Source organism: Mya arenaria, chromosome 10 (assembly GCF_026914265.1).
Source record: "Mya arenaria isolate MELC-2E11 chromosome 10, ASM2691426v1".
Classification (NCBI taxonomy): Eukaryota; Metazoa; Mollusca; class Bivalvia; order Myida; family Myidae; genus Mya; species Mya arenaria.
The window spans coordinates 53449421-53568161 of NC_069131.1; the positions used below are offsets into that span (position 1 = coordinate 53449421).

Here is a 118741-nt window from a genome sequence, read left to right on the forward strand (position 1 = left end):
ATAAAAGTATATACATAGTTTTTGAATTCGCAATAAATCGTTCTCAATAAGCACATGCGGAGGACTATCCCAATATCTAGCTGTAGATGTCAAGTAGGTCCTTGTTTTAGATCATCCGCGGACTTAATCGTAAGCGCGATACCAATGGAAAAATCGGACCTTCTTAAATGTGTGAGAATCAATGCTAGATGCCTGAATCTACTTTTTGTGTTCCTGGATTATTAGCGTCGGAAACGTGTGTGCACGGCATATAAAGGACAAGGAGCCAATGAAAAGTGTGTTCCGTCTTGCGATATAAAAATGTGGTCTGCTACCTTAATGTGTTCACGGTATGCGGTGTGTGTGACGCGGACCGCCATCTTGGATGATAAATGAGGGCTAACAGTTTCTTAATGTAGAGATATGTTGAAGCCTTTCAGATATTTATGCGAAAAGCTACATAAACAAGCTCGGTAGCAAAACGTGTAAACATAAACCCGGTTTAATGGCACTAAATTCATGTAAATTTAACCAGCTGCTTCCAATATTTTTGCAAATCTCTTCCAACCAAACGACTATAACCTACTTCACCCATTGAAACAACAACTTTGCGATTGCTTTAAACGAATTTGTAGTTTCCTTACATAATGTATGACTGGAGGAGGGATTCCTACCACATATGGTAGGAAATAGATTTCCCAACACGTGATTTAACTTAAATTCAATATTTATGCGAAAAGCTACAGAAACAAGCTCAGTAGCAAAAAGTCAATACTCGCGACATTCATAGTGTATATGAAATTGTAAAGAAATATATATTTAAATATGAAATAGCCTACTACAATTATCTGGTGTTACGGTCTGATAATATAACTAATATACGGAGAACTCATAGACCGCTATGCTGGCATGTCACTATCTTTCAACAGAGAAACGGGGTCTATATATTTTGACATCTAAAATATGGAACTGTTGCGGTGTATATCGATCATGACCATTTTGGCACGGTATATATTAGTTTTAGGAAAATAGGATTTATGCCCGTTTTTTAAGAGAAAGAACATAACAGGGTGGCATAGAGATTACTGATATTTGAACATATATATTTTCAAATGAAAGACTCAATGTCAATTAAAGTAAAACGTACATGATGAGGCTTGAAAGATGTTTGCTTTAGATTTCACTAACACAAAATATTGGGTAAGTCGGTGGTGCCAGTTTTGCTAGTAGCTTTAGTTCTCAACATCATTTACATTTAAAACTGTTACCAGTACCTGGGTACCTTTATATCACATTCCCATTTAAGCAACCACCGAAATGTTATCCCTAACGAAGAAAACATTAACAGTCGGAGCATTAATTGTCCGATGGAAAAACAAAATAAGGGTCAGGTGAAACAATATAGGGTAGGCGGGGGAACCTGAAACCCTTTTGTTACAGCTTATTAACGAGTTTATATTCCATTGCGAAATGGTTTTTTTCTACATGATTTTAATGATGAGAATTTCGGTTTTATCATGGAATTCATAATTTATTTCGAGTATCCTAGTGAAATGTATTAAAACACGTGTTTTGTCATAACGTTGATTTGATGGTTAACGCGTTTTTCAATTTATAAGATAGTGGGTCGAACGTTATTTAAGGATAAGACAGATGTAGTCGTAAAACGTGTCTGTCAGCTGTTACCCAAGCACTACCTGGGGTACTCTCTTACCGCTCAGAAGGACACAAGTACCACAAAAGATGGATTACAAAGTTATTCATATAAGCTTATAGCCCCGTCCATAATCGAGGTAATATGCCTTATTACAATTTATCTATGAGATTGGCGCTTGCTGTAATGTAGGGCATTAAGGTTATCAGTGTCACGAATATGAGATAACCAAGACAGTTCGTATTTTAACTAGCTATGGTCTCTTACAAAAGAAAAGGTAAATTAGTTTCTTCTAAAAAGCTGTTTAATTTCTTTTACTGCGTAACACTTTGTGTCGTTTTGTTTTGGCGTTTATTTCTATATGACGGAAAATGGACTGGTCACGTGAGGTAAAAAATAATATAATATAATATCTTATAATAACATATCATTGCTGTATTGACTGGGTCACGGAGTCAGAAACACGTACACGGTTTGCAAAAGTTAATATCCCGTTCCCAGAAAGAAATGCTTTCCTTTCAGCATTTTTACTATTTTGGGTGGTTGGCCTGCACGTGGCTACAGCCTCCGAGCCCTGCGTGGACCTGGATGCAACAGGCTGCCGTAACAACCCGCAGATCTGTCAAGACATTCTTCTCGCAGAGGTCACGTGTCCCGTAATGTGCAATAAATGCCGTGAGTAATGTAGGCAGATGTCACGTGTCCCGTAATGTGCAATTAATGCCGTGAGAAATAAAGTCAGGGGTCAGGTGTCCCTTAATATGCAATTAATGCCGTAAGTAATATAGGCGGGGGTCACGTGTCCCGTAATGTGCAATTAATGCCGTGAGTAATAAAGTCAGAGGTCACGTGTCCCTTAATGTGCAATAAATGCCGTAAGTAATGTAGGCGGGGGTCACGTGTCCCGTAATGTGAAATTATGCGATGAGTAATATAGTCAGAGGTCACGTGTCCCGTAATGTGCAATTAATGCCGTGAATAATGTAGGCAGAGGTCACGTGTCCAACAATGTGCAATAAATGCCCTGAGTAATGTAGGCAGATGTCACGTGTACAGTAATGTGCAATAAAAGCCCTGAGTGATGTAGGCAGAGGTCAAGTGTACAGTAATGTGCAATGAAAGCCCTGAGTAATGTAGGCAGAGGTCACGTGTATAGTAATGTGAAATAAATGCCGTAAGTAATGTAGGCAGAGGTCAAGTGTCCAACAATGTGCAATAAATGCCCTGAGTAATGAAGGCAGAGGTCACGTGTCCGACAATATGCAATAAATGCCATTAGTAAAGTAGGCAGGGGTCACGTGTCCGACAATGTGCAATGAATGTCGTGAGTAATGTAGGCAGAGGTCACGTGTCCCGTAAAGTGCAATAAATGCCGTGAGTAATGAGGTCAGAGGTAAGGTATCCCGTTATGTGCAATAAATGCCGTGAGTAATGTGGGCAGAAGTCACGTGTACGATAATGTGAAAAATGCCTTGAGTAATGTAGGCAGGTGTCACGTGTCCAGTAATGTGCAATAAATGCCGTGAGTAATGTGGGCAGAGGTCACGTGTCCAATAATGTGCAAAAATGCCTTGAGTAATGTAGGCAGATGTCACGTGTCCCGTAATGTGCAATTAATGCCGTGAGAAATAAAGTCAGGGGTCAGGTGTCCCTTAATATGCAATAAATGCCGTAAGTAATATAGGCGGGGGTCACGTGTCCCGTAATGTGCAATTAATGCCGTGAGTAATAAAGTCAGAGGTCACGTGTCCCTTAATGTGCAATAAATGCCGTAAGTAATGTAGGCGGGGGTCACGTGTCCCGTAATGTGAAATTATGCGATGAGTAATATAGTCAGAGGTCACGTGTCCCGTAATGTGCAATTAATGCCGTGAATAATGTAGGCAGAGGTCACGTGTCCAACAATGTGCAATAAATGCCCTGAGTAATGTAGGCAGATGTCACGTGTACAGTAATGTGCAATAAAAGCCCTGAGTGATGTAGGCAGAGGTCAAGTGTACAGTAATGTGCAATGAAAGCCCTGAGTAATGTAGGCAGAGGTCACGTGTATAGTAATGTGAAATAAATGCCGTAAGTAATGTAGGCAGAGGTCAAGTGTCCAACAATGTGCAATAAATGCCCTGAGTAATGAAGGCAGAGGTCACGTGTCCGACAATATGCAATAAATGCCATTAGTAAAGTAGGCAGGGGTCACGTGTCCGACAATGTGCAATGAATGTCGTGAGTAATGTAGGCAGAGGTCACGTGTCCCGTAAAGTGCAATAAATGCCGTGAGTAATGAGGTCAGAGGTAAGGTATCCCGTTATGTGCAATAAATGCCGTGAGTAATGTGGGCAGAAGTCACGTGTACGATAATGTGAAAAATGCCTTGAGTAATGTAGGCAGGTGTCACGTGTCCAGTAATGTGCAATAAATGCCGTGAGTAATGTGGGCAGAGGTCACGTGTCCAATAATGTGCAAAAATGCCTTGAGTAATGTAGGCAGATGTCACGTGTCCCGTAATGTGCAATTAATGCCGTGAGAAATAAAGTCAGGGGTCAGGTGTCCCTTAATATGCAATAAATGCCGTAAGTAATATAGGCGGGGGTCACGTGTCCCGTAATGTGCAATTAATGCCGTGAGTAATAAAGTCAGAGGTCACGTGTCCCTTAATGTGCAATAAATGCCGTAAGTAATGTAGGCGGGGGTCACGTGTCCCGTAATGTGAAATTATGCGATGAGTAATATAGTCAGAGGTCACGTGTCCCGTAATGTGCAATTAATGCCGTGAATAATGTAGGCAGAGGTCACGTGTCCAACAATGTGCAATAAATGCCCTGAGTAATGTAGGCAGATGTCACGTGTACAGTAATGTGCAATAAAAGCCCTGAGTGATGTAGGCAGAGGTCAAGTGTACAGTAATGTGCAATGAAAGCCCTGAGTAATGTAGGCAGAGGTCACGTGTATAGTAATGTGAAATAAATGCCGTAAGTAATGTAGGCAGAGGTCAAGTGTCCAACAATGTGCAATAAATGCCCTGAGTAATGAAGGCAGAGGTCACGTGTCCGACAATATGCAATAAATGCCATTAGTAAAGTAGGCAGGGGTCACGTGTCCGACAATGTGCAATGAATGTCGTGAGTAATGTAGGCAGAGGTCACGTGTCCCGTAAAGTGCAATAAATGCCGTGAGTAATGAGGTCAGAGGTAAGGTATCCCGTTATGTGCAATAAATGCCGTGAGTAATGTGGGCAGAAGTCACGTGTACGATAATGTGAAAAATGCCTTGAGTAATGTAGGCAGGTGTCACGTGTCCAATAATGTGCAATAAATGCCGTGAGTAATGTGGGCAGAGGTCACGTGTCCGATAATGTGCAAAAATGCCTTGAGTTAAGTGGGCAGAGGTCACGTGTACATTAATGTGCAATAAATGCCGTGAGAAATGTAGGCAGGTGTCACGTGTCCAGTAATGTGCAATAAATGCCGTGAGTTATATGGGCAGAGGTCACGTGTCCCGTAATATGCAATAAATGCCGTGAGTAATGTGGGCAGATGTCACGTGTACATTAATGTGCAAAAAATGCCGTGAGAAATGTAGGTAGGTGTCACGTGTCCAGTTATGTGCAATAACTGCCGTGAGTAATGTAGGCAGAAGTCAGGTGTCCCGTAATGTGCAATAAATGCCTTGAGTAATGTGGGCAGAGGTCACGTGTCCGACAATGTGCAAAAATGCCTCGCGTAATGTAGTCAGAGATCACGTGTCCTGGTATGTGCAATAAGTGCCGTGAGTAATGCGGGCAGGTGTCACGTTTCCATTAATGTGCAATAAATGCCGTGAGAAATGTAGGCAGAAATCACGTGTCCGATAATGTGCAAAAATGCCTTGATTAATGTGGGCAAAGGTCTCGTGTCCCGTAATGGGCAATAAAAGTGAGTAATGTAGGCAGATGTCACGTGTCCGACCGATAATGTGCAAGAATGTCTTGAGTAATGTGGGCAGAGGTCACGTGTCCCGTAGTGTGCAATAAATGTCGTGCGTAACATAGGCAGAAGTCATGTGTCCGTAATGTGCAATAAATGCCATGAGTGTTGATGGCAGTGGTCACGAGTCCGTAATGTGCAATAATTGCCGTGAGTAATGCGAGAAGATGTCATTTGCATCGTAATGTGCCATAAATGACATGAGTCATGTGGGCAAAGGTCACATGTCACGTTATGTGCAGTAAATGTCGTGAGTAATGTAGGCAAAGGTCACGTGTCCGGTTATGTGCAGTAAATGTCGTTAGTTATGTGGGCAAATGTCACGTGTCCCTTTATGTGCAATAAAATACTTGCGTAATGTAGGCAGAAGTCACCTGTCCCGTAATGTGCAATACATGACGTGCGCAATGTGGGCAGAGGTCACGTGTCCCGTCATGTGCCGCGAATTATATTGTTCTCTTTATTTAAAAATTCATGTATGATGTTCCTTTATTTTTCCGAACACATGCGTTTCTTGTGTTTTATTAGTATTATTGAGAGTTAAAATGTTACGATGGATGCTTTCATGAAAACGTATCAGACAACACTGTTAGAACACTACACTGGAATAAAAAAACGCCGATAATAACCAAGCATTGCAACTTAAACAGAAATGCAAACATAAAGTGCTTTAAATCAACATGAATAGTCATATTTGAGTTCATAAGCAGTGATTACTCTCACCTCGATGGGAAAGGATATCCCTGATGGTAACTTAATTATCAAATATTGTGTTCCGGACGTGAGGTCGTACGTTTGATGCTCATTAAAACAGTATAAAATTATGACTATTATAGAGGAATGACAAAACATGTTGGTCCTTGCCGTATGTTGGTAATTGAGGTGGATTGTTTCAACAGCTGTGCTTTTCTCTGATTTTCCATTGCCTTATTGGCTATGTTTAAAAAATATTTTTGAATACGGATGATAAACACAAAAATATAGAAACCTCCGATCAGCTTTTAAAATTCATCACTATAGAACATTTTTTTAAAAGTTTTGTTTTTATGTGTATTTACCAATATTTCAGGTTTCGGATGGCTTTAGACATAACTACAATTAGACAACTTGCAAGAAAACAATTACACGTCCGGTCGGACCATTGTTTAATGGTACATGTCGCCGCATTCTTTACATAAATAAAATTAATTTAAAAAAAACCAAACTTAATACTAAATAACCTATACCATACAAAATCACACAAAGTAATGTTTATTCTTCTACAGCGCAATCAACCCAACCCCCCTCCTGTCCAGACAGCTGGGAGCTCTTCCAAGGCTCCTGTTACTATTTCCAAACTGACTACATGGCGTTCAACGATTCAGAGGTACTTACGTAGAGTAATTCATTTTCTTAAATATCATTTCTAAATATTTGAATTTCAGTGATTAGCATAAGTTTACCAAACATCGATTGGAATATTGAAGGCCCTCAGAGTAGATACATTCATATTTCATTTTGTTAATCAATGGTCACAGCTGATTGCCATAAAGTTTGTAAAATATGTACTTTGAAAGAGTCTGAAGAACTGTGGCTCAATATTATCATGGTACGTTTGTATCTAACGGGTTTGGGGAATTTTAATGACGTCATAGCGCGAGAGAGAAACAGTTAATACGGTTGACCGGGAATAGATCAATCGAAGACAAGTTGATAGTTTTCGTGTTACACAACAGAAAATAAAGGATTTATATTTATATAACGACTAATAAATTAACTGTTTCGTTAGATATAGAAGGACAGCCAGTCTCCAAGAACTAACTGCAATCTTTAACACAGAAAACAATCACTCTATGTTTGTGCCATTTCAGATTTACTGTAACCAAAACAATGGCCATCTCGTCCATATCAACACCGCAGCTGAACAAGCCTTTGTCAAAAACAAGATACTTAATATAAGTGAGGACAATGATTTTATTTATTTCCTATGTTTTGTGCATATGTATGTGTACGTGAGCTTTGTGTTTGTCCCCATAAATGTCTGCGTTTGTGTGCGTGCGCGCGCGTGTGTATGCCTATGTTTGTTGACTAGATGCATGCGTTTGATTTCATCAGTTCAGTTGGGAGCTTTGTACAACCAAATCCTTTGCTACTATACAACGCCAGAGGACACCACTAAAGTTCCCATTTGCTGCTACACGGGTGGTTCCAAAACGTTTCCATTCTGTTTTTTTTACATAAAAATCATTTCTTCGAAAGTAAATGGATTTACATATCTTGAAAGTACTTACCGGAAAACATTCGGAAGTATCCTCCATTAAACATAACGCCATATAACAACACGCCAACAATAACCTCTTATGTACATGAGGACTCCATGACCTTTTAGATTTGATAATATTATTTATGCCCGGACAATGTTCTTTAGAGTTTGCAGTTTTGGAACCGTTTATTAAATATTGATTTGGAATGTACTTAAGTTAACGTGAACTTCCTGTTTATTTTATTTTCTCTTTGCACATATCTCTTTTCACACAGCACAAGCTGAAAGTGATGTTTTAAGTATAAATCTGTGTTTTACGTTGTCAGCGTCATGCTTCATAAAACCAGTGGTGTTGAATATGTTCTGCTGCTTCTGTAATTGTATTATTTCGATATCTTAGTTATTTAAAATGCAATCATTAAAGTTCATATTCTATAACTTTTTATAAACAAAACATTCTTTTTCCAATAACGTTTTCTAAATCTGTTAAACCTTTTCCGACATAGATCCCAATCAAACCTGGTTTATCGGGCTGACAGATGTGCAGGTTGAAGGAGTGTACCGATGGGTTGACAATGATGAAGAACTGACACCGAGTGTGTTCAGAGGTACTCTTTCATGTTCAGTGTATGTTTTTGTTCTTTCAAATAAAGTCCACGTTCCCGAAGAATCAACGGTGAGATAATAATAAAATATCGTTAGTAAATGTTTTATGTAACTTGGCTGGTATTGAAAATAATATATCGTTGTCATTTTACTGCAATATCTCGTGTGGTTCTATATAGTGCAAACATTATAGCTATGAAAGGGGTTTTTGGTTTTCAAAACAAATTAAAAGATTGATAAAATGATTTATCCGCCTTGTCGAAGGTTGGAGCATAGTCAGGATCTTGCTTGGCCCCTTATTTCAGGCTGGTACCCGACACAGCCATACGATGCTTACGATTCCGAAGATTGTGTAGGAATGTGGCACACCGTGAAGATGCTTTGGAACGACATATCGTGTACACAAAGGTTTCCTTCAATTTGTGAACTAAGGTATATTAAAAATGCTAAATGTATCCTGAGGTAAAGATCCCTGATATATTTCAACTGTTGTATAGTAAGGATTCCTGCTATATGTTAAATAATGTATCGTACAGAGTCTTGCTTTAATGGTGTTTTGTGATCAAAGAACTTCATGTCTGCATGTAGGCAAGTAGTGTTGTTGTTTGCGTATGGGCTCAGGGAAAATATATGTTTTACTATTTTCAACACAACCATTACTGTAAATACATTTATTGTATTAAGTTTTAAGAATAACTGTTTTTTAACTGATTTATATTAAGGGTTGGTCAAGCATTGGTCGGATAACATTGTTCTGGTGACTCAACTTGTCTGGCGTCGACAGTAAAAGGACGCGTCTTATGAAGTTGATTTCGTTTCATTCCTTGACATGTAGCATACATTAAAACAGGATAAACGATTGTGTTCGTTTTCTTTGCATTATTTAAACTTATGGAAATACAAGCACGAATAGTTTGATAATTAAACAATAGAAACTACAGAGACAGGCCAAGTTATCAAAATTTAACTAAGCTACAATTGTTCAAATGATCAAAGGCTTATTCCAATTAAAAACTTAATTAGATACATTAAACGTTAAAATACTCACACACAGCAGGTTCTCCGTTTTCAGCGTTCAAATGTTCCCTAAACGTAAGTAATTGTATTGAAACCTATATTTTAGGGATGATCTATTGAGTTAGAGATGGTCTACTAAGATACGCCCCCTATAACGTTAAAGCCAGGACACATCCCTCTTTTGCCACATATTGTAGAATTAAAGCTTTTCGAAGTGTCTCCAGTATTCCAATACATTTGAACAACAATAGTGATTTGAATCTCGCAACTAGCACTATCAGACGTGTCCATACATAATTTTAATTATTTGTTATCATTTAAATCCATCTGTTTAAAAAGCGGACTTAAATGTACCTATTGAATACATTTTTTTGAGTTATTTCTGTTGTTTTACAAATGTTAATGTTTAATGCACGAACTAAAATGTCCTTAAAAGTTTAGGACAATGGCTAGGTCAATTATGAACGATTATTGCATAAAAGTTGTCTTGGTCAGTCTCTACGCCCTACTCGCTAACAACGTGTTCTAGATACATGCCGCTGAAAAAAACTGACATGCTGCCCTTTAACTTCAACCCTGCTGATCTTAGTGACTGGAAACAAAATTTAGCCTCTGAAAATGGGTCTAAGGCATTGCTGAAAATAATGATGTCGTCCAAATGGATCATACATTCTTTAAAATGCAGTTCACCATACAGCGCTATGGAACGTTGCTGGCCATACGTTGAAAATCGTAAAACATCAGATGTACCCACTGAAAAAGCCGTCTTAGGCTTATCAGGCTCCGTTATGTCACATTGCCAAACCTATAACCGGACATTGATTCAAAGGTTTCTTCGAGCCTTTGGATATAGTACGTGTACTTCACATTTATAGAATTCAAATGACTAAAGGCTTCACATTACCGAAGCGAGTTGTGCTTCACACTAACCAAGACCATAATTAATGAAATAAATGAAATGGTGTTCTCCGATTCACAAAAAAAGCGCAAGACTCCAGCATCTCCTTTAGGTATGCACGATTTTCATCAAACATTTCAGGTAGGATCCTCCGGTAAGGTCATATCAAATAATGATTGAACCCGGTATTGATTAGCTGATAAAGAATCGCTCTTCCGCGTGCCGAAGGAAAGCCACGCAAATGAATAAATAGAGACAACAAATACGTCAGAAATGTCAAAAATGTTATATACGAGTGCGCGGACTTTTCGTGAATGGGTTAAATGTTAGGGTGAAAGTTTATCGATGAATAAAGTGAAGATGGAATGAACGAATAATTAAGACCAAAAATGAAAGTAAATGTAAATGATAAAGGTTACAAAGAACTGTAACATCGAAATAACTTTGATTAAACACGTATACAGAAAACAAACAATTACAAACACAACATCAAATGACCTTAAGTGCCATTTTAAAATCGAGAACTGTGACAAGAGGATTAAGTACGCAGCATGCTCAGCAAGTGTTTTAAACTACAAACCATTCGGCCTCAAAACCTGAAAAGATAGTAGCCAATGGTCGTATATTGTAAAATTATGCTTCGAACCACTGCCATGAGTGAATAAAAAGAAGAAAAAACATTATACAAAGTAGGCACTTCCTAATATGTTTAATTTGTTTTAAATCGTACTCAATAAGCACAATCGGTGAAATATATCTTAACAGTAGGTGTCGCGATGATCGGATTATTCTCCGATTTTATTATAAGTGCGATACCCAAAAGTTAGTAAACAGGGCTTCCTAAGTTTGTGAGAATGATGAGCTTATTTGTGCCTGAAACTACTTTTTTGTGGTAATGATGCTCTCGAACAGGGAGGCATATGTTCCATTAGGATAAATCACGACGGAAAGCGTGAGTGCACGGCATTAAAGTTATAAGAAGCCAAATATGTAAATTGTGATTTGTGAAAACTGTGGTCGCTACGTAAATGCATTTTACCGGCAGGTTTGCGGTATTCGGTGTATAACGAGGACCGCCATGTTGGATGATAAATGAGGGTTGACAGTTAAATTCTGTAGATATGTTTTAAGCCATTACTGATATGTGCTATAGGTTAAAGTCTAGCAGAACACTTCGTGTGTGTTGAACTAGTAGTACAAAACATTTAAGTTGGTTACCAAAGACAATCTCGTACATCTGTGAATACGTTAGACAAGATATAACAAAAATGAAATGTTTTTTTTCTACATGATTTTTATGATTAGGATTTTGGTTTTATCATAACGTTGATTTGATGGTTTACGCGTTTTCTGATTTATGAGTGAGTGGGGTGAGAGTGCTTTAGGGAAAAACAGGTGTACTTGTTAAACGTGTCCGTCAGTTGTTTATCCAAGCCCTACCTGAGGTACTTTCTTACCTCTCAGAAGGACACAAGTACCACCAAAATGGACTACAAAGTTATCTATATAAGCTAACAGCTCTTTCCATAGTCGTGCTAGTATGAATTGTTATAAGTTAACAATGAGATATGCGCTTTCTATGTAGGGCAATAAGGTCAACAGTGTCATGAATATGAGATAACCAAGACATTTCTTATTTTAACACAGTGACTATTATATTAATTCGTACAGAATAAGGCTATGGTCTCTTACAAAAGAAAAGGTAAATTCGTTTCTTCTAAAAAGTTGTTAATTTTATTTACTGCGTAACATCATGTGTCATTTTGGTTTGGCGTATTTTTCTATATGACTTTATTTTTATATTCCATTTGTAATTACTCTTATCATAAAATAATTAATTGCTAGTTTTTTTGAAAAGACGTTTAAACCGAAGTGTTAAAAATGAAATGTTATTAAACTCCATAATGCCATACTATAATATAATATTATAGCATTGCTGTATTGACTCGGTAACGGAGTTATTAAGTTGTACACATTTTTCTAAAGTAAACATGTTGTTTCCAGATTATAATTATTAAATTATTTTCTTTCAGCATTTTTACTTTTTTGGGTGGTTGGCCTGCATGTGGCTACAGGTTTGAAGATGTGCGTGGACCTGGATGATACTGGCTGTCGTAGCAACCCGCAGATCTGCCAAGATACCCTTCTCGCAGAGGTCACGTGTCCAGTAATGTGCAATAAATGCCGTGAGTAATTAATGCAGAGGTCACGTGTCCGACAATGTGCAATAAATGCCCTGAGTAATGTAGGCAGAGGTCACGTGTACAGTAATGTGCAATAAAAGCCCTGAGTAATGTAGGCAGAGGTCAAGTGTACAGTAATGTGCAATAAAAGCCCTGAGTAATGTAGGCAGAGGTCACGTGTACAATAATGTGAAATAAATGCCGTAAGTAATGTAGGCAGAGGTCAAGTGTCCAACAATGTGCAATAAATGCCGTAAGTAATGAAGGCAGAGGTCACGTGTCCGACAATATGCAATAAATGCCATGAGTAAAGTAGGCAGGGGTCACGTGTCCGACAATGTGCAATAAATGCCGTGAGTAATGTAGGCAGAGGTCACGTGTCCCGTAAAGTGCAATAAATGCCGTGAGTAATGAGGGCAGAGGTAAGGTTCCCGTTATGTGCAAAAAATGCCGTGAGTAATGTGGGCAGAGGTCACGTGTCCGATAATGTGCAAAAATGCCGTGAGTAATGTAGGCAGAGCTCACGTGTCCCGTAAAGTGCAATAAATGCCGTGAGTAATGAGGGCAGAGGTAAGGTTCCCGTTATGTGCAAAAAATGCCGTGAGTAATGTGGGCAGAGGTCACGTGTCCGATAATGTGCAAAAATGCCGTGAGTAATGTAGGCAGAGGTCACGTGTCCCGTAATGTGCAATAAATGCCGTGAGTAATATGGGCAGAGGTCACGTGGCCCGTAATGTGCAGTAAATGTCGTGAGTAATGTGGGCAGAGGTCACGTTTCCATTAATGTGCAATAAATGCCGTGAGAAATGTAGGCAGATGTCACGTGTCCAGTAATGTGCAAAAACTGACGTTAGTAATGTGGGCAGAGGTCACGTGTCCCGTAATGTGAAAAAATGCCTCGCGTAATGTGGGTAGAGATCACGTGTCCTGTTATGTGCAATATGTGCCGTGAGTAATATGAGCAGAGGTCACGTGTCCCGTAATGTGCAATAAATTCCTTGAGTTATGTAGGCAGAAATTACGTGTCCGATAATGTGCAAAAATGACTTGATTAATGTGGTCAAAGGTCTCGTGTCCCGTAATGTGCAATAAATGCCGTGATTAATGTAAGCAAATGTCACGTGTCCGACCGATAATGTGCAATAATGCCTTGAGTAATGTGGGCAGAGGTCACGTGTACCGTAGCGTGCAATAAATGCCATGCGTAACGTAGGCAGAGGTCTTGTGTCCGTAATGTACCATAAATGCCATGAGTGTTGTTGGCAGTGGTCACGTGTCCGTAATGTGCAATAATTGCCGTGAGTAATACGAGAAGATGTCATTTGCATCGTAATGTGCCATAAATGCCGTGAGTCATGTGGGCAAAGGTCACATGTCACGTTATGTGCAGTAAATGTCGTGAGTAATGTAGGCAAAGGTCACGTGTTCGGTAATGTGCAGTAAATGCTGTTAGTTATGTGGGCAGATGTCACGTGTCCCGTTATGTGCAATAAAATACTTGCGTAATGTAGGCAGAAGTCACCTGTCCCTTAATGTGCAAATCATGACGTGCGCAATGTCGACAGAGGTCACTTGTCCCGTCATGTGCCTGAGTAATGTGGTTCTCTTTATTTAAAAATACATGTCTGATATTCCTTAACTTTTTCCGTACACATGCGTTTCTTGTGTTTTATTAGTATTATTGAGAGTTAAAATGTTACGATGGATGCTTTCATGAAAACGTAGCACACAATTGACACTGTTAAAAAAAACACTGGAAAAAACACCGATAATAACCAAGCATTGCAACTTAAACAGAAATGCAAACATGAAGTGCATTAAATCAACATGAATAGTCATATTTGAGTTAATAAGCAGTGATTTCTCTCACTATACTTTAATTTTGAAATGATATAATACATTTGTTTAAAACGCATACACCAGAGATATTATAGTTTAGCTGGTCACTCGATAGGGAATACCTCATTTCGAAATAAACGGTATGTTAAGAGTTATCACTGATTATTTACCAAAACTATTTTAAGTTGACACCGAGCAGGACACCCTCACATTTTTGCTAACGTAACATCTAGACGTGTTGTTTATGAAAAGTGATATTAGAATATTTTATCAATTTTCACATATTAGAAATAACCTAAAGTATGTGATATAATTCATTATCATGGGTCTAAATATCATTTCTGAATGACAAAGGTTCAAGGATTGAAACCGATGAACTTCGCGGACATGCAAACATGGTAACTTAATTATCAAATATTGTGTTCAGGACGTGATGTCGTACGTTTGATGCTCATGAAAACAGTATAAAAATCTGACTATTATAGATGAATGACAAAACATGTTGGTCCTTGCCGTATGTTGGTAATTGAGGTGGATTGTTTCAACAGCTGTGCTTTTCTCTGATTTTCCATTGCCTTATTGGCTATGTTTAAAAAAATATTTTTGAATTCGGATGATAAACACAAAAATATAGCAACCTCCGATCAGCTTTTAAAATTCATCACTATAGAACATTTTTTTTAAAAGTTTTGTTTTTATGTGTATTTACCAATATTTCAGGTTTCGTATGGCTTTAGACATAAAAAAAACAATTAGACAACTTGGAAGAAAACAGTTATACGTCCGATCGGACCATTGTTTAATGGTACATGTCGCCGCATTCTTTACATAAATAAGATTATTTAAAAAATAAATAAACTTAATACTCAATAACCTATACAATATAAAATCACACAAAGTAATGTTCATGCTTCTACAGCGCAATCAACCCAACCCCCCCCCCCCTCCTGTCCGGACAGCTGGGAGCTCTTCCAAGGCTCCTGTTACTATTTCCAAACTGACTCCATGGAGTTCAACGATTCAGAGGTACTTACGTAGAGTAATTCATTTTCTTAAATATCAGTTCTAAACTTTTGAATTTCAATGATTAGCATAATTTTACAGAACATCGATTTTTGAAGGCCCTCAGAGTCGATATATTCAGATTTCATTCGGTTAATCAATGGTCACAGCCAATTGCCAATGTGTTTGAAAATATGTACTTTGAAAGAGTCTGAAGAACTGTGGCGCAATATTATCATGGAAATTGTGTATCTAAGTTGTTGTTTTTTGAAAATTCCAATGACGTCATAGCGCGAGAGTGAAGCAATTAATACTGTTGACCGTAGATAAGTTCACTCGAAGACAAATTGATAGCTTTCGTGTTAAAAAACATAAAATATTTATATTTATATAACGAATCAGGTTATACAAATATGTTTTAACTGTTTCGTTAGATATAGAATGACAGTCAATTCCCAGAACTTACTGCAATAGTTAAACACACAAACTAATCACACTATGTATGTGCCATTTCAGATTTACTGTAACCAAAACAATGGCCACCTTGCCCATATCAACACCGCAGCTGAACAATCCTTCGTCAAAGACAAGATACTAAATATAAGTAAGGACAATGTTTTTATCTGTTTTGTTTGCTATATTTTGTGCCGTTGTATGTGTACGGGTGAATTTGTGTCTGTGTTCGTGTATGTATACGTATGCGTTTGTGTGCGTGCGCGCGCGTGTGTATGTGTGTGTTTATAGGCTAGCGTGCAGGTGTTTGTTTTCATCAGTTTTGCAGGGAGCTGTGTACAACCAAATCCAATGCAAACGTAATATTAGCAGAGACCGCAACTTAGTGTCCCATTTGCAACTTAGTGGGTAGTTCCAAAACGTTTCCATTCTGTTTTCATAGAAAAATCATTTGTATGAAAGTAAATTTAAACTTATTATTAATGGTATTGTTTTAAGAATAGGTTTACATATCTGGAAAGCACTTACCGAAATTTGTCTTCAGAAGGATTCTTCATTAAACAAGGCCCCATTCTTAAAAACACACTCACAATTACCTATTATGTACATGAAGCCGCCATGTTGTTTAGTGTGACAATGTTGTTTTTCTTAGTTTTTTTGTGTGAAAATATACTTTCATCGAAAACACATGCCCAGACAAAATTCCTTAGACTACGCAGTTTCAGATAAATGCATTAAATATTGAGTTTGAATGTACTTTAGAAGACGTGAACTTTCTCTTCATTTTTTTTTCTCTTTGTACATAGTCTTTTCACTCAGCAAATGCTGAAAGTGATGCTAATAGTATAAATATGTGTTTGATATTGTCAGCGTCATGTTTTATATTACTATATTATTATGTTGTTGAACATGCTCTGCTGCTTCAGGACGGTCATATGTCTCTATCTAAGGCCTTTTACTTTAACCATTATATATTTTACAACGATTGTGAAGGAAGCTATGATAGCTTATACTAAGTCACTCTCGTTGGCACGATGTTGCGCGAGAGTGTGGTCTTGTGTTGTGGGGGAAACTGGAGTACCCGGGGAAAACCCACTTGTCCGGCTTGATGACATCATGAGTATATGTTTAAACCCTTTTCGACAAAATATGTTTATATTTCGAATAACTACAAATAACGTTTTCTAAAGTTGTTACATTTTCTCCACCAAAGACCCCAATCAAACATGGTTTTATATTGTCAGTGTTGTTTATCATACTTCTAGAACGGTCATATTCGTTTAACCTAAGTAAATTCGATCATTAAGTTACGGGTGTTAAATAACCTTTTTAGACAATATATGTTTATATTCCGAATACCTTTCAAGAACGTTTTCTTAATTTGTTACATCTTCTCCACCATAGACCGCAATCAAAGCTGGTGGATCGGTCTCAGAGATACGGAGGTAGAAGGAGTGTACAGATGGGTGGACAATGATGAAGAACTAACACCGGGAACGTTCAGAGGTACTGTGACATGTTCAATGTATACATAGGAGGTGGGGGGGGGGGGGGTAAAATTTAGTCCACGTTCGAAAACCATCAACGTTCAATTATTAATAATAATGCACCGTCAGTTAATGGAAGGTGTTACTCTGGCTCGTTTTAAAAATAAAAAGCGGTGTCATTTAACTTAGATGTTTTGTTTGGCTTTTCAGTACAAATTCTATTATGGTGAAGGGCTTTTTTTGTTTGCAAGAAACGATCAATGAACGATCTAGTGGTAAATATGTTCGCCTCGTGGTAGGTCGGGACACAATCAGAGTCATGCTTGATTGACCTCAACACAACCTCGTGGTAGGTCGGGACACAATCAGAGTCATGCTTGATTGACCTCAACACAACCTCGTGGTAGGTCGGGACACAATCAGAGTCATGCTTTATTGACCTCAACACAACCTCGTGGTAGGTCGGGACACAATCAGAGTCATGCTTGATTGACGTCAACACAACCTCGTGGTAGGTCGGGACACAATCAGAGTCATGCTTGATTGACCTCAACACAACATATTTCCAGGCTGAGCACCGTCACAACCTCTTGACTCTTACAATATCGAATATTGTGTAGGAATGTGGTACTTCAGGGGAATGCTTTGGAATGATATGTCGTGTGCATCAAAGTTCCCTTCAATTTGTGAAGTCAGGTAAAGTAAAGGTCTTTACGTAATGTAAACTGATATAAAGATCAATGATATATGTGACTGTTTGTTCCCCGTGTTAGATCACAACAGCTTTAGATTTCACCACGTGAACACCAAAAGTAAATCGATGAAGTATATTATGTTCTTACACTGAGGCAAAGATAATCATTTCTATATGTTTAACTTTTAAAAACATACGCATTGATGTTTATAATGTAATTTATGATTTATTAAGAATAACAATAACACGCTTTCATTTGATTTACATTTAGGGTAGGTCAAGCATTGGTCGGATAACATCGTTCTGGTGATTCAACCTCGTCTGGGTTGACAGTAAAATGACCTCTTATGCGGCAGTTTTATTTTGAATAATTGCCAGATAGCATATCTTATTACGGAATAAAAGTTTGTGTTCGTTTTCTCCTATGCTTTTCAGAACAGCTTTTCAGAATTTTTTTTTTAACCATCTTCGTGATATAAACTTTCAAACCTCGTTTCAGTCAGGCTTTCGGCCAGGTGACTCCACTGTTAATCAACTTACCTTTCTTTACAACACTTTTTGCAAGGCATTAGATGATGGCCTTGAAGTTCGAACAGTATTCCTTGATATTAGCAAGGCGTTTGATAAAGTTTGGCACAAGGGTTTGCTTGTGAAGCTTCAAGAAACAGGTGTCCATCGCAACTTACTATCATGGTTCCGTGACTATCTCAATAATCGTAGGCAACGCGTAGTTCTCCCTGGCTCCATGTCTAGTTGGGCCCAACTTGAGACCGGTGTTCCGCGAGGTTCCATTCTAGGTCCCCTTTTATTTCTTATATTCAGAAATGACATTGTTGTTAATATTGGTAGTAATATAAGGTTATTCGCAGACGATACCAGTCTGTACATTCTGGTTGATGAGCCCCTGAGGGCCACTGAAATAATCCAGAGGGATATTGATAGCATAAATACTTGGGCTGATAAATGATTAGTAACCTTTAACCCTGCAAAAACTATGTCAATTTTGTTTTCCCGAAAACGACAACCTTGTTTCTATCCCGAGTTAACTATGTATGGTCAAAAATTTTCAGAAACTAACTCGCACAAACATCTTGGTTTGGTCCTTTCAAGTGACTGTACATGGCACGAGCACTTTGAGCACATTAGAAGTAAGGCCCTCAAACGCATATGCATCATGCGAAAGCTAAAATTTCGTTTGGACAGAAAATGTCTAGAAATTATCTATTTTTCATACATTCGCCCAATTCTTGAATATGCTGATACAGTGTGGGACATGAAATGAAAAAAATGAACTTCAAAAGATTCAAAATGAGGCCGGTAGAACCGTCTGTGGGGCTACAAAGCTAGTATCTATTACCGTTCTTCACAAGGAACTGAGCTGGCCTACTCTTTCAGAAAGACGACTCAATCACAAACTATGTCTCTTCTATAAAATGGACAACGGCCTTGTATCTGAGTATTTATCATCCCTTACACCCCAAACTGTTGGTTCTCATAATTATCCACTACGCAATGCATCTAATACAAGAACGGTTATGTCACGTACTAGTTCTTACTTTTCCTCTTTCCTTCCTTCTTCTGTACGTGCATGGAATGAACTTTCTCGGGATGTGCGGGACATCCCTTCTATTGCTTCTTTCAAGAGATCTATTTCAAATCAATCTTCAGTCTGCCCTCCATACTATTACAACGGTAGCCGTCGCTTGCAGGTACTCCACGCTCGACTGCGTACTAGTTGTAGTGCCCTTAACTATCACCTCTTTTGCAAAAACATGATAATTTCCGGTCGGTGGAATTACCGAAATCCCGAAAACCCCCGTAAATACCGAAAATCCCTTCCATTTTCTGATAATTGCTGCTCTATGCGAATGTGGTGAAGTTGAAAGTAGCACTCACTTCTTCCTGCATTGTCCCTTGTATACGGATATTCGACAAACCTTAATTCGTGATATGTCTAGAATCACACGTGTTGACATTGATATCACGGTGATCCCACCCTTAACAACGAGAGCAACTCAAAAATCTTCAGTTTTGTTCATAACTTCTTACAAAACTCGAAACGCTTCTGATTATGCTATATTCCCAGACTTGACCCTTTCTACCAAACGGTACAGGTACCCAACTATCATCAATCTAACTATCATCAAACTTACATATATTCTCGCTCTGTCTACTTTTGTTTTCATCCATGCTCTCTTCTTTTCTTTTTGTTACCGAAATTATCATTTTTATACCCTATTTCAAACGCTTTCTTTCGATCTCTTAAGATAATATTCTGCATGTTTTCATTATACATATATACATGTAATTAAAATTGTCTAACCTTCTCATTACTCTGCATAACGTGTTACTTAATTCTCACGGAGAGAAACTTTATAAGCTATGCTTTCGTTTCAATCCGATTCAATATATTAATGCAAATACTTAAATTATATTAAACGTGTATTATATGTATATATAGATATATAGATATGTTGAATAAAATATGTTTAAACCAGAACAGCTGGATATTTAACCACATCTTATACGATAAGAAGTTATACTATACAAATATACGTGGAGAAACCCAGTTGTACCTTCATACTCCACCAAATACCATCTTGTTTAAAGGATCAAAGGTCAAGGCCAATCAAAACCTTAACTAGATACAAACAACGTCACAAGACAATCATCATATAAGATCAACAGTTTTCATGGTTCCAAAGTTCCCCTATGCATGCTTATATGCGTCCAAGGCCTTTAATTAAACATTGCGTCACGAACGGTTGCCATATATTGAAAAATTAAAGTTTTTCTAGGTGTATCCTTTATATTTTCTATAACAATTTGAAAACATCGTCTTTCTGAATCTTGCAAGTGGCATAATATGAATAGTTCCTACTTCCTTTCAATTATGATATGTAGGTAATTTGGCCATTTTTATCATATGATTGAGTTTATTTTAAAAGCAAACACTAGGCGCTATAAGACTTCAATGTACCCTTTAAATAAAACCTTGGTAACTTTTCCGTGTAGTTTTCATCGTATTATTGTAGGCAAAACGCGATTTTGATGTATGAAAATGCAATGGTTAATGTTATACACACGAGCTAAAATATTCTGAAAGGTCAATTTTAACGAGTTATAACTCTGCTACATGATAACAATAACGGCATTGACAACAGAACAGAACAGAACAGAAAATTTATTGTTAACTTGAACATATACAGTTCATCGTTGTTACAATAACATAACACATGGCATGGCAATAGTTGATAAATGCGAGAGTGCATTATACATATATACATATATGAACTAACAATGATTTCAACATGTTAAAAGTTAAGCATTATTATTCAAAGCAGTGATGTCCCAAACTGATAACTAGTAGGTTTTTATGTGAGCAATACTTTCATGATTTTATAAACATTGTTCACGAACGTTACGGACAACTGTTAAATATACGTTAGTTAATGTATTTTACCTAATATTCCGCACAAATCATCATAGTTAAGTTGATTTGTTAGATGATACAATATACTCTAGAGATCTATAATGATAAAATGTAATTTAGTATATAAGAGTATATAAATACGTTTTAAATTCGCAATAAATCGTTCTTAAAAAGCACAGTCGGAGAATTATCCCATTTCCTAGCTGTAGAAGTCGCGGGGTCAAGTAGGCTCTTGTTTGGATCATCCGCGGTCTTAATCGTACGCGCGATACCAGTGTTAGAAATCATACCTTCTTAAACCATACATGATACGGCCACAACATTGCATTTGGGGAAGTTTCGTTAAAGAGCTTAAGTCGTTATCGTTACACAAATCATTCTCATTTAAATAAGATTCTCAATACTCTGTTCACGACATTACGCTATGGTGCGGTATGTACACACCGTCATGAATGTAATGAGCTAAACTTCACGTGTTGGTAACAAAGATTAACATTGTTCTGAAAGCTTCCAGTTAAATTGAATAATGTAAGCGGTTTATCATAACGTTTATTTAATGGTAAACGCGTGGTAAATGTGTCAATATACTAGCGAGAGTGGAGTGAAAGTGTTTTAAGGGAGAAAGTGTTGTCGTTGTAAAGTTGTACAACGGTTATATTTTAAGACCTACCTTGGGTACTTCCTCATTGCCTCATAATGACACCAGTGCTCTTAGGGAAGTTTTGGTGAAGGACTCTAGTTGTAACACCAGTCAATCTTATTTCAATCAGATCCCCAATGCTCGGTTCACGACGTTACGATATGTTAACGCTTTGCTACGCTATGGCTATTGCGCTATTATTTTCACAAATGGCAAACACATTGCATAATTTCCTCAACTTTTGTTTAACTTTTATTCTGACTAAGGTTCAATTCACACAAATATGTATTAATATGATGAAGATATGCAACTAAGAGTGTTTTTTGTTGATACCAATCTAGTTTCATTTTTGGTTTCAATGGTTTTGGCAGTTTGGAAACCTGTTTGGAAAGTTTTGCTTGAAGTAACAAATGCATGGTTATGTGTACAGCTTCAACAACATGATGGTGTTTCTGCATATAGCCGTCATATCTAAACTTCTTCAAAACAATGATATCGCAAATGGTCGTTCGCCTGTTTTAACGAAAATTTGTTTCAACACACTTGTAGGATCATTGTCCGCCATCTTGTTTTTAAACGTTAGCTGATTTTCGATGGAACGAACCGACAAAACCGTCTTCACCTTGAAATCTTAATTATTTATGCATTTATACACTTCACTTGCAATCAATTCAAACTTACACATCTCAAATACACGTTAAAACACATCAATTACTATTACTTAAAAATCTACTTTCTATACTTCTACTTGTAACGTTTCTTCCCTAGCTAGCTCGGACACGCTACCTTAAATTAAACTACAAATCTATTCTCGGACTGTTTAGTCCCAAAAATTAATGACATTAGTAATATATACACGTGATTAACAATGATTGCTTACGGAAACAAATGACTGGAAATAATTATTATGGTTCAAGAATCAATGTTCAATTATCCTAAAACCAAGAACGCACAAACAGAAACACAACAACACCTATGCTATAACTTCGACAGGACCAGCATACAAAACGCTTATAAACCAATCTCACAATATATCAGTGAAACCCGCAGTCCTAATTGTATAGCGTACGGGGAATCAAACCAGTGACCCTGTTCCGTCTGTATCGCAATCGCGTACTAAGAGGCCAAAAAGAAACCCCACGGATGTCCGAACCTGGAAACTAGCAGCTGTAGCACAATGCTTCACTTTCATTCTCCTAGTCCCCAACAGTTCAGAACCCGCCCTAAACAGTACAAAAAAAAACTTCAAAGCTTCCCTATATATTAACGTGATGTTCTCACATCGTCGTTGAGACACGAACTAACCATTTCTATGCATTTCGCTGCTTATATACCCTAACATCACCTGACCAAAATGGACTGATCCATTTTAACAAACCCTATGGGCGAAACCATTATATATAACTTATATCACAGAGTAGGGGTGTCAAGTTTATCAATCTTAAGAAAAAGTTGAAAACCATGAAGAATATATTTTCTTTCGTATCAATTTATATAAAAATGATTTACTAGCTAAACATAAACATTTAATACTAAAACCATAACATTAGTATTAAATACACGAAATCATCCTAAAGAAGTAATAGCGATAAAGCGAAAATCAAATACTCTATAAATTTCACTTAAACATAAATGTTTTTTTTCGGGCTCCGAACTACATGATTCCATGAACATTACATACTGTCGTATTTGCACACATCCGAGGTTAATGTCGATGAAAAATGGCCGAGGAGTTCCGAATGCTTCACAATCGAGGTTAAAATAAATTAAACTTATCACTGAGAGTTACCAACTGTATATAGTCCAAGATTACACCAACAATGTAATGAATACCAGATAAGAAATACTGTCTTTATATAAGCATTTTGATATTAATTCGTACAAAGAAAGGCCACGGTGTCTGACAAAATGAGAGGTAAATTTCGTTTATTTCAGCTATTTTTTATAAACGGCGTTCGTCATGTGTCGCATTGGTTTTATTATAAATTATGGCGTACGCTTTGAAGTCATTCTATATAATTACATTCGCCATGCTAGATCTTATGGTGAAGCGAGAATTGATTCGGTAGTATGTTGAAAAATGCCGATACATAAATAACGAGGTAATGAATTTTATAACTACCGATTGTAATGAATACTGTTTATATATGTATAATATCATTGCGATATTCACTAGTTCAATGAGTCTTAAACAAGCACTCGTTTTTTTCAAAACATGTTGTTCCAGACAGAAAATTAAAGGCTTTCCTTTCAGCATGTTTACTATTTGTGGTGGTGGTATGCCTGCACGTGGCTACATGCTCCGAGCCGTGCGTGGATCTCGATGAGGAAGGATGCCGTCACAATCCCCACATCTGTGAAGACATCATTCTCGCAAAGGCCGCATGTCCAGCTATGTGCGAATTATGCCGTGAGAATTGTTTTCTCATATTATATTTTGTTGTCGTTTCACACCATCTACGAATTTCCTTTGACTTTCCCGTTCGCATGTATTTCGAAGCAAATGTGTTATAATTAATCGAGCGAAAACGTTAAGATTGAGCTTGTTTGTGAAAACATAGCCAATGATACAAAATCATTTTTGAAAAGCATTGGACAAAAAAAAATGTCCATAAAAATTGTTGATGAACAAGATAATTTTTATGCACTGTAAGCAAAAATTCTAACGTGTGTGCTAAGTGTAAACGTAAGCCTGTGCGAGTACACAATCAGTGAAGACTCTTAACATCATTTTTATTTTGAAATGAGGTCATGAATTTGTTGTAAATGCATACACCGGAGGAAGCAAAATGTCAAAACTGTGATAATTTTTATCGTATTTTGTTTCACAAGTGTCATCGAAAAACATTTTTTCACTAGTGGCGAAGTCACTAACTAAAGTATAAACGCAAAACGTTTTCTTTCAGCAAATGATCTGCACACGACGACAGCTGCCACGAATGGTAAACATTTTTTAACACTTTTAGAAACAACCTTATGTATATTATTCCAATTCTTATTATGGACTGTATTTGATTACTTAATTACAACGGTATATGGCTACCATGAACCAAAACAAAATGTATGCAACTTGTAGAAGTTGATCATAGGTTATCTTTGGCCTACTTTGCTAATTGAAATTCTATGATTGATATGTTTTTAATGAAACGATTGATATTTGAGTGTTACATTTAACGAATTTAATTTTTGTTCACGAGTCATTATATTCCATTCATAGTTAATCGTTTGCTATCCAGCCAATCCTCGCACAGAGTAACGTGACGTCACATTTTTGTATTTGTCGTTGAATGTCTTACAAATAAACTTTAACCTATACGTTTATCATATATAGTAATGTCCATGCTTCTTCAGCGCCATCGGCCAAATTATCCACCTGTCCGAACAACTGGGAGCTCTTCCAAGGCTCCTGCTATTATTTTAAACCTGACTTCATGGAGTTCAACGATTCAGAGGTATTTACGTGGAGTTATTCGTTTCATTGAATATTATTTTTGCGATAATGGAAATCCAAGTTTGTAATTATTATAATAATAACCTTATTGGTAAAACTGTGACATACGTTTCGTACAAACTTCATGCAGCGTTAGTTTTCCTTTCTGACATCCAGATTGTATCACATGATTATGGAAACTATTCAAAGTTTCGATGTTAAAGGAAAACCTTAACGTTATAAGAAGGGGGAACGACAATTTTATGGATAAGCTGTATTTCACCTGTCAGTGATTCAACAAGATAGCAGCCCCTCATAGATGAGGTATTATCAGATATATTTGTGTTAATCCATGGCTATACTTCATTGCCAGCTTTATGCAGGGATCATTTTCATAAAACACGCCTTACTGATTCCATTCAGACCATTGGGCAGATGTTTTTACAGTCCAATCAAAACACTTGGATTCAAATCTAAAAATTAAGTTAAATTTTAGGCTGTTATTGAATAGAGCCCAAGGGGCTCAGTTTGTACGCTCGAGTTTAATTTGCGTTCACTGTTTCAGTTAATAAAAAGGACAGATTCTCACAGAAATTTGCCCTTAAAAAAACTTGTACTTTTTACTTGATTTAAATAATATATTTTTTATTAAGTTTATTAAATGCGCACACTATAGGTCAATGCAAACCTCTTAATTGTATGCATTTTAATTGATAACTCATTCAAGACTTAAATGATTAAGAAAAGCATATGATATTGGAACAGGTTAAAAAATTAACCTTTCTAAATAATTTAACCTGTTGTGTACACCGTTAAAGTGACTGTACACCAGATTGGCACTAAAAAGTTTTTTTTTCTGTAATGAATTTCAGGACAATTATCTAATATAATGTATTACGCTTTGATATCATAATTGTGTAAAAGTACCAAAATGTAAAAAATAAATTGTGTCGAAGACCGGGTTCGAACCCGTGTCGCCAAAATTGAAGTCCAGCGTCGTATCCACTGAGCTACGACGGCTTACTCTAATTGGGTGACATAATTAAGCTATGGACATACCTCGGTAATATCACGTGATAACACCGACTAGCCAATCACGCATAAGGAATGAATTCTACCTGGTAGACATACCCACTAATCTTTTTTAATGGAAAAATACATATTAACTGCTAAACTTAAATAAATTGTAAACTATGTGGTACTTCAGTTAGTAAGTTTCAATGCCTTGTACACATTGATGCCAAGTTTATGTCAGTTTTCGACAATTTTCTTTTTTTTCGCTATTTTATTATACGGAGTACAGCCCCTTTAAAAATTAACGAGAGATAAGGAAAATCAAACTGTATTGTAGCGAGCTTTGCAAAACTAAAGACTTAAAAGTTATGATATACATGTAGATATTGATGAAACAATTATCGAGTACAATCGTTAAATCATCGCTGCCAATGCTATGTCGGCCACAACCAATAGTGGTTGTCCAAAATCGATGTCGCTAATGTTTCTTCCGGTGACTACGTATGTTTTTTGTTGTTTTTTTGAAGTCGAGTAATTGTATTTTTTTCTTTCCGGTAAGATCTCGCTAAGTTCTTTTTTAAAAAGGAAGGTCAAACTCTTACACAATTGCGGTAAATGTAATCACTTCTGCTTAAAAACCTTACAAACTCTCCCATAATTACAAATTGTTTTAAATTTGTTATATATTTATTAAAACCTTCTTCAATAGCCTGTCTCTATGATGTAGTGGGTCCTGTCTTATCTGCAAATACCAGGGATCCCGGCTCGATGCATTTTGTTTTTGAAACCTTTTTTGGTATCGTTTGTAATTAACTAATATACTTTTTTGTAAAAGCTTAATGAAAATAAGATATTCGAATAAAATGTTCAATATAACAGATTATTGAGTTTTAACCTGGTTTACAGTTATTCAATTTGCTTTTACATGGATACAATGCTAAGATAACTTACTTGATGCGGTGTGCATCATTTTGCAATTGATGTTCAATTATTAAATTTGTGTTGTGTTATTTTTTTAGTTAAGTTGTTAAAGACAAAAAAGGTTATGGAAATTTACTTAATGTTGCAAAAAGTATCACACGAACTGATTCAATGCTTAACCATTTAAACGAGCATGATGATACTATATATAAAAATGTATTTCTTACTGGTGTTATGAACTTTTGATTATTGTCCGATAGTAAATCGAAATGCTTGGTCCGATTCGATTCGGCTATCGATAGCAAATGGAGTCCGATTTTCAAACACTACATGTAGATTATAAGTATCAATATATTTGCAGATACTAATTATTTCAGACCAATTTTATAATGTGTACATATTTGTTTATATTATAAAAAAAGACTTCATATTCAAATCAATAGTCATGTCCGTCTGTTTGTTTCATTTCAGCTTTTCTGTAACCTAAACAATGGCCACCTCGTCCATATCGACAACGCAGCTGAACAAGCCTTCGTCACAAATAGGATACTTAATATAAGTGAGGATATTTTTTTTACTACTTTGTGTGTGTTTAGTGTCCTATGTCTATACAACGGTGTGCACCTCTTAGTTTCCCATTTCCTGAATCGCCGGTAGCACTAGTTTAATCAAGGTTGCCGGGTAAATCCAATTTGACTGTCAGGAGGAGGGGGTTTACCTTATATTCAGATCTTCTATTCAAAGAATAAGGAGGGTATATACTACTCGCCCCGGTGACGGCGTCTGCGTCGGCGCCCGGTTAAAGTTTAAGGGCAAGTTCTCATTTTCACTTGTCACTTTCCAACTAACCTTGATTCAATTATCCTTATACTTCACACAGTTGTTTAGGACCATTCTACATAACTCCATATTATACTAAATACAAATTATGGCCCCTGATTGACTTAGGAGGTTATGTTAAAGATTTAGGGCACATTGTGCCCGGTTAAAGTTGTAGGGCAAGGTAGGATTTTCGTTAATTACTTCTATACCCTTCATTCTCGCAGTTAGTATCAGCCATTCCATAAATAGGTTAATGTAACTCCATATTATTCTAGATACAAATTATGGCCCTTGATCAATTTAAAAAGTTTGGTTAAAATATTTGGGCAACTTTGGGTTTAAACTCAGATCTCAAATACTGTTCATTCAATGGCCTGCATACATTTACATAGTATCAATCACACATTTAGGTAACATAACTCCATGTACAAATTATGGCCGTTAGTTATTGCTTTTGAAAGGCACATGTTTTTATATTTTATACCAGGTTTTCACAAAGTTAAACGTGGTGATTAGAATGGCGTCCGTCGTTGTTTGGGCGCTCGGCGGTAGAACGGCGTCAAACTTACAAATGGTATCGAATAAGTTTGGTTAGGTGTAACATACAGTGACCAAACTTTGTAAATAGGGAAAGTTATGGAGACCTTTCATGTGATTCCGCTCGGGGTCCCTAGGGAAAGGCCAAGGTAACTGTAACGAAAATAGATAACCATTTGGTTCTGAATAACTTTAGATAGGGTTGACACTTTGTGGTCAAACTTGTTATGTAGGAATTCCCTAGTCTTTAATTTCACCTTTTTATTGCTTTTGACTGGCTCATTTCATCATTATTGTTTTGTTTTTACTTCTAAGACAAAGGGGCATACAGTCGAATGCGCTGTCCCACGGCAGCTCTTATCCCATTGGTTAGCTAGATATAATATAAAACTCATGGTGGCAAATAACTGCCGTAAGGTAACCTGTTAACGTTCGCGAATTGTTTCGCATTATCCACTTACTTTTCGCGATAATTATATAGCTATCTAGTTAACTAGATAAGATTCGTGTTACCAGTTACCTATAAATGCATTCCAGATTCAGCGCTAACAGGTTTTCTAGTTATGATTAGCGAATTCCACATAGTAAGTAACATAATAACTGGTTAACTAGATAAGATTCGTGTTAACACTTACTAAGTAAAACTCGCAAATCATAAGTAGATGTAAGTAGTTGTATAAATATATTTGATACAGGTTTATGCTTAGGTGGAGCGTACGTGTGATACTCTCAAAGAGCCCTATGCCTACATAACTCAGCGTATCATGCAGACGTGAACAATAAATAGAGGTCCAATATAGAAACATATCTGGATGGTTGAGGCTCAGTCAAAACCAGGATAGTTTTGACGTCAGCGTGCTGCCGACAAAAGCTACTATTACGATTAAATATACAGATATGGGGGGGCGATTATATATCCAGTGGTGTTGATCATACTCTGTTGCTTCTGGAACGATCATATTTGTAAATGTTATGTCTTAAAGTATCTTCTTATTACATCGTTAAGTACAAGTGTTATAAATACTTTTTAGATCAATTATGTTTATGTTCCGAATACCTTTGGATAATGTTTTCTAAAGTTGTTACATCATTTCCACCATAGACCGCAATCAAAGCTGGTGGATCGGTCTCAGAGATACGGAGGTAGAAGGAGTGTACCGATGGGTAGATACAGATGAAGTACTGGCACCGCCGATGTTCATAGGTACTGTGACATGTTCAATGCATTATTTGATTTTATGTTCAACTTTAACCTACGTTCCCAAGCCATCATCAATCAGCCAGTAATAATAAATTATCGTAAGTAAATGTTTGATAATTATTTGCTAGTATTTAAAATAATAAATCGTTACTATTTTATTGACATATCACATGAGATTCTTTTGTACAAATCCTTTAACTGTGAAACTTTTACTATTTTTGGTTTCAAGGGACTAGCTCATGTCCTGGCACCAGTCTCTTTTCCGGTATTGCAACGGGGAGCACATGTTTTATACCTCTTTTACTCTTTGATACCAAAATCCAGAACAATACAATTCACCAAACGCCCGCAAGGGCTCATACACAAACATAAGGATAACTTTACCTTGCAGCCTTTTGTTGAAAAGCGTCAAAACGAGCTAGCAGGAGCCAATAATACATCACTTTACATAGTTAAAAATAGTTTTACAAAAAGATGAGCGAGTCTCTTTAAGAGGGTGATTAAGTGGTGTAGATGTCCGCCTTATCGAAAGTTGGGCACAAAAACGGTCATGATTGGCAGCATTTTCACAGACTAACAGTTTTGACAACATTTTTTTGTCTTTAAATGTACCAATCTGTGCGTAAATATCTGGAAACTAGAGATAAAAGACTTGTGGCAACGTATCAGATCGCAGTTTTTAAAATTTATGTTCGAAAACTGAAGTTTTGAGGCTAAAAGCGTTACTACCGCTTTAAGAAAAATGAGTTTTTCGGCATAAAACATCAATTTTCGAACGTATATATGAAAAACTGCGATCTGATTTTTTGTCAGGAGACCTTAATCACGGACACTCAGGCATTTACGCAAACATTGGCTCATTCAAAGTCAACTATAAAAAAATGTCAAAACGGTCAAACTGTGAGAGTTCAGCTATAACGAAACTTTTCCAGACTGGGAACCGACACAGCCTCTTGATGCTTACAATATCGAAGATTGTGTAGGGCTGTGGTGGGCTAGGTCTATGCTTTGGAATGACATGTCGTGCAAAAATAAGTTCCCTTCAATTTGTGAACTAAGGTAAAGTTAAGATCCCTGCTATGTGTTCGTAATTGTATAGTAAAGATCCCTGCTATGTGTTCGTAATTGTATAGTAAAGATCCCTACTATGTGTGAAACTTTGTTTAATAAAGATCTTGCTATATGTTAACTGTTACTGGTATATGTTCGCTATTGTCTGGTAAAGATTCCTGTTATTTGTTAAACGTTGTAAAGTAAAGATCCCTGCTATTTGTTTACCGTTGTATAGTAAAGATCCCTGCACTATTTGTTAAACGTTGTAACGTAAATATCGCTGCTATTTGTTTACCGTTGTATAGTAAAGATTCCTATTATTTGTCAAACGTTGTAGAGTAAAGATCCCTGCTATTTGTTAAACGTTGTAAAGATCCCTGCTATTTGTTAAACGTTGTAAAGTAAAGATCCCTGCTATTTGTTAAACGTTGTAACGTAAATATCCCTGCTATTTGTTTACCGTTGTATAGTAAAGATCCCTGTTATTTGTCAAACGTTGTAAAGTAAAGATCCCTGCTATTTGTTAAACGTTGTAAAGTAAAGATCCCTGCTATTTGTTAAACGTTGTAACGTAAATATCCCTGCTATTTGTTTACCGTTGTAAAGTAAAGATTCCTGTTATTTGTCAAACGTTGTAAAGTAAAGATCCCTGCTATTTGTTAAACGTTGTAAAGTAAAGATCCCTGCTATTTGTTAAACGTTGTAAAGTAAAGATCCCTGCTATTTGTTAAGCGTGTTGTAACGTAAATATCCCTGCTATTTGTTTACCGTTGTAAAGTAAAGATTCCTGTTATTTGTCAAACGTTGTAAAGTAAAGATCCCTGCTATTTGTTAAACGTTGTAAAGTAAAGATCCCTGCTATTTGTTAAACGTTGTAAAGTAAAGATCCCTGCTATTTGTCAAACGTTGTAAAGTAAAGATTCCTGCTATTTGTTAAACGTTGTAAAGTAAAGATCCCTGCTATTTGTTAAACGTTGTAAAGTAAAGATCCCTGCTATATGTTAAAAGTTGTAAAGTAAAGATCGCTGCTATATGTTAAACATTGTTTAATAGAGAACTTGCTATATGTTCACTGTTGTATAAATAAGATTCCTGCTATATGTTCACTGTTGTTTAGTCAGTTTCCTGCTATATGTAAACTATTGTAGCGTAATGATTCCTGCTATATGTTAACTGTTGCATAGTAAAGATTCCTGCCATATGTTCACTGTTGTATAGTAAAGATTCCTGTGATATGTTCACTGTTGTATAGTAAAAATTCCTGCTGCTATATGTTCGCTGTTGTATAGTAAAGATTCCTGCTATATGTTCGCTGTTGTATAGTAAAGATTCCTTCTTTATGTTCGCTGTTGTATAGTAAAGATTCCTGCTATATGTTCGCTGTTATATAGTTAAGATTCCTGCTATATGTTCACTGTTTTATAGTGAATAATCCTGCTATATGTTCGCTGTTGTATAGTAAATAATCCAGTTATATGTTCGCTATTGTATAGTAAATAAACCTGCTATATGTTCACTGTTGTATAGTAAATAATCCTGTTATATGTTCGCTATTGTATAGTAAATAATCCTGCTATATGTTCACTGTTGTATAGTAAATAATCCTGTTATAGGTTCGGTATTGTATAGTAAATAATCCTGTTATATGTTCGGTATTGTATAGTAAATAATCCTGTTATATGTTCGGTATTGTATAGTAAATAATCCTGTTATATGTTCGGTATTGTATAGTAAATAATCCTGTTATATGTTCGCTATTGTATAGTAAATAATCCTGCTATATGTTCACTGTTGTTTAGTAAATAATCCTGTTATATGTTCCCTGTTGTATAGTAAATAATCCTGTTATATGTTCCCTGTTGTATAGTAAATAATCCTGTTATATGTTCCCTGTTGTATAGTAAATAATCCTGTTATATGTTCACTGTTGTATGGTAAATAATCCTGTTATATGTTCACTGTTGTATAGTAAATAATCCTGCTAATATGTTCACTGTTGTATATTAAATAATCCTGTTATAAGTTCACTGAAGTAACGATTCCTGTGATATGTTCACTATTGTATTGTTAAGATTGCTGTTATATGTTAAATGTTGTCCCTTCGTCTCTTTTGACATCCGGTATTTTTTTGTGTCTGAATAAATTTTATAAAGTATGTTTTGACACCAGATATAAGTAAGTGTGATTCTAAGCACTATTTGAATAGACAATAAGTATAATTTCATCATAATGTTATGAGCTAAATTTGATCTTAACTGCATATTTTTAAACATAACACTTCCATCCAATTGGTTCAAAAATGCTTTAAACCATTATGGCACTCAAAAGATTTACTTAAAATATATTATTTATATTATTTATCAATTGAAACACAACCATTGATGTACATTGATTTAATTTATTATGTTTAAAGTATAACAATAACATTTTTTTCAATTGATTTATACTTAGTGTTGGTCAGCTGGCTGTGGTCATTGGATAGCCTTGTTATGGTGATTCAACCTCGTCTGGTTTTGACAGTAAAAGGACACGTCTTCTGTTGCAGTTTTGTTTTGTTTTTATGCTAGATAGCATGACCTAACACAGAATAAAACGATTGTGTTTGTTTCATTGTATGATTTTCAGAAGAGATGGGAAATTAAGGTCAGCCTACTAATAGATTAGTAGTTTAACAGTAAAAACTTCATGGTAAAGCCCTATGGCTGTATTCATAAGCATCTTAAGTCATTTCCTAACTTAAGTCGATTTCAGAGTCAAATTTAAAGAAAATGTGTATATGTTTAAACAATAAATTATGGGGGTTTTTTCCATTAAATTGATGTATTTCTGAAACCATTAAGTATTTATATCATATGGCCAATGAGATACTTCAACTGGATTAAGGAAAAGACATAAGATGCTTTATAAATACCATCCCAGTAGCCTAATATTTAATCAAGATACTGCTGTTTAAAGATTCAAAGATCAACGTCAACACTAAACAAGAAATAAAATGATGCATAGCATCAAGTAGGCGCAATAAAATCAAAAGAAAAACGTGCATGTATATAACCAAAAAAGGGTTATTATTTCAATGATAACATGTTGTATGTCCGGTGGACATTATGGTTGATAACATTGTTACAATAGTTTAAGCCCGGAATTATAGATAGTCTGGGGGGTTTTCAAGCTAATCCTCCGGTACAAGCAGAATTATACCAAAAAATACACACACGTTATTTTGGAAACAATAGAGTCAATGGTCTAATACATGAATTTCAACAGCATGAAATTCACCTTTTATTTGTACCGGCATGTTATGTGAATTCCTGGCTTTATATATTGTTTTTGTGAACACATTTTACTCTTATGAGTAAATAGAACAGGGATAAAAATACTTTACTTTAAGAGGGAATTATCTGAAACTCATTCTTTCGAATGACATTTTCAAAACAAACAATTAAGCTCAATGTTAATTTTTCAAAACTCGCTCTTTTGCTGCTCGCCAAAGGAGATAACTGCGTAGGAGTTTAAGAAACATATATGATATTGTAATAGTACCATGTAACCTTCATCTATTTGGGGAAAAGTTAGTATTTAAAATAAAAAAAATAAAAAAAAATATAATCAGGGCTATTATAATTTAAGGTTTCATTATCAATTAAAGTGTATTTTTTTTATAAAATACATTGAACTTATTTAATTATATCATGCAACGTGGAAAATATAGAAAGCATTGTTCTGTAGTTTATGAACTGGTCCCTTAGTACGAGCAATTTCTTGAGTAATATCAAATAAGTTCTGGGCGCCGACTAATTAAAGACATACAACTTTAACGCAAAAACACCAGGTTTTAGCGTCCCCAAGTTCCTCTGTACGAACTTAGAGCTGCTCGTGGTCCCGAGGTAACGCGACCTTGGTTTGACCTGGGACGTAAATAGATTGACCTGTTTTCCCTGTATGTACATTAAGGCACTTGGGTGAGCAGATTTTGAGCATTCGTGCGCACCGTTTAGGGATGGGGCGTACCAGTCCCGTTCTGGTGCTGGCTGCTGTCCAGAGATTACGCAACCTAGGTTTGACCTAGGACGTAATTATACAATTGTCACCCGTCACCTGTCTTCCCATTATCCCCTTTACATATTTCGACGCCCTTCGATTATAAAATATCGATTTTAGCAAAGATTTACATTGTCTGCAGCCGATTGAGCCTCGACAAAGATATTGGCCATATGGAACGCGGCCTTACCTGCATTACAAAATGACGTCGGTGTGGAATTATCATTTTGCATGAATAGTGGCCGTCACATTAATTTGGCTACAAAAGTATTTCTTTGGCGTATACCCAATTGCCCGGTTGGGCATTTTTTCCTCTTTCGAATAACAGATTGTATCTTTTAAAGTACAAGGGAGGAGGTGAATCGAGCCATAATGTAGCCATGTACGCCTGGCCCACTTTTATTAAGTTTGACTCAAATACTACTAACTGAAAAGATTGTTTGGGTTTAATCGGGCTATCAATACAAATTCAACTGATTGTAATATAAAAAACGTTGCGAAATTATATAAAATGAACTTAAAATTGAAGATGTTATCATTTCCCATAAATAGGAACAATTTTACGGCTAATTTGATATTTACTTATATTTCTTTAATATCAACAACTCAACTTTTGCTGCCATTCAATGCAATTTATTTATGTGATAGATATTAAGCTAATCCGCAAGATCAACATTAAGCTTAACAGAGCACAATAGTATTCATAAGCACTTCGATTGCAATAACACTGTAATGAATATGTATATGGATATTAACTGGTCTAATCACAAAACATATCAAAAACATATTATTTCCAATATTGCGTATCTTTATAGTTTCAATAGGGTGGCATTCAATATTCAACCCTACAATAATGTACAGTCTGACATTAGACGTGTATATTGTTCAAAAACCAAGCAAAATTACTTGAATTAAGAATAAACGCTTCAATCTTGAACGCAAAAAATGAGCAGTTGCATAAAACAACCGTTCTCTTACCATTGTTAGATAAATATCAGATTTCAACATTGAATACCACCTATTGTAAACTAAACGTTATGACAGCGTCAAGTTAGTTAATTTGTCAACGCGAGTGGCATACACGATCCTGATACAAGATCTAACTGTCCGAGGGGTCGGGGGTAAACCTCATGTAACCCTTGCCCGAGGGCATTTGGCAGACCTCAACGCCCTTGGGGAACAACTTCTTGGCTTCATCTAGGCTCAGGGACGGGATGACCATGCACTTATCCCCGAGCTGGAAATATATAGGTGTCATTTATACGAGCTAGTACGTAATATAACTACATGTATGTATGTTAACAATGTGTGTTACTTGTATGAATTTCAGGATTGATTGCAATTATTCTTGCTTTTATGCGGTATGAACCCAGTAGGGCATGCGAGCAAATTCTACGAAGCGTGCTTCTTGCCCGCTTGCCCTACTGCGTTCATGAAATATGAATGTGTGTTTTTTTTATATCTTAAAAAATCAACGTGGTTAAATTTACCATCAAGCCATGGGGAAGTTACTCTAAGAGTGCGTCCGCATTTTGAAATAGCCGTCATCGCCCTTGACTCATTAGATTGAATATCGTTGGTTAAATGATGTCTCGTTTATGCAATCAAGGCGCCATATTTTAAAAGAACAATGACGTCATAACTACGCGGGTGTTATACGATATGAACGTCAATATTTACCTAAACAAAGGACTAGGCGAATATTAATTATTCATATTGTTTTCACTGTGTGTCGGTAAATATATAAAGTGCACTAATAATTATAATACAATATAAACAAGAGATGTTTGTCAACCATTATGCCCCCCTGAGCGCCATGTTGTCAGGATTATTTGGACAATTGAATGAAATATGCATAGACCGATATGAAAGCTGACTTGTCACTGACATTGGATGCCGTTGAGGCAGTTTTAAGATTATGACCATTGAAAGTGTGAGGATAGAGTGTGTTATGACCATGACCTTTGACTCTATGACCTCAAAATCCATAGGAGTCATCAGCTGGTCACCAAAAACCTAAATGTCAAGTTTGAGGGCCATGGTTGCAGACATTGTAAAGTTTTAACACAGACACGCTTTTTTCGTTCAAGGTAACTGTGACCTTGACCTTTGACCCGATGACCCCTAAAATCATAAGGGGTCATCTACAGATCAGATGCAACTCCAAGTCAAGTTTGAGGGCCAAGGGTGCAGGCATTGTCGAGTTACCACTCGAAACATTTTCACATTCAAGGTCACTGTGACCTTGACCTTTGGGCCGATAACCCCCAAAACAATAGGGGTCATCTACTGGTCAGGCCCAACCTCCAAGTCAAGTTTGAGGGCCAAGGCATTGTCGAGTTATCACTCGGACAACCTTTAACCATTCAAGGTCACTGTGACCTTGACCTTTGGCCTGATGACCCCCAAAAACAATAGGGGTCAACTACTGGTCAGGCCTAACCTCCAAGTCAAGAATGAGGGCCATGCGTGCAGGCATTGTCGAGTAATCACTTGGACAACCTTTAACCCTTCAAGGTCACTGTGACCTTGACCTTTGGCCCAATGATCCCAAAAAAACAAACGGGTCCAGGCATTGTTGAGTTATCACTCGGACAAGCTTTAAAATTCTTTTAACATTAAAGGTCACTGTGACCTTGACCTTTGACTCGATAAGCCCTAAAATCAATAGGGATCATCTACTGGTCAGGCCAAACCTTCATGTCAAGTTTGATGACCATACGTCCAGGAATTGTTGAGTTATCACTCGGACAAGCTTTGGTCTACCGACGGACCGACTGACCAACCGACCGACCTACCGACCGACCGACCGACCGTGCAAAGCAATATACCCCTCTTCTTCGAATGGGGGCCATAATAAATAACTCACCTTGAACAGATTTCGAAAAATTATGTCGACAACATGTATTTTGTGATACAATCCTTTAACATTCGGAACATTGAGGCAATTTTTCCAACGAAAACAAGCTTGGGTGTACATGGACGGTTAACATTACCAGAAGTGTTTACATTTACATTGAGAAGAGTGTGTATTTATTTCAATTTAGTAGTTAATCTTAATGATTTTCCTCTTGGGAATCATTTTTATGCAATAAAACACTTTACTGGCAATATATTGAAACTTTGCTACACAAAATACATGTTAAAAAACTACAGTTAATTGAAGATGTATGAACTTCTTCCACTAATGTAACGGCATACACACAAGGTTGTTTTCGAAAGTGTTCCGAATGAATCATTTTAAAGCTTACGTACCTTCCAGTTAGCCGGGGTGGCGACTTTCTTTGTGGCTGTTAGCTGCAGTGAGGTCACTACCCTTTTGATCTCACTGAAAAATAATAAATATACATTTCTATCTTGATTTTTGAATTTCACCCATTTATTTTCATTACAGTGAAAGTAACAGTTCAATATATTTTTTTTTTGGTTTTTGTGTTGTCGGGTTGACATATTTTGTCAATGACGTCACCAAATGGAAGTCACGACGTTATGTTTTTCACGGGATTTACCAATTAACGCCAAATAAAATAATTTTAGGTGTTATATATTTTAACACTATTTTTTCATAATTATTTACGGTGTAGGATGAACATTTATTTCCCATGTGATTGCAGAAAGTTATATTTTCACTCATGGCTGCCTGCTTTCTTAGATCACTCCATGAAATAAAGTTCGATCTTACACTGTAATAAAACAAAAAGCCACAAATAAAATATATACAGGGGTTGCTACTCGAGATAATTATAAATCAGTGTAATTTGTCGAGTTATTCATTTTCGCCTCTAGCCATGATGAATTGTAATTAATTAAGCGTACGTGTAATTTATGGCATTTGCTTTATTTCACAAGGCGTGATATTGTGTCCTTGTGCAGCACCCTGTGAAATTCTATGACCTTGTTTACAATGACAATTGTTGTTTTATGATCTCAGATGTGCTTAATTGACACTTATTTGTACAAGTCGATATTAAACGGATTGATCATTAATCCGCAGGAATTTATCGTCCAATCACAAGATAAGGGTCGTGCAATCAAAGCTATTAATGACCAATCGTATTTTTGATGAATATGCATGAAGAATTTATTGCTATCTGAACAATAAATACAAAAACAAATTTGTTTATTTTTTCACTTTTCAATCAAATTTCCATCATTTTGCATCTTGTAATTGTGTTTTGAATTATTGATCGTTAGTCCTGTATCACGACTAGGGAAATATGCCTCCAACATTGATTTCAAGTGTTTGGAAGTATTTCACAAAATCCGAGGATGGTAAAAGTGTCGTGTGTCAACTGTGTAAGGTTAAACTGGTATATTGCGGTGGAACTTCAAATCTTAGAAATCACATGAAAAACAACCCGTATGCAGTCCACCGACTACGCCTTCAAAGTCCATCATGAGGCAGACGTTTTATTTGTGTAGTGTATTTTATTTTTCGTACGATATGTAAACATGTTTAGTTTATTGGTAAATAAAAAAGTACACGCATGTAAATAAATAAAAATCAGATCGTCTTTTCGTCTTCTTATCTTTCCCCCAATTATATCCTTCATTACAAAACACCGCAGAAATTGTAGGTATTGCATTAAATCAAACAATGTAATGAAATAAAATTACAATCGACTATCAAATAATCAAAGCGTCATGAAACCTGCTGATAAATAACAAACTCGAAAGCACGTGGCAGTACCCAAGCAACCACCTCGGCCGAAGTGACTATCAAATTCGCGAGGTGTTTATGTGGAGTTCATCATGAGTTTTATGACGTAAAATGAGCTGTTTTGCTTTGATTATAACATTATTAAGACGGAGAAAGAATGAATGAAAAAGTGAAATTGCCATATGACGAATTATAAATTAAGTGGACAATTATGTCAAATAACAGAAGGTGGGTGACATATAATAGGAAATTTACTTATTATGAAAACAATTTGATACGAGTATCCGGATAGTATTCGAATACTTGATACGAATATCCGGATACCGATTTGGTATCCGGTTTCCATCCCTATTTATTTGCGCATAATACATTATTTAAGACATAAAATGTGATCACGTTTACTTCAATTTTATATAAATAGCCTTTGATGACCGATTGCCTTTTTCACGATTCTCAAAGTTCAAGTCAAGTTGCAGAAGGCGTACGTGACTACATGACCCTAAAATTGTCCATTTTTCAGTACGAAATAAAGCACCTCTGAATGCCCAGAATGCACCAGATTGCACCATGGTTTTCAAAATCCACCCCCTCGGACCCCCAGCACTATTAGGAATCCACATGAATAGAGGACTAGCTACGCCCCTGCATGCTCATGTATATCACTCTATTCGGTTGCAAAAACACAGTAACTGAATAATTGATAAAGTAGATTTAATAGTTATTATCAAAACATTCATAATCAATAAACTGCTTTTAAAGTGATACTCGTATTTATAATCAATGTATTTATAATCAATATAACAAACATAACATTTAAGTGATAAACCTTTAACTACTTACTTAATAATGCATTTATGGAAAATATCAAATACTGATAATAAGACTGTGACCGTGTATTTTATAGCTGAAAACGCACAGCTGTTGAATATAATGTATTTCGCTTCGCCTGATTTAAATAAATAATGTCTTGATTTCTTAATTACTGAAATAAATGTATTGAAACACTTGAAAAATACTGCTTTGTCCATACTTCAAATGACACTCTTATTCAAGATCAATACATACACCTGTAAAACAAACATAAATTTTGAGTGATACACCTTCAACTACATACTAAATAATGCATTTATGGAAAAATATTAATTACTATTAACAATATTATAACTGTGTATTTAATAGCCGAAAACGCAAAAATATTAAATGATTGGTGAATGCTAAAAGATTTACTGCGATTTACTATGGTAGAGATGCCGTGTTTTCTGCACATTTCTTTTAAATTAAACCCGGTATACTTCATAAGAACCATTGATTTCAGCATTTATTCATCCTTTTTTTGAATACTAAAACTATATTGTTTATTGTGGTAATCGTTTTTGGAAGTAAGAGTGCATCTTTAAAGAATACTTTTTCTGTACACTGTATTGAGAGTTCAGTTGGCACGGTTCTAGTCAAGTCATAACGGCCAGAAAGTACTGTCACTTATCCTGTCACTTCTTTTAATTTATCTATTGTTGGCCTAACATCAGATTTCGACCACATTCAACCACTTGACGATATCAGGTAAAGGCAGGTAAACCTGAGCTTTATCTGATATTTCAATCTGAAACGTGTTTCTCAATGACATTGAATAAAAATAGCTTTGAGCATAAATTAGCCTCTATTCAGTTAAGTGCTTTGAGACTACCTTGACGTTAAACGACATTGAAATAAAGTCGCATAGATTACATCTGCTTATTTTTTGGCCTGAAAAAGGCTTGTTTCATGTTACACGACTAAACAATAAGGGGTCAGTGAGAAGGGATTTTTTTAGGGGGGGGGGGGGATACGATTTTTTAAATTTTACTTGTTGTTTTTTTTCGATATATAGCGTGGCCATTTTCAATGATATTTATTAATGTCATAACTTTTCACCTTTTTGATATCATATATCAAAAATATGTAATGGCGTTATTTCTTAATGGCGATGTAATTTATTTTATCCCGCCTCCAACATAAATGACGCAACGCCATTGGTCCAGGAATGGTCACGCGGTGACCCCAAATTTTTCCATATTGGGTCACCAAATTTATATCGTACCAAAATGGCGTCTATTTCCGATTCCAATGAATATTCCAATGAATAAAATGAAACATTTAACTTGTAAACAGGCTGTCGACGTGACATATACATTACGGGGTATGTAGGTGACCCGATATGGGATATACGGGGCGCAGGAAACCATATTCGGGTGAGAGCAAAGCCTACTAATCCCGTAACTTATAATATGACTACATTATTTTATAACAAATCACCATCCCTGATCGATACCACCACCTTTGTAAGGGTCGGGAGTGTTATTCAATATTGGTCTTAATTGGATCTAAGAACGATGTAGCTAATCGGATTACTCGATATAAATAACGGACCTATACAGTGAATAAAGTCAATGATGTATGACCATAAATTTAACTTAAGTTGAATATCGAATACCACCCGGGTCATTGCAAACACGCATTCGTTTAAGAATGGCCTCAAAACTATTTATATCAATAATGATTGAATGAATAACATGCGACAATTTGCATGACCGCAAGCTCAACTCGCTGAATGAGTTTATATTATTTTACGACATTTTGTGGCAATAGAAAGCGGTGAAATCATGATGTTTTAACATTATTTCGTTAAAATGATCACGTTCTTGTATAAAGCATTATTTCGTTAAGAGATTTTTATTCTTGTAAAAAGCAATCTCGCCGTATAATGTCACGTCCTCGGTGAAAATTCCTTTCGGTTAATTAAATTTTATAAAGAAATGAATTTAAATACTAATACTATATCAATAAATGATATACTATAGTTTAATTTTCTGTATTCTTAAACTATTTTAATACATCAGTTGATAATTTTTCGGTGGGATCTTTCGAACAGTAGGATTTAATCTAATCTATAACATATATTATCTTCAAAAATAAACAAATTGTACACTTAAGCATCATAGCCTATTTCTTCACTTGTCCAAAGTTCATTTATGGGTCAAATCTCATTTTCATTACCTGTTCGCTCATGCAAACATTTGTTTTATCTTGTATTTAGTTTCGGTACACTGTAATGTCTGTGCATTCGAAATATGAGTTATATAAATTATGTGACTTGAGCTGGTTTATTGCCAGCATAGATCTTGTTGGTAAAGAAATGCACCACACATTTAATACCATATATTATATGTCAATGGTACATGCCTTTCAAAACAACTATATGATTCATACATTGAATTTAGGATCAGTGGTATTTCAAAATATGATACAACTTTTCACAAACAAGAGTGAACGTTTTACGGTACTAACATGTCTTAGTGGTCAACATTATATTTTGTCCAATAAGAAGGCAGTATTTTTCAAGTTTTTTTTTTCAATTCATTTCTTTCAGTATATAAGCAGTGTGTTGGTTACTTGAAAAATACTGCCTTTTCATCGGATAACGTAAATTATACGGTGATCACTAAACCAGCTTAGTGGTCGATATAACCTTTTGTCTACTAGCCTAGCTTCAATTTAAATCTATAGTAATTCGCCTGATTGAAATAAAAAAAAAATGGCTGACTGCTGGTATATCACAATAAATCTACAACAGATTCGAGAAATATTTCCACCCCATTAGACAAAATATAATTTCGACCACTTATAAGTTATTCAGAATTTAAAGTACATACTTTTATAAACGTAATATTCAAAAACGCACGATGTCATGCATTTTGATTCCTATTCGGTTTGTGACCAAGGTCATGTAAAGACGACAAAAATATACTTTCAGACAAAGCAACTACAAACAAAATTGTTCACCCCATATCAAGCATGTAAGAGCCCCAATAATAAATCATTATTCTTAACAAACACCGAGACAAAGGTTGCAGATTTGAACCGAGGTTTGTGCGTGCATTTATGAAGGCTATTATGCATGTATGAATGGTAGTCGACAGTGAAAACATAGACATAAATTACTTAATGATATCGAAAACATTATAAACTCATTTATTAATGTAATGCACAAAAGGATTAAAAAGAAAACGCTTGTATTTTCTATATTTTTGCCTTTTTAGGACTTCTACTTGAATAAAAAAATGATTGCAGATATTTTATGAATAATGGGTCTGCTTTTTTCTTAAGATAAGATAACAGTTAGTAGGCTTAACTTACTCAAAGTTTCTACCGGTGGTAGCCGGATACAGCATAGACAGCTTCAGTTTGTAGTCTGGTCCGATAATGAAAACCTGAAAAAAGATTGTATTTTTACAAAACATTTTAGAGAAAAAATTCAAGTAACTTAAATGTGAAAATGGCCAATTTTTCAACATGAACAATTTTGAATTCCTCATACAACTTTTCTAATGGTCCGGCAAGTTATGTTATTGCTCGAACAGCTTAAAGCTGCACTCTCACAGATTTACCGTTTTTTACTACCAGCTTTTATTTTTTGTCGTGGAATGAGCAAACCTTTGCGTAAACATTTGCAAACAAGGGAGAAGAGACTGCTGGCAAAAGATCAGATAGCAGATTTCAGGAAAAATGCATAAAACATCAATTTTGAACGTGCCTATTTTTTTCAGCAGTCTTATATGACCGGTTTTCATGCAATTTCGAATAAATTGGCTCGTTCCAAGGCAAAACATAAAAAATTTGTCAAAACGTTCAATCTGTGAGAGTGCAGCTTTAAGCTACGTGCGACACTTACAGTCCGGCAAGTTATGTTACAGCCCGGCAAGTTATGTTATGGATCGAACACCTTAAGCTACGTGCGACACTTACCGCCCGGCAAGTTGTGTTATGGCTCGAACACCTTAAGCTACGTGCGACACTTACAGCCTGGCACGTTATGTTATGGCTCGAACACCTTAAGTTACATGCGACACTTACAGCCCGACAAACTATGTTATGGCTCGAACACCTTAAGCTACATGCGACACTTACAGCCCGACAAACTATGTTATGGCTCGAACACCTTAAGTTACATGCGACACTTACACCCGACAACCTATGTTATGGCTCGAACACCTTAAGTTACATGCGACACTTACAGCCCGGCAAGTTGAGTTATGTTTCGAACACCTTAAGCTACGTGCGACACTTACAGCCCGGCACGTTATGTTATGGCTCGACCACCTTAAGCTACGTGCAACACTTACAGCCCGGCAAGTCAATGGCATCCCAGTTTCCGTCTGCTCATCCGGATCAATCATACCCAGTTGCTTCGCTAGTTCGCGCTTCGGGTCGGAAATGATCGGGAAGCCGAACGCCTTCTGTTTGCTGTAATCCATAACGTCCTGAAAGGAACAAGTTAACTGATGAGTATCAATATAAATCGGAATGGATTCGGTACATAACATAAATTGATTTCAAAGATGTAAACAGTACAAGAGAAAAATAACACCATGCTGCGCTTGGTACCTACGTTGGCAAAGAGGTGACATACTTGTTTTTTTTCTCCCACCTCAGATAAGTAGATCCAATAATTAATCCATGTTAGAAATTCTTATCCTGCCCACGGGCGAAGATAAAATGCCCGTATGGAACTCCTTTTTAATGGTCACCACATTATAATTACCTCCCTTTTTGAAGACTCATCTTTAGCATCATGGAAACCTTGTCTTGTGGAAATGTTTCGAACGCTAATTAAATATTTCTCGCTTCAAATGTCACCATAAAACAGTTTTTACGCATCTTTCAATAAATAATGTTTCACTCTCCTTAGAACTATTTACAGACCGATTTGACTATTAACATAATATAAAAACACTGCGCATATATCCATGACAACCACGAATTATCGCATATCATGCGGAATTATTTTCACTAAGCACAAAAGAGTTCCAGCAAAAAATACATTTTTACTTAATTTTGTTTTACTGAGGTGGGAGAAAAAGCATCTACCATAGCCGCTCGTGTAAGATAGATTCATCCCGTTTCCTCGTTTCCGCAAAACACCCTACGCTCGGGTCGGAATGAACCTATCTTACACTCTCGGCCATTGAAGATACTTATAATCTCGTTAAAACGAATGACATATTTATATCGTTCAAACGACCTGCGTATCGTGTATGGATGCTGTTTAATGAGATATTTTAGTCGTTTAAACAAGTTACAGTTATTGCTAGTGCCTCAAGACGAATATCGTACCTTGGACCAGCCCTTGTGTTCCTCCACGCTGTCACATGAGAGGGCGATCACCTTCGTCTTCATCTTGGCGAAATCGTCCACTAACTGGCTAACCATTCCCAGTTCGGTCGTGCATACCGGGGTGAAGTCCCTCGGGTGGGAGAATAGGATCGACCAGCTGGATAAAAATATTGTGTTTTTTTTTAATTTTGAAATATTTATTTCAATTCATTGTATGCATTGCTACTCCAGGGTGCAAACTAACCGAACCATGTTTACAAATGTCGAATAGTCTGCTTCAATATCAATCGGAACATTCCGGTCATTATCCTACATATATACCGAAGCTTGCCGGAAATTGCCGAGTTGTTTCGATTGCCTCGATGTCTACCAATCAAGAGCAAATAGCTGGAGCCGTCACATAGCGATAGATATAGGCAGAAAGAGGCTGACTGAACTGCGAAATTGTTAAATGACAAGAACATAAATCTTAATAAATAAGAATGGGTAGAGTGAGCGTATGGAACAAACCCTTCTGAATAAATAATATATTATTCAGGTGGTCAAGTGAAAGTAAGATGACATGAAGGGAAATCTTAATGATTAAGAATGGGCGGAGTGAGCGCAGCGAACGAGTCTTTCTTAGTCAACACGTAACCCTAACCACACATCATTTTTTTTGCCTTATACAAAATTATGAGTCTGAACGTGAAATACGTACTATTTTATATTTGAACAATGTCGTTTATATACCGGCTCTCATATCGTTAATGTAAGTGTATATATGTAAACTCATGACTTAAACACGCCGCTGGAAATGTGAACATAGCATTTTATAGTTGAAATGCGTTGAAGGTCAGGGACTCGCTCATTTTTTTTGTAAAATGCACTTCTTTTATATGACGAAATAAAGTGTGGCAAACCATTAAGAGAGTTTAAAATAAGATTCTGACGGCTGGAACCCTTAAACCAATGTTGATATATGCTCAAATATTGTCTCTGAAGTCCCAAGAGCTTTAGCAACGTTTTTCAACAAAAAACTTACAGGTTAAATTATCCCCAACCTTATGAAAGAGTCCTTGTGGGCGAACGGTTTTGTTGTCCGGTTTACTATTATTATTGACAATACCGGTGTGAGTACTACCCACTAAAACCAGTTGTTTTTAATACGTTTTTGTATAGTTGTCTGCAAATTCGGCTTCAATGGGTAAACTAATGATAATTTAAGTGTTTTCAGATGCATTACCGTGAAAACACAATGTATTTAATAACATCAGCGAGTGCCTTTGAATAGGAATTATATTTATGTGTGGCCTAGGGCTGGCAGCGATTCAGTAGGACCGTTTAAACACGACAAAATAAATCCAAAAAAAGAAATAATTACGTTTAAGACAAAGGTATGTATTCAACTTGAGTGTTGGCCCATTTAAAGTTGGCATAATAACTCTATTATTCTTAACCAACACCGAGGTAAATGTAAAGGTAACTGTAGTATGTACCGATATTTAAACCACTTGCATCGGATTTTTAAACTCAAATTTTAAATAAAAAAAACCTTATAATTTCAAACAAAAAAAATACAATGCCAGAAATGTAAAATACATTTACGCAAACACTGGCTCATAAAAAGACATAAAATAAAAAAAAAGTTGTCAAAATTGGAAATCTGTGAGAGTGCAGCTTTAAAGATAAAACGTCATTATATGCAGCTTAGACTTCACTATTTTAAGCTATAACTTAATTATATAAAGGTAAAATCCATAATGTGAATTCAAAACACGCCATTATGTAATGCCATTTTAACATCATTTTTTAATTAAAGACAAATCATCGTTATGTAAAGTCAACATATCATTAAAAAAGTCAACGTTTCATAACATCAATATGTACAGTCAAAACATCAGAAAATCATTATGTTAAGTCAGAACATTATTTGTTAAGTAAAAACATCATTATGTTAAGTTGAAACATCATTTTGCTAAGCTGAAACGCCATTTTGGAAGTTGAAATATCATTTAGTAAAGTCAAAACATCATAATGTAATTTAACAGTTGAATCATCATTATGTATGTTAACGCCAGTTTAACAATGTCAGAGTACATGAGCCGCTTTGGTTTTCCATGTTATACATGAAGTATTCATCACAAGTTTCTCTGCATTAGTTATTAAAATCGGTTTAATTTAATATATAAACCCAGCAATTGGTAAAATTTCATCACTGGTTTAACGCTCTGTTCAAATGCTAGTGACAAAATGTACTGTACATGTAGTTTTAGATACTGGGCTATACAGTACATGATATACATGTATAATTGAAAGATTTAGTGATACATGTATTTCTTTAATGTTGACAGGGTCGATACTAACTTTATTTCATATGAAAATGTCTTTACGTTAGTAGTATGCGCTTTAATTTAGAAATCCAACGCAGACATGATATTTCAATTTCAAATATATTAATACATTTCAATTATATAAAACGTAAACAAGTTATATAAAATCGTACCTGTCCTTTCCAATCCATTCATGAAACTTTATTTTCTTTAAGCCATTTGCGGCCGTTTCATCGAAAATTTCCGCCTCAAAATTAGGGAAAACGTCGCCTAAATTAATTCCCATTTTTGTTTGAAATTGTATGCAAGTACACGTGGACACTGGTAAATTTAAACTAAAACTCTGCACGCCTCCCTGTATCGTTTGTGATAAAACGGCAATCTCGTCGACCAGGCACGTTCGCAAGCTTTCCGATATGAGGCCAATACAACCTTGGTTTATTTATGGTTTAACTGTTAAAACAAGCTATAAATGTCGCAATGGAGTACTGAATTATGTTCTTTTTTCTGTAACATTTTTTATGCTATTGTTAAATAGTTTCATGCCTGCGAAACACGTCTTCTGTGTTTATGTAAACAATGCAATTTACATGAGATAGTGTTGATATTACTTTGCTTATAAAACCAGGGGCAGATCCAGTATTGGACGTTAGAAGGAGCTAAATTTAAGGGTGTAACCTTGTGACCTTCGCTCCTCGCTCAGAACCGAAGTTTACTTGGTTTAAAGTGTTGACTTGGGGTAATCACTTGAGAAATTTGTAACAAAATCCAGTCCGAAATGGTGCATATTGGGCGTATCTTAATTTTATTACTCTTTTTCTCCTTAATTGAATAAAACATGGACGAATTTAGAGGGGGAGGGGGCGCCGGGTAAGCCCCGCCCCCTTGGATCCTGTAGTGGGTATTATTTAAGGAATGAATTGCGGGGTTGATGTCATTATCGGGGTATGAACGCAATTGGGCTGGTCTAAGTGTGTGGAGTCCACGCGTACATTGACCAGCCCAATTGCGTTCATATCCCCGATAATGACATCAACCCCGCAATTCATTCCTTATATTTACACCAATAGTTCATTATGTTATTCAAGAAACGTTAAAAAAAACTTCATTTCATTTCGGATCACCTTTCAGTAATCCTTTCTTACCCATTCTGTAAATAGGACGACCCGACTGTTACCGGAAACAATTTTTTTCAAATGACGTCACAATAACGTGGGAAAAGATCAACCACTTGAAATCACTTTTAAACGTAAAATTGAAACACTTTGGGCAACAAAACGTTTATAATATAATAACTTAGCATTTTCTAAAATGTTGATTTATATTTTACGGGACCTGCTGCCCAATACAAACAATAACAAGATCAATAGTTTGCATGAATATTGTTATGCGATGAATTGCGATCCGAACATATCCGAAGATGTTGCGTTCATTGATGAACACAATTGCCGAAAGGCAGTTCATTTAAGGAATGGAAGTTGAGGTGTAAACATTTGCTAATAAAACACTTTTGCTTGATATTAAATTGACATTTGGAAAATGGTGGTAACTTATGTTAATAAAACTCGTGAATCTGAGTCAGAATGTAAACGTGACTGAATATTTTATGATGTGCTCAAATATTTAAATAAACAAGCACAGCTGAAACAGTTGTCTCAAATCTTGTATCTTGTATTAGGAATACAGCAGATCACAAATGTATTCTTTATACTTCCAGAGCAGTATCGATTTGAAAGTTAACAATGATAACGTTAACAATGTTTTTAACTTTAAAACGTTCTTTACAATCGTCAGCGCACAGAGCTGGGACATAATTCCAACACCGTAATTTCCGAAATGACGTTCCGTTCACGTTCATTTTCGCGCGCTTTTTTGAAAAACTACAATTAAATGTCATTATGGATTCTTTATAGGCATATTATAAAAAGAAAAATGGTTTGTTCCAGTGTAAGGTCGTAAAATAGTTCACCTTGTTAACAGTGTAAGGTCGTAAAATAGTTCACCTTGTTAACACCAAAAATAAATATTTATCTAGTAAAATATAACTTTTGGTGCTTACTTGGTGAAATATATACCAATAACAAACAATTATCCTCCATAGCATATACATTCGCCCTCGTCTATGTACTTACTTGTTTTATATCATATACAACGTGTGACGTATGTCGAATGTACACACTCATGTATGAACTGATTTTCTCCCATTAAATGTGAGTTCAGTTTACAACCAAAACATTTATACCAGTAGAGAATATGCCTTCATGGGCCTCATGTTTTACAGATATTAACATAAGATACAGCTGACACATACATCCGGTATATAAAACAATGCAGGTAACATATGTGCCTATGAATAATATAACATTTTCAGTATGGTTCTTAAATTGTATGAATTACATACTGCCATCAGCCAATAGTTTAATTTTCATTCAATTCTTCCTTAAAAAGATTTTTTTTAAATGACGTTAAGACATGTCGTCACGGTAGTTCGATAAATATATACAAATGTATTAAACATCACCAGCGTGTACGTCGGCAACCACGGTACTTAATTCTTTTATACTTCGTAATGTAACGGTCCGCTGTAGGCGGCGGATGTGCGCTCATAGAATAACATTCCGTTATAGACGAAAGTATGTTCATATTCAATCTCATTAAAATCATATCGTGACGTTCACTTCATTTCATTACGTTATGTACACATAGCGTAACGTCGTGAAGCGTGTATTGGGGATCTGATTTTAATGAGATTGGTTCATATTACGTATGTTTACTTGGTTGGTAAAATACAAAATATCAAAGCCCGGACTCTGTGTGGATTGACAATTTACTGTATATAAAAACCAGCGGACCCCTTCAGGGTCGAGCATGCTTTTTGCTTACGGAATCTGAACATTGCGTCTTTGACGTCGCACATTACAAATGGTGGCCATTGTGGGGGATGTTGACAACTACCGACTCGGAGTTGCCTTACTCACGCGTTTCCCAGACCAAGGCTCGGGACGAGTCTCCTCGTAGGCCAGCTGACCCCTTCAGGGTCGAGCATGCTTTTCTCTTAAGGGATCTGTTGAGTCTTTGACGTCGCACTTTACAGTAAATAGCGCGGGACAATTTGACTGACAAAATCTCGTTTTAATGAATATGCATGAGGTAGGGGAGACTCGTCTTCCAATGAATTCACATGATAAAATTTAATATTCTTTCAATAACCATTAACTGTCAGTTACCTCATGGCCAAACGGTCTTGAATACTGTCAACAATTATTGTACTGAAACGGCAGACTCGGCCAAAGGTCTAAAATAATAGACGTGCTGTACGGGATTCTTCAAAACCTTTTGCCATATCAAAAATTGTAAAAAAAAACCGTCAACTTACAATTATTTGGACCAATCCGGCCCAATTCTGCTTTCGCTAGAATATTTTTCTACGGGGAAGCATCTGGTGCGGATCTAATGAAACTGCCTCATTAATGATTCATGATTAATTCAGGAGATTTCCTTATCCAAATCGCCCACGGTATACAGCGGAGCATAGCGTAGTAGTGTATCTGTGGTATCCTACGATGCACCGGTGTGAACGCGCTCAGTACGTCAGCACGTCTTGTCTCCCTTCGATTTTTTCTTACTAATCGAAAAGGGTTTTTTTCCGGTTCAATTGACCAAGCCCAAACTGTCATCTGTTCTTACATATAGTTAGAATTCAGTGCTTTTAGTTTATCAGTTATGAAAAGAAATAAAAATCAGTGAAAAAATAACTGTACTCTCCGCATAGTTTTTGAACACCAATCGTAAAATCTGTCTCGATGCCAACGTAATCGCACATATTTTGACCTTCAACAAGTAAAAAACATACGTTCTCGGAGGGGCTATTTCAGTCCGAGGTTGCGAAGCACATCTTTACTTGTACAACAGTGACATTGTTCAGCATTTTGTTAAAGTTAACAACGCTGTTACCATTATCGCTGTTAACCTCTTCACTGCTCTGGAAGTTGAAAGTTAACAATAATGTCGAAAATGACGTTGTTAACTTTAACAAAGTTCTGAACAACCTGACCTTTTGTTGGCCTTAAAAATCGCTACCTGTTGGTACAAAAAATCTGGTATTAAACGCTTTCCTCGTGGTTTTGCCCATGTAATTCCCGCTCATTTTGCACGAGCACATCAATACCGGTACTTGCAAGACGTATATAATAATTGTACATGTGTCCTTGATATCGATTACATGCTTTTAACTTGTATATCATTATTATACACATACATATATAATGTACAATTGTACATGTGTCCTTGATATCGATTACATGCTTTTAACTTGTATATCATTATTATACACATACATATATAATGTACAATTGTACATGTGTCCTTGATATCGATTACATGCTTTTAACTTGTATATCATTATTATACACATACATATATAATGTACAATTGTACATGTGTCCTTGATATCGATTACATGCTTTTAACTTGTATATCATTATTATACACATACATATATAATGTACAATTGTACATGTGTCCTTGATATCGATTACATGCTTTACATGCTGTACATCTCAGGGGCGAATCCAAGATTTGAAATTAAAGGGGATGTAACTTAGGGGCAAAACCTTTTGACATTAGGCCCTTCCTCAATTATCAAAATTTAAACAGTTTAAAATGTTTGCGGGGGGCCTCTTAACCGCTTGTGAATTACACACTATACAAATACTTGGGTATACTCAACAAATAATCCAAAACTTTAATAACGATTCTCAACATGTTTTTCATCAACATGGCGTAATGCAAGAACGTCCTATCTGCTTGCATTAATTAAATACAAACGAATCATTTTGCCTTCACACCTCGCTCAAGCTAATGTACACTGAGGAGGTCTTACAGTGTCAAAATCAATCTAGTCTTAATATCGGTGAAAAAAATAATAAATAAATATATACACTGAATTGGACCATATACGACAGAAATAATTCAGAATTTTTTGGGTAACGACTCCCGTTATGTATGCACCAGTCAATTGTACCCCCCCCCCAGGTCCGGGGATATACCGGGGAAATGGGCCGTGTTTCTACCTTTTAGGTGGCCCTGCAGTGCCTGGTGAATGCGGTGGTTTTGTCTTCGCGCAAAATATAGCGGGGAATTTGCCTTACCTAGGCTCCCTGGGTTGCGGCTGCATTTGGCGGGGATTTGACCATCAGTTCGTCCCTGCAGGACGGAGATTTTACCCGGGGTATTGCTGGACCGGAAGTCAAAGACCCCGCTATTCCCCGGACATGGGGAGTGGCGTGGTTACAATTGACTGATGCATTATCATATTCTTAGCGAGGGGCGTATGTCCAAAGATGCACCTCCCTGAGTTGCACCCTCTCTAAGGTGAAATCAAGGATCAACCCATGGTTTCATACATGTAAATGAACAGTATATTTGATTACATAGATGGAAGAATGTAGTTTTATTGTGCATTGTAAGTATTGTACAGCATTTTGAAACATAAATTTGAAGGGGCATAATACAAGGTAATAATTGTGTAGCATTTTGAAACATAGATCTGAAGGGGCATAATACAAGCTAATACTTGTGTTACATTTTGAAACATAGATTTGAAGGGGCATAATACAAGCTAATAATTTTGTAGCATTTTGAAACATAGATTTGAAGGGGCATAATACAAGGTAATATTTGTGTAGCATTTTGAAAAATAGATTTGAAGTGGCATAATACAAGCTAATAACTGTGTAGCATCTTGAAACATAGATCTGAAGGGGCATAATACAAGCTAATAATGCTGTAGCATTTTGAAACATAGATCTGAATGGGCTATATACCAGGTAATGATTGTGTAGCATTTTGAAACATAGATAAAAAGGGGCATAATACAAGCTAATACTTGTGTTACATTTTGAAACATAGATTTGAAGGGGCATAATACAAGCTAATACTTGTGTTACATTTTGAAACATAGATCTGAATGGGCTATATACCAGGTAATGATTGTGTAGCATTTTGAAACATAGATTTGAAGGGGCATAATACAAGCTAATACTTGTGTTACATTTTGAAACATAGATCTGAAGGGGCTATATACCAGGTAATGATTGTGTAGCATTTTGAAACATAGATTTGAAAGGGCATAATACAAGACAATAATGCTGTAGCATTTTGAAACATAGATCTGAATGGGCTATATACCAGGTAATGATTGTGTAGCATTTTGAAACATAGATTTGAAGGGGCATAATACAAGCTAATACTTGTGTTACATTTTGAAACATAGATCTGAATGGGCTATATACCAGGTAATGATTGTGTAGCATTTTGAAACATAGAATTGATGGGGCATAATACAAGCTAATACTTGTGTTACATTTTGAAACATAGATCTGAAGGGGCTATATACCAGGTAATGATTGTGTAGCATTTTGAAACATAGATTTGAAAGGGCATAATACAAGACAATAATGCTGTAGCATTTTGAAACATAGATCTGAATGGGCTATATACCAGGTAATGATTGTGTAGCATTTTGAAACATAGATTTGAAGGGGCATAATACAAGCTAATACTTGTGTTACATTTTGAAACATAGATCTGAATGGGCTATATACCAGGTAATGATTGTGTAGCATTTTGAAACATAGAATTGATGGGGCATAATACAAGCTAATAATGCTGTAGCATTTTGAAACATAGATCCGAATGGGCTATATACCAGGTAATGATTGTGTAGCATCTTGAAACATAGATAAAAAGGGGCATAATACAAGCTAACAATGCTGTAGCATTTTGAAACATAGATCTGAATGGGCTATATACCAGGTAATGATTGTGTAGCATTTTGAAACATAGATCTGAATGGGCTATATACCAGGTAATGATTGTGTATTAATTTGGAAAACATAGATTTGAACGGGGCATAATACCAAGTAATGAATGTGTAGCATTTTAAAACATAGATTTATTTCATTATAAATGCATAATAACAGAACACTCACAAGTTTAATAATATGTTCTTAATATAATCAAATAAATTAACAAAGAACAAAATGAAGCAAATTCAAAGAATGACACAACTGTCACGGTGGTTATTACTGTATAGGTAAGTATCATAACCCCATTGGCCAATTGTATACTGCTTGGATAACTTGTTTATGGTTACCTTAAGGCTTTGCACATTAAAATTATTTGATTGGTTAATATTAAGTTTTGGATAAATATTGACAAATCAAAAAATATTTTGGCCATTTTTTTCAAACCAAAGGCTTAAACTGTTTAATACAAAAACTTAAAGTTGCAACATTTTACTGTTTCCACTCATATTTATTCCATATTCCCGACAATAAGAATTTCTTAAATAAACACTGAATTGGAGATGTTGCATGTACTTTACAGGGTACTTTTTCCACTATATGAACATCAAGATTATGATCCAACAAATAATTTACACCTGTTGCAATAAATATATATAATTTTTATATATATAAATCTAAAATAAACGACATGACATGGGCTTATCTTTTTCTACATTCAAATGCACAAAAAGATGTTAAGTAAATATAGATCAATCATCCCATTAAAGTATTTTACCATCTGTCAAAAACCACTGGTGGCACATTCCGTTTCACTCAAGTTAGCACTAATGTAACATAGAGTACCGCGTATTCGCCCATATAATCTCTAATAGACCATGGTATGGCTAATCAAGTTGAATTCCATTCTAAATGGTCAAATTAAATTGCAACAAATGTACTCACAGGTAGTCAAAAATACAATAAATTACATTGGTGTAGAAATACAACATCTATAACTTTATACAGCATCCACTTGTTCAGATTTTATCTTTTAACCTTGTACGAAATCTTTAAATTGAAATAACAATTAAAATTGAAGTGTGATATATATATTTCGAAACTCCTACTGTGATACAGTTCAAATACAGAATACAAACTGCCAAAATTATCTAATAAGCATTCTGCATAAGGTTAAACAAACATTAAACTTAGTGTTTTTCCTTCTTTCCTCTTCTGAATGGATTATGCTGATATTACGGAAAAGCCGAAAAAAACCAGTTCTTAATTAAGTTCAACGAGTTAAGTTAAGCTGTTCCTTTCTTTCCTCCACCATCCCATCCCAGCATACACTGGTTTTTCACATGAACATGTCATCATAGTCTGGTGGCCTCATGTGGTCAGGATCAGGGCTGAAAACGATGGAAAACACCTGTGGTTTAGAACAATGGACAAACACCAGTGGCTTAAAACAACAGACAAACCTGTATGGCTTGAAATATGAACAATGGAAAAAAACTTTCAGCTGTACGATAAATTTCAGGGAAACCAGTGACTCCAAAGAAAGCGTTAATTTCGTAGATTTTTCGGTGTCAGATAAATGATACAGTTCTACTGCACGAATAGCCTTTATCTAGCAGAAATGAAACAATCACAGAAAATGAACAAAGGGAAATAATTCTCCAACAACAACCAACAGAGTTATAAGTTATATTGAATACTTTCAGAATAGATACATCTGTATATGAAGTTTGAAGTCAATAACCCAAAGACTATTAGAATGCTGCTCCAGACAAAACAATTAAGTACAAAAATGAACATAGGGCAAGTATTGTTATCTTCCTGGCAAAAATTAAACATCAAGATTAACAAGGGGCAATAACTCTTAACATACCAAAGACAGAGTTCCTTCGCATTGTGCCTCTCATCAATGATATTTATCTGTATATGAAGTTTGAGTAAAAACCTCATAAACTCTTAGAGATATGTTCCGGACAGTAAACAAGAGGCCCAAAAGGGCCTATGCTCTACTGGCATGGCTTTTGTGGTCATATCAATCCAGAGCATGTATGTATGGGTAAAAGGCAACAGACATATGGTTTATGTTTTGTGTTTGGCTTACCTGAAAATGTAGCACGTTCAACATCTGAGCCCAGAAAGTATTGTAAGCAGATTAGTTCCATGAACTATTTTAATATGTGCCAAGTAAAAGTCATCTGACAAAAAAAAATGCTTTCAAAACTGTACTCATAGTAAAAATTTCTGTAGTTTTAAAAAGTTAAAAAAAGTTAATCAAAAGGTCAAAGTCAAGGGCATCCTAGGACAACATCAATTTGAACAAACATTCACAATCAATTGTGCTGAGATGGATGCACGAACACACAAAAAGATTTTCAAACCTTTCCAGATTTATGTTTACCAAACCTGTGAACCCTGGGTGTGGCCAGTAATGACACCAGGTGCATAACTTAAACATTCACAACCAATTTTGTTAAGATGAAGGCGCAAACTACAGAACTTAAAGCTAAAAAATGGCCTTTGGGCTTTCAACAAGAACAAGGCAGAGTAATTCACAAAATCAGCTGCAGAAGCAAAAAGCAAATTGTCTCTCAAAATCCTAGACTTGCAAATTGTCTCCCTTAACTCTAGACTTGAATTTACATGTACATGTAAACTTGGCTAAAAATAGAATTTGCTCATGCAGACCTGGCTAAAAATAGAGGGCATTTCTTTAAAACTTTCATGGCCCATAATCTAGGCATTCATGGGCGGATCTGGCTGGTTTTCGAAAGGAACCGAGCTCTAATGGATATCTAGATACTGTACAAGTTTCATTGAGATACAATAAAAACTGAAGACTGTATCGTGTTCACAACCAATTGTTTACAACCAATTGTTTACACAATAGCATTTTTTTATACTATCAAGGGCAATAATCTAGGCATGCATGGGCGGATCTGGCTGGTTTTCGAAAGGAACCCAGCTCTAATGGATATCTAAATACTGTACAAGTTTCATCGAGATACAATCAAAACTGAAGACTGTATCGTGTTCACAAGCAATTGTTTACAGACGCACGAACGCACGACCGCACGGATGCACATACTACGTACACATTACCATCGCATAAGCTCTTCTGGCCTTTGGCCAGTAGAGCTAAAAATGAGTATAAAATTGAACAAAGTGCACTAATTCTTAATATACCGAAGACAGAGATATGGTTGCTTTGCACTTGACCTCTCATCAATAAATTATAACTGTATATAAAACTTGAAGAACTCTCAAAGATTTGAAATTATGCTCTAGACAAAAGTACATTAAATTTTTAAGAATGAGTTCTGATCAAATTTCGGTACTTGGCTACTAGTTATTTCACCAAATGACATGAGGTATACATATTACACTGAGTCACAGTTGTTTAAATTGTGAGATTTTTATGTCAAGATTTTTTATTATAATGCAAATCACTGTTTAGAACATACATACCCGGGTCTCTGCCCTGGGTGGGTGCCAGGGGGTCCAAACGGGTCAAACCTCGCACCAGGGGGCACTGCACCTCTGTTAAGAAAAGGCTTACTTTATATCATAGGAACAAGCTCGAAACTAGTTTTATTAGACCAGATTTTGTTTAAGATCTGCATCCGTAAATAAGGAGAAGAAGGCAGGGGGCACTGTATTCTTTATTATTTAAACAAAATAAAAAATGTTTGGGGGTGGATTTGAACAAGGGAATGCCGAAAAAGAATTTAAAAATACTTATCGCTGTGGCCTGAGTCAGAAAAATAACACAGATTAATACTGAATAGATCAGAAACTAAGGACCACGAGTTTTGATTTGTTCAAAAATAGCAGTACTTAAGCATGCACTCTAACAATTTGACAGTTTAACACTTTTTTTGTCACAGAATCAGCTGATTTTGGTGCCTTCAATTCAGTCATATAAAATAGCTTACTATAGAACAGATATTAATTATTTGGAAAGCCGTCTGAACAGCTGAAGACAGCACATGGATACCTTCCAAATATCAGCTCGCACCCCAATCTCATGGAGTCAAATTACAAACAATCGTTTACCCTGTTTAGTTTAATGTTGTAAAAACAGGTATATACCGTGGTAGCCTTGAAGGCAGACCAGCACTGGGGTCCATCCCAAATCTGGGTCCACGTCCCCCTCTCATGGGGTCGAATAACATCCCACCACCACTCCTAAGGGGGTCAAGGTCGCCACGACCTATCGAGAACGGGTCATCTGGGTCCTGCCTGGAAACATGAATATGATTAAAACTTCAGAAAAATATTTCCCTCTTGTGGTTTTACAGGTCAATAGAGTCTGAGTGATTAAAAAACAAAGCAATTACAGTGACAACCATTAATTCCCTATAAGGTCACCTGGCATGTTGCAATATTCACAAATGCACAAATTTGTAAGGTAATTAACTATACACACAGCAGGCAAAAAGAAAGAATGATTAAATCCTGAATATCTGCCAGGAGAAGAATATATGTTTGACACTCACCTCAAAGGCTTATAAATATCAAATGCTTATTTAAAACAATCGTATTAAGGCCACTCCTTTTTTATTTTTTGGTTTACTAGAATTTTTGGGATTAAAGGCCACCGGGCGGTCGAAAAAAAAGAAAAAAAAAAAGGAAAAAAGTCACAAAACATACTCTTGAAGGGTAAAAATCAGAGAACAACATAAAAACATTGAAAATTTATATCATTTACATGACATTTTAAATTTTTAAACTGCTATTAATGCATGTTTTAATACACTCAAAGTTTCAAAGTTCTAATTAAACACACAGTTTAAATCTTACATACTGTGCATATAAAACATCAATGAAATTGACTATAAAACATATTTACATGTATAAACTACACTTTTTATCAAAGATACATTGAATATCACTCAGCATTTGTTAAGCTTCAAGGGTATGTTAAAGCAAAAGTGGATGCAGAACACTAAACTGAACAATATTAAATTGAAAGAAAAGAGAAGGCAATTTTACGCATTAAAATACAAAAAAATGCACTGTATTAAAACAATACATACTATTTTCTAAACATTGTTTCAGTTATTTCAATATTGGAAAATGCCAATAAAGTGCAATAATTACCAATTTTGTAAATAAGGAAGTAACATTTTATGAAGACATTTGAGCTTTAACTTTGTGAAAGCAATTCCTGAAAAAATAAAAACCAAACTAGACCTAGATTTGAGTTTTAATAACCTTTACCATGGTGGGTCCTAGTTGTGTGTAACTCGATCCATGCTAAGTTCGGATATTTTCGGACCGGGATATTTACCATGGGATGTTCACCAAATCCATTTCAAATTCAAATCTTGCAGCAAATTACCACATCAGTACATAAAAATCACATAACAAAATAATAAATCTAGCATGTGACTTAACTTTATGTACCAATGATAGTAACAGAGAAATCCATAATTATGTATCGGATATTTTCATCTTCTTCCAACTCCGCCATTTTGTGTATACACGAGTTCACAGAGCATCTATACTTCATGCTTGTTTATTTTTCATTTTAAAGAGTATTCCTTGGTTACAACAACATAGAGAAATATCAAGTTCATTACAAATTGAAATGGACTTATTCAAAATAGTTTTCCGTGTTATTTTATCTAAATGTTTTGCACACAACTCATGGCATTAATATTAAAATGTCATTGAGACATATGTTCAACTCTTTCATTGTTTTTACTCTACTATGAGTATCTACTAACCCAAACATGAATAAACATGTAATCTAGAATAAACACAAGCTTAACATTGACTCAATAACAAGTATTTCCAAACCATTTTGTGATTTCAAATCCATAAACACCATCGACCGAACTTGTGAAACTAGGTCACCGGTGTCAACTTAGAAATTTTACTTTCGATTTCACCACTCACACTTAGTGCACTGTTATTTGATATTTAACCATAAAATGTTATAAAATGTTTTTCTCACACATAATTTACAGATATTTGTGTCTACTAATTCGATGGCAGCCGCTGACAATTTTATTTTTTATCTATAAACAACAATATTTTCATGACCTAAATTGGCGGGGAATAACAACAATCACGTGACAGTTATTGTTTGTGTCGGCTGTTAAACTTGCCAATGTTTATTGCTATTGTTATTTTAACAACTCCTGCATATTTTAATTAATTATTTCATACAAAGAATGACTGCTATCGTGAATTCCGCCATTGCCATCAGCGCTGCCATAACAGTTGACTGGCTCACATGCTATCACTATAAATTGGCAAATACGGCCACGGAACAACAAACCAGTCGAGATCTACTGCATTCGTACTCTTATCTGTGCGTTTTTCTTTCGTTTCGCACCAAAATCAATATGGTCGGGAAAATAATTTTGAAAAAATAGTGAAATTCATTTTTTTATTTTTTTTGTACTTTTCGGAAAATTAGACCCGCCGGTTTTGTAAACCAATTTATATAAAAGTAGTGGCCTAAAGACACTTTCCTACAAATATTTTGGCATTTTTAAACTATCTCATTATATTGAAAAATGTGTGAATGAGCATCAGTGAAAGCAAAATCAGAGATGTCTAGTAGATAAAAAATTGGTGGTTACATACAACTAATTTAAAAAAATAACCTTTATATTTTAACAAAACTCCAACCCTAACCTGTTTTGTTCAAACAAGAGAGATAACTTGATTATAATTTAAGGCAGAGTTGTGTTCCTTGCTATAAATGTGCCTATTGTCTCTGGCAACATGTGTACCAAGTTTCATTACATTGTCTTCAGCCTATTTTTAGTAATGGCCACTGTTGAAGTATTGTACGACTCTGCAAGAAATGCTGCTAAAGGCAGAGTTATAAGTCTTGCTATATAGTTGCCTATTATCTCTGACAACAAGTTTCATAACATCATCTTCAGATTAGTTTTAGTTATGGCCACCATTAAAATTTTGTATAACGCCACAACCGATGTTGCTCCACCACTGATGATGCAAACCACTGACGACTGTAATAACATCAATGTTATGACAATGCCTAGACTTCTATTTCTTCGAAAAACAAGAGCACTTCCTAATTACCATGGCTGTGTAGGTCTGGGCCTTCTATTGCCTGTGCCCGGCACTCTGAGTGGATCGTCATCATCATCGCGCCTCGGTTGTCTTGATTGACCTCCCCTCTCCCTAGTTATTGGGGAAAAAACATAGAGAATAATTGTTGAATGTTGGAGTAACATTAAAAAGTGATCATAGAAATCAATATTTTCACATTTGGCACAGAAATTGACAATTTAATACATAAACAGAATTTAAACAAATTTTCTGTTTCTTTTACGTTAAAATTTAAGAAAATTTCAATTTAATTCGCATTATAGGAAAGTCGTGTGAGAAATACAATATCATACCATTCTAAATGAACACAGGCTTTCAAGTGACAAAAACAAAAATGAAGGTGGGGGAAATAGGGATAGTAGAGCTTTTTTATTACCTTTTTGGATGCAAAGAACAGGTTCAGATTTTCACACAAGTACTTTGCATTAAAAGCAAAAATTTGACAAAAAGCAAAGTTCAGTTTACTAGTGCATGGTACAATATATATTTGGTGACACGATATGGAAAAATATGGGGTCACCGCGTGAACAGTCCTGGACCAATGGTGTTGCGTCATTTATGTTGGAGGCGTGATATATATTGTAATGAATCATCAGAACAAGCCTACCTCTCCCTGGAGTTGCTTCTCTCCCTTGACTGGCCTGCACGGGGACTCGTGGTAGACTTCATCTCATCCAAGATCTCCTTTTTGAATTCCTTATTGAGGTCGTTTACATGCTTCAAAGCTCTGAAAAATATGCATGAATTTACACATGAAACATTTATTTTAAAGCTGCACTCTCAAAGATTGACAGTTTTGACATTTTATTAGTTTTTGTTACATAATCCGATATAAGATCATTCACAATAGAACAGATTTTATTATTTTTGAAAACTGCCAAAAATTTCATTTTTCTTAAAGAGTTGAGTTAGTAACGCTTGTAGCCATAAAACATCAATTTTCAATATAAATATGATTATCTGAGGTCGGATCTGTTGTCAGCAGTCTTGTATCACTGGTTTCCAAACATTTTTGCAAAAAAATGGCTCATTCAGACAAAAAAGTTTTCAAAATGTTCTATCTATCTATGAGAGCACAGCTCTCAGGCAAGAGTTCACCATTTGGACCAGCTTATTTTTTGGTTATTTTTATGAAAATATAACTCAGCATGTAATTGAGCTTTTCAGCTTGAAAAGACTGAGATCAACATCATTACAGACAAGTCTGATACCAATGTTTTTCATTCCATAATCTGTATTGGGTAAGCATGTTTTTGGCATACCTTTTGGGATATAATTCATATAAAAAATATATAACAGAATGATGGTTGTTTCCCCTTTGATGATAAAATATCATTAACCTATTTTAAGGATACCAAGTTTGCTAATAACTATTTGTACGTTTGTCAAATTTAGAGTGCCAACATTGTAAATACAGATTTTGCCACATCAGGGGACATAACTCTGGAGTGACTAAGACACTGTGGCTGGTTATAAGACCTGAACCTCCTTAAAAAATGGGAGTGGTCGCTAATTTAAATGAAAGATGTATATTTCATTTCAAAAAAAAAAATAGCAGCCATGAAATCTACAAAAAAACCCATAGATTTTGTGTGGCCTTACTTTTTGTATGAAGACAAATCCTCCGTAGCAAAGTCAGCTATTCTGATGTTCATTGTAGCCACTCTCTGATCCTCGCGATCCTTCTGTTAAAATACAAACAGGATTTGAATAAACTGTGACAAGGCACAAATGATCCTATAAACATTTAAGCAACACATATGCCACCATAGTTTTTTGTGGTTGAAAGGATAATTGTCATTGTTACTTTCAAGGCATTTTGTGTATGAACCATACATAATATGCCAAGGCTGTCTCTCAGCTGCAGTGGCTTAGACTAGGGCCTTTCCAAAGGGGAAATTTCGACAACAAAAGGGAATTTTGAATAACACTAACATGTATTCTATAATACTTTCAATATAAATTGATGAGTCATATGTTAAAAAGAAGCACATAACCATCTTGACCATATTTTTTGTCAATTTTGGTCAAAACTTTGAATCATTAACGCACTTAACAGGAAAAATCTGGAGGTTTTTTCTTACACCAGTCCAGAACAAAGCAAACTCATAAATGGCAGTATTTTAAGATCCTAAGTTTAAATATTTTTGTTTTGTTTTAAGAAGCGATTTTTTTTGGTGCAATTTACTGCCTTCTAAAGGTTGAAACAGCCTTTGAATAAAACAGTCCATTTTTCCCCAAAAAATAATCCCAATTTGATTAATGTAGATTACGTCACAGACCTATAAACCATTTTTATCGGTCCGTTATTACGTTAATGAACAAAAAAGCAATGAATTTCTTGAAATATAAACAAAATCTTTACAAAACTTACTCTTTCACAGCATAATGTAAGCATAAAAAAGTTAGAACATGTATATTTACCATTATATTAGATATTTTGGACTGATTTTGTATTTTTCCCAAACTCAACTTTTTTTCCCAATTTGCAAGGCACACGCGGTAAAAATAATAAAAAATATATGACTGTTTAGGATTTAGATTATACATTTTGGGTTTATAATTGCTTAAAGTAAAATAACAGCAACACTGTACACAGTAAATCTCACTAAATCTTCTACAAAGTCAACTCCCTTTGCCACCCAAGTATTGACTTGATTTCAGTTTTTCACTTTAATGATATTTAGTTTTAATTTACTGTTTGCTCTGTTGTTTTGTCAAAATCTTGATTATACCCCGCTAAACAAATGTTCTATGCCTGAAAGCTGCCAGTAGGATAATTGGTCCCAGAGTTAAAAAACATTCGAAAAAAAAATCAAGATTTTGTGTGAATTTGATCTTCATCATGTGATATGGGTGACCGCAGAAATAACTGTACAGCAAAGGGAAGAAACCTCTACTTGAAGTTTAGTATTAATATCTTTTTTACACTCACCCAAAAATGTACCAGAAGAGTTCCATCGACAGCGATGACTTTCAGCACATAAACGCCCCTCTCAGACCTATATCTAAGCACATACAAGTCTGGCGTCATGTTCCAGCCATCAGGTAACATCTCTGTCTCTTCCTCTGGGTCATTTTTACCTGCCTGAAGAGAAATAGTTAAAAAATACAAAAAATAAATTATATCAATTACTAAGTTACAGTAACATTTATATTTGAATCATTTGTTTGGTTTATAAAAGTTACAATTATGTTACAAGGAAAAGATTTTAAGCCAAGAAGTAACATGCAGAGACTTTTTTTTATTAGAGTCCATTATCATAACATACCTATCAGTTAAATGCTAATACAAGAAGGAACTTGTATATCATTTTGTATCACAAGAAAAAAAGAAAATGTGTCTATAAAAGTTCTGCGAAAGTACCCACTTGGCCAAAACCCGTGACAAGTAAAAATCCTTGTAGACAAGTTAGAACTTTAACCTGGCAGCCTGATCTGATTGCACAAGTTAAAAAAAAACACAGGAAAAGAAACTGAAATTATTATCAAAATAAAAATACATCAAAACAGCAACAATCATTTGTGTTTTACTTGAATGCTTTTTGATAAACTGCTGCAATGCATTGCAGTTAATACATTTTTTCACAATAAACCATATTTTGTTCAAAAGTGCTTTTATAGTTCATAGTAATACTGTTATAAGCAAATAAAATGTTACCGGTTTCAGTTCCAGAAAAACCAATAAAGAAAAACATTTGTTGAATCATGAAGCTTCTATTCTATTCTGACTATGTCATGAGAGAGTTTGTTTTTAACCATTTGGCAAAAAGGGAGTTCCATGCTCATTCATAATGAATCCACCAACATAATAATGATACTGCTCCACTAGTAATTGTAGCATGGTTGGGGTGCTAGAGAGTTGGAGCATGTTTCCAAAGGGAACAAGTTCTTATTGTGTAGATGGTATAAAATATCATGCAGGGATTTCATTCTGTTTAGAATAAGCAGGGTTAATTACTTAAAGTAGGCTGGGTCATGGGGAACATTTCTAATCAAGTTCAAAGTGGCAGCAATTGAAGTAGCAGGAGGAATAGACAGAATTGCCTGGGTATTAACATGACTCTGGCATCATTTTAATAGCCTTGATAATGACACCACTGAATGTCATTGAAAGGCTGTATAAAAGTTGACATACATGTACAAAAAACTATACCCATTAGCATTGAATGATGAAATGAATATAATAAAATTGCACTTATGCACCAGTCAATTGTAACCACAGCCCCCCCTGGTCAGGGGGTATACCAGGGATAGCCGGGGATAGCCGGGGAAAAGGGCCGTGTTTTTTACTTTCAGGTAGCCCCGCAGTGCCAGGTGAATGCAGTGGTTTTGTCTTCGCTTTTAATATAGCGGGGAATGGGCCTTACCTAGGGTCCCTGGGGTGCGGGGTCATTTGGCGGGGATTTTACCATCTGTTCATCCCCGCAGGACAGGGATTTTAGCCGCGATTGGATGGACAGAAAGTCAAAGTCCCCGCTATTCCCTGGACCTGGGGGGGCCGTGGTTACAATTTACTGGTGCATTACACACAAAGTTTATTCATCGTAAATGTTTTGGTATAACTCCTTTAACAGTACATTTAATAAACATTATATGAAACGGTGAAATGTAAATGGCAGAAGACATAGTATAGTCGTTGATCATGCCATTTGAAAATAAAATGTTGCTAATAAATACATCAAGTCATTTCAAGAACAAACATAAGACAAAATAGATTGCATTCAATTTCTTATCGAGCAAGTTAAAAGTTCCAATATGTAAACCTTTCTAAAGTATCATCGTCAAGTTTTTTTTAACAAATATTGTTAAATCTTGTACATGAAAAAGCATTTTTCAAAATCTTGTTTTACTATTGAAAGTGAAAGTAGGATGCAAATCGAATACCAGAGTATGTCAACATACTTTTTCACCAATACCAATGCATTGAAACCCAGATGATATTATTTTCCAGTGCAAAACACATATTATTCCATCTTGAGGGCTTCTTAACGTCGATTTTACTGAATTAAACATCAACTCCATTCCAGCAGACGCCATCTTGTATTGTTCGTTACATTTTATATTCACCGCAGCGTTTTCCGGTTACACAAAACCATTACTTATAGCATATTTATAAGCAAGCATCAGTGTCTGCCATTCGGAACTCCTCGGCCATTTTATCGAAAACAACCTCGGATGTATGCCGGTACATCTGTTGAAGTAGTTCGTAAAATTTTGAATTATATCATTAGTTAAATGTAGTGTTTTAGAGTTGTATTTATTGATCTAAGTTTAAATTTATTGTCATTGAATTGTATTATAGCAAACATAATGAAGAATCCCAAGAGTTAAGTCACAAAGTTTAACTGCTAAATAAAATTACTACGCGATCTACTTGCAGCGGACTTAAACGTACCACTTTTTGAGTGTGTAAACCATCCAAATACATCCGAGGTTGTTTTCGATAAAATGGCCGAGGAGTTCCGAATGCAGTGTCTGCATCTGGTTGCATCATAATACTAAATTAATCGTATTTATATAAGTGTAATAATCTTCATACAGTTACTCTTAATAAAAATAAGACATTATAGTCAGTGGTATTATATTAAAGTCAAAGATTATAAAATAAAATTCCATAACATTATTTTAATTACTAGCACTAGCGGATCCATGTTCATGCCCATCGTCCATGTTTACTTGTTATTTCAAGATCGGAGAAAAAAGTTATTAAATACGCCCATATGCACCATTTAGGACTAGAAATTGTCACAAACTTCTTGGGAGAATACGCTAAACCCCCTGACAACAATTTCAACCAAATAGATTTTGGTTCTGAGGGAGGGCGCAAGTAAAAAGTTACATCCTCTCTATCGTCGATTCCTGGATTCACCCGAACTATAGTATACGAAATAAAAGTAAGTTTGATCGCAATCGTATTTAAATTCGCGCTTTCACGCTCAAAGAAAATCAGTAACAGTAACAGCTAGCTGTTTGCAGCTATATACATGTATCGTCCAGACCATTATCGACTTAAACCTCGTCTGTAACTCCGTCGCTTACAGAGCACCCTGTTTAGCTTACGATTGCTCTCCTCAAACCATTTAAATCATTTCTAGCTAACCTAAAATTCACGTTGATCCCAGTTTTCATGAAAGTTGACCTTGCTATGAACGCGAATATAGTAGTCCCGTTATCACAAAATATAGTGACACGTACTCCATTGGTCAAGTTATCACAAATCATAACACCACCGTCGGCCTGGTTATCAAAAAACGTAAACAGCCCATTGGCCTCGTGTAAACGAAATATAACATTTCCGTTTACCTATTTCATCCCGTAATTTCCCACTGACCTAGGTACCCCCATCGTCCAATTACACCTGATACACTACATCGCTTTCCGTGGGTGATTTAACTAGGGAATTCTCCTAATCAAGAATAATTATTGAAGCAGTTTCAATAAGGTTGTTTTCGATGGAAAATGGCCGAGGTGTTCCGAATGCAGTTATCAATAAAAACAAGAGCACCGCCCGCGGGTGCTGAACGCTAGTCTGATTTTATCCCTGGCTTTTATGGTTTATTTATTTCATATTGTACTTTGGATAGTGAACAGATATTCCAAACTTGGAAAATGATAGCTTAAATAGTTTGCTTGTAAGTGACCCAAGCACAAAACTTTAAAAAATCAGACTAGCTAAAAATTACAAAGTCCAAAAATACTAAAATATCCCCCCCAACCCCCTTCTCCAAATGTGTGACTCAAAAACCCGTTTGATATATTGAAGGCATTATCCATTTATTGTCTGTGAAAAAAAATTAAAATCATTCCAACAAAAAATAATGAAGCTATATGTCCAATTCTCAAAATCAACCAAAATCCATCAAAATTATGTTTTTACCCCCCCCCCCCAAAAAAGGTATGATTCATAACCTTTAAGGGAAAATGTGGAGAAGGGTATTAGATGAACAAGTTCCCCTAGTTTCAAAGTGATAGCTTTGATAGTTTCCATGTAATTGACCTAAACTCAAAACTTAACCAACGCCGACGACGACGACAATCAAGTGACGACAATTGCTCGTCATTTTTTTTCAAAAATCAGACGAGCAAAAAACGCCAACATTGTCTGATGAACAGTAACACCTCTTACATTTACGTCATGAATAAAATAACGATATTTGACAACGTATTGTTTTATTATTGTCCGTTTTACATTGCCAAATATGAACTGGCACTCAAGGGCATACACAGTGTCCATTATTGCCGCAGTGGGCGTGGCCATGCTGGCAGTGATGATGGGAACAATCCACACCGTGACATGCTGAAATGAAAACAGAAGTAACTTGAAAACGCATTTGAGGCGCTATGGGCATTTTTATTATTACCAAACTAATTTCAGTTTTGGTTTCAAGGGTTTCGGCGGTTTGAACACCTGTTTCGAAAGGTTTGCTTGAAGTAACAAATTGATGTAGGTAAATCCTGTGGTAATTCCTAATTACCTGTTACCTGTGTGGTATGCATGTTTATACAATGGATTTTGGTTGTAATCACGACGTTGTTCCAATGTCGTAACTCCGACGTTGTTCCAACGTCGTAACTCCTACGTTGTTTCAACGTCGTGATTCCGACGTCTAAATTTTTTTCATTTTCAACCAATATACAACGCCTATCCAACGTCAGTTTCTGACGTTACAACGTCTTCCCAACGTCACTTGTTTGCTGGGTATGGTTTTGCGTACAGCTTCGACATGATGGAGCTTCTGCATGTAAGGCTCATTATTTCTAAAATTTTAAAAACAATGATACCGCAAATGGTCTTTGCCTGTTTTAATTAAATGGTATTCCAATACACGTGTTGGATCACTGTCCGCCATGTTTTTTTTTTCAAAGTGAGCTAGTTTTCGGATGGAACGAACCGACGAAACCGCCTTGATAGTTTCGATAATATCAAAAACTAGGTTCGGTTTTCGTAAAATAAACGATAAAACTGGTTTTCATCTTATTTGAAACTTTTACAATAAATACACAGTGAAACCAATATAAAACCAAAACTATTTAATCACCAAGAAAAAACGCCCTAAAGCTCAAACTGTGTTTATTGCTGTTGGGTCAAGATACGTTTAAATAGGGGATTTGTAGTGTGGGCATATGATTTGATTTGCCTGATAAATAACGGTGTCTCTTGCATGAGTGTATTCAAATTAAATAACAAGAAGGTACACAGGTTGCCGACGACAAAGAAATGAATCTTAAAAGTGGGTAATTATGATTGAAACCGTATATGTTTTCGTGATCGGCCAAATATCGGTGGTAGTCGATTAATGATCACCGTGGGCCGAGTGTAAACGATCGCCGAAGACGTTTTGCACCCTTACAATTGTCCAAATGATTTTTTTTAGGCTATAGGGTGGCAATGATTTCCAGAGAATACACCAAAAATCCAGCAGTTTAGAGTAAAGTAAACCAAAATTATAAGAATATATTTTTTGGCAAATACATTCTAATTAAAGCTGCACTCTCACAGATTGAACATTTTGACAACTTTTTCATTGTCTTGAAACGAGCCAATTTATGCGAAAATGCATGGAAACCAGTAATATAAGACTGCTGACAAAAAATCAGATCGCAGATTTTCATATTTAAGTTAAAAAAACTTATGTTAATGCATTTTTCTTGAACCGATAGTAACGCTTTTAGCCATAATACATAAATGTTCGAACGGAAATATGAACATCTGCGATCTGATCTTTGGTCAGCAGTCTAATATCACTGGTTTGCAGATATTTACGTAAAAATTGGCTTATTCCAAGACAAAACATAAAACATGTTGTCAAAACGGTAAATCTGTGAGAGCGCAGCTTTCAGATATAATTATAACGTACGGTCGGCGACGCAGGTGCAGAATCCGTTTTGACATCTCTCAACGTCTCCACCGTGACATACAGTGGTGGTGTCGCTTAGGCAAAATGCGTCCCCTGTGCACGCCTGGCTCCTCACGTGTACAACTGCTGCAATATATATGGAGAAGGGGGTCAGTGTAAAATGGGGGTCCCATGTGACAGTGCTATACACTGGTGCACGTTAAAGAACCAAGGTAGCTCTAACCAGGGTTATGCTCCATAAAACCTAAAATGACTAACAATCTTAACGGAGCATTCGCCGAATGGGCAAGGCCCGAGTGCGAGTATAAATAAGTTGACATACACACTCCGTTTTGAGGGTCACGAGAAAGTATCTCTACTGGGTATCGAACCCACAACCTCTTGGGTGAGAGACATCCATACCACCAGAGCAGCTCCACCCTTCACATATGTTTTTGTTTTGATATAACCAACACTATGTATCAAATGTATAAAGTTTTATTTGTTAATGGTTTGCAGCGAAACACTCTCTAAATCTAAAAAGTATGTATGAATACTATGAATACACTTACCAACAGCAGCAAAGATGCAAAGCACAATAGCATCCTTCATTTTAAAATTGTAATAAGTTAATAACTGCAATGAGATTTGCGAAATAAGATTCAGGTCAAAACCGACCGTGCTTAAATACCAACTTTTGTCCTACATCTGATGTTTTCTCACAGCAGTTCGTAAACGAATTGCACGATTTGTTAAAGACACAGCTCTTAATCAATGGAAGATAGACAAATTTACTACTCATGCTGTTTGTAAAAGTATCTGACACTGATACAATGTGCATTAATAACAAAATTGTCACAAGAAACATTCAAAATTTCGACTTGTCTTCAGACAATAATTCACAGGAGTAAGCATTCACTAACTGTTACAGTTGAGGACCAGAATGCCTTTCTTTAACATGAATGACAAGAAAAAAAAGTCGCTTGAACTGCCTGGTCTAAATAATTTTTTATTACACTTTTACACTTTCTATGTTTAAGTAATGATCAGCAATGTCTGTGCAAAACAGTTATTATGACCTTAACCTTGACCTATATTCACTTCCTCTTCCGGTCAAGTACAACCTACATCATGCAATTAGCGGTCATATAATATTTCCTCCTTAACACATCATTTGGACAAGGTGTATGTTTCTGTAACAGATGAGCATACTAGTATCGTCCTTGATGTTTGTTTATTTGAGCTTATCAAGGTCCGTCCGAGCCCATTGGTTGCGTTCACAGTGATTTGGTGGGAATGAACTCATGCTTTGGTGTCATTTGACCTGTACAAAATTTGGTGACAATTGACCTAAAATAATTTTTTTCTCTATTTAGGCATTTCGAGATAGTCTGACATTGTTAACGTGCAGTAATTCATAGTTATTTGATTCTAGATAGTTGGTAGGAGTGACCCCTTTGGTAAATCTGAAGAAAAAATGAATATTTTACTTTAATGTCACTAAATTTTGTACAGATCAAATGACACCAAAGCAGGAGTTCATTCCGCCAAATCACTGTGGTTGCGTTATGGCTTGACCCCGCCGTAAGTGATATGATACAGACTTGACAGCTGAATTCGCAGTCAAATCCAGACATACGATGACGAATAGAAACAGAGTGAGGTACAGGAGATCCGAGTGTGATACCCTAGCTTTTTTGCAGAGACGCTTTGCATAGGTTCTTTAACGCGCTCGGTGCAAAGCATCGATACACGGGATATAACTTTCCTGGGTTGAACCAGTGCTGAGTATAGTTTGTCAAAGTATTCCATACTTATATTGCAATAGTGATAATCGATGTTTAAAATTTACTTCTATGAACCAATCAAATTATGTAAATGTACAAACTGGCCGCATTTGAAGGATTAGTTGTGGTTAACTATCAATATTTTAAAGCAGAAATAGTAACTTTAATGATATGCTTTCCGGTGATTTTTGGAGATTTATCAGTGGAATAAAAATGATATTTCACTGTTTTAACTTTCAAATCAAACGACAGCGCGCACAGGTCTGGAACACAATTTCAACGACGTCATATGACGTTACGTACGATCGGATACTTGTATTTCAGCGATCTTTTCTGAAATCCTACATTTATTAGCCGCCATGTTTTTTTTTTCCTTTTTTTTAAACTTTAGGCATATAATTAACAGAAAAAATGTTTGTTTCAGTTTAACATTTGATCAACAAAATTCAATAAACAATGTGTGTATCACACGTGATAATAACGTCATATATGTTACGTCGGAAGGCAATATTTTGCTCAAAATGAAGACTTTAATCAAAAATAACTTTTCTTTTACTACACCATATTAAATGAAACAAAGGCCAGTCTTTGCCGCTTAAAGAGCCCCACTTTTGTTTTATAACCGAAGTTTGATAAGGTGATTAGTTTCATCAAACACTTCGACAAACCTGTTTCCAAAACAATGTTTTGACAGTGCTCCGTCAGGCGGCCGTATTGTGAAAATGTTTGTCGAAGTGTTATAAGAAACTAAACACTCAATCAAACTTTGGTAAAAGATCGAAGGCGGGGCTCCGTAAGCGGCATAGACTGCGCTATGTTTCATTTAAAATGGTAAAGAAATTGAAAAGTTATCTTTGTTTCAAGTCTTCAATCGAAGCAAATTATTGCCTTCCGACGTAGCATTTATGACGCAATATATCACGTGGTATACACACACTGATAAAGCACTCAAAGCTAAGTCACTCGTGAAGTATAACTTTTGATGTTCACGTTGAGTGGGCATAACAAACGGCTTTCTCAAAACTAAAACGGCCCTTTAAGGCACACATGTCTAACCTATTATCTACAGCAATAAACCAAGGATAAGTGTTCGCCGCTTATCTGATGCAAAGACACGAAATTGAACCATATATTTCACCGCGTCTGCGAAAATGAGTCCTTATGGAGGTAATTGTGTTAACGGCAAAAAATGATAATGAAAAATATAACCATGGTATATGATTGCAAAACAAACTTATAGGAATCTTAAAATTGAATGTGAAAACTAAGATAGCTTAGACGGCCTGCTTATGAGGCTCAAAACCTCGCAAAAATGAAATTTTGCTGTCGATTTCACATATCTTAATGCCATCAGGCATACATACAATGTTTGTTTCCATTCTTTCGGAGCTCCTCGGCCATTTTTTTATCAAAAACAACCTCGAACGTATATGGACGGTTCACATACTCAGAAATCAGAAATCGATACACTTTAAGTCCCCTGCAAGAAGGTCGCGTAGTAATTTAATTTAACGGTTTAACTTAACGACTTAACTCTTTGGAATCGTAATTATGTTTGCAATATATTATGGTAACAAAGAACATTTTTGCTCTAATGTTTAATTCATGTCGTATAAATTATACATAAAAACACTGACTGAATCCTATATAAATCTCGGTATAGTCCAGCAGCGGAAGTCGAGAACCTTGCATCGGAGTATATAGAAAATGTTTTTTTAGTAGCCTTGACCCCCTAGTTAAGAAATCCATTTGATGGCCTCGCGCCACCCTTTGGGGAAATGGAGATATTCAAGATGGCGGCCAAGATGGCCGCCAATTTTTCCAAAATCAACAAATGACTTTTACTTTTGTATCAATGCTTTGATTCTTGTGCAAATCAATACTTTTATGGTTTCTGAATATATAACGATGAATTGATATTTCACACCATATTAAGGCCACCATGGCGTCCAATATGGCCTCCAAAACAAAACAAAACTGTCTAATTCGTTATATTTTGTTGCAAATAACAGTATCTTGGAATGTTTTAATATTTACAATACATGTACGTGTGCAATATTGTTTTTGAATAATATTTACATAGTAACTTCTTAACTTAGATGACGTTCAAAACGGGCGCCATAACTATCTTAAATGAACACAGAGTAAAAAAATGTGCACAACTTTTTACATATGTATAAAAAAACTATGGCATTTGTCTTTATTTAAATTAACAGTATTTTATATAGTATTAACTTAGATAGCTCAACTATTTAAGCGTAATTAGAGCTTATGTTTTTCAACAGTTTTACTGGACAGTTGCAAAACATTCTACAAGACATTTGTGCATGGTTGTAACGACATCGAAGAGTGTTGCATTGACTGTGACATACAGGAACACTTTATCATTATAAAAACATTATCAGGGGCTACTTTTCTCTACATGAATCAGGCATCGACTCCATATATCGTAAATAGAAGAGGCAATATCAAGCGTTATGCACGCAAAGAAATAGGGGATCATGGACTTTGTGGCTATTAGATGCAGACCAAGTCATTTTCTCTTATATGTAAAGCATCATGATTAGCACCGTCTTAATTATAACACAGTTTATCCATAATTTGCATGTTCTAATTAACGATGACATCACTGCAATAATCTCATTGTGGTCACTCACGTGGTCTATATTTCTACTTAAGAATGTTTCACCAAAAAGTTCTTCTGATATCATACGTATGGTTCGTATATTTTGTAGAAAGTTTTTCCCGATAACATCTTCAAAACCCAACTAAATGTTGATTCCAACAATTCTACAAGTCCACTCCCTTCCATTACAGTTCCTACGCCTCCTACACAACCCACAATCGTATGCCTTCCCCCAAACGTTGAAAAACATCGGTGTACTGATCTGGGTTTGAACATATGCTATTTAGAGCTACTCTCAGTGTGTCTATACCACGTGATAAATTGCGTCATAAATGCTACGTCGGAAGGCAATATTTTGAAGACTTAAAACAGTGATAACTTTTCATTTTCTTTACCATTTTAAATGAAACATAGCGCAGTCTATGCCGCTTACGGAGCCCCGCCTTCGGTCTTTTACCAAATTTTGATTGAGGGGTTAGTTTCTTCTAACACTTCGACAAACCTTTTCACGATACGGCCTTCTGACGGAGCACTGTCAAAACATTGTTTTGGGAACAGGTTTGTCGAAGAGTTTGATGAAACTAATCACCTTATCAAACCCCAGTTATAAAACAAAGGTGGGGCTCTTTAAGTGGAATAGACTGACCTTTGTTTCATTTAAAATGGTGTAGTAAGCGAAAAGTTATCTTTGATTTAAGTCTTTATTTTAAGCAAAATATTGCCTTCCGACGTAGCATATATGACGTAATTTATCACGTGGTATACACACACTGTACTCTGTACAGTTTTAAATCTCCCAATTCTGTGTACTCTTGACCGCACGTGGTGGCAATAAGCTGGGCTTGTTTTAAAGATGCTTTTATTGTGTCTGGACCAGATGGAGATTTTCAATACGTGGCAAGTATACTGCTTTGTTTTTGTCTTCTTGTATGCGTTGCTCGTCTTGCTTATCTTGCAATTTCTGCTACTACCTTCAAGGGCATTACTATCTTTAATGATGCTTCAACTGGCATTTCAGCCTTCTTTGGTCCGTTATAATGTTCGACTTTGATTTCATTGTCAATTGGGTTTGCCATTTCACTCTTGTCAACACGCCGTATTACGTTGCCATCGTCTCCATTATTTTCGTCGGAAGTAGGCTTTGTCACAAGCATTACAAGAGATAGTTGCTGATAAGTTCCCATTTTGTTAAGATATGTCTGCATCACAATTATCCACAACCAACTTATTCATCTGAGTAATCTGATATTCCATGAAGAGTTTGGTTATAGTAGCTGCCACTGCTGCTGATTGTTTTGAATCGCAATACCTCATCATAGGTACAGGTAACACCAAAACTGTTCATTTGGTTTACTAGTGTCTTTGGATTTCGCATTATAATACCATAACACTCCAATTTGAAGTGGAGTTGGAAAATTGGTCGAATTACTGTTTACGATGCTTCCATTCAGATATGCTGCTGAAGCGTCATAGAGTTTCATAAATACTTGGGATAAAAGTTTCATTACCGCTGGACTCAAATGCTTTTCAATTGTTTGTTTCTGCAAACGTATGTTTTACATTTTTCTGTCGTACTCTATATCTTTGCTTTCGCGAACGATATGTTTTGCTACTTTTAATCGCTTTATATATATCTGATTCATCGTTGTAGTTGACAACTTTCAACAATGCCATGCTTTAAAACAATGCTTGCTTTAAATACGACTTTACTTAGGTGCTATTAAAACTAGCAGATCGTCACCAAATCGTTAAATAAACGAGGCTATAATAAGTATTTGGGTAAGCATTACCCCTCTTTCAGTCTTATACTTTTTAAAGAGTTCAATTGTATTCAACACAGTAGAAGGATTCTCTAACATCAACCAACAAAGATATTTAAATGCTTAATCAACATCTCTGTCTCCATTGACAGACCCTGTAGACGAACTTGATTAAGCATAGTGAATATTTTTGTGTGACATAAATTTAGCCTTACAGTCTACATGAAATATAATTTAAATCAGCATGTTATTTAAGTAATCATGGTAAAACATAGAACTTTAATAAATGGTTTTTTAGAAAAAAAAAACTGTAAAAAAACCAAATATACATATTTTTTTATCATTTACGATACTTCCGTGGCCATATTGGACTCCAAGTTGTACGTCTTGTTATTGCTGAATATGTAATATATGAAAACATACGTCAAGTAATTATGACCTAATTTCTTTTAAAAAAATGTTTTTTTTATACAGAATTGTGCAAGATTTATTAAATTGATGTGTTCGGTCGGCCATCAAGATTGGTATGGTGCCCATTTTGGACGCCATCTTGGTAAATATGTGACTATATATTTTAGTTTGCAATATATATTGCACATATGTATTGTAAATATTAAAACAATACAAAATGATGGTATTTGCAACAAAATATAACGAATGTAACAGTTTTTTGTTTGTTTTGGCAGTCATATTGGACGCCATAGTGGCATAAATATGGGTTGGACTATCTTAGAATTCGTTGTTTTATATTCAGAAACCACAAGAGTATTGATTTGCACTAAAATCAAAGCATTGACACAAAAGCAAAAGTCAATTGTTGGTCTATGTAAAAATTACTCTTGGATATCTTGATTTCCCCAAGGATGGCGCAAGGCCATCAAAAGGATTCCTTAACCAGGAAGTCTAAACTACTTTAAAAGATAAAAACATTTTCAATATACTCCGATGCAAGGTTCAGCCAAAAAAAGCCAATTGGCTGCTGGACTTGTACTAATATCTTGTTGTCCTAATAACACAAACAATACAAAAAGGCCTTCCAATCACATCAATATCAATCAAATGTACAACTACTCTAATCTCTAATCTCATAGATGTACTTGGGGTTTACCTTTTCGTTTTTTATTATTATTTGTTTTCTCAAGTTAATGCATACTTAGATAAGATTTAACTTTTGCGTTTTATCTTTATTAAGGATTGTTCGGAAAAGAGTGAGGTTTGTGCACATAAACTGGTTTAAACCCCCAGTAAATTTACATTTTACTGACCGTTCCAAGGCGGTACCTAATTAGGTATATATATTATTTATGCACTGTGCTGTTTGTAGAGTTTTGTGCTGTTCTATGTTTCTTGTTTGTGATTTTGGGTTCTATGTCTTTGGCGTTTGCCCATAGCCACTAAACCGGGTATTTATTTAAACTTTTTGCTACTGAGCATGTTTCTGTAGCTTTTTGCATAAATATACTTATCTGATAATACATTACTAATTTAGCTTCCATGCGATTCAATCATAAATAGTGTTTGGATAACGATTAAGCTGTTATTTATGAAAAAATGAAGTGGTTCTACCCGAATGCATTTATCTGGGATTATAAGGTGGTTCTATCCTGAATATTTATTCTAGATAACGGTAATGCTAAAATAATGGAGTAGTTTGACCCAGAATGCATTTAACAGGAATAACAGGGTAGTTCTATCCTGAATATATATCTTAGATAAACGGCTATGCTATTATAATGGGGTGGTTCGACCCTGAATGCATTTAACAGGAATAACAGGGTAGTTCTGTCCCGAATAAATATTCTAGATAGCGATAATGTTGTCAAATGGTAAGCACAAACGTGTAAGCATAAGCTATTAAATACACGGTTAGAATCTTATTATCAGTAATTGATATTTTCCAATAATGCATTATTTAATAAGTGGTTTAAGATTTATCACTCAAAATTTATGTTTGTTATACATGTGTTTGCATTTAATTTGAAAAAAAGAGTAATGTGCTACGTCATAGAGGCCAACATATCCCTTCATAGGAAAACATGATCGACCCTGAAAACATCCCTGTAAACATTCGTACTATGAACGTACTTCCGTCTATAATGGAATGTAATACTAAGAACGCACATCCGCCGCATACAGCGGACTGTAACATTACTTTCCCCTCCGAGGTAGACTCGTCCCGAGTCTTGACCTGGGAACTCGTGGGTAAAGCAACTACAATTCGGCAGTTGTCAACATCCCTCCAAGGCCACCATTTGAAACGTGCGACGTTATCAAGGCCTCCAGAAGAAAGCATGATCGACCCTGAAGGGGTCCGCTGCGCTTTATATACAGTAAATTCTCAATCCGCACAGAGCCCGGGCTTTGCTAATTTGCATATGAAAGTACTTCCGTATATAATGGAATGTTATAAAAGAACGAAGATCCGCCGCCTACAGCGGACCGTTTTACAAGTATCCAAACCCATTTGCACATTTGCAGTAATCATATTTTTGAAACCTCAAACTATTCGAAAAAAGTGAGTGCACATATGTTAAAAATAATAAAAATGCTGTGAATATTCAGATATAATAAAAGAACAAAAGTCTAATTTAGAAAATAAATGCTATATGCCATGCAATGAATAGTTAAAAATTAAACATTTTATCGAAAAATAAGTGTCAAGGGGACATGCAAATTTTGTCCAAAAACAAGCAGGTGCCGACTTTTGAAGTCATTTTATTCAACTATGTTAATCGTTTTGATAAATAAAAAAATAAAATATTCCAACATCCTATACAAAGGATAACAATAACGTTTTTTTACATCAGCGTTCCTGGTTGTTTGCTGCTAAGACCGCCATTTTGATTTGGTTCCCGTATTCTCAAGACATTTCGAATGCACGTCGGGCACCCGGTTGAGCTGATATCGGTCTCTTTTTGGAGAAAAGAGGGTACCAGTCTATCAATACAGAACAGTGCACGGTATAGAACGGGATCAGATGCAAGCGTCTAGATAAACGAGACTATGTCAATTTTCGCAAGACCGTTGTATGATGTGTTTATCATTAAATATTTACAACTTCCATTCCTTAAATGAACTGCCTTTCGGCAATTGCGTTCATCAATCGATGAATGCAATATCTTCGGATATGTTCGGATCGTAATTCATTGCATAACAATATACATGAAAGCTATTGATCTTGTTATTGGTTGCATTGTGTCTGCAGGTCCCGTAAAATATAGATCAACATTTTTAAAAGTGTAAGTTTATTATATTTTAAATATATTGGTACCAGAAGTGTTTCAATTTTACGTTTTAAAGTGATTTCAAGTGATTGATCTTTTCCCGCCTTATTGTGACGTCATTTGAAAAAAAATCTTTCCGGTTATAGTCGGGTCGTTCTATTTACAGAATGGGTAAGAACGGATTACTGAAAGGTTTTCTTAAATGAAATGAAGTACTTTTTTAACAATTCTTGAATGAAATAATGATCTATTGGTGTAAATATAAGGAATGAATTGCGGGGTTGATGTCATTATTGTCCTTCGGACTCCACACACATTGACCAACCCAATTGCATTCATACCCCGATAATGACATCAACCTCGCAATTCATTCCTTAAATCGATTACTTTTCTTTTTTATACACAATACTTGAATATGTCATTCATTTTGCTAGGATTGTTGTCATTTCTATGCTTTCTATGCACCAGTCAATTGTAACCACGCCCCCCAGGACCGGGGATAGCCGGGGAATTGGCCGTGTTTTTACTTTTTCGATGGCCCCGCAGTGCCGGTTGAATGCGGTTGTTTTGTCTTCGCTTTAAATATAGCGGGGAATGGGCCTTACCTAGGGTCCCTTGGGTGCGGGGGCATTTGGCGGGGATTTTACCATCTGTTCGTCTCCGCAGGGCGGGGATTTAAGCCGGGGTTGGCTGGATCGAAAGTCCAAGTCCCCGCTATTCTCCGGACCTGGAGGGGGGGGGCGTGGTTACAATTGACTGGTGCATTATATTGACATATTAATACAACAAATACAAAGGCTGCTATAGGACTATTTCTCACGTTCTATAACATTGATAGTGCTCAGACCTGGTACAACTTTAATTATTCAAATTCGCATACGGAACTCCTCGGCCATGTTCAAATTCGCTAACGGAGATCCAATCAAAATACATGTCGTCAATGAGACCCTGTATTCGCCGTGAAGATGCAGGAGATCGTTTGCACCACTATTAACAAGGGCACAAGTGCCCGAGTCCAAAAAGCGGTATATCGAAGGCCACTAAATCGGATTCCAATGTTTCTTATTTACAATACACACGAGAAATCAATTAACAAATGCAACACATTTTTTTTTGAAAACAAACGGATTTAAAGTTTCACATTGTACACCTACAAAACTCACCTTTCCTCGTCTGACATGTTTACTTCACATAAATGATGACGTAAAACACATACAACTCTTCAATTTGAGGTAAATTCTGAATAGTAAGGGTGTTTCCAGTCATTTTTATCAAGAAAAGGGCAGGTGCCCGAAACGAAAAGACAAAACACGGGCATATAAAGTATTAAAGTGGATAAACACACACCAGTTTTTGAAAGATTACACATTTATTTGCTCATATCAGTTACTAGTATAATATATACAGGTTTCTTTTATAAAACGTGTATTTGAAAGCCCCAAACTTGGCTGTTTACAATGGTGACACAATGGGCGCCTCGGTCTAATAGGTTGCTGACGCCGTTACTACCCGAACATTGCCTTTTCACATACATTTGGTATAGTTTCATCACACCGTTGATCGTCCCACAGACCATTCGTTTTAGCTCTTAACTGCAGACAGTTCTGATTTCCATCCGTATTACTCGGCTCCCCTTCACCCCAATGAGTAAACTCCATGGATTCGCCGTTTACCCATTGAAAGCTACCGTCTTCGGACCTTCTTCCTCCAACAAAGAGATCATTTTCCTGATATAGTCTGTTGTCAGCAGTGAAATTATGTTCCCGCAGACTGTTCACCGTTGCCAGGTAGCCGCCGACATGTGCACAATGCTGCGATGCCGCGTCCCACGTGCTGGTCTCGTTTGAAAATAAATAACACGACTTCTCAAACTGTAACCAGCCGGGCGGGCAAGGCTACAAAGAATATAAGTATGTGTTATTGTCAATAATTTTCTCTATGCCTAGACAGTTGTTAGGGCATTCAGAACTCCTCGGCCATTTTTTGGAAAATAACCCCGGATGTAAGCCATTATATCATTAATTAAATGTTGTGTTTTAGAGTTGTATTTATTTATCTAAGTTTAAATTTCCAGTGTATTATTGCAAACATAATTAAGATTTCCAAGAGTTAAGTCATTAACTTTATATCCCAGATAAAATTACTACGCGATCTACTTGCAGCGGACTTAAACGTACCACTTCTTGAGTATGTAAACCGTCCAAATACATCCGATGTTGTTTTCGATAAAGATGGCCGAGGAGCTCGAAATGTTGTTAGGGTTTTGCTACAGTATCAAGCGCGTTTAACATTTACATTATTGGGAGATATAAATATCCATATATATTTACAATACACACGAGAAAGCAGTCAGCCGCTTACTTTAAAGCTGCACTCTCACAGATTTACAATTTTTACAACTCCTTTTACAAACCAATGATATAAGATTGCTGACAAAATATCAGATCGCAGACTTTCATATTTCCGTTCGAAAATTAATGTTTTATGGCTTAAACTAACGTTTAAGAAAAATGCATAAAACATTAATTTTTGAATTTAAGTATAAAATTCTGCGATCTTATTTTTGTCAGCAGTCTGATATAACTGATTTCCATGGATTTTCGCAAAAAATGGCTCGTTCCAAGACAAAAAATTAAAAAGTTGTAAAAATGGTATATCTGTGAGAGTGCAGCTTTAAACCAACGGACCAATATTTTTTTATTATAAACCATTCACACGGTGTTTTTGGGAAATATTTTAATAAATAACATATCAAATGTAACCTTATACAGTCCAACCCCGTTGGCTCGAATTCGCTTGGCTTGAACTCCTCGTTAGCTCGAACTAGATGTAAAGGACCGAATTATATATACTGAATGTAAATTGTCCTGCTTGGCTCGGATTTTTCGAGGCTCGAGTTATTTTCGCCGGTCCCTGGGAGTTCGAGCCATCGAGGTTTGACTGTACTTAATTAGTGGTATATGTACAAACATTATTATATTAATACCTTAACTTTCCACCATCCACATCTTTTGTGTCTGTGTTTTGAAGGCTGATCACCACGTCTCTGTAAAAGTTACACCGTTTGCTTGTTGAGTTGAATGTAGTAACCTCACATTCATCATCGAGTTTACAGTGAAGAAGACACTGCTCCCGGATCCGTTTTCTTGCCCAAATTGAGGGATTGCTGTACACGAGTTCAGAGCCCGAATCTAATTTACTAATTCGCATGAAATGTACAAAACTGTTCGATGCGACACCTAACACAACCATGGAGGTAAATATAAACCGTCTCCGTGGCCTTGTGGTTAAGGCGTCCGCCTACGGAGCGGGAGGTCGAAGGTTCGAGTCTCACAAGGGGCTTGTTCTGACATGGCCGGTTGCCAACCCAGCAGCTAGTTAAATCGAGGGGTACCGATTGCCTTCCTGCCAGGCGCCTGGCATTTGGGATAAGGAATCGGGGTAAAGATGTTCACGAATGTAGGTGTCTCATAAGCCCAACGGGCTGGCCCTTAACTAAGAGGGGTGACACTATAATAAACAAACACTTATATATACGCACAGCATCCTCCCGTCTAACGCAGAATGAGCTCATTGCAGTGGTGAACGTATTGATATTTGTTTATTCGTATCCATGGGGATGTTAAGAATAAATAAATATTAAATCAAAATTAAACAAAACACAAATGTTTGAAAATATCAAACATTACAATCAGATATTGAACTCATCATAAATTAAACTCATCGACGCAATACATAACATCCCCTTAAAGCTGCACTCTCACAATATACCATTTTTACAACTTATTAATTTTTTGTCTTGGAAAGAGATATATTTTGTGTAAATATATGCAAACCAATGATAAAAGATTTCTGACAAAAGATCCGATCGCATATTTTCATGTTTCCGTTCGAAAATTTATGTTTTATGGCTTAAACCGTTACTAACGGTTTTAGAAAAATGCGTAAAACATCAATTTTTGAACTTAAATATAAAGATCTGCGATCTAATTTTTTTTTGTCAGCAGTCTTATATAACTGGTTGCCATGTATTTTCGCAAAAATTGGCTCGTTCCAACACAAAACATATAAAAGTTGTCAAAACGTTCAATCTGTGATAGTGCGGCATTAAACAATCAATGATCACTACCATTCAACCGTTCTTGATTGTTTTGAAAATCTACATGTTTCCATAAATGTTTTAGCTGACGAACAATTGTATTTGAAAGGTTTGATTCAAGTGTATTATAACAACTATTGTGTATTGATTTACGAAACTCATTTTGCTTGTAAAGTCTTTCAAATCAATAAAAAACTTAAAAGACACGTATTTGCAAAGTGTGAGGTATTCCGCTTTTATACCTATACAGTCAAACATCGATGGCTCGAACTCCCAGGGACTGGCGAACATAACTCGAGCCTCGAAACATTCGAGCCAAGCAGGATTGTTTACCTACAGTATAAATAATTCGGTCCTTTACAACTAGTTCGAGCTAACGAGGAGTTCGAGCCAACGGGGTTAGACTGGTTACATAACTGATGCATACAATTTATATACAATCAAAACCCGTTGGCTCGAGCTCGCTTGGCTCGAATTCCTAGTTCGCTCGAACCATATGTACAGGACCGATTTTTTATATTGAATGTAAGCATTCACGCTTGGCTCGATTTTGCCGAGGCTCGAGGTATTTTCGCCGGTCCCTGGGACTTCAAGCCAACGGGGTTCGATTGAATTATACTAGTATATTATATGAAAGCAGAGCAAAAATTCCGGGCATTTTAAAGGGAATGGGATAGAACAATTTTTCCTCTGCCGCACATTTGATAATGATAAGCTTTACGCTACAGGTCGAAAAAGCACTTGGGAGACTCCTGTAACGCTGAAGGGAAGGATAGTGTGGTGGTGTATATATTGACATTAGGGCCCGTCTACAAGACACTGTCTACCGAGGATCCGCCTTCCGAGGATCCGTCTACCGAGGACTGTCTTCCGAGGACTGTCTTCCGAGGATCCGCCTACCGAGGATCCGTCTACCGAGGACTGTCTTCCGAGGATCCGCCTACCGAGGACTGTCTACCGAGGACTGTTTTCCGAGGATCCGCCTTCCGAGGATCCGTCTACTGAGGACTGTCTTCCGAGGATCCGCCTTCCGAGGATCCACCTACCGAGGACTATCTACTGAGGACCCGCCTTCCGAGGATCCGCCTACCGAGGACTGTCTACCGAGGATCCACCTACCGAGGATACGCCTACCGAGGACTGTCTACCAAAGATCCTGCTACCGAGGACTGTCTTCCGAGGATCCGTCTGCATAGGTCCCGCGTTTACCACGGATCCGTCTTCAACGGACTGTCTACCGAGGATCTGCCTACCGAGGACCCTCCCAACGAGGACTGTTTACCGAGGATCGGCCTGCCGAGCACCGTCTGCCTAGGTCCCGCGTTTACCGCTGATCCATCTACTGAGCACCGTCTACCGAGGTCCGACTACCGAGTTCCAGCATTTACCGATGACCAGTCTGCCTAGGTCTCGCGTTAACCGCGGATCCGTCTACCGAGATTCCGCATACAGAGGATCCACCTACCGAGGATTGTTTACCGAGGCTCCGTCTGCCGAACACTGTCTGCCTAGGTCACGCGTTTACCGAGGATCCGTCTATCACGCACCGTCTGCCTAGGTCCGACCACCGAATTCCCGCGTTTATCGATGATTCGTCTGCCTAGGTTCTGCGTTTACCGCGGATCCGTCTACTGAGCACCGTCTACCGAGACCGCGGATCCGTCTACTGAGCACCGTCTACCGAGGTTTGACTACCGAGTTCCCGCAACTATCGTTGATACGACTGCCTAGGTTACGCGTTTACCGCGGATCCGTCTACCGAGCACCGTTTAGCAAGGTTCGACTACCGAGTAACCGCGTCTACCTATGATTCGTCTGCCCAGGTTCCGTGTTTACCGCGGATCCGTCTACCGAGCATCGTCTGCCTAGGTTCGACTACCGAGTTCCCGCGTCTATGGATGATCCGTCAGCCTAGGTTCCGTGTTTACTGCAGGTCCGTCTACCGAGCACCGTCTACCGAGGTCCGACTGCCGAGTTACCGCGTTTACATATGATCCGTCTGCCTAGGTTCCGCGTTTATTGGGAATCCGTCTACCGAGCACCGTAAACCGAGGTCCGACTGCCGAGTTACCGCGTCTACCTATGATCCGTCTGCCCAGGTTCCGCGTTTACCACGGATCCGTCTACCGAACACCTCTACCGAGTTACCGCGTCTACCTATGATCCGTCTATCTAGTTCCGACTCCCGAGTTGGCGCGTCTATCTATGATCCGTCTGCCTAGGCTCCGCGTTTACCGCGGATCCGTCTACCGGGCACGGTCTGCCTAGGTCCGCCTACCGAGTTCCCGAGTCTACCTATGATCTGTCAGCCTAGGTTCCACGTTTACCGCGGGTCCGTCTACCGAGCACAGTCTACCGAGGTCCGTCAGCCGAGTTACCGCGTCTACCTATGATCTGTCTGCCAAGGTTCAGCGTTTACCGGGGATCCGCCTACAGAGCACCGTCTACTGAGGTCCGACTGCCGATTTACCACGTCTACCTATGATCTGTCAGCCTAGGTTCCGTGATTACCGCGGATCCGTCTACCGGTCACCGTCTGCTTAGGTCCGACTACCAAATTACCGCGTCTACCTATGATCCGTCTGCCTAGATTCCGGCTTTTACCGCGGATCCGTCTACCGGTCACCGTTTGCCTAGGTCCGACTACCGAGTTCCCGCGTCTACCTAAGATCCGTCTGCCTAGGTTACGCGTTTACCGCGGATCTGCCTACCGGGCACCGTCTGCCGAGGTCCGACTACCGAGTTCCCGCGTCTACCTATGATCCGTCTGCCTAGGTTCCGCGTTTACCGCTGGTCCGTCTACCGAGCACCGTCTACCGAGGTCCGACTGCCGAGTTACCGCGTCTACCTATGATCCGTCTGCCCAGGTTCCGCGTTTACCAGCGATCCGTCTACCGAGCACCGTCTACCGAGTTACCGCGTCTACCTATTATCCGTCTATCTAGTTCCGACTCCCGAGTTACTGCGTCTACCTATTATCCGTCTGCCTAGGCTCCGCGTTGACCGCGGATCCGTCTACCGGGCACCGTCTGCCTAGGTCCGACTACCGAGTTACCGCGTCTACCTATGATCTGTCAGCCTAGGTTCCGCGTTTACCGCGGTTCCGTCTACCGAGCACAGTCTACCGATGTCCGACAGCCGATTAACCGCGTCTACCTATGATCTGTCTGCCTAGGTTCCGCGTTTACCGGGGATCCGTCTACAGAGCACCGTCTACCGAGGTCCGACTGCCGAGTTACCGCGTCTACCTATGATCCGTCTGCCTTGGTTCCGCGTTTACCGCTGATCCGTCTACCGGGAACCGTCTGCCGTGGTCCGACTACCGAGTTACCGCGTCTACCTATGATCCGTCTGCCTAGGTTCCGGTTTTACCGCGGATCCGTCTACCGGGCACGGTCTGCCTAGGTCCGACTACCGAGTTCCCGCGTCTACCTATGATCGGTCTGCCTAGGTTCCGCGTTAACCGCTGATCCGTCTACCGGGAACCGTCTGCCGTGGTCCGACTACCGAGTTACCGCGTCTACCTATGATCCGTCTGCCTAGGTTCCGGTTTTACCGCGGATCCGTCTACCGGGCACGGTCTGCCTAGGTCCGACTACCGAGTTCCCGCGTCTACCTATGATCGGTCTGCCTAGGTTCCGCGTTAACCGCGGATCCGTCTACCGGGCACCGTCTGCCTAGGTCCGACTACCGAGTTACCGCGTCTACCTATGATCCGTCTGCCTAGGTTCCCCGTTTATCGCAAGTCCGTCTACCGAGCACCGTCTACCGTGGTCCGACTACCGAGTTCCCGCGTCTAACTATGATCCGTCTGCCTAGGTTCCCCGTTTACCGCAAGTCCGTCTACCGAGCACCGTCTACCGTGGTCCGACTACCGAGTTCCCGCGTCTACCTATGATCCGTCTGCCTAAGTTCCGCGTTTACTGCGGATCCGTCTACCGAGCACCGTCTACCGAGTTCCGACAGCCGAGTTACCGCGTCTACCTATGATCCGTCTGCCCAGGTTCCGTGTTTACCGCGGATCCGTCTATCGAGCACCGTCAACAAAGGTCCGACTACCGAGTTCCCGCGTCTTCCTATGATCTGTCTGCCTAGATTCCGCGTTTACCGCGGGTCCGTCTGCCTAGGCTCCGCGTTTACCGAGGTCCCCCTGCCGAGTTACCGTGTCTATCTATAATCCGTCTGCCTAGGTTCCGCGTTTACTGCGGATACGTCTACCGACCGCCGTCAACCGAGGTCCGATTGCCGAGTAACCTCGTCTACCTATGATCAAGCTGCCTAGGTCCCGCTTTTACCGCGGATCTGTCTACCGAGCACCGTCTATCGAGGTCTGACTGCCGAGTTACCGCGTTTACCTATGATCCGTCTGCCTAGGTTCCGCGTTTACCGCGGATCCGTCTACCGAGCACCGTCCACCGAGGTCCGACTGCCGAGTTACCGCGTCTACCTATGATCCGTCTGTCTAGGTTCCGCGTTTACCGCGGATCCGTCTATCGAGCACTGGTTAAGCTGAATATAAATACATTTACAATTCTGTTTAAATGAAGCGTGTCAATTCTGAATGCAGCTTAGGGAACGGTGAGACTGAATTAATAAGCATTTTCAATTTTTAATGCAGCTTGGTATTGGGTTTATCAATAGATATTACAATATTTTGTAGTACGATCGTTGATAAGATGAACCCATTATCCTTTACTGAAAAGGGATCCTGTCTGGTAGTTGTTGTGTCTTTTGAGCTGCACTTCTACAAATTGACATGTTTTATTATTCTGTTTTGCCTCATAATCACCTCATTTGGTATCAATGCACTCGATTGAGTCATTTATTTAAGGTATTCCACAATAGAACATATCTTATTTGTTTGAAAAACTGCCCAGAAATCATTTCTGAAAGCTGAAGTAACTCTTAAATTCATTACACATACATTTTCGAAGTAAATACGAACAAGAGGGCCATGATGGCCCTAAAACGCTCACCTAAGCAAAGGGCCACAACTCTGTGATAAAGCATTAATAAAAATGTTGCAATTTAGAAAGCCTTGCTTTATATTTGTAAAGGGTCATACAATAAAGCTACCTGTAAAGTTTCATTGAATTTGGCAAGGTAGTTTCAGAGATTTTTTAAAAAGAAAACAGTAAGTCGTCCATTTTGTTTTTGTTGTTGATCAATCATAATGCCTTGTTGTATTTTTCTAGTGGGCCATGCAATGAAGCTTCCTGTAAAGTTTCAATTAATTTGGCTTCGTAGTTTCAGAGATGTTTTTTAAAGCAAAACAGGAAGTTGGCCAGATTATTGCCGTTGATCAACCGCGACCCCCTATATTTTTGAAGAATGTTACCAAAGGAAGCTTCCTGTAAAGTTTCATTGAATTTGGACTGGTAATTTCAGAGATGTTTTTTAAAGCAAAACAGGAAGTCAGCCATTTTGTTGTTATTGTTGTTGATCGATCGTGACCCCTTGTTGTATTTTTAGAGGGTCACCCAAGGAAGCTCACTGTAAAGTTTCATTGAATTTGGCCAGGTAGTTTCAGAGATGTTTTTAAGCAATTGTTGACGGACAGACGGACTAACTGACGGACTGACGACGGACAAAGACCGATCACAATAGCTCATCTTGAGCTAAAAACTGCGATCTCATCTTTTAATACGTCAGCAGTCTCATATTAGTGACTTCAAGACCTTTGCGCAGACAATTGCTCATTCAAAGACAAAGAAGTAATTGTAACGGCCAATCGGTAAGAGTGCAGTTTAAAGCTACCATTGACAATTTTAGTCAGAAATGGTGAAAACATTTTTAATAAATTTTGTATATAACTATCATTAAAACAACTTTTTCATACCATCACTGACTGATACTGTAGCCAATGGAATACAAAGAAAAAAGACGACAAGTGTTAACAAAAGTTTCTCTTCTTTTATTTTTTTTTGAACATATTATTACATGTATATAATAAGTGACAAAGAAATATAACAATATTGACATGAATGTGAGGATAATAATTAATCCGCAAATTTAGAGATATGGGTTTGTCCAATTATTGTATCAAACATTACTAATTATTTCTATAACTGCAACCAAGAAACTAACGTTAAGCGAAATGTTCATATTATACAAACTATCATACATTGTATTTAACAATATTGCCTTACAACAAATATTAATACCCTGGAAAAAATGCATGTAATTGTTTGATTCAATTTAAGATAGCACTATATTTCACTGAATGGGCACCAAGTTATATTGCCCGAGTAGAGTTGCCACAAGTTATATAGAGGATAGTTGTTTGTTCCAATGTAAGATCGTAATATATTTCATCCACCGAGTGAGCACCAAAAGTTGAATTTCTTGAATGGTCATTGACTTATCAAACTTTGGTGTTCACAAGGTGAAATATACTTCCATCTTACACTGGAACACTTTTTTATATTTCATGATTGAAATTGACTGGCAAGAGGGCTGCAGATAAAACGACAATTCTCATCTGTTGTTTCCTGTGGTAAAGGGGCATAACTTTAAAATTATCAGGGCTTCCATTAAAGGAAGTTTGTAAGTATGTTACTCCCTAGAAATGGGTTAAAACTTCCAAACTTAATTCCTTGAAAGTTCAAAATATCAAAACCTGGTGTCAATATTACTTTTATGCTCACAATTGCAATCAGTCTGAGGTAAAATGAATTATCTGTAAATTTGGCAAGATATAGCTTCAAATTATTTCATTTTTAATATACTATTTAAAAAATACTGGGGAAAAAAATGTATTCAGGGAACTTAAACTTCCAAATTTCAGTGAAAAACTTCCAATATTAATGGTCATGAAGTTCATACTTCCAGTTTTAAACTTTAATGGAAGCCCTGAATTATTAATACACAGTTCTGGGCCTTGCCATACATGTGCATATTGAATATCTTTAAGTTTTATTGAGTTATGGCCAAAGCACAATTAAGCCACCACAGCACACAAAAACATCAGGGATGTGATTGACCTGGCAGCTGGAGGGCTGAAACATTTTCGGCCTTGGGTTTATGGGGCGCTTTTGGGGTCAAAAGCGCACTGCTGTAGAAGAAAAAATAGCTTTTTAGAAGCTCTTGTGAGGGCTCTACTGACTTTAAATTTGAAGCAAACTTGAATATTAACTAAAACAACTGAAAGCAACCAAATATTTTTTTTCAGGTAAAAAAAAAAAAAAAAATAAAAATATTATTTATTTATTTTTATTATTATTATTTTTTTTTTTTTTTTTTGGGGGGGGGCGGTCTCTGGGGCCATCAGATCCGCGGAATTCCGCGAATCCGCGGACAAATCACATCCCTGATTACATAAGGCTAGCTGAAGACCCAAACATTTTTCTTCAAACACAACAAATTAAATTTATTTTAAATTCGTATGCCAAAACCATGCCAACTTTTACTTAACATAATTTCATTTTTCACCACACAGCACTGTATGACTGTGCTTAGTTTTTTTTTCCAACATGCCAGAACAAACAGAGAATTAACATTTTGATAATCATACTTGTTATTTAATTCAATATCCCCCCCTCCCCCCGAAAAAAAACATTTAAATTCTAAACAGCATTCTCAGTTCATTGTTAAACATCACCATCTATTAAAACAAAAATGTACTAAATTTTTCAAATATATTACCATATAATAACTATATAATTTACGGGAAAACAAAACATTTTAAAGCAGATTCTGATAAGCGAGCGAAAATGGTTGAATAGAAGTTTACATTGTATTAAGGTTTCATTGAGAAAATGTACAAAGTATTTAGGAATCATTAAAAAAGCAATGTAGCATATATTGTATTTTGTAATCACGATGACATCGAATACATTGTATTCATGTACACATGTATCATTAAAATAGTGTATATTGTATTTAGGTATCATTGAAATGGCGTACATTGTATTTAGGCATCATTGAAATAGCGTACATTATATTAAGGTAACATTAAAATAGTGCACATTGTATTAAGGTATCATTTAAATAGCGTACATTGTATTAAGGTGACATTAAAATAGTGTACATTGTATTTAGGTATCATTGAAATGGCGTACATTGTATTTAGGCATCATTGAAATAGCGTACATTATATTAAGGTAACATTAAAATAGTGAACATTGTATTTAGGTATCATTGAAATGGCGTACATTGTATTAAGGTGACATTAAAATAGTGTACATTGTATTTAGGTATCATTGAAATAGCGTACATTGTATTAAGGTGACATTAAAATAGTGTACATTGTATTTAGGTATCATTGAAATAGCGTACATTGTATTAAGGTGACATTAAAATAGTGTACATTTTATTTAGGTATCATTGAAATAGCGTACATTGTATTAAGGTGACATTAAAATAGTGTACATTGTATTTAGGTATCATTGCAATAGCTTACATTGTATTTAGGTATTATTGAAATAGCGTACATTGTATTAAGGTGACATTAAAATAGTGTACATTGTATTTAGGTATCATTGAAATAGCGTACATTGTATTAAGGTGACATTAAAATAGTGTACATTGTATTTAGGTATCATTGCAATGGCTTACATTGTATTTAGGTATTATTGAAATAGCGTATATTGTATTTAGTTATCATTGAAATGGCGTACATTGTATTAAGGTATCATTGAAATAGCGTACATTGTATTTAGGTATCATTGAAATAGCGTACATTGTATTAAGGTATCATTGAAATAGCGTACATTGTATTTAGGTATCATTGAAATAGCGTACATTGTATTAAGGTATCATTGAAATAGCGTACATTGTATTTAGGTATCATTGAAATAGTGTACATTGTATTTAGGTATCATTGAAATAGCGTACATTATATTAAGGTAACATTAAAATAGTGTACATTGTATTTAGGTATTATTGAAATAGCGTACATTGTATTAAGGTGACATTAAAATAGTGTACATTGTATTTAGGTATCATTGAAATAGCGTACATTGTATTAAGGTGACATTAAAATAGTGTACATTTTATTTAGGTATCATTGCAATAGCTTACATTGTATTTAGGTATTATTGAAATAGCTTATATTGTATTTAGTTATCATTGAAATGGCGTACATTGTATTAAGGTATCATTGAAATAGCGTACATTGTATTTAGGTATCATTGAAATAGCGTACATTGTATTAAGGTATCATTGAAATAGCGTACATTATATTTAGGTATCATTGAAATAGCGTACATTGTATTTAGGTATCATTGAAATAGCGTACATTGTATTTAGGTATCATTGAAATAGCGTACATTGTATTAAGGTATCATTAAAATAGCATACAATGTATTAAGGTATCATTGAAATAGCATACCTTGTATTTAGGTATATTTGCAATAACGTACATTATCAAGTATCATTAAAATATCTTACATTGTAGTTAATTACCATAAAATAGTGTACATTGTATTCATGTTATCATTAAATAGCGTACATTGGATTTCGATATCATTGAAATAATTTGTTATTGAAAGGCAATGAAGCAAGTTCAACAAAATAGCTTTGGCAATACAGAAAAGCATATTAGTTTAAAGCATATACATTAATCATTGTCACAAATTTTTTTGTCTACAGTTTGTTCAAAAGCCACAACATATTGTATACACAATATCTACTTATTGCTTTCAGCTCTAATATATAGAAAGCCGATAGCTCATAAAATATCACTGAAGTCTGTTTCCTGGGTAGAAACTAGTACTGCTGTCTATTTTAAAGTTACACTCGACCAGATTGATCATTTTGATGACTTTTTTATTTTTTGTCTTTGAATGAGCCAATTTTTGCCTAAATGTCTGGAAACCAGTGATTTACGACTGGTGACAAAAGATCAAATCACAAATTATCGTAAAAAAGTTCGAAAATTGATGTTCAATGGCTTAATGCTTAAGTTTAAGAAAAATGAAAGTTTTGGGAAGTTTTACCCAACATTTGAGATTTGTTCTATTGCAAAATATCTAATATGATTGATTGAAGGCATTGATGGCCAAATATAGCCAATTCTGATACAATCTTTTAATACATGTCAAAACTGACAATCTGTGAGAGTGCAGCTTTAAGAGGCTATGCATACTGTCAAACAAAAACAATTTAGCACAAGCATATTTAGCACAATTGAGAAAAAAATATATAATGAAAAACAAATAATTTCTAATACAAAAATATCATTTAACATTAGTACAAACATATTTTACAAACTTTACAACACGAAAATGAGCATTAAATATTAATTTCCTTATCAGCGGCTAATTGTATAAAACTGGATAATTCTTTGGTTAAGTTCAAGTTGGTCAAAAAGTTTGAGTCAATATTTATCCAATAATGTTCATTGACCAATCAAATTACTTGCATGTGCAATTTAAACAAAAGATGAACCTGAGGATTAGTTTATGAAGTTTTATACAATTGACCCTTGACTTATGTTGAACAAAGTGATAAATATTGAGATTTATAAACTAATAAATGCATTGAGGCCATCAGTCAAAGAACATTTAGTACTTTTCATTTAGAACACATAGTAAAATGAGAAATGTTAGCCTAACCTTAGGCCTAAAAAAAAATACATTTGGTTCGGGTTACCCGACCCTACCTACAGAATAGGCGCCGACCCTACCGTTTTTATAGTCAGTTTGAAAAAAAAAATGAAAAACTAAAAAAATATTTTTTTCTTTTTGCTTTTCAATATGTAGAATGGTGTTAAAGTTATCTTCTATATAAGCAATTAAGGTTTTAACACCATTCTCCAATGATGAAAATGACATTCTAATATAAAGCCTAATAATTTTTTTTATAAAAAGCCTACCTACCCTACCTATTTTTGAAAGATGTAAACCTAACCAGACAATTATTATTTTTTAGGCCTTAGTGTGTTTATTTGAAAATTACGACTTTATACCTTTATCTGATTTCTGACACTTTGCTATCATCATCATCATCATCATCATCATCGTTATTATCATCATGTATACAAAACTCATGCTCAGCATATAAACATGTTTTCCATTCATCAAAATAAAAACTGAATTGACAATGACAAAAATAATGATAATGCTATAATTATGCAAACATCTAAATTTGTGGCAAAAAGAACGAGTGTTTCAATGACATGCTTTAAAGTAGACAAGAGCAGTTGGCATTTGGAAATGAGAGCATCATAGAACGAATGCTCATGCTGGTCTGTTGTTTATTTCGGTACAAAAAGGGGCATAACTCTACAATAGTTAAAAACAGAGTCATGGACCTTGCTGTATATATGCGTAATGCCACTGGCAACATGTGAACCAAGTTTCAATTCAAAATCTTAAATGTTATTTGAGCTATAACAGCCAAGGCTACAGTTTTTGCTAGTTATAACAATGATGCTGCGAACATTGACGCCAGCGTGGACACTACTTCTTCGAAAAAGAGACGAGATAAAATATTTTTTTACTAATATTAATGACTTTGATTAAGTATGAAAAACATGACTATAAACACAAAAAAACAACAATTTTGATTTCCAGTTTCGACTAAACAATAAATATTATTAATTGACAATAAATATATATATGTACTATAATATAATATTCATCGTTGAGATATGGCGATCAGTTACAGAAATCTTGTTTTAATAATGTGAATTCTTATCACGACAATGTTATTAATATACCTGGAGAAACGTCTGAATCATGTTTTTACTTAAAACAGTGGGTTTTAATCTTAATTCAATCATATTAACCAAAAAAATAATTATTCTATTTTTACGTTAACAAATGCCCGTTCTGATTATTATGAAAATGGATATAGTATTTTTTTTCAAGGTTATCTCACTAAGCCCTTTGTAAAAATTTAATCTCATTGAAAGCTTGTTAACCTGGCACTTCAAATTTGTTAACTTAAAGGATTTTGCGGCTAAAGCACCCCCCCCCCCGAAAATCATTGGTCCGGTTTGTTTAAATATGTAAAACATTTGAGATTATGTAAACCAATCGCAATCATTAGCTTAAAAGACTTTGTGGCCAAAAAATCAAAACTCATTGGGCCAACTGTTAACAAAGTTGTAAAAGTTAACAATGCTGCTGACGACATCGTTGTTAACTTTCTGATGTCATAATATATTTGAATAAAATAAGTACTGCAGAGCTGAAACAGCTGTCTTGAATATTGTAAGAAATACAGCAGATCACAAGTGTATCTTTTTAACATCCAGTGCAGTAACAATTTGAAAGTTAACAACGATGACGTTAACAACAACGATGACGTTAACAACATTGTTAACTTTAACAATGTTCTGAACAATCGGCCAATTGTAAGGGTTTATTATAATTTGTAAATCATTGAGATTTAGTAAACCACTCCAAAATTGTGAACTTTGTGACCAAACAACAGAAAATCATTGTCATGAACTTTGTGAACAGAAAACCATGGTCGTGGTTTGTTTACTGATTAACAAGTGTGAATAATGCATATTACATGTACAGCATGTTTAAATAATCTTGGCAAAAAAAACTCAAAATGTTAAGACAATAAAATCTATCAATACGGCTGCTTAAAGATGGCTGCCACTTAAATGCCGATTGAAAAAGTCATCTGCTGGAATCTCGCTCTTTCAAAAAAAATATGACAATTAGAGGGCCACAAATCTAAAGTAAATAATGTAATTTAGCTGTTTACGTAACTTGGCCAAGATATTATGCCCATAAACATTGTGAATAATGCAATTTAGCTATTTACATAACTTGACCAAAATATTAAGATCAAAGACATTGTGACTAAGTTTTGTAAAGATTGGATTTGAAATGCCCAAGTTAAAGAACGTACATATAAAGTTTGATGTCACAGATGGCAAAACGCCAGACAAATTGAAAATTTATTAAAGATGCACTCTTACTCCAAAATGAGATTTACCGCATTTAATAATATTGTTTTTAATTTCCAAAAAGGATGAATGAATGTCAAAAACAATGGTTTTTATGACGGATACCGAGTTTAATTTAAAAGAAATGTGCATAAAACATGGTACTTACGGTATACCTTGTGAGACTATAGTAGACCATAGTAAATCTTTTAACAGTCACCAATCATTTAATATTTTTGTGCTTTCTGCTATTAAATACATGGTTACAATCTTGTTATAAGTAATTTTCCAGCAAAAAAATATTTGGCATAAATGCATTATTTAGTAAGTAGTTAAAGGTTTATAAGTCAAAATTGATGTTTGTTATTCATGTGTATGTATGGATTTTGAATATGAATGTCACTTTAATTCCAGTTTCAAATTTTAATAACAATCTAACATTTGGCCAAAAATCTAAAGGCAAGTCAAAAATGTTATCATTTATGGCAATTAAATTTGGCAGTCAAAATAAATGCAAAATAAATCAATAATTATGAAACCGGTACTATCAAAATGACAAATGCATACAATCAAATAAATTGAAACACACAAAATTTATGACCCCATAAAATTTCAGATCATTAAGCACTTTTTTTTAAAATATGAATTTAGCATTTGAAAAAAGGAGACACACAACCAGAGTGGTTGACAACCATTTTGTTAAGTATTACATAATTAACACAGGATAATAGGCAAGGCTAAATAATGTGCATCGAAAAAAAGTGAGAAAAATTGGATAAAATCTGATTTAAATTTCAAAACATGAATTTCAAGATTCTTTTGACATCAGTTGAAATTGATTTTATTTGTTCAAAACTTAATAAAGTCTATAGCACACAGGCAACAATAATCATATTCTGTGTGGAATATCCACATATTCTGTGGAGAATATCCACTTACTATCTATTGTGAAAAAAAAAATGATAAAAAATGGAAAAAACACACAGACATTGACAAATCTATCGGAAAAAATATAACAACAATTGTCAATATTTATTAAGCCTTTATGGAATGCGGGGAATACTAGGTGGTTGAAAGACACTGTATGCCCTGTGATATGGACTGTTCCGAGTCTGTCTGCTGCATGAGGGCTTGCTGAACCTCTGTTGGTAGATCACACCTTCCCTCCCAGTGGGCTTTGTGGAAGGAATGGGTCTGAAATAGCATTCAATACGACCTTGAATTTCGACCCACTGACCTTTAAAGTCAAAAAGGTTCATCTACTGGTTCTGATCAACCTGCCTAACAAGTATGAAATCCCTGGGCCAAAGCATTCTCCAGTTTATGATCGGAATTCAATTTTCAGCTCAAGGGGAACACAACCTTGAACTTTGATCCAATGACCTCAAAGTTAATAGGGTCCATTTGCTGGTCATCACTAACCTGCCTAACAAGTATGAGGTCCCTAGGCTCTTCAGTTATTGATTGGAATTTTATTTTCAGCTCAAGGTCAACACAAACTTGAACTTTGACCCACTGACCTCAAAGTCAGTAGGGTTCATATACTGGTCATCACTGACTTGCCTAAAAAGTATGAGGTCCAAGGGCAACAGCATTCTACAGTGATCGGAATTGAACTTTCAGCTCAAGGTCAATTCAAATTTGACCTTTGACCTACGGACTGCAAAGTCAAAAGGGTCCATTTACCAGGGGTGTAGAAATGGGCCGGGAGCTGCTAAAATAACCCGGTTACTTTAGCATCTTCACCCGACTAATTTCCCTGCATCCACAAAAAAACTGTTTTTTGTTTTTTTTATGTTTACATCCATTTAAATTGCCCCCTTGACCCTACCTGGAGGACACCCAGACCCCCCCCCCCCCCCCCCCCCCCCCCGGCCTACTTTTGGGATATTCCCTGCTACTTAAATGAATTTCTACACCCCTGCATTTAGTGGTCATTACTAAACTGCCTTACAAGTATGAAGTCCCTGGGCCATATCAACTTTCAATTTTTGATCAGAAACAGATTTTCAGCTCAATGTCACCATGAACTTGACCTTTGACCAACAGATTTCAAAATCAACAGGGTTCATCTGCTGGTTCTGACCAACCTCCCTACCAAGTTTATGGCTCCTAGGCATACTCCTTTACAAGTCAGAATGGATCAGCAACTGTGGGGACAGACCAACTGACTGACGATCCAATTACTTTATGCCATCCTTTAGGTTGGCATTCTGCTACAAATTTCAGCTCGAGATATTGGATTTGCTGTATAATCATGATGTGATTATTGTTATAATGAACATAAGAACCAAGATTAATGTTAATACCACTAACAGTTTCAGAGTTAAAAGTTTTTTCATGATGATGATGCAATTACCATTAGTGATGTTCCGATGATCGATTATAATCGAAAATCAATTGGTTGGGCCTGAAATCGGCGACAATCGATAGTATTTAGTTATAATCGATTATCGAAAAAAAAATAAAAAAATATATATATATAAGTAAGTGTTCAGATGTTATCTTTAACAAAATGGCTGATGAAAGCCACAATGAGCGAGGAAATGAACTATTTTTTATACAACAACACTTAATAACTTCAATCATAGACATAAGTTAATATGCATATAATGATTAAGAGTTTAATACTGTACATGAATAAAACTAGAACTGTAAGCCATAGGCTAACGAATACCCCCCACCCCTCCATGTCTAGGTTGTTTGCCCTGGAGTTAGGCCGGACAAAGCTAATTTTGCCTACAAGGGGAGATAACTCCAGTCAAGGTCATGTGACCTGTACCAAATTCACAGAGGCGAAAGTTTACAACATGGCCATTAATTTCTGAAAGTTTGATAAAGATTTGTTGAATAATAACAAAGATGAATCCCGGACAGGGCTTATTTTGCCTACTTTAACACATCAAGGGGAGATAACTCCAGTCAGGGTCATGTGACCTGTACCAAATTCACAGAGGCGAAAGTTTACAACATGGCCATTAATTTCTGAAAGTTTGATAAAGATTTGTTGAATAATAACAAAGATGAATCCCAGACAGGGCTTATTTTGCCTACTTTAACACATCAAGGGGAGATAACTCTGGTCAGGGTCATGTGACCCGTACCAATTTCACAGAGGCGCAAGTTTACATCATGGCCATTAATATCTGAAAGTTTGAAAAAGATTTGTTCAATAACGACAAAGATGAATCCCGGACAAAAAAAAACACGGACGGACAGACGGACAGACGGACAGACAGACAGACAGACGGACAGACGGACAACCCGATTCCAGTATACCCCCCCCCAAACTTTGTTTTGGGGGGTATAACTACAACTCAGGTACTCTCTAGTATTTTAAAAACCGATCATACTGTCGATAATCGGTTACTTCAGTGGAACCGATCATCGATAGTAAAATTGTAACCGATTCCCAACACTAATTACCATCAACAACAACAACACCAAAAATATACCACTTACAGTGTATACCTTGTGATGAATTGCATTATAAATGCTACTTCGGAAAGCAATATTTTGCTTTGAATGTTCAGTTAAACGAACTATTTTGTGAAATATTACTATGCGTGACGTAGTAATCTTCGCCTTGTTCTGCTGTGAAATAAGGTGAGATTTAATGTTACTTTGTTAAAAGAAGACTTTAAATGAATATAACTTTACTAATTTATCACGATTTTAAATAAAACTCAGCGCAGTCTACACCGCTTACAGACCCCTGCCTTCGGTCTTTTTCCAGAGTTTGGTTGCAAGTTTAGTTCCTTAGAATACTTCCACAAAACCACACCTAATAGCACTGTAAAAAAGGAAATTAAAAAATAAAATAAAAATCAAGTGCCATAATTTGTATTTAGGCTTAAAACGGAGTTATGTTTCTTGTTTTAAGATGGTCGTAAATAATTTTGAATTTTATTAAGTGCATTTAATGAACGGTATAGAAGTTTTTTTATTAAAATCCCAACTTGCCCTTAACTTTTACTTGCCTAAAACTTTAATCTAAGTCAATCAGGGGCCATAACTTGTATTAAGGATATGGAGTTATGTAACCTCATTGTGTGATGGTCCTGAACAACTGTGTGAAGTATTAAGTCAATTGAATAAAGGATATAGAAGTTATTAATAAATATTCCAACTTGCCCTTAAACTTTAACCTAAGTTCCATAGTCAATCAGGGGTCATAATCTGTGTAAAGAATGATATAGAGTTATCTAACCTCATCATGTGATGGCCCTGAACAACTGCGTGAAGAATAAAGTCAATTGAATGTAGGGTATTGGACTTATAAGTGAAAATCTGAACTTGCCCTAAAACTTTAACCGGAGGCTGACACCAGAGCGAGTAGTATAGCCCACCTGTTCTTCGAATAGTCGAGCTAAAAAAGTTGCCTTTTTGCTGACGTAGCATTTATGACGTCATTTATCATGTGGTATACACACACTGACTTATCGCCTTGATTTATTCCATCAAAAAAAAAAACAACAGAAAAAACTGATGATGACATTTAGTCCATGTATTTCCCTTACCTTGGAAATGTCTCTTCTCCACTCCTGTCCACATTGCCCGCTACACAGGACACATGGTCGCTGTAAGGCGTAACCCCCACACTCCGGACAATGGGGGCTAAATTGCTTCTCGAACCAGCACTGCTGACATCTAAAATGGTATATCGGTACATAACAACTACATAATGGTGTAAATATAAATTTCCAATAAAGGCATTCTTTCCTACACACACCAACACTGCTGACATCTAAAAATGATATACTGGTACATAACAACTACATAATGGACTTGGTGTAAATATCAATTTCCAATAGGGCTATGATGCCTAAACACACTACACATCTGTCAGTGTAGAGCGTTATCACAGCCAGGGCTGTCTTTAGACAAATTATTGGGCCAATATTTCTCAATCTGTGAGAGTGCAGCTTTAAGACCAGCTGCAACTTCATCAACTGGTATCTAAACATACCAGTTCAAATAATAGTGTTTTGTAACCTATCTATATACATGTAAACCCTTAGAAAATGGATTAATTCAACTGACATAAAGCTAGTATCTTCATAAATTCTTCTTCAGTATTTAACAAGTTTGTTTTACTTTTACAACAGAATCTATTGAACTGAAGTACTGAAGTCCATAGCTATTAGTCTCTTCACAGCATTTTCATATTTTCAAAAGTGTAACAGAATTTTTTAAATATCTAAATCATATATTTATACTCTGTCATTGATTTTGTATGTTTTAGTTGCAACTTGTTTTATATTTCATTAAAATAGTAGTTAAATAAGTGTTTGTGGATATTGGGGCTAATAAACTTCCAAATTGATGGCAAGGATGTTTTGTATCAGTTTTAAATTCTTAAGGAAGACCTGATTTGTAAGACAAACTACAGACAGTAACCTTTACTTAGTCTTACAAATGGCAAGTGGATATTTTCTTCTGGTATGGATCACTTTTCTTCATTTCTTCAATTTCTTCTTTGGAAAAGCCCACTCCCTGCTCTTCCTTCTCTGTAGGTGACACCGGGACCTTGTAATATACAGTGGCTCTTGGGCCATTCAGGAGTTCATCTGAAAAATAATAATGTACTTTTCAAAATAAAATAGACCGATATACAGAAATGTTAGGGTTCAAGCCAGGTTTTAAAAAGGACATGGTACTAGTGTTGGGAATCGGTTCAAATTTTACAATCGATAATTGGTTCCACTCAAGTAACCGATTATCGATATAGTACAATCCTTTTTTTAAAATACTAGATAAAACCTAAAGTGAAGTTTTATTCATGCAAATTATTAAACTCTTAATCATTATATGCATATACGTTATGTCTATGATTGAAGTAATTAAATGTTATATAAAAAATAGTTCATTTGTACTTGATCATTGTGGTTTTCATCTACCATTTTGTTAAAGATAACGTCTGAACACTTACTTATATTTTTTTCAATTTTTTTTTCGATGATCGATTATAACCAAATACAATCGACTGTCGCCGATTTCAGGCCCAACCAATCGATTTTCGATTATAATCGATCATCGGAACATCACTACATGGTACTACAGAAAAAGACAGGGTGCAGAGGTACAAAAGGGCACATTGAATTGGTAAGTGATTAATTAAAGCATTTATTCATATGCATTTCGCAAAAATTGTTAGATAGTGAGCTTATTTGAAGTAATATAGGTTTTAATCACAAAACATTAATGATTCTTTGAATTCATTATCAGATGTAAAGTTTTAATCAAAACAGAACAAAAAAATTGATTATCTTCAGCATTTAATTCTTTTGAAGGCAGTAGGGTGTACTCCACAAAGGCAGAAGGGTGCTTCCAAAATCTCTGAATGCAGCACCCTCCCATAATCCTCTAGCCAACCCCTACAGTATACATGTATTTTCAGTCTTTGAAATTTATATATATAATCATAAGCTCAAAGGCCTATTGCTTGAAGAATCTCTTTTGCACCTATAGAAATTCCAGTGTTACAGACCTGAGGGATTGAGTTGACAATTTACATTAATTGCAAAAGATATTTGTTAAAATTGCAAAACTTGTCTGCTAAAATTGTTTGTTTAAATGCGATTTATTATTGTCTTTTATAATTTTGAACATTGTACTGAGTATATGTTGTGTTTGAATGTCGTTGTGTTTGTTTTGTTTGAATGAGAATTGTACTAATATGTTCGTAGAATCCATTGAAGACCACATTGTAAAGAAGATATGTAACTTAATGTGTTATCTTCATGAAATCAAGTTATTATTATTATATATTATTATCACCCTGGCTTTATAAAGCATTCTATATGCTGTCAGATTGGTTTTCATTGGGATGTTAACGTTATATATTACATGCTTTTAGGTGATTTATGGAGATTTATGAGTGAAGTAATATTACTCTAATATTAGGGTTGGCGATTTTTTGGTACATGTAGGTAGGGTCGGGTAACCAAACCAAATGCTGTTGTTTTTAGGCCTAACTAGAAGAGCTACTAACCATCCCCTTCCGCAGCAAGATTGGTTTCCATGGTTTCATCTTCTGGGCTGTCACAGTCTGCGAACCCTTCATCATCCTTTTCTATAGTAACAGGGTCCATTGACAATGTAGGCAAAAGGATCAGCTAAAACAAAATGAATAAAAGCCATTAAAAAAAAAAAAAATGACAGATGGATGTATTATTTCATTTTATATCTAAATATTTCATATTTGTCTATCCAACTCTTTAAATCAGGTTTTCATCACATTCACAGATCAGCATGAAATAGTATCTTTCATGATTTATTGCAAAAGATATTTACACCCCAAGGATTGATATTTCAGTCATTTTGGGTCTTTTTAAAGGGAAAAGAAACTAATATTAAATAATTTCCTCATTCGCAGGAGATTAGAGAACTAGTTTAATTAACTGTAACATTTCCCAATTTCAGTATTTTCATGACTTAAATTTTCCCAAAACGTCTAGGGTCTTTTCCCCAAAATGGGCAGAAAAAGCCCTGATCCTAAAACAAACAAACATACTTAATGGAAGTGCACTTTTAGATTTACAAAGAGAGATAAGAAGTAAAAAGTTCCGAAATTGTAATGTTGGAAATAAATACATTTATGGACAGAGGCAACCTGTGAATGGGAAATAATATTGCAAAATATATTTAATCATATAAGTAAACATAGAAAAGTTCCTTCTTCCTTGAGGTAAAATGGCATGCATAAATAATTTTGACCAACCAAACATTCTGATTGGTACTCCAAAGAGACAAGGAAGAACATTGAACGAAAAGATGTACTGAACACTAAAGGCCTAAAAGTATGCTTTCTGACAGTGACAACACTGTCGTACTGCTGATCATTATTTTTTTGCAATCTGGAAGGCAACTTATATGCTTTGCCCAGAAGTCAAACCTACTCAATAACACTAGCATGAAGAATTGCCGGTGCTTAATTAACTACTAATGTAAACCTGGGAGTTAAAGTATACCAGGTATGGAGCTCGAACCCATGACCGCTAGAACACTAACATGGCACTCTAACTGATTAACAGGGCGGATGGTTCTAACTCCCCAATTCACTCAGGACTCCCCTCACATTAAACCTTGAGGGACGACTGAAGCACTCAGTTTACAGCTACCACCATTACAGTGAACCTGGGAGGAAAAAAGTGCCCAGTGTTTGAGTAAAGCCCATGACTGCTAGACCTCAAGCATGGCAGTGAACCTGAACTCTAGGTCAAACCCACATCTGCCAGAACACTAGCATGACCCTTAGTCCAAATAATTGTACGTTGACAGATTTTTTTAGATTTTTGATATGGCAAATCCTTCACGTACAAATTGTTTAGTATCAAAAGTGGCTAGTTGATCCGATCAGGATTCCATGTTAAAGCATATAGCGTCTATAAAATATCATAAAAACAAGAAATATTACCAGATAATGTTATTTTATATTAGTTCCGTACACAAAAAATAAATATCCAACATATAATTATGAGTTTGACAGCTTTTCTTCATTTCATTCTGTCAAAACATAACGATATATACATGAAGGGCACCTGCAAGGCTTCAGGGCATAGTTTTAAATCGCTCGGAACATTTCGGCCATGGCCAAGTTGTTACGATTGTATAACGAGGTCTATCTCGAAGCTTTGTCGGAGGAGGCCGAGTTATTATGATTGTATCGAGTTGTTCCGCTTGGCATAATTGTTGTCTGTGTCAGTCAACTTTTGTTTTATTGGAAAGGTAAACAACTTGTTTTAATGCATTAAATGCTTGTTTAGTGCAAAATAACATTTGACTTACATGGTAAAATATGAATATAACTCTTTATGATCAATTTCAACCATAAAATACTTAACTTAAAACAATTTCAATATTTTTAAAACACCCCCGTTTTTTGCACATTCCCTTTTAGACGTTAGGGACTGGAAGAATCCCGTATAACACGTCTATTATTTTAGACTAGCATGACGCTCTAACCAACTAAGCTTTCCTGTGCTAGTTCTAACCCCCACACACTACACTACCACCCGATTACCCAAGCAGAGCACAGATACTTGGAACTGCTACATGCCAATAATAATTTGAATTTTATTTCTGCAATCTGACATGTTTTAAACAAAATACAAACTTGAAATATAACGTTGGCAAATATTGACAAACAGCTGATTTTGGCAATAAGCCATAAGTCACTCATTTAAAAACATCGTTTTTTAATAGTTTTATTAAAATAAAACTACTATGCAGTTAATATCAAATATGAGGACAATTTAAATTACATAATTCAATAGATATGAAGTCCAATACCTGAACATTTAGGAAATATTACCTATTTTTTGAAAAAATAAAACCAAAATTTTGTTTGACGAATTACGACTGTCGCAAAATATAAACTAACGAAAAGAAATATTCGGTCATGTGTGTTGCAAGATTCAAACGCGGTGACCTCCCCTAACAATTGTCGCATCATTTATTAAGAGGATTCGCGTTTTTTTAATATTCTTTCATTCTTCTTAAGATTGTATATTCGTATGGTGATGGGTTTATGTGACTTATATTACGATACGAACATGCAATAGAAGAATGATAACATATGAAGAGCAAATTCCGTAACGCCGGTATAATATTTATAAAAAAAAGTCCAAATCAGTGCGTATACAAACTCATTAAAATCAGATCCCCAATATTGGCTTCACGACCGAACGTTACACTATGTTACGCTTTGTGGATCCGTTCTCAACGTAATGAAATGAAGAATGTTTGAGTTTTTAATTTTGATCCTATATATAATTATATATAGGCGTTCTCTGTGACACATTAAACGATCAACGCAAAAATACGATAAAAAAAGTAAAAACATATTACTTAACCCGATATGTACAGTGCTTAGAGGGTACCCGTGCTTTAAAAAAATGAGAGGTTACCTGTGATATAAAAATTCATTAGCCGCTGCACAACCGAAAGTAGGGTGTTTTTATGAATTTTACACATATTTTAGACTATTAATTGCCATTTGTATGAGTATGATATATGAATGAATACATGTAATATGAATGGTGTGTACATAATCAAACCAGTGGTTCATTTAAGCCCGCAGAACATGCAGAGGCGGTGGGAGAGGCAAGACATATCGATATTGTACGTGTAGGTTATTGTGGAGTTGCAGTAATTGAAAAATGGGCATATTACAAAAAACGACATAGCTATAACATTCTAGTGTTCCGTGGTATACTTCTTTTGCACATGACATACCTCCTTTCATCAGTAGAATGAACATTAACTGGTTTGTTGTCCACCGCCGATTTGTTTTCAGCAGAGAATGACCGGTGCATGTGCAAAAAAGGTACCGTTTGAGTAGATCTCGCAAAGAGAGTACCGATATGAATACGCACCGTGGTGTAGGCTCTTTGATGTCAATGTCCGCAAACTTTCCGCTGACGGTCTCCCAGAATAAATCATACGAAACGTCTGCCCAAAGTCTCTCCAATGTGGCGGTAGTTAGTCTTGCGTCGCGCTGTCCCTCTGCTGCTGACAACGTTTCATGTTGAAGTGATGTGCTCAGGTTGTCATTGTGCCACACCAACATGCCGCAGAATTTCGTAACCGAGGGATACACCAAACATGAAGTCAAAGCTCCTAATTTGTGTCTGAATTCTAGTTTCGGAATCTCTATCAAAGTCATAACAGCGCTCTTATAAAAAAAAAATGCAGTACGTACGGTGTAGAACGCTGTTCAAACCTGCTGCTCATACTGTCCATCTAGTTGGGTAAAGTACACGAAACCCTGGAGTATCGGCGCTTATCTTCGTCTTCATTTCTTCCAGTTGCTGTCACGTCTAGGCGAATATTCGATTAGTTTGGACACCTCATGTACTGTATCAAGCGTATCTTTGAGCATTCGGATCACCTCGGCAATTTTTTTATCGATTACAACCACGTGATAAATTGCGTCATAAATGCTACGTTGGAAGGCAATATCTTGCTTCGAATGAAGACTTAAAATAAAATCACGACTTTTTCACATTATAGATGAAACATAGCGCAGTCTACGCCTCTTACGGAGCACCGCCTTCGGTCTTTTACCAGAGTTTGATTGAGAGTTTAGTTTCTTCAAACACTTTGAAAAACCTTTTCACAATAAGGCCGTCTGACGGAGCACTGTCAAAACATTATTATGGAAACAGGTTTGTTGAAGTGTTTGAGGAAACTTATCACCTAATCAAACTTCGGTAATAAAACGAAGGCGGGGCTCTTTAAGTGACATAGACTGCCCTTTGTTTTGTTTAAAATGGTGTTTTAAAAGAAAAGTTATCTTTGATTCAAGTCTTCATTTTATGCAAAATGTTGCCTTCCGACGTAGCATATATGACGTCATTTATCACGTGGTATTCACACACACTGATATACATCCGAGGTGGTTTTCGATGAAAAATGGCCGAGGGATTCCGAATGATCTCGGAGCACCTTTGACCTCTTGACAATGTCACCAACGGCTAGAGCTTGTGCGTGTCCCGACAGGAATTTAGTGGCCACTCCTTTCCTACATGCACTGTCGTAGCACTGGCTTAGGAAAACGTTCATACGAAGTAACGTATCCAGTAACATATGAGTCACAGTCGCTGCAGATTTACTGAACTTTTGCAGTAGATGTTTATGTTCATTTCGGTATTAATCTTTATTTTGATCGTTTGGTTTTATATATGCATACATTGAATCACCTGCGGCCTACAGCCAAAAAACTTCAAGAATACTGATGTCAGCATTTTAAAGCCTTCTTTCTCGACATACGATATGATTGCCTTTATTGGAAAAGTAAACATACGACCACCAATATACTGTTGGTATACTAATGAGTTTAAATAGAAGTACTTGAAGATACTCAAAAGTACTTGAATTATGGAAAACCAACCAAAAGCTATATATAGCGTAAACAAGTCACTGCACGTTCGGAACTCCCCGGCCATTTTCCATTGGAAACAAACTAGGATGTATATGCCGGAAATCAGTTGTAGTAGTTCGTAAAAGTTTAAATCAAAGTATACATTGATAGTAGTGTTTTAGTGTTTAGTTTACATTGATAGTAGTGCTTTTAGTGTTTATTATACATTGATAGTATGTAGTGTTTAAGTGTTAATTATACATTGATAGTAGTGTTTATTATACATTGATAGTAGTGTTTTAGTGTTTATTATACATTGACAGTAGTGTTTTAGTGTTTATTATACATTGATAGTAGTGTTTAAGTGTTAATTATACATTGATAGTTGTGTTTATTATACATTGATAGTAGTGTTTTAGTGTTTAGTTTACATTGATAGTAGTGTTTTAGTGTTTATTATACATTGATAGTAGTATTTTAGTGTTTATTATACATTGATAGCAGTGTTTCAGTGTTTATTATATATTGACAGTAGTGTTTTAGTGTTTATTATACATTGATAGTAGTGTTTATTATACATTGATAGTAGTGTTTTAGTGTTCAGTATACATGGATAGTAGTGTTTTAGTGTTTATTATACATTGATAGTATTGTTTTAGTGTTTATTATACATTGATAGTAGTGTTTATTATACATTGATAGTAGTGTTCTAGTGTTTATTATACATTGATAGTAGTGTTTATTATACATGGATAGTAGTGTTTTAGTGTTTAGTATACATTGACAGTAGTGCTTTAGTGTTTATTATACATTGATAATAGTATTTTAGTGTTTATTATACATTGATAGTAGTGTTTTAGTGTTTATTATACATGGATAGTAGTGTTTTAGCGTTTATTATACAATGATAGTAGTGTTTAGAATACATTGATAGTAGTGTTTTAGTGTTTAGTATACATTGATAGTAGTGTTTAGAATACATTGATAGTAGTGTTTTAGTGTTTAGTATACATTGATAGTAGTGTTTAGAATACATTGATAGTTGTGTTTTAGTGTTTAGTATACATTGATAGTAGTGTTTAGTATACATTGATAGAAGTGTTTTATCGTGTATTTTGTATTCACGCGCAGTGTGATAACGTACCTGGTTGAAGTTTAAATTGATTGCCAGTGAACAGTGAACTGTATAATTGCATAAATAATTAAGATTCCCAAGAGCATCTTGTCATAACGGTTAACTGCTAAATTGAAATTACTACGCGATATATTTGCAACGTAGTAAACTGTAAGTATTTCTGACATTGTAAGCCGTACATAAACACCGGGTCATCCGAGGTTGTTTCCGATGACAAATGACCGAGGAGTTCCGAATGGTCACTGAAATGTTCCTAACATGTTTTCTATCCAGCATCATATTATTCCTATGTTTGCTTTTCACCAAAGTTTAAGGAAAATGCTGACGCACACGTGTGTGCAATGGCGCCTAACTTGGTCATAATATTTTTCCTCACCTTTTTTGGCGGGAGATAAACGAAGTATTGCAAGGAAATGGCAGTACGTCACATGATTTATTATAACAATGTCCCGCGTAGTTGTATGCAACCTTTACAACAAAACAAGCTCAAATGTACAATTTATTAATGTAATAAAAGTAACTTTTTGTTATAAATACTGAGAAGAAAAAACAACATTGTATATTAAATACTGAGTGTGCATATGTTTGGACATGCTCTTTCATAAGCAATCGTTGAATGTAAAACTGATATATCATCTCAAAAGGGATCAAAGAGTAAACATGTAAAAATAATCGAACAAAACTGATAATACGATCACAATCACAGAAAAATAAATAATGGAATACATTCAATATGAGTATTTACAAGATAAGATTCACATTTCTGTGTAAATGGTACATGTATTTATGTTGACGATTTTCATTTAAATATGTAAAATAATTTTATAATAAAAATGCCATTTTCGTGTGTATTTGATATAAATATCATGCTGAACACAACCGTAAACTGTATTTCATTAAGGAGGAAATTTCATTAAGAATTTACTAGCCGTTTTGTTCTTATGAAATTATTTTCACCTTTCGGACTGTACTGTTATAAAACTGCTCCTATCATTCGTAAAGCAATGGTCACATGGTCTTTGAAGTCCCTTAATACACAACACTAGAACAATCTCACGGTGCCAGGTTTCACCTCAATGCACGCACACTTGGTACTGCCACGTCGTAGGAAGTGCATGCATGTGCCGCCCTGTTTCTGACACAGTCCGACTCCCTTGAGCGCTCCCCGCCGTCCCACAACCTCCGCGCAGTTTCCTGTGGCGCCGTCCTTCCGACAAGCTCTACGGCGACGACCATCTGACGTCAACGTCACAGCCACTAAGACCATAACGAACATGAGCGATTTCATGGAAGCCATTGCTGAGTATCTTTTTTCTGTAAAAGTAAAATTAAGCATTGAAAAATACAAGTTCATAGTATCAAATACAATTTTACACAACCAGCATCAAATCCGTACCTCATCAGCTTTCTACCAATGTTATAATATTTGATAACATGTAGATGAGAACTTACAAGAAAAAGAAATAAAAAAAACGAAGTGAATTTCATATGCGTAAAAATACAAAACTTAGCCATAAAATATCAAATCAATAAGATCGTACGTACCTTTAACTGTTGACAATCTGTAGGCTCTCTTTAATGTTGAACGTGTTTTAACTATTAGTAAATGAGTTGCTTGTCTTTCTGTGTTGTTTTCCTCTTTTCTGTTGCTCGGTTTATTCTAATAGTTTATCCATGTTGTTCATGATTATATACCATATATTTGGTTTCTATATTGCGTACGATGATCTATAATTAGATTCAGCTTACTATGTCTTAAGTGGCTACGATTCATTAGTCATTATTCGCAAGATGTCCATTATAGGTGGGTTTTTTTAAATGTCTGAGAAAAAGGAATATACGACTGATGACAAAGGATCAGATAGCAATTTTTCATAATATTGGTATGTAACGCCGGAAACATCATATTTCCTTAAAGCGTTAGAAACCCTTTTAGCTACAAAACTTTGAACGTAAATACATGTGTATAAAAAATTGCGATCTGATATTTTTTCATCCGTCTTATATCACTGGTAACAGATATTTACGCAAAGATTGGTTCATTCCAAGACAAGAAAATTGTCAAAGCGGCCAATCAGTGAGAGTAAAGATTTAAGATTGCGTTGTAGATAAGAGATTAAGGACATTATTTGTTTCAGTAGTAGCATATCTCTATATGTATGGCTTACTTAAATATTCATACGTAATTGTGTTCGTAATACACTCTATCATTCAGTTGGTCACTCCTTTCATTATTAAGTAACTGGTGATTAGAATTAGTACGTCACGTATAACTTCCTCATTAACATATGTCAATGAAATCAAGGGTTCGTATGATTAAATGAACAATTCTTCCTGGTTATGATGATATATTGATTGTTTTATGAAAAGGGAATAATATACTTTAATACAACAATACTGATGACGCGCCTACATCTTAAACCCAGCTCAAACAACAGTAAGTAAGTCAATACACTGTATGGGCCCGACATGCTATGTTTTCAAGGAACTGGCTCATGTCTTTGTAAAATGCATGTGTTTTGTATGACGAAACAAAGTAAACTAAAGTAAACTAATCATGAGTTGTGTTAAACATCAGATACCGCGGGCTGAAACCCTTAAACAAATGTTGATGAATGTTCAAATATTGTCTTTGAAGTCCATGATTACGAATAGCGTTAGTAATGCTTTTCAAGAATATTCTTAAAGGGTTAAGTTATCCTTATGTTTGTGTATGAGTCCTTGTGAGCTTGTGGTTCTCATCTTTCCTTGACTGTTCCGGCATGGGTTCGTTCCCCACTAAAACTAGATTTATTTATTCTTTAAGTGTATTTTTCATCCAATTTCGGTATCAAAGAGTAACATGGTTATAAATTAAGTGTTTTCAGATGCATAACCTGAAAAGAATAGTACCAAAATATGAGCTAGTCCCTGTAACACTTACTTTACATTAATATCTTAGTTGATTTTAGCCGTAAACTGAAACTATGTTAGTGGTATAGTTTTTTTGCTACATATCTGAGTAAATTGACCTTGCACCAGTATTACAATGGACACAAAGCTCAGTAAATAAACAAGTCAATGTGTTGCGATTTGTGACGTTTATACAGATATTATTGACTGAAATCCTGTACTCAAATCCTATTTCAATAAAGACCTCAGTCGATTTAAAGCTGCACAGATTGAACGTTCGACGTTTAATAACTTTTTTTTGTCTTGGAACGAGCCAATTTTTCGAAAATCCATGGCAACCAGTTATTTTCTGCTGACAAAAAACAAGATCGCAGATTTTTATATTTAAGTTCAAACAGTGATGAATTATGCATTTTTCTTAAACCGTTAGTAACGGTTTTAGCCATTAAACATTAATTTTCGGAAGGAGATATGAAAACCTACGATCTGATCTTTTGTTAGCAATCTTATATCATTGGTTTGCAGATATATACGCAACAGTTCTTTCCAAGACAAAAAATAAAAAAAAGTTGTAAAAATGGCATATCTGTGCGAGTGTAAATTGAAAATATCTTAGTGGAATATTTTCGTTATTTCGCTACATATTTGAGTACTTTGAACTTGAAAAAGGCAGTTTGAGAAATAACACAAAGTTAATTAAAAAAATTGGTGTCGTTTCTACAGATTTAAGATTACGGAAGTTACTACTATGATCCTTTAGAGAAACGGGCACCAGGACCGCATGCAAACTATATCATTATTTTTGTAACATATGAAAATGCGTTTGCTCATACATAAACGTTTGGTAAGAATTGTGTTCTGTGGAACATTTTTAGATCGCAACAAATACTTATATCTTCTGTTAAGTGCGTGTCTGTCTTATAAGTTTCTTCTAATTTTGTTACTACATTTATATTATTCAGTTGCAATACTGTTAGAATATATCTTTCGTGCACTGTGTTTAAAGAGTAATTTTAATTGATAGTTGAATACCAATTGTATGAAGATTTGAGTAAAAATGCACTCTTACTCCCAAATAAGACTTACCTCAATTAATACAATTGTTTGAATATACCAAAACAGATGAATAGATGTCGCAAACAGTGGTTCTTATGAAGGATAGCGAGTTAAATTTGAAAGAATGTTGCTGAAAACACTGTATATTTTTACCATATAAGACGATAGTAGACCACAGTTAATATGTTAGCACTCGCCAAACATTTAGTGTTTGTGCGCCTTCAGCTATTAAATACACGGTTACAATCGTATTAACAGTAATTAATATTTTCCATAAATGCATTATTTAGTAAGAAGTTAAAGGTTTATCTCTCAAAATGTATGTCTGTTATACATATGTATGTATTGATTTTGTATAAGAGTGTCACTAAAGCAATACTTAACCATGTACATATAATAAAACTTATCACCTTACTGCTATATCTACAGCGTAGTTTTAATGGACATATTGCTGTTCATACTTATACAATATAGTGCTGTGACCAATTGTTGTTTGTCTTTTTATACTTTATTTATTTAACATATAGTTTAGCTGAATTATGTTTGAAAGTATTTTGTCAATCATATTTGTTAACTGATCATATGAGCATCTTGGGAAAACATGTAATGACTAATGCTCATGAAGCAATTTGAGCCACTTAAGCTGTTAAGTTGAATCTAAATATAGTTCACCAAACGTTATGTAAAAACCCACTCTGTTTTATATAATCAGTCAGGAACATGGATACACTATCAGAAGAAACTGAGCATCAGAAGAGAATACAACGACACATAAAGACAAAGCAACTCCTTACTAATAGCTAAAACACTTTTAACATTATACAAATTTTACAACCTACAGATTGTCAAAAGTTCAAGGTATGTACGCTCTCATTGGTTTAATATTTAATGGTTAATTAATGTAATATTATGGATATGAATTTCATTGTTTTATTTTTTTTTTCTTGTAAGATAGTGAAGTACTTATCTTCATCAAATATTATTACATTGGTATAAAATCGATGCGGTACGAATCTGATGCTGGTTGGATAAAATTGTATTCGATACAATGAACATGTATTGTTAATGCTTAATATTACTTTTACAGACATAAGATACACAGCAATGGCTTCAATGAAATCACTCATGTTCGTTATGGTCTTAGTGGCTCTGACGTTGACGTCAGATGGTCGTCGTCGTAAAGCTTGTCGGAATGACGGCGCCACAGGAAACTGCGCGGAGGTTGTGGGACGGCGGGGAGCGCTCAAGGGAGTCGGACTGTGTCAGAAACAGGGCGGCACTTGCATGCACTTCCTTAGACGTGGCAACATGAAGTGTGCGTGCATTGAGGTGAAACCTGGCACTGTGACATTGTTCTAGTACTGTGTATTAGGGGACTTCAAAGATCATGTGACCATTGCTTCAGAAACGCTTGGAGCAGTTTTAAAACAGTACAGTCCGAAAGGTGAAAATAATTTCCTAGTTACAAAACTGCTTATTATTTCTTAATGAAATGTCATCCTTGGTATTATACACTTACCATTTGTCTTCAACAGGAAATGTGTATCGAATATACGCGAAAAGGGTATTTTTATTATAAAATTATTTTACTTGTGTAAGTGAAAATTGTTAATATTAATACATTTACCATTTTACGGAAATGTGATCTTTTTTGTAAATTTCATTTTGTATATATTTCATTATTTAATATTTATTTATCTATGATTGTGATTGTATTATCATTTTTGTTTGATAATTTTACATTTTTACTTGTTGATCATTTTTGAGACATTTTATCAGTTTTACATTTAACGATTGCTTATGGGGGAGCCTGTCCAAATATATACAAAGTATTCATACATAATGTTTTTTCATAAGCGCATTATTTATATGAGAAAGTTATTTCTATTACATAAATAAATTTTACAGCTGAGCTTGTTTTGTTGTAAAGGTTGCATACTACAAGTATGCGAAACATTACTATTATTATTATCAAGTTACGTTCTGCCATCCCACCCATAATATGATTTTTCGACAGAAAACAAGAACATGGCAATACCAGTGTGTGTGTGTGTGTGTGTGTGTGTGTGTGTGTGTGTGTGTGTACTACGTGATAAATTGAGTCATAGTCATGTCGGAAGGCAATACTTTGCTTCGAATGAAGACTTTAAACAAAGATAACTTCACTATTTCTTCACCATTTTCAATGGAACTCCGCTTACGGGGCTCCGCCTTCGGTCTTTAACCAGAGTTTGATTGAGAGTTTAGTTTCTTTGAACTCTTCGACAAACCTTTTCACGATACGGCCGTCTGATGGAGCACTATCAAAACATTATTTTGGTGATTATATTGGTTTGTCGAAGTGTTTAATGAAACTTATCACCTTATCAAACTTCGGTAATAAGACGAGGCACATAGACTGCCCTTTGTTTCATTTAAAATGGTGTAGTAAAAGAAAAAGTTATCTTTGTTTAAAGTCTTCATTTTAAGCAAAATGTTGCCTTTCGACGTAGCATATATTGCGTAATTTATCACGTGGTATACACACACTGAATACATGTTAGGAAAATGCAGTGACTCGTTAACGCTATATATAGCTCTAGGTTGGTTTTCCATAATTCAAGCACTGTTGAGTATCTTCAAGTACATCTATATTAATACACTGGTATAACAACATACTATTGGTCATATGTATCCGATAAAGACAATTATATCGGATGTCGAGAAAGAATAATCTTAAATGCTGACACCAGTATTTCTGCGAATATCTGCCATGGTTGTAGGCCCCACAAACTTAAGTACCGCAAATCGAAATCAGGTTGTAAAAATATTTAGTTTAATTAGTGTTATGCGTTTAAAATAGTGCGAATTAAAATATCACTTTATCTAAATACGTTCATAGATTTGCAACGTTAATGCTAATTTAAAAGCAGAGGAACCGAGGGGAATAGATAATAGGGGCGGATCTAGGAATCGACATTAGTGGAGGCGTGACTTAGGGTCGTAACCTTTTGACTTCCGCCTCTTCCCCAGAACCGAAATCTATTAAGTCGGAGGTTTTGGCATGGGGGTTTGAGGGTACGCCTCCAAGAGCATTTTTACAATTCCTTGTCCAAAATGGTGTAGTTTAAGCGTAATGTATTCCTTTTTTCTCCTTTATTAAAATAAAAAGTAAACTTGGACGATTTAGGGGGTGAGGGGGCACGCCGGGTGCGCCCCCCCCCGTCTGAATCCGATTGTGGATATTTAAAAGAGATAACGCAGAAAATGGAATCGTTTTGACCCTGAGTTACTTAAAAAAGTTAAAACGTCATCAACAAATATTGGGTTTCATTTAAGTTACTGTACACTAAGAATAAACATGTGAAATGCCAAATATATCCTAGCACATATAGTTTTATCAGTTACATTTATAAAACTAGCTATTTGTATTACAATCATCAATTCACAATACATAGTCTTAAAGCTGCACTCTCACAGAATGGACGTTTTGACAACTTTTTTATTTTTTGTCTTGGAACGAGCCAATTTTTACAAAAATCCATGGAAACCAGTGATATAAGACTGCTGACAAAAATATTGATCGCAGATTTTTATATTTAAGTTCAAAAATTGATGTTTTATGCATTTTTCTTGAACCGTTAGTAACAGTTTAAGCTATAAAACATTAACATTCGAATGGATCTACGGTCTGATTTTTTGTCAACAATCTTACATCATTGGGTTGCAGATATTTACGCAAAAATTTGCTCTTTCCAAGACAAAACAAAAAAAAAAACTTGTAAAAATGGTAAATCTGTGAGAGTGCAGCTTTAACACTTCCACAGTCCTTCGCACCTAAGGGACACATTTATGTAAGGTATAATATTTATCAATATTATACCTTACATTAATATGTCCCTTCTTTGAGTATATAAAGTTGATAGGTCCGTATATCAATTTATTTCAATAAAAATTCTTGTCTTTGTGACGTCAATGGTCCATGTCATGTTTTTGGCCGGTCCGAACTTCGCCAAAAATATAATATGGACCACTGACGTCAAATTATATGGACCGCTGACGTCATAAAACTGGTGAGCGCTGCTTGCAATTTTCACAACGACATTTTCTTCGCAAGTAAACATTACTAGATTTGTTCAATAAAACACATCAAAGGCGCTTTAAAATTATTTAATGGTAATAAAGTGTTTGGTATGATATAAGAAATATAACACACCACTTCGGGCCATATGGCATTATAAGGACCGGTCGGTCATATACACCTTCGGGGTCTGACTGGCCGGTCCTTATAATTTCATATAACTATCAGTGGTGTGTAATATTTCTTAAGTATTCAATTTCTGACAACCTAAAAATGTATTCATATACCTCAGTCCATTAAAAACATTGATCCCTGTAGAGTTGGTTTACCTACTTTATATCGGCGCCTTTTTAGCGGCCTTCTTTGGTGATCAACTTTGACTCCAATACGGCGGGTATATCGTACACAACTACTACTGCTAAGA

The 118741-nt window shown here is 36.0% G+C and overlaps 6 protein-coding genes and 2 long non-coding RNA genes across 9 annotated transcripts; 3 read left to right on the top strand and 5 right to left on the bottom strand.

The window, feature by feature from the left end:
* Positions 1-1888: 1888 nt before the first annotated feature.
* Positions 1889-9300, top strand: LOC128204193 (C-type lectin domain family 6 member A-like). The gene is made up of 7 exons (XM_052905572.1): positions 1889-1910; positions 2156-2308; positions 6858-6958; positions 7443-7530; positions 8341-8442; positions 8746-8872; positions 9163-9300. The coding sequence occupies exons 1-7, from the start codon at positions 1889-1891 to the stop codon at positions 9185-9187; spliced, it is 618 nt and encodes a 205-aa protein (XP_052761532.1). The 3' UTR covers positions 9188-9300.
* Positions 9301-23898: 14598 nt separating this feature from the next.
* Positions 23899-33669, top strand: LOC128206904 (perlucin-like protein). The gene is made up of 8 exons (XM_052909637.1): positions 23899-24001; positions 24341-24496; positions 24993-25028; positions 25438-25538; positions 27923-28010; positions 29913-30014; positions 30944-31070; positions 33516-33669. Exons 1-8 carry the CDS (start codon positions 23995-23997, stop codon positions 33544-33546), a joined length of 648 nt encoding a protein of 215 aa, XP_052765597.1. The 5' UTR covers positions 23899-23994; the 3' UTR covers positions 33547-33669.
* A 1865-nt stretch (positions 33670-35534) lies between these two features.
* On the bottom strand, positions 35535-48645 carry LOC128207047 (peroxiredoxin-6-like). Its single transcript, XM_052909860.1, has 6 exons — positions 48398-48645; positions 45913-46069; positions 44922-45059; positions 43936-44009; positions 38358-38430; positions 35535-36339 (listed from the first exon to the last, which is right to left on the bottom strand). Exons 1-6 carry the CDS (start codon positions 48508-48510, stop codon positions 36202-36204), a joined length of 693 nt encoding a protein of 230 aa, XP_052765820.1. The 5' UTR covers positions 48511-48645; the 3' UTR covers positions 35535-36201.
* Positions 48646-55159: 6514 nt separating this feature from the next.
* Positions 55160-67168, bottom strand: LOC128204180 (proteasome inhibitor PI31 subunit-like). Its single transcript, XM_052905554.1, has 8 exons — positions 67028-67168; positions 65058-65210; positions 63725-63807; positions 62730-62849; positions 62093-62194; positions 59120-59269; positions 58496-58567; positions 55160-56421 (listed from the first exon to the last, which is right to left on the bottom strand). Exons 1-8 carry the CDS (start codon positions 67160-67162, stop codon positions 56370-56372), a joined length of 867 nt encoding a protein of 288 aa, XP_052761514.1. The 5' UTR covers positions 67163-67168; the 3' UTR covers positions 55160-56369.
* A 14557-nt stretch (positions 67169-81725) lies between these two features.
* Positions 81726-85652, bottom strand: LOC128204814 (C-type lectin domain family 4 member G-like). The gene is made up of 3 exons (XM_052906224.1): positions 85593-85652; positions 83346-83405; positions 81726-82254 (listed from the first exon to the last, which is right to left on the bottom strand). Exons 1-3 carry the CDS (start codon positions 85650-85652, stop codon positions 81865-81867), a joined length of 510 nt encoding a protein of 169 aa, XP_052762184.1. The 3' UTR covers positions 81726-81864.
* A 4718-nt stretch (positions 85653-90370) lies between these two features.
* Positions 90371-106699, bottom strand: LOC128206073 (uncharacterized). Of its 2 annotated transcripts, none has more exons than XM_052908214.1 (5): positions 106625-106699; positions 104303-104426; positions 102725-102878; positions 101829-101958; positions 90371-98502 (listed from the first exon to the last, which is right to left on the bottom strand). In XM_052908214.1, exons 2-5 carry the CDS (start codon positions 104400-104402, stop codon positions 98371-98373), a joined length of 516 nt encoding a protein of 171 aa, XP_052764174.1. In that variant the 5' UTR covers positions 104403-104426; positions 106625-106699; the 3' UTR covers positions 90371-98370. The 2 variants fall into 2 exon arrangements, with proteins under 2 accessions (XP_052764174.1, XP_052764173.1); XM_052908213.1 differs by having other exon boundaries at positions 106603-106669.
* A 4096-nt stretch (positions 106700-110795) lies between these two features.
* On the bottom strand, positions 110796-112411 carry LOC128206821 (uncharacterized). The gene is made up of 2 exons (XR_008256593.1): positions 111855-112411; positions 110796-111623 (listed from the first exon to the last, which is right to left on the bottom strand). It is a non-coding gene; the product is annotated as an uncharacterized LOC128206821 (long non-coding RNA).
* Positions 112412-114992: 2581 nt separating this feature from the next.
* Positions 114993-116169, top strand: LOC128206829 (uncharacterized). Its single transcript, XR_008256596.1, has 2 exons — positions 114993-115115; positions 115345-116169. It is a non-coding gene; the product is annotated as an uncharacterized LOC128206829 (long non-coding RNA).
* Positions 116170-118741: the final 2572 nt, after the last annotated feature.

What these genes read in the sequence shown, in the direction of transcription:
- LOC128204193 (XM_052905572.1), top strand. Translation starts at nt 1,889, where the DNA reads ATGGTCTCTTACAAAAGAAAAG. An exon ending in GACACCGAGTGTGTTCAGAG is followed by an intron (nt 8,443 to 8,745) that starts GTACTCTTTCAT and finishes CCCTTATTTCAG; the next exon opens with GCTGGTACCCGACACAGCCA. An exon ending in CCTTCAATTTGTGAACTAAG is followed by an intron (nt 8,873 to 9,162) that starts GTATATTAAAAA and finishes ATTTATATTAAG; the next exon opens with GGTTGGTCAAGCATTGGTCG.
- LOC128206904 (XM_052909637.1), top strand. An exon ending in GACGACAGCTGCCACGAATG is followed by an intron (nt 25,029 to 25,437) that starts GTAAACATTTTT and finishes ATGCTTCTTCAG; the next exon opens with CGCCATCGGCCAAATTATCC. An exon ending in CCTTCAATTTGTGAACTAAG is followed by an intron (nt 31,071 to 33,515) that starts GTAAAGTTAAGA and finishes ATTTATACTTAG; the next exon opens with TGTTGGTCAGCTGGCTGTGG.
- LOC128207047 (XM_052909860.1), bottom strand. Translation starts at nt 48,510, where the DNA reads ATGGGAATTAATTTAGGCGACGTTTTCCCTAATTTTGAGGCGGAAATT. An exon ending in GAATGGATTGGAAAGGACAG is followed by an intron (nt 46,070 to 48,397) that starts GTACGATTTTAT and finishes ATTTTTATCCAG; the next exon opens with CTGGTCGATCCTATTCTCCC. An exon ending in ACCACCGGTAGAAACTTTGA is followed by an intron (nt 38,431 to 43,935) that starts GTAAGTTAAGCC and finishes ATTATTTTTCAG; the next exon opens with TGAGATCAAAAGGGTAGTGA.
- LOC128204180 (XM_052905554.1), bottom strand. Translation starts at nt 67,162, where the DNA reads ATGGCGTCTGCTGGAATGGAGTTGATGTTTAATTCAGTAAAATCGACG. An exon ending in GATTTGTCTTCATACAAAAA is followed by an intron (nt 62,850 to 63,724) that starts GTAAGGCCACAC and finishes CATATTTTTCAG; the next exon opens with AGCTTTGAAGCATGTAAACG. An exon ending in CACCCAGGGCAGAGACCCGG is followed by an intron (nt 56,422 to 58,495) that starts GTATGTATGTTC and finishes CATCGTTTTCAG; the next exon opens with CCCTGATCCTGACCACATGA.
- LOC128204814 (XM_052906224.1), bottom strand. Translation starts at nt 85,652, where the DNA reads ATGCAGACGGATCCTCGGAAGACAGTCCTCGGTAGCAGGATCTTTGGT. An exon ending in TCTTTGGTAGACAGTCCTCG is followed by an intron (nt 83,406 to 85,592) that starts GTAGGCGTATCC and finishes TAACTTTTACAG; the next exon opens with AGACGTGGTGATCAGCCTTC. An exon ending in GTGGATGGTGGAAAGTTAAG is followed by an intron (nt 82,255 to 83,345) that starts GTATTAATATAA and finishes TATTCTTTGTAG; the next exon opens with CCTTGCCCGCCCGGCTGGTT.
- LOC128206073 (XM_052908214.1), bottom strand. Translation starts at nt 104,402, where the DNA reads ATGGACCCTGTTACTATAGAAAAGGATGATGAAGGGTTCGCAGACTGT. An exon ending in TCTTGCTGCGGAAGGGGATG is followed by an intron (nt 102,879 to 104,302) that starts GTTAGTAGCTCT and finishes ATTATTTTTCAG; the next exon opens with ATGAACTCCTGAATGGCCCA. An exon ending in AAAATATCCACTTGCCATTT is followed by an intron (nt 101,959 to 102,724) that starts GTAAGACTAAGT and finishes ATACCATTTTAG; the next exon opens with ATGTCAGCAGTGCTGGTTCG.